Here is a 121,896-nt window from a genome sequence, read left to right as displayed (position 1 = left end):
GCATTAACTCTCCAAAGCATGATAATTACTTTCATCCATCAACTGTTCTACTTACAACAACTTAATACACAACACCTAGTTTATTTTACTAATGTAAGATGGTAATGCTCGAGTTACATCAGATGCTGTTCAGATTAATTCTTACATCACTGTCACTTACAGATCCTTTCCAGAGGACTGGTTTCTCTCCCATTTCTCTTTCACTGACCTGTATATACATACAATGGATGTGCACAAGCAGGATCTCCTGCCTAAGGCACTGAAGGGAAAATAAATAAACAAATGGCAAACGTTATTTTATCTCTTTATTTTTTTTTTTTTCCAGAATAGTTTAATATTGAAGCTCAAGTTGTTATTTTCAAGGGACAGAAAAGGGGAAAAGGAAAGGGAGAAGAGAGAAGGTACGAAGACAAATTATTTAATTTATGGTTTTGTGAGCGGTCACTTTTGGAGGCAACAAAATGTTTTCTTAAAAAACAAAACAAAACAAAAAACAAAACCAGCACCATTAAAGAAAGCACGATCCCTGAATTCTAAACAAAACACTGTCTTGAAACAAAAAAACTGCCAAGATGCTTGTTTCCCCCAGCAGGGTTGGGCTGGGTAACACAGCGACGCATAACAGCACTGAACTGTAGCAATCCTGCTGAATTCAACTACACCTCCTTCGGAAGATTCAGAGAACCATTTTCCAACCTTGTCCCATGGGAATAATATTTTCTTTGGTAGAGGACTGAAGGAGTGTATTTACATTACTGAACGTGGACAGAAAAAATATCTATGCATGGTAGGGATCTCCCCACTAAACCTGTATTTCTCATGCATGTGGAGTATGAGTGGATTTCACATTGCTGTTATACTGTAGGAGTAATACTGTCCTATGAAGGCATAGAATGGCTAATGTCAAACAGATGTAAACATTCAGAATACTGACAAAAAAAAAACCAACAAAAAACAACCAAAAAACAAAAACGAAACCAAACCAAAAAAAAAAAAAAAAAAAAAAACCAACAAAAAACATACATACAAAAAACCCTGTACTGAAAATGTGGATTGTGTTAAGTTTCCATAAAGCAGAAAAAATATTTTACAGCAGTACAAGAGAATGATGGCAACAAAGTAAAGCACTTTTCTTGTAACATTCATGAACAGTACAAATACAACAAAGTTATCCTACGGACTAAATTATTCTTTAACTATCAAATATAGTACAAAGAGAAATATTATGTGCTATAAAAGAAGCAGCTCCTTAAATTAGACTAAAAAAATGCTTGTTGTTGTTGTTGTTGGTTTTACAGTGACAAAGCATGATGACCGAAGACAACAGGATTTCATAGACTCAGAAACACTTGGCTACATGGGACCATGACAGAGCCACCGAATGTCCCGCAGAGCCCAGAGGATGCCCGGCCGTGCTGTGCCAGGAGGCTGGGGAAGTCATTCAGTGCTCAGAGCAAGGCCCCTCACATGCGTCAGCTACAGTGATCCCTTTCGGTGGCATTTCTCAGCTCGTGCTTATCCCGGTACTTCACCACACCTTGGAGAAACTGCTCAACCAGAGGCTACAATAACTATTCTGAAATTGTGCGTGTGTTCATAAGGGGAAGGGGGTGCAGCATAAGGTAATTTTACTTCAGAAATTGCATTATAAAGCACCATATGCACCAGCTTAAAAGCCGGGCAAGGAATTGCAGGGCCCTGAAAAACCATCTGCACGTTCCGTAGCTTACCCTGACAACATGCACCGCCCTCAAGAAGAAAGTCTATAGTACACAGAATACACCTTTTGCTTTATGGCTCAACCTTGATTTTTGTCTTTTAAACATTGTTTCATGTACTAGACCTCAGCAGGTAAATAAAACGCAAACAGGGAGCATCCAGTTTACCATTTCCTTTTTTTTTCTTTTTTCTTTTTTTTCTTTTTTTTTCTTTTTTTATGTTATTTCAAAGGGAATTTCTGCTTGGAAAACTAGTTCAGAACGGGAACACGCAAACACACACACTGCAAATGCCCTAATGTTATCTGCATAACTCGCAGGTATGCAATTAACAAAAACAAAGAGGGAGGAAAGAAAAGAGGAATGTTTCTCCCTTTCACCCAAAAGTGCTGCTTCAGGGGCAGGAGTGGGGTTAGGAGAGGGGAACAAATTTGGAGATTTAAAAAAAAAAGAAGTAAATAATATGTGCTGGACATTGGAACACGTATGTACACGCAAACACAGAGCAGTGTGTTCTCAAGCAATTCTTTCACCACTTTTCAGTGCATAAACTATTAACACCCAATGGTGCAAACTGCACAGTCATAAGAAAACAGAATGACAGTGGGCATGAAGCCCAAAAGAAAAGGAGTCATTCAAAATTAACTTCTAAAGATGATTGTGTTCTGCTTTAGGACCATAGGTCACTCTTCCCCAAGCATTTGTGTGATATGAGAATCCAAGAAAGATTTTCAGTCCTACTAAGATTCAGTGGGGTTCCCATATCACTGCAGTTGCTTTTGAATATTTCAATAAACTAAAACTATTTTCTGTAACAACACTTCACAACTGTTGTTAACTGATTGGTCAAATTTATTCCTGGTGTAATTTCATTGACTCATGAATGAAAGAAATGGAAGTGCACTATGGAAGAGTTTGGTCAGTGGTGTAATACAACATAGCACCATTTAGTCTAATGCCACTTTAAATAACATTTTATCATGACCTCACACATGCAAGTTGCAATCCTGATACAAAAATGTCAATCTGACATGAATGAGTTACCTACCACATTAGTCACACTCTTATCCTTTGAACAAAGTAAAACTATTTTTGTGGCCGGAATTTATTTCTGTATGATGTCAGTCAATACAAGAAGTATTTCAAGATGCAAGTACAAACAAATATTGACTTATGTGCTGTGGACAGGAAAACCTGAGCTAGAAATAAGGATTCCCAGCAGGCTTATATAAACACAGGTTATAAGAAGTCTAAGACTGGTTGCTCTCTTCATTTTAAATAGAAGCATCCTACCTATACCAAATATAAATACAATGCAATACAATTCCAATACAAAGGCTCCTCAAATATGAACTTGATATGCATGAACTGACTACACTCATGCTTATCCATGAGTATTTTCCAGTCACTATTTTTCCAGCAGCATACCACTGAGTGCAAATTTTCATATGGTTACTTCTAGGTTTTTGCTTGGCTGGCATATTTTCTTACAAGGAGATGTGAAAGTGCTGAGAAGCCGTTTCTTAACTCTCATTTCATACTAAGGAGCACTTTTGTATAGAAAAAATATATTATTGTATCAGCAACAAATTTGTTAGTGTAATTATAAATGGCCTTTGCATCACACAGTGTCAAAAATAATATCGATATGTTGCTAATTACAATAAAAGAGAACATCAAGGTGCACCATAGAGCTTCCTATGACAGGAATGTATGTTGTAGATATTCCAGCTCAATGTTAAGACAACAAACGGCATTTATTGTGTTTGTGAAAATGGTCCCACAAGGAAATAAATGTGATTCCTCCATTCAGTAGGACCTCACTAATACCAGCGTCAGGGAGACCAGTTACAGCTTACTAGTAAGTGTGCAAACAAAGATTGAATTAAAAAAGTACTGTGTAAAATGTATACTACAGTATGTAGTATACTTTCTGTTTCCTAAAATCATTAATTTCCTAAATTCATTCACATCAATTTTAATTCACAATATTTCAGAATGCCCCAGTAACTGTAGCATTATATACTTAAGTAATGCTGAGATCTAAACAGTATTACACCTGATGCACTCTAATTACACTCTTATTACATTGCTCTGAGAACTGTGAAAAGAAAACCAGTTTTCTTGAGCAGATTGGAAGGCCTTTGGATTAATGAGGTTCTACTGTAATGGTAAAAATAACATTTCTCTCTGATGCTCACATTTGGGCAGGCCCGATCATGTATTAACAGATGGATGATTTGCACTCTACATTCTGTGTTCTTGAAGTGGGAGTAAAAAAAAAAAACAAGAAATTTTCATCTCCCCAGCAACTGCACGTGCTTTATCCCTTTATAATATTTTCCTTTTAGGTGTATAGGGCCCCCAAATTATTGTTTTTCTTCTCTGCTGTAATGGTGGCTCACACATATGGAATGCAACTATAGTCCTAAATTTAAATACAGTACTGGATAAATACTGAAGATCACTTTAAAGATGCAGTATCCCTTTAAAAAATGCCTTTTTGCTTTCAAATTTCTAAAATGTAGAGTAAGTGGTCTACATTCCTTTCAGGGAAAAAAAAAAAAAAAGTAGTGCTTAAGAATGACTTTAAGTGACAAAAATCAGATATTATTTTGAGTAACTCACATAAAAGTAAAAATAACAGATAATCTAGTATTCAATCAATACACAATTAGAATCTTTCCTTATTAATTCATCATAAGAATGCATCGATTTTAGGCCACAGAAAGGCTAAAATATCCAGGACCTATTACATACGTCTGACCCTATATATATTTGGGGCTGACGAACCAAGTGAACAGATTAGAGAGACAAATACAAATAAAGAATATTTGAGTAGGAAACAGGAGAAGAGGCTTCTAATCCCCAGTACAAAAGTTACTTTCTCGAGACTCTACTGAAGGCAACGTGATTCCAGTGCTGGTCTCACTAACCCATCACAGATATGAGTCTTTCTCAAGGAATCAAGGGGAAGAGATGTTAAATAAGATTTCAGTTCCATAATCTCCAGCAGGCACGTGAGGAAACTCCTCTAATGATCCAAATTCCTCATTTTTTGCTGAGTGAGGTAACTATATTTTAGCGCTAGACAGTAAAAGTTTTAAGAAAACAACTCAATTAGCAGAAAAACTGCAAAGTAACTGAGAGGCTACCATGACCGATGTGCACACCCTCCCACTGCCCTACATGATGGGCAGTTGGCATGCAGTGTGCAGTTCTGCATAGTACTCCATTTCTCATAGAGTTAATTTTCCACTGATCTTTAACCTGTAGCTTCTATCAACAATCAAAAAAGTGGGGGAAAATGTGCTGCACTTTGTGCAAATAAATAGGAGCTAGGAATGCCATGCAATAATGCCTTTTTTTTTTTAAAATCTTTTTATAACACAGCATGAATGCTCATAGAAGCTTTGGTGGCAAAGCTCTCAGTTTTTTTAAAATTAGATTTACAGGATTCCTCTTCCTTCCTGTGAATGGCACTTAGGCCAGAATAACTGAATTCTGAAAGCACCATGAGGGGGAAAAAAAATAACAAAAATAAACAGCCAAACAACTAATTGCAAACTGTTAATGGCCTAAACTGTTCCATTCCTCCAATCCTCTGCCCTATTCTCCAGCGCTGACAAGGGATACTGCATCTTTGACCCAGTCTCTACCGTACAACCAGGCAAGCTACACACAGTTTGGAAGGCCCTATGCAGTCATCATGACAGAAGGCGCCACAGCCTTTGCACACGATCATGGCTTTCAGCCTGCAAGAGCATTTCAGTTCCAGTTCATCGGCATTGCTACTGTCAGAAAATTTCTGAACCGGCATCTGCGCGTTCTGGTTAGACAGGCCCGTGGCAGCGTTCGAGCCACTTCCTAACATCCCAATCGATTTCTCAATTGCAGATGCTGCCCTTTTGAAGCTTGTGCTACCAAAGTGTATTGTTGGATAACTTCCACAGAGCTGCTGCTGCTGCTGCTGCTGTGGCTGCGGGTGCTGTGTCTGTATTTTTGGAGCAGCAAGTTGGGTAAAAGGCTTCTGTGGCTCAGTGAGTAAATAGGAAGAGAAATCTGCATTCTTTAATGCAAATGCTTTTAACTGTTCTTTCACTTCATTCTGATCATAGGAAGCTTGTTTCATGCCCAGTTCGCAGCTGCTGCTTAAACCTTCCTCAAAAGAAACAGGTTCAGATTTTATATTGCTACAGATGCTTGCTGGCTGAGGCCAACCAAGTCTTTTTGTGGTTTCCATAGTAACTGTCGGTTGTTTTTGATCAGAGGGGACATCTACATTTGGATGAGGAGGGGGAAGAGGGGGCAGGGGTGGGGGTGGAGGAGGAGGATGCACTAAGGTTTTACTCTGGAGCGTCTGAGAGGCACCGGCAATGTCATCACCTTCCTTAATCTGAATATTGGGGGAAAAGACACTTCCTAGCCTCAGCTGGTGAGCTGCTGTAGAAATATTCCCATCTCCCAAGCTCTTCTGTTCCAGGTGTCTGCTAAAAGCAAACGCATTGCAGCCAGGTGGGCCTTTTGATGTAGCTTGCAACAAAGCTGCCGTGGGAATCGGGCCTCTCGCTGCCATGGACATTTGGTAAAAATGCTGTCTATGTGAGGTACTAGCTTCTGCGTGAAAGCTGCCATTTTTATCAATGTGAAATAAGCTCTGCTGGAAACTGCACGAAGGCAATGGCCTCTTCTGCTGCTTGATCTCTGGGCTGTGAGCGATGCGGCTCTGAACTGCATGTTTGTTCAGCCACTCTTGTTTAAATGGCTGCCCATGCCCTAGCTGGTTCATGCTGGAACTAATTACACAAGGAGTTGCTTTAACATCGCTGTCCATTGACACCTTCCCAGGCTCGCATTTAATTTGAGCGTGTTCCCCTATAGTCCTGGCCATCCTCTTTTTTGGATGGTTTTCACGCTTTCTGATTTGTAGCGGGGCTATGCTGCCTGCTGTAAATCCTTTACCATCTGGGTTAGGAGAACTGGAAGGATGCTCAACAATATTTCTCTCGGACACTGCTGTTTTACATACTGAGGTAGTTTGCAAAGGCAAGGGAAGCCTGCTAATTTCTAGTTTGGCTCCTGATCTGGGCTGCGGCAGCACTTTCTCTAAAGGCAGATTGCCTTGCAGTAATTGTGTCACTAAAGGATTGTTGGCCTCCACTGACGAGAGGCGACAGCTTGAGCCCCCAGCACTCGTAACTCTTTTGAGGGTTTCTGTTGTCAGGGACAGGGAGTCATCCATGGAATCCGCAATGGGTGCCTTGGCGGCCTGTGCTGGCTGAGCGCTTGGGGCTATTTCTGTGGGTTGGGCTGCCATTTCAGGGCCTGTGAAATCCTCTGTGTCCATCCTGAAGCACTTGTCAGACTCGTTAGTTTCAGATTTAACAGGAACAGCAAGGCTTGTCAAAAGACTCCTGGACTGCAGCTCTGACATTTGCGTGTAACTGGAAGGTTCGGTTTTGACACTTTTTAAACAGTTTTGTTCTGCATATTCCTTATGCTTACTGGCGTTAAGATGGCTGACCACCGGCTGGTCTGTGCTCATTGCCTCTTCATCATGCCAACAAATTCTATTGTTAGTGCTATACTGACTGACACAGGCAGCATCTGCTTCATTTTTAAATGCTGAGGGACCTCTTAACTGCTCAGAAAAACCTTGGCTGGGAGTAACCACCTCAATTAATTTATCTTGGGGAGCAAGAGGCACTTCTCGAAGACTTGAACAACCTGCCTGCAAGTTCTTGCTGTCTTGCTTTGCTGTAATGTTGATAAAGCTGGAACTGTGCTCAAGGCTTTCATTAGAGACTACTTCAGGCCTGCTTATTACAGATACCTGAGAACAGGCTATACTTTGTAAGGCAGCTTCTGTCCGTACAGGTCTGCTTTGCAGGTCACTGCTGTTCTCTGCATTTTCAATTGAAGAAGACAGCGACAGACTGGAATTCAAATTTGTAGTGTGGTCAACAATGACTTTGCAAGGTATAGATCTATTCATGGCAGTTTGTGTATAGCTCACTGGCTGAGATTTACCCGAGAGATCCATTCGGTTTCGTGCTCCAGAGCTTTTGTCTAAGAGATCAGCATTTAATTTAGTAGCATTATCGTAGGAGCTTATTGTCACCATGTTACCAGTAAACATTGAAATGGGTGGCCTTGAGACAGAATCTGCTACTGCAACAGCCTCACTGCAACTTAAAGCTGACCTGACGGTAGTGTGGATGGAGACAGCGCTTTGCTCATTACACCCTGTTATGGCTATCTTATCAGAAGAAAATCTGTTGGTAGTCCCCACTGGGGGAATCAACACAGAACTACCAGAGAGATGATTTGGCAAGTTATTTGCAATGGATGAAGCTGGCACAGAGGCATAATGACTGGAGACTGCATTATTTGCACTGCTACTTGGTATTGGCAACCTTTTGTCATCGACGGCATTTGATAAGACCGTAGTGTCTATGGAGACCGGTACATTACTGTTATCAATACATTTTGGTCCAACAGCTATGCATGGAGTATCAGCCCCTTGGATGGATTTCAGCATTTTTATATTACAAGCTGAAACTGCTGTGTTCACACTGTCAACAGACATTAAAACAGAGGATTTATCAACAGAACTTGCAAAAGAAAGTTCTTTAATTGCTCCAGACATAGCAGTGCTGCAAACAGACACAGAGACTGAACTTTTATTATAAAGCACTGGCACACTGTTACTTTCAGTAGAGGTAGACGAAATAATTTTCTCACACAATTGTGGCATAGGTATATTCTCATCGGAACTGTGCACAGGTATCTCAGTAGCAGTTTCTGGTAATGTAGCTGTGTTAAGTGACTGCTGTAATAAAGTGGTAGTCTCACGGTGATGAGCAGATTTGTTGCTAGGGGACCTGCAGTTAGGATTAACTATAATGACACCGGTAGAACCTTCAATCTTTGTATCAGTAGATGGTGATACTTCTAGAGATGAGGTACTTTCCTTTGAGTTGAACTGTGACTTTGATTCTTTATTAGTCTGGAGTAAATGAGCTCTGGCTTGATGCTTTGCAAATAGCTTGGCCTTTGTTTGTTCCTTGATGTGTGCCAGCGTTCTTGTCTTCCCTCCTTCGCATGGAGTCCCCATTGCTCCAGAGACAATGCTTGCAGCTGCTGCCACAGCTGCTGCAGCTGCTGCTTCTCTTTGGGCTCGTGCTTGCTGAGCTCTTGCTTTGATATCTGCAAGAGTTCTAGCCCCAGTGTTCCTTCCACTGCTGACCGATGTACTTGGGGTAACTCGAGGTTCTGGTTTTGAAACAGGTTGGCTCTTGATGATAAAAGGTGGTCCAATTTTTGAAAGTTGAATCTAAAGGAAGAAAAGAAAAACAATAATTTGAATCAGATCAACGACTTAGTTAGTATCACTTGTTGTCTCTTAAAAAGGTCAGAACAAGGTGATGAAGGGAATTACTGTTCAGTGCTGCTGGATAGAAAAATGCTAGAAAGTAATGATGTTTACATTTTGTGTATTATTATTATTATTTTCTTGTTGTCCAGCAGCACAAACTGACACCTGTTTTAGCCTACTCATGCTGCTTTCTTGACAGGAAGAAAGACTGAATTGGAGGACTACATGATGCTTATCTGACACAGTTTATCAGTTCTGTTCTATCTGCAGTGCATCTAACTGAGAAGATGAACAGGCCTAGTGCAATAATACTGGGAAAATACTAAGCATTTGCTACAAATACATGAAAAAATAATAACCGTGCAGTGCTTTTGCTCCTCAGCCTCCAGTGACTAAGCCATTAGGAACAGCCTGTATTCCCCTTACATACCAGGCAACAAATCTTGCCTTTAGATAGGATGTAGAAGTAGCACCATTACAACCACTGAGCTTGTTTTTCACATTATATCACAGAGCACTTTAGAGTACTATAAAAGAAGTGAATCACCAAGGATACATCTTTCTCATCCTCGACTGGAATTTTAAGAGACTCACTTTAGTACATCCCTGGAATACCTCCCACACTACTGCATTTCAAAAACGAAAATCTCAAACCTTCAAACATTAGAAGTGCAAACAAGACTTTAAATACCAAAACCTTTAAGAAAAGTAATTATCTCTACAATCACTATGATTATTTGTATGTTTTCCAATTAGGCACACCTGCTTTCAGGGTTAGAGATTAGAAGTCCTGGAATCACTTTGTAACTTGTATACTGTCTTAGAACACCCAAAGCCTGGCAAAAGAACATTTCATTTTTTTAAAAAGGACATTAATTTACTGACTGTCCACAGTAATAGGATTTAGTATTTAGTGCTATCACTTCTTTCCTGAAAGGAGCTGGAAAAAAAACCTACGCAGTATTATTTCTAACAAAAGTAGTCATAAGGTATGACAGCAAGAGAAAGCCTTATCAGATTTAGGAGAAAGGAGGTTCTTTCTTCTCTTTCAATAACAAGCAAAGTGGTTTGTTGGTGAGATAACCCAAAAGCAAATAGTTTTTACACAAAAAACATCTTGAAATGATCGTTCAAAATTATTTTTGGAAATGCCTGCCAAGTTTTAATATCCTCATTCACTGCTTGGAGCCATCAGGTCTTGTTTGATATGACTGTGCAAGACTGATGGTCTTCAAACAGCCCATCTGACGGACTCACATAGAGGGCTGTAATATTTCACTCTTCCTAGCAGTTAATGCCAATAAACACTCATCGGAAGGTGAATTCTGACTTTGTTTATCTCTCTTTGGCATATTACATAAGAAAGAAGGTTATTGTTTGTAACTAAAGCCTTTCATCATCAGATTTCTTCCTCTGTTGTTGAATAGTTCAATTAAAATTTATATTAACATATTTTAAAGAATACTGCAAGCTCACAATTACTTCAAAACATTTTGCTTTCTTTGTCAGTAGCTTTTTTCCCCCCATTTTCCATTTTGAATCACCAGAACTGCTAGAGCTCTAAGTGCTTGATTATTTTTACTATTATAGCCATGACTTTTTTTCTTCCCTAGTGATCTACATTCCTTTGGCTATAGAGAATGATTAGAATTTATTAGGCTAGATAAAGACTTTCCAAATACGAAAGAATATCAGTAAAACTCAGAACAGGCTAACTTCCAATTGCATCACTGCTCATAAAAATAAATTAGTTGAAATAAGCTGCCGCACTAGTGATTAAAACAGTTAGCCTATTTGCCCTCCTGGCCATATTAACAATTTTTAGTGATTGCAGCAGTTAAAAATAAATGCAGAAAAGGGCATTTCTGAATAATCAGGAACTAGTATTGCAAAGTCAGTGGCTTAAGTTCAGCAAATTGGATCTAAAACTTGGCTGATGCCATCATGTAGAAAACTGAAAGAGTCAAAACACTGGGACTGTATATAACTAAATCAAGAAATCCCTTTGTTAGGAAGAAAATGCTTCTCAAGTGGCATATATGTTCTTACATAGTAGAGGGACACCTTTAAAAGAGCTTAGTTAGAGTACCCTTTTTATCTTTTCTTTGCCTTCAACAGATAGTTATACATAAATCAATTTATACATACATGAAAGACACTTCCTCCTGATAGCAAGTTCTGTGGTTTTCACTACAAAATTAATTTTGTAGTGAAATCTTCTACTTCAGCCTACCCTAAGCCCTGGGCTTGCAATGGGATCTCCAACTACTCTGACTGTAGGTTCTCCTGATAGATTAAGACACAGATTGTTTTTCTCAGTAATGGCTATGGTTTATTATTCACGTTTCCTGGAGAACTCATCTGTGGGAGAACAAGTGGACAATACAGTTAGCAACTAGAAAGAAAGACAAGCAGCACTGAATAAATGACGTGGAAGCTCTTTAATCATATTAAGCCAAAGATTCTGGAAACTTAGTCTCACACAGAGGCACTTTGTAGCAAACACCCTGGCTGAACAACTACAGGTATATTTACATCAGATGTAATTTGGCATGGTAGGGATAGTAAAGCAAAAAGGTTGGCACTTAGGTCCCTCACACCTATACAAAAATTCAGTATGCTTTGGGTCTGCAAGCAGCAGAAGGGAAACAGTAAACCTTCAGTTTCTTAGTCAGCATGGTTTTCATTACTTTACCTTAAGGGGTGGAACTCGGGGTTCTTCTCTGAGTGGCTGATCTTTATCAGATGGACTTGTTGACAAAGCACTACGACTAGGCTGATCATCATCTATCCTAGCTCTCTTCTCTTTGCAGATTCCAAAAGTGTGCTGTTCTGCTGTTTTCCTCTTTGGGATCTCTGGATCTCTGCTTTCATTCCTCACTTCCGGTGATTTTGTGGTTTCTGATGATTTGGAGGAATGTGAACTCTCTAGTCGGCTTTGGGTACCGCCTGTTAGCTTATGAGACTTACTTCTGCACACTTCGGAGAACGAAGATTTATCTAGAGATGAGGTATATAGCTTTTCGTGTTGCTTTGATGGAAACAGTTCAATATTTTTGCCTGTTGATCCTTCTGGTAAGACAGCTACCTCTGAAGGCAAGAGAGTCCCTTTCTTGTCACCTCGTTGCTGAATACTGTGATTTTTAATTTTGATCACCTCTGGAGGGGAGGAGTGTTCTGGGATGGAAGCAATGTAGGATTTCTCAATTTCAGAATGTGACTTACATGGCTGATGACAAAGGTTTTTGTTTTGGGGCTCTTCCAGTGCTGAAGTATCAGGTATAATTGTTAGTGGACCCACTTTCAAATTTTCAGGTGCACTCTGAAGTTGCTTTGGTTGAACAACAAGATTCTCTTCTTGAACCACCTTAGGAATGGTACAGCTTTCTTCTTTTAAAGTAGGGAGCGACTCTTCTGACAGACATGGTGATTTCCTTTGTTGCAAAATAAGTCTTTCGTTGCTTGGGGAATTTGAAATGGGAGATGTTTCTGATGGAAGAGGCAAACTATTTGCCACAGATGTTTCAGAAGTCAGAAGGACAGAAGATACTGAGGATGTTTCTGATGTCATAGGTAAATCAGACATTGGAGATGTTTCTGATGTTAAAGGTAAATTAGAAACTGGCGACGCCTCTAATGTTAAAGGTAAATTTGACATCAGAGATGCTTCTGAGGTTACAGGTGAAGTGGACATTGGAGAGATTTCTGACATTAAAGGTGTATGCAAGTTTTCATCAGTGGCCTTTGGCTGAATATCACCATCAGTGTTTTCAGTACTGGACACTTCAGATGAACAAGCTGTTTCAAGAGATGCTGGGGTACAGGGTTCCTCTGAAGTTGACTGAGTGTCTCCTCCAGGAGATGCAATACAAACACATGGTCCTTCTGGACTTCCAGAGGAAAACGAAGTCTCAGAAATACAAGCATTGTCAGATGACTGTTCCTCAGGGTCACTTTGAAGCTCCATATCCACTGCAATGCCCCCACCAGTGAACAAAGAGCCCTCCAGAGCAACATTTTGCATTTCTGGAGCAATTAGCTCTTTTGCAGACTCAGAATCCTTCTCTGCTGTATCACTGACAGAATTTGCGGATGAAGCTGATCGTGCTGGTGATACACAATCCTCCAGCTGATCTATCACAACAGACATCTCCTCTTGAGGGCATTCTGACTTCAACTCCACTTTCATTTCAACGTGAGATGCAGTATCAGTTACATCATTCATCATGACACAGGACTCAGCGGTGTCTGCAAGCTGCACTGCCTCTGTTTCTTCATTTGTTCCAGATGGACTTTCTGACTCCTCAGAAAACTCCTGTTCTGTTTTATAGTTCTCCTCCTGGCATTCACAAATACTAGTCTCAACTTCTTCAGCAATCTCTCCTGAATGATTGATTCCTCAGGTATCAGTATATCCTCTGTCTCTGCTACTAGATTCTTGACAGGAACCTGCTCCATATTACAAAGAGATGGACCGCTATCTTTCTCTGGTAGTGCTGGAGTTTTAGTGTCTTTTTGTTCGTGTTCCTCAAAGGTTGCTTGCTTAGAAGGACCAGGTGTGCCAGAAGATCCACACAAAGAACTGCTCTCATCTTCATTGTTGTTCTGCACTGTAGTGAGTTTCAAAGATTCCCCCTCGACATTCCCAATCTAAAACAAACAAACAAACAAAATAATTAAAAAAGTTTTTTTTCCATCAAAGACGTGGTAAAAATAGAATCTCCTTTCTCACTCATGTCTTCCATTTACAAAAAAAGGACACACTATTCAGTTTAAAATAGTGGTTTGGCTAAGTGGTAGCTGACTGATTTGTATAGTTGTAGATATGGCTTTATATATTTTGGAAAATACTTGCCTTAGTAGTGTTAAATATTTTAAAAATAAATAATCTACTCCTTGTTATTTAACTATTCAGCACTTCAACAAAAAAAAAACCACACAAAAAACACACAAAAAAAAGCAAGTTATATAGATTCACAACTACTAATATGTATATATTTTTAATATCAGCCCAACACTGCAATTCTAACACTGCCAACAATGCAGAGGAAATGCATAACTGCGCCTTCATAAGTCAGTAACAGTTCTAAAGGAAACTCATTTTTCCTCCTCTACCTGCATTTAGGGACAATGCAGCCAGTACTATGGCTTAAGTGCTGTGTGAAAATGAAAAAGCTGCATCTAAAACCAAGAAAACAAACGAGGCCATTTCAGTTTTGTAATTCCACAATCATTTCACATTTAGCATGAAAATCAAAATCATTCTGCTTCAGTCTCATTTTACTAGTCAAGCAATCAGCTGACAGCTTGAGTGTTTCTGCTCCATTCTTTCAGCAAACTAAATATTCATTTAGAATAAAAAGTATTTCTAAATAAACATTTCTGTGTATATGCTCTTCAATTGATTTCACTGTAATTAAAAATAACATTCCTAAAGAGATAAAAGATATTTATAATGAACGTATTCATTTTCAGGGATGAAGTGCAAAAAACTGCCTTCCTCTGTATACTTGTCTTCTGAAGATTCACTTACCTTTGTTCCTGAAATCACAGTTTTAATAAATTTTTATTGCTTCAAGAGAAAAAAAAATCAAAACAAAAGAAAAGTCAATGGCTGAAAAAAGTGGTTATTTTTCAAAAACGTTCGCTCTTTGACATCCTCATTTCCTGCTATGGACAGCAGAGCAGGTCTTCAAGCACCTTTAGTGAGATCTTCCAAACAAACTTTGTGCTTGAGCGATTCCACAACAGTAGAAAATACACAAAAATTTGATTGGAGGACTTAAAAAGTTGTCATGGTCTTAAGGATCTTAAAATCTAATCAAGAGGAGTTTGATCTCTGTTCTCAGTTTAATCACAAAACAAAGTAACTGAATAACAATATGGCAATAAGTGCACGTGAAAGATACTCAGATATTAGGGAAGCAGAAGAACATACCAACAGGCAGCCAGTGGGAACAGAGATTACAAAGGCCCACATATATGGAAGAACAGAAAAAATATGTAAAAAGATGCAATCTGTGATTATGCTTTTAAAAAATACTGATTGGTTGCATTATTCACACGGACAGGTGTAAAGAAGAAAATCCACAGCCTGGAACTGGTACGCAAAAAAGCACTCCCAAGGTTGTTATTAATATTGCCTACTGCTAGTCAGTTAATATGCACAAAGTCTCCCTGTGCCATCAATGCGCTGAGGGAGGATCCTCCAGAGAGTAATTCAGAACAGCTAATTTACATTCCCCACATTGAATGCATTTCTGAAGATATGTCTCTCTTCTATATAGACTATAGGTTCCCTATACAGTCTAAACTTAGATTTTAAGTTTAGGTGAGTAAAGTTTAGTTTACCTGGGTATACGTGAATAAATTCTTTTTCTTGTGCAAATAAGAAAAAGTCATCTCAGGAAAATAAAGAGGGGGAAAATACAGTGCATTACAGAAAACAGAGCACTGCTATATTTTCTCTGGCTAGCTTACATAATGGAAGATATTGCATGATATTTGTATCTATGGAATGAAAAAACAGCAAAGGAATGAACTACACAATAAAGGTCAATGCAACTGCCACATGGGCACTGCACAAATACACACACTCAAGTAATATATTAAAAAGGAAGAAGTATAGAAAAATAAGAATGTAGGATTAAGGTCAGCAGAACACATACAGAATATCAATCAGTTTTTCAGTCTTATGCAGTACTGGAAATATCACTATCTTGAAGAAGATATTGCCGTGAAGGAAAAAATACTTTCCAAAGAAGAAGGCTCAAGGTCAGGATGTTTAAGGCAATCCCAGATTGCAAGATAAACAGCTGAACAGTCTTTCTCCTTAGAGAAACAGACACTCAAACTTTGCAAAAGAGCAGAGAAATACAAGAACAGCAGTAAACAGCCATCAGTGAAAGTGCTGATAAGGACAGGATTCAATTGATAAAGTAAAGGCAGGCAGTTATCAAATGGTAAAAGACACAAACAGCTACTCAAGAATATACTAATGCTGATATTGTAGTGTTGCGATAAGTAGTACTAGAGAAAATTAAAGAAAACTAATGAAGGATTAAATCAGCAATAAAATTTAGATGAAGTCTGCCCAAAATTAAACCTTTGATTTAGTGAGCTGGCAGTGCCAAACCCAACACGTATCACACTCAAGACTGGGAAAGGAAATAATATATTGAGACAATAGAACATAACCCTTGTAGTCCTACGGGCATAAGCCAGAAGAATACAAATTTCTGGCAACACATATCAGCTGATCCTAGATAAATGACTGCAGGATGAAGTTTCTGTGTTTTAAATTAAGTCCAGGAGAGGAAAATGAACAACATGAGAACATGGAAAGAGAACATAAATTGATGGAAGTGAACTACAACTGGTAGTCCCAAGACTAGCCCGGGTAGACAGATAAACAAACAGAAAAAACATAATGCACATAGCCTACATGAAAGAAGCACTCTAAAGCCACTGAATGCCATGTAAAAATATTTTCCAAAACTCTGCATATATTAATGATCCTTCTCTAGGTATGAGGTGAAACTTTAATAAGTTACGGAATATTTAAAGATCAAATTAGCTGAAGTCAGAGCAAGATTCCAGATTGATTGGAAAGCAAGTTAGACAGCAAGAGAGATGACAAATCTGAGAAAAAGCTCAGGAAGTTTTCAAAATCTGCTACTTCAGTTGAATCAACACAACTGAAAATAGATGAAGCCCAATCATCTTCAAACTAAGTTTTAAAAAAAAACTAAGTCAAAAAAAGGCAAGGGAACTTTTACAAGGTGAAAACAGCAGGAAAAGTTACCAGAGAGACAGTAAAATAATGGGGAGAATAATTACTACAGGCCAAGCAGCAAAGCAGTAGAAGCTGCCTATATATTAACCAAGAAGAAGGATCCGAGTGAAATAATGTGTGTTGGAGAAAGAGCAGGGGGAAACACATTCAACACTCTAGTAAGCAATGGAAATTATGTGTGATATGACACTTTGCATAACAGTGCTGATGTCAGGAACCTATCTTCCAAATGACACATATTACTTCAGACTGAGTAATTATCTGCCAACCATTACAGTGTCCAGTATTCAGCTAGCACAGCAGGACTGATGGCTCTGTAAAATTCAGAGTATCATCCTCTGTGCATATGACAGTCATTTGTGTCTTTTCTTCACAACAGTCTTCAAATAGAGCTTTGCTCTTACTGAACTTCTAACTGTGGAAGGTCCTTTGTTAATACATTATACACCTTTTCCTTCATAAGGAGATGGTAACTGACTTGTCTTGATACACGTAATGAAAAGCCCCTACCTAAAAATCTAATAAATGCTTTCTGATACTACAGGAATCAATAAATCGATGTCTCAAAACTTGTAAGTAAAAAATGAAACACTTGACAATAACAAAGCAATGCTAAGACCCTAGAATCTCCATTATTTTTAAAGATAACATTGTGTAGTAGTATTCACACTTTGAGAAAGCACATAGAAAGGACTGAAAAATAAAATATTAAAATGTATCTGTCCATTTCCTGCCTTGTTTTCACCACATTTCCCAATATCCCAAAGCACTGGATTGAGAAATAGCAGTGTTACTGCACACCATTTTAGCTAATGCCTTATCTTTAAGTCAACCACTCATACTCAGGTATTCCAGTGTCTCAGATTTCTTAAGCAAAAAGCATCTAATAACAAAACTAAGAAATCTCATCTGATGTTCCTTTAGCACATTTTGGCTACTATGTGTAATTCATAAATTCCATTTATTCATATACGAAAATAAGAAATTAATAACTTTTAATTGTTTTATAATGATTAAGATTTTTAATATGTATTTTTTAAAATTGAAGTCTGATTTAAAAGGTGGACAGATTAACTTTTTAAAAACAAATTTCAAAAGGAAGATTTTATAATTTTTAGAAGACATGAATCTCTTTGAAATTCTGATTCTTAAAACAGAATTAAGGATTAAACGTTATGCTTCTGCAGAATGCCATCTCTGCTTCAGTCAAATCATGCTGACTCTGCACAGTGGAACACCTGGAGCAATATCATCGAATTAATTTTAGCCAATTATGGGCATCTATTTATCCTTTGCATCTCACTTCTAAAATTAGAGTAGTTGTCATTTTTAGATGACGCTATCCAATATCTCTTCCGCTGTACAGTCTGTGTGAAAGGCCATCTCTGTCAAACACTAAGAAGAACTATTTGATTAAAAAAATTACAACTAGTTTAGAAAAATGAAAGAAAAAAAAAACACAAAGAAATATTTCTACTAGTCTTCCAGTCTGAAGAAGCTGTATTTATATTTTGCAAAAAGAACAGACCTAATCTCATCTTTTAAAAGATAATTAAAATTACTCACATGCTTGAGCCTTGTGTCTTAAGCCTTCCTTGAAATGAATTTTTATGGATGAGTTATGAACCTTTAAAAATGCAATTGTAATGCAAGTGCAGATGTGCCACTATAATTCTATCCACAACTTCTTATACCAGGGAATGATGCCTTTGATAACCACTTTATTAAGTTTTACAGCATATAACTGTGCCATGTGAAGCAGAGAATTATATTTTCATTTGCTCCTAAAAGCATTTTTTTCATTTTCTTTTATTTGCTTCAATACTTACTTTTCACCATAAAACCTTTCAAAGAATTTTTCTTTCCAAGGCTCTGTTTTCTTTTCCTTTTCCATCTCTTGTCTGATACGCAACTGCATTTCTGGAGTAAATTCTCCTAGAAAACAAATACTAATATTGAATAAAAGTTGTCGATGATTAGTTTCATGCATAATTATACATTATAGCTACAGATGATGGTCAATGATTTCTGACACGGTCATCCAACAATCTCCAATGAATACACTGAAAAACAAGAGTGTGAAGTAGTAAGACTTACTTTACCATGTAACTTCACTATTTTGAAATTATATTGGTGGGATTTAGTCACTTGCATTTATGTTTCCAAGGTTTGGCAATGATGAAAATGTGTTGTTGTCTTTTTTTATTTCTAACGGTCAGTATAAACTGTCACAACAAGTTGTGATAATGTAGACTAAATTCAAAATGGAATCAGCAATGTTCGTTTTGCTCAATTAGCATTGCATTACGCTTTCCCTTGTTTATGTAACCCTCAAATGGAGAAGCGGTGACTTTCCTCATGAAAATAATTATTCTTTGGCAAATCTGAGAGCAAATAAAAAGTTACCTTCTGCCAATCGTTGTTTCCACCCTTGTGCTGCATACGCAAAGAATTCATTGTTTAGAGCAGAACTACTGAGGCGCAAAACTCCATCACTTCCCATCTAGAAAATAAGCCAATGATAGCAGAAGATACTGTCAGATACAGGGTCAACTAAGATTACATAAAAGTGGAATTGCAATTAAGGGAAGTTGGACAGATAGAAAGTGGAAATAACAAAGGAAATGATCTGCTACTACTAAAATTTGTTTTTTCATTATAGTTACTGTAAGCATAAGAGGACTAATCCTGCATCAGTGCGCTCTTTTCAGTTGTAATCAGTCTTCACTATTACTGACGATAACTCAGTTTACAACTGACATGTTTCAATCACAGCTCTTTCTGTCTTGAGCCTAAGATGTCTAGAGCTGTGTGCACAGTCAAAAGTCAAGATCATTATTGTATCTGTGCATCTTCCTGGAATACGGTACAAAACAAATTAAATATAATGACAAAAGAACTTTGCTGTTTCTCAGTTTTATGAACATTCACGTTAGTTATTATGCTGTACTGACAGAAGAGTGGATGATGAGTAACCTTAAAAAATAAGTTAGAACAGCTATACATCTAATTTTACAAGCATCAAAACTGTTATAGTTATTTTACTTCTTACAACTGTTTTTACTTCTTACATCACATTCAATGATATAAAACCATTCAAAGTATCAATTGTAATATTTCTGGAATAACTTTAAAAAGCAATCCAAATATTGATCTTCTTTATCATACAACTTGATATTTATTTTCAGTTTCTGCAGATATATTTGACTTCTGAAGGAATTCTAGTAAGTAATTCTAATTCTAATATTCTAATAGCAGATTCTAATAACAGATAAAAGTAAATAAATAAAACAGATTAGTGGTGGGTCTCATCTCTAGGATAATAGGCAGACTATAAACACAAATTCATACATTTGAGGTTACTAACAGGTAAATAATTGAAAACACCATTTGTAATATAGTAGTGAAAAACACCAAATTAACAGCATATTATTGCATATTTTAGATATGTAATATTCCCCTAACTCACAGCACTTGTTCCAAACCAGAAGCAGAAAGAATTAGATGTGCCAGAAACACTACAGGATATTTAAGCATGTTTCCCTCACTGAGCATTATCTTTCCCAGATAATGTTGGCCTTGCTTTCAGAACAACCTTTGATAATGTTATCTGAGACAGCCAGCATGGCTTCACCAAGGGCAGATCATGCCTGACCAATCTGGTGGTCTTCTACAATCAAGTGACAGCATGAGTGGAAAAAGGCAGAGCAAGTAATGTCATTTACCTGGACTTCTGAAAGGCCTTTGATGTGGTCCTATACTGCATCTTTATCTCTAAATTGGAGAGACATGGGTATGAAGGCTGGACTATTTAGTGGATAAAGAATTGGTAGAATTTTCTCATTGCCTAGCTCACATACTGTCCCATAATAGCCTCATATGAGTAAAACAGAAAGATGTGTAGAAGTAAAAAGAGAAACAGGCAATGCAAAAGTGATTACAGACAGAAAACCGTATGTGCATGTGCCCCTCAGCAGGATACACACCTACAGAGCTGCTGACCGTGATCTCCTGCTATATCACAGAATCACAGAATTGTAGGGGTACTGACACCCGTTCATGTCAATGTAGATTCTATTCCAAACTTCAATAAACTCAAATTTTCATCCCAAATTCTGACTGTTTTTCATGGAAGGGTAATACGGACACATTTCTTTATTTAACTTTGTATAACTGCAGGTTACCTCTGGTTTTCCTGAAACCCCACTGCTCAGCTAGTGGCAAACTGTGCATTCATATTATGAGTCAGAACAACAAATCGTGTAGGAAAGTAATAATTCACATACACTACTTTTCTGTTACACCAGCAAGATGATGCAACTTATCCTAAGGCCATATGATCATTAGATCTTATGCAAGGATGGAATGGACTGCAGAAGGTGGATGGAGAATATTGATTTTTAGCACCAATTCACTTTTAGATTGTATGAAATGAAGCCAAATATCATTAAGCTATTTCATTTGGCTGCATAAATTAAGAGCATTATGAAGATTGCAAAATTAGAGTACCATATGAATATAAGAAGAAGAGCATTAGCTTCATTGTAACTGTGTTTTCGTAAGGGTGTGAAAGAAGCAAGGTTTATAGGAAGAGACACTGCATCTTTCAGTATATTAGCTAATACAATTGCAAAAATGCTAAATTTCTGAAAGCATCTTACAAGGTGTGAAAAAGAGTGCAAACTCCAAGATAAATGTTAGAAAGGTTAACTAGATCACATAACAGAAAAAGACAGGCTGGAACTTCAGAACTGAAATAAAACGTTGGCAAGGTCACAGGTAAAATGTTATTAGTTCCTGTAATGTAAGAAAAAGTAATGAGGAATAAGTACTTATGGAAGAAAAAAGAAACAGAACCACAGGAAAAAAAAATAATAGCAGAAATGTGAGAGGAAGACTGCAGTGTCTCACCTATGAACAAATATCCATACGGTTAACTAGCAAAAATAGAACAACAGATCATATGGGGACTGCATCTGAAAAAAAGATGCAGGCTACACTGAAAATAAGATGTTAAGGATCAATAGATTAAAAAAAGATGATGAACAAACTTAAGGAGAAGTGGCTGCTGACCTCATGATTGTCACTGCCTTGATGAACTGGCTGTGGAAGAGCATTACTAAGATCTGTGTTCAGGGCCCCACAGACTTCATCTAAGAGTGAAGTAGCTGGAACAGCCAAAACCTAGACAGAAAATCATGTATCATGTAGTGATACAGAAGGTGAAAAGCATTAATTAATTAGAGGAGAAGCTTCCAGTGGTCTACTATAGAATAATATGAAATAATCATTTCAGGTTAAAATGCTATGGAGGAATGTTGAAAGCAGACATCATTACATAGGTTGGGTACTCATTATTTAGGGCAAAAGATACCAAATAAATTCAAAAAGGAGAGATTGAAAATTCTAGTCAAATGTTATAGGGCTAAACTTGCAAATCCAACAGGATTTGGAATCCCCTTAAATCAACACATAAGTTAACAAATTAATGCAAAGCAGACAAAATTTCTTCTTGAAAAAAAAAAAAAAAGCAGGAAATATAGAGTTGACTGATCTCAGTGATGTGCTCAGAAATTTGAGATTAAAGAAATCCTGTGCTGAGAATGGAATAGGAAGATTGCACTCAGTCAGTTAAAGCTCAAGGAGAAAGGGATGACAACAAAAAAATCTAAAGGAACTCAATGGCTTGAAGAACTAAAATGAATGAGACAGAAATTTTCAAAGTATTTTAAGGAAGCTAGATCCATTACCAATTGAAGAAAAAAAAAACAACCACCAATTAACCTAAGTTCAATTCTTCAGCTATTTTTAGTTCATTTAAAGATTCTAAGCAGAAAAAAGAAATTAAAAATCTACAACTGAAAATGGACAAGCTTGAGCAGTCACAGAACTAACAACTGTAAATCTAGTTACTAAAAAAAAGCAAAACGCCAGGGAATGAAATGCTTGTCAACAAGAAACAAACATACTAACATAGATGCTTTGGTTCTTTCCTCAATAAACTGGTTGTGTGAAGTGAGGCCAACATTTTTTTTCTGCTCTGTTAAACATGGAACAACCAACAGGTATTCTTCCTACAGGACTAATTAACATAGCCTCTGTTGAAGTCTTATCTCATTGAAAATATATTTTCACCTTACTCAAAAAAATTAAGTGGAAGATAAAATTTTTGAAGTGAAGTTCTCTATATTCTGACAAGCAGACAGCACAATTAAGCAGTAGGTCTAAATTAGATTTTACAGAAATATGCCAAGAGAGCAGTTCTAAAATAGACTATTAAGTTTTATGTTATTTAAAAATGTTGTCCAACAGAGACATTGCGTTAATGACCTGGAACAACAAACATTTCTTGAAAAGTTTATGTTTTATTCTGTTGAACTTTAAATTCTGATTAAGCACAATGGTAGAATTATGTCTTAAAACTAATATTTCTATGTAGAATTCATAATAGCTTTAATATGTTCCTCTTTTTTATTGAAAGCTAACAAAAAATCACCCAACTAATAAACATATTTGCTAAAACTCAACATCTGTTTGCATTACAAAGCATTAAAAAGTAAAACACTTATCAAGGAACTGGGTAATATTTCTACCAACAGCTACTGCTCATAACATTTCTGCTCTGTATTTGCTACCTATGCTAGACAACACAAAACACCACTCCCCTCCTATAACCTATAACCTACACTCAAAGACAACATCAGCAGAAATATTTGTAGTGTACAAGATACTCAGTCGCTCCACGGAATCCCAAAATGATAAAACAAATTACTGTCAAATCTGCTAAAAAATTGGAATTTTCAGAACAGATTGCAAGAACAGTGTCAATATGCACAAAACTTTTATCAAATGGAGATCCTCTGAATGCAAACGAGTGTAAATTAGGTGACTAATTCATGCCACAAATCTTAACGATGCCTTAGTATGACCTTCAAATGCAGAGAAGTGTATTGTCACCAATTCTGGTAATTTTTACCAGATAAACCAGTCCCAAGACCAGAGAAAGAAAAGCCAGTGCTCCCAGTGTCCAAGAGGTTCACCATCTCAAAAAAAAAGATTGTTAGGAGAGAATGAAGGGGAGCGAGGATAACAATGACATTCTAATGACCTTCAGTAAGGAAATCTACCCATTTCACTGATTATTAAACTTTGCTGTCTATCTACCTTTGACCTAAGAATACAGCCAGAAATGACAGTGAGTGAGTAACAAGTGACATGGAGGCTGTAAGATTCATCATGGAGCCTACAGATGTACTGATACTTTTATCAGCAGTGACAGATATATACTGGGAATGGTAGAATAGGTGTTATGGACAGAATGGCTTTGGCACCTTCACCCATGAGGTGATATCCAAAAAGGTTTAGATATATAGCAATAGGTAAGCAAAGACAGAAAATAGCCCTCACAGAGAAAAGAAACATGCTAAGACATACTGGATAATTCCTCCATATCTTACTGCAGTATTTATATATATGTCATCCAATTATATGAGCAAGAATGACTATTAAAGCCTACTTGTGAGATGCACTTCAAACTAAATCAATGTGGAAGACTGGCAAAAGAAAAAACAAAACTGAAAGAAAAAACATCAACTATTAGATATAAAATACCGCACTGTGCATCACTGTGAAAATTAAAGCTTATTTATAGGAGGTTAAAGAAGGGACTAATATGATAACAGTGGTACATTTAGCTCAGCCTCTAATAGTTGAACACTACTGCAAGAATTACAAATGGTACGTAGGAGGACTTGGAGGAAGATTTACTTGACAGTCAACATCCTAACTTGATGGGCAAAATGGAAATCTGGTAATTCATATGACTCATAGTAATATAAAACACTACAGCTTGTTTGGAAAAAAAAAAAGGAAAATACTAATGACAGTAGAGTAAAAAATTGTGTTCCAATTAGGCATACTTTCAATAATGCAGAATTAGTTGGGAGAATCCCTCAAGAACTCTGTGCAAGTAAAAAAGGGAGTTAGAGAAACCTCACAGTTTTTTAAATAAGCAATAGTGACCAAATGCAAAGGATCCTGAAAAGGAATAATGGAGACTGTACAATAAGACCACACTGTATTAGTGAAGAACCCACTACTGATCTTGCAGCATGCAGGGAATGAAAATAAGGTCCAAGAATACCACAGTAGAACATGTTATAAAGGCCAAAATGAGATGCAGTTGGCAAGAAACACATCAATCTCTGAAATAAATAATTCTGTAAGTACATTAGTAGCAAGAAGATGTTGAAAAAATGTTAGTCCACCATGCAACACAGTGCAAAAACTAGAGGGATACATGAATGTAGCTAATGCTTATAACACCTTCTTTGCATTCATCTTTATACCGGGTGCTTAAAAGAATAAATACCATCAATAGAAGGGTAACATCTCAGACTTGAATAAGCAAGGAGCTGAATACTTAATTGTATTCAAATTGGATTGACTTGGTGGACCAGCATCCTAAACACCTTGTTGTGAATCTACATCAGAAATGTTAAAAGACAGACTTCAGAATCCATGGAACACTGAAGAGGGTCTGTGACAACTGTAGAAACATGTAATTTAGCTTTACATACACAGCACACGGGTATCACCTGAGTATAAAAAGAGCAATAAGTACAGCTACTGACTTACAGACCAAGCCAGCTACAAGACATCTCAGTGGCCTATACAGAGATATCTCACTCTTTATTGAAATGTCTTAGGGTGTCCTAAAACATTCATATGGGTTTATACTGGGTGAATACGAGACAGAATCTACAGGGGACCTACACTCTTTTGAAGAAACTGCTTCGTACTAGATTACATCTAGTAATCTATGGTCAAGTGTACCCTCAGCAGGTTTGCTGATGACACCAAACTGAGGGGTGTGGTCAACACAACAGAGAGACTGGATGCCACCTAGACAGGCTTGAGCAGTGGGCCAAGGAGAACCTAATGAGGTTTGACAAATCCAAGTGGAAGGTCTAGCACCTGGGTCGAGGCAACATCCCCTACTGATACAAGTTGGGGGATGAAAGGATTGAGTGCAGCCCTGCAAAAAAAAAAAAAAGACCTGGAAGTACTGCTGCATGGGGAACTGGATGTGACCCAGCAATGTGCCCTCACAGCCCAGAAAGCCAACCGTATCCTGGCCTGAATTGAAAGAAGCATGGAAGCAGGGCAAGAGAGGTGATCCAGCCCTTCTGCTCTGTGCTGGTGAGACCTCACCTGGAGTACAGCATCCAGATGTGAAGTTCTTAGTACAGAAAAGACATGGACCAGTTGGAGCGCATTCAGAGGAGGGCCCCAAAAGTGATCAAACAAATGGAACATCTCTCCTATGAGGACAGGCTGAGAGAGCTGGGGCTGTTCAGCCTGGAGAAGAGAAGGCTCCGAAGTGACCTTATAGCAGCCTTTCAATATCTAAAGGGGTACTACAGGAAAGAACGGGACTCTTTAGCAGAGTCTGTTGTGATAGAACAAGGGGAAATGGTTTCAAGCTTAAAGAGGGGAGATTTAGATTAGACATAAAGAATAAGTCTTTTATGGCGAAGGTGGTGAGGTAGTGGAACGGGTTGCTCAGAGAGGTGGTAGATGCCAGGAAGCAAGGTGGATCAGGCTCAGGGCAACGTGATAAAGCTGTATTTGCCCCTGTTCATTGTAGGGAAATTGGACTAAATGACCTCTAAGGGTCCCTTCCAACTCTAGGGATGTTCTATGATTCTATGATACATACAACTCATCAAAATTAGTACAAGTCTATGTCTAAGTACCTCGTTTACTCCCTCCATTTGCAAGATCTGGAGAGTATGTGCAATCTTTAAAGCACAAGATATCAGACTATAAAAAGCTGTCTGGATGTTAATACGAGTTGAGCAACAGCCAAAACAGATTTGTCAACAACAGATCATGTCAAGTCAATTGCTTTTCTTTCTGACAGCATACAAGGCCCCATGATAGAAGAGAAATTGCACAAGCTGTGTATCTTGATTTTAACAGTAGTGCGTCACATGACATTTTCTTAAGGAATTTAGGATATGTAAATTGCCATTAAGTGCAGAACTAGTCAGAAAACTTTTCTTAGTTAACTACAGTTTACTTATTATCAACAAGAAAGCTTTATTGCAGGGATATGATTAAAAAAAGGTAGAAATACTAATGATGTAAGTCTGAGAGGGATTGAGAGTACACTGGAATTCAGAATTATCTTGACAGATTTTAGAGTTACAGTGAAAGCGGTGGGGATAAGAAGGGTATTGCAATAGCAGTAATTGCAAAGGTCCTCATTATTGTAGAAATACTTAAGCAAAGAAAAACCAAATTGGAGAAACTAAGTGACTATGCAATGCTTTTGTAGAAAAGGATCTGTAGCTTCTGAACACACAGGCTGATCATGAACTGAATATAATTCAACCTTGCTATACAGTTGCAAAGAAGGTGAGCACCACACTGGAAGTTATGAACAAGAGTACTGTGTAAACATGGAAAACAGTTATCTTCCACTTGATGTTACTTACCATCTGAGCTGGGGTAAAACATTCAATTTTGACTGTTGCAATTCAGAACTAATATAAACTCCAGAGTAGAGAAATGAGGCCAACCAGAAGCTGGATGTCCTCAAGCTATAAAGAATGCATTAATAAGGACTGCATCTCAAGAAAAGGAAACAGGAAGATAGGGCACTGCTTGAAGGCTATTGCATCGAAAAGTAATAGGGCTAGAATTCTAAAGATTCAGATCAGACAGAGGAGAAAACTTTATATTAGTAAAGCTAGTGAAGCACTAGACTTTTATTTGGAAAGGCTGTGAGTTCTCCATCACTGGACAGCCAAAAAATCTTTTAGGTAATATCTATCAAGAAAAATAGACATTGCTGATTCTTCCTCAGTGTAGAGAAGATGGAATTGTGCTTTATATGCATATTTACTGTTCCAAGATATCAAAGATGCTAAAGAATTTAAAAAATAAATTAGTAACAGTGTTCCAGTTTAAAAGCTAAAAGGTGGTAAAGTTGTCACCCATTACATCAGAATTACAAAGGAAACTAAAAGCTCTGTTGCATGCATATCACTTCTGAGCAATTAGCACCCTGCTTTGTTAAATGAGGACGTGTAAATCAATCTTTGCACTGCCTTCAAGACCTCTAGCCTCTTCATGCCCTTCCAACCAAGTCACTGCGCAGTCCAGTTACTGATCACAGTGAATGATTCGTACCTGAAACGAGTCATTTAAACAGAACAACTTTCAGAAACACCATGATTTCATAAGATAATGGCTTAACTTTGCCTCCATAGTATTTAAAGACTTAGACTGTACTTCATTCCTAAGCATCTCAAGCAGATCTCACAGTGTGGAGCATTGTACCTTCCTGGCACTGTCCTCTGGCTCTGCTTGTCTTGCACACTGTAGCTAGCTGGACTTGTCTTTCTCAAACATAAACACTTATATCAGCCACCCACATTCATGCTTCATGACAATTAGAAGCTTTACTCATTCCATCAAGAACTCCTTTGCTAGCAGTTGATAGCTTATACATATTAGAAGCTAGGTTAAACACCTTCTACTCCTGAGGTCAAGTTAGGTATCCCTGTAGAAAAGAGTTCTCATTAAGCCAGAAAATATCACTGGGAAATAAAAATGCTACTGCAGAAGTAATGCCTCATATTTTATTACATTTGCCCACGAAGTCAAAGATGGATGGTATGGCAGTAGAGGCTGAACCTTCCTCTCAATATTCCATTATCTTCTGCTGCTGTGAGACAGATGGAAGCAGAGGGGCAGTTTGACAGAATGATGTCTGACATGAAAATGCTTATGAAGCAAAGGTGTCTAACTGAATTCCTCCATGAGGAGAAAATTGAGAAAACTGCACTCACTGACATTCACTGAAGCTTGCTAAACATTTATGGAGACCAAACAGTGGATGTGAGTACAGAGAAGCACCGGTCGATGTGTTTCAGTAATGGCGACAGTGGTGTGAAAGACAACCAATGTTCCCAACAGCCATGCAGATTTGTATGAGCATGTCACATAGGTTCTCTTGTTTATCTCTAGTGAAAATGCATAGCTAATGGTGGTGACTATATTGAAAAACAGACCAAATTCTAGCTACAAAACACTAACAAAAAGTGTTACCATGCTTTCTGTATCCCTAGTATTTTCCATGGAAATAAATAGGAGGCATTACTTTCAGAATGATCTACATTCTTTATAGGTCTCCAGAATAGTATTATACACCCATATGCTTTGTATATAGCAATGTTTTCTAGAAAAGTTGCATTTATTCTACGTAATAATAAAATAAGATCTGCTTGCTCAGTACTTTAGCTAATGACCTAGTATCCAGTCATGTGAAGGAGATCTCCACAGCTATATCTTTCCCTGTCAAATAATAGTTGGCAGCTACAGTACTGAACTTTAACACATCTGCAAAATACTTCTAAGTGAACTTACATTCACTTTTTAGCATGGAAAATCATTGAGAGTTTCTCCATTTTCTACAAAACACTGACAACTGTTCCAGTATGCCATTACCTATTTAAAAGTCATTTTTCTACTTAAACAACAAATACCATTCAAAGAGACTGTGATAAATGAAACTAAACTAAATGGATGCTGTAGCAGTTGGCAAGTCTGTAATAGAGAATGAGTGTGAATGCACTTGAGTAAGAAAAAGGTAAAAGCAGCTTTAGTTGTCACAGAAAATCTGTAAGATCTGTTAAACAATGGCTGCATATCTGATGACAGTGTATCTGCTACGCAACTCAATGTTAAGTAAAGACACTAAATTTTTCTGCAGTTAGCAGTATGGGAGTGGTGCCATATGGTAACAACATGAGATAAAATTGGAGGTTCAAGTGATCTTGATAATTATAAGGAAAGATCACGAAGCTTTGCAAAACACACCATAATAGTCAATTACTAGGAAAACACTCAGAGGAAAGATTGCTGTATCCGTTTAGCTTAGGTGGCATATAACCAAAAAAGGGAATTTTTATTTCACATAAATATTTCAGCCCATTTGATGTAAGTGTGCTCATTATACATATATATCCATCAGCCATCTATTTATATCTGATAAAATCTGCCCAAAAATCAATGCTAACTTCTAACACATAAAACATCTCCATGGGTCAGTTGCTTACTCATAAAATACAGCACTTCACTGTTATTAACTTTGTTTCTCTTCTTATTTAATCTGAGTCTTGTATATTAAAATGCTCAAATCAGAGAATTTTATTTTAAAATTTTTGTACAGTTCATTTAAATTTTGTCATACTTCTCTTTCCATAGCTTTAGAAGTGAATTGGCCATTTTTAGTATTCAAAATGACTATATATATAACTTAACATTTAATAACTTAAATGACTATATATCTAAAGAACAGACATTTTCTTTCTTTCATGTAGCCATGTAGGTTGACCAAACAGATGATTCTGCTGAGTTGTACATAATTGTGACCTCCTTTATAAATCTGATTTAGAAACTATCAATGGAAAAACACATATCATTATTTCCAGTAGAGAACTATGTATGCTTTTCTACACCAAAGCCCCACTAACACCATTAAATTTCAACATCTACCTTATAATGCCTCATTGCAGAACACCTTGGTATCAGAATATCAGATTACCTCTGCTAAACCTTGTACTATTAGGAAAAATGGTGAAAAAAATGAAGACCTCAAGAAGCCTCAGGAAGTATCAGTAGATGAGAGAGATAACTCATATTTCACTCAGAAATCTGGCATGAAAACAGAGTTTGGAACACAAACAGTAAAGGAACTAAGTAAATGTAAGGAACTAAGGAACTATGTGAAGATAACGTTAGTGACATGACTAGGTCCCAGAATATCTGCCCCAACAGAGAAGTTGAAGACAACTGAAACAAAGTATCAACCTGGCAGTACTATTAAAGTATAATAACACACTTCAAGTTCTCTGACTTCAAAAAGTCAGAAGCCAGGCATAAAATGAGATTTACTAACAAAGGAAAAGCAGAACACTAAGAAATTGAAGGGCTAGACCAATACCAAGCAATTAATATGCTTTGTTTATAGTACTTCTGGTTTTCCAGATCCAAACATTCATACACAGACAAAACTTAAAATTTTACATCCTGGTAAAAAACAAACAAACAAAATTGGAAATAACGTAACAGAGAATCCAAAAGATTACAAAGAAATGAGGACTAACTATCTCTCAAGAAGAAATGATATACATCAATTTAAATAAAATTTTCTGATAGAACTGAGATTAAAAAAAATAAGCAGTAGATATCATCTACAAAATCATGCACGGATTTAAGTGAGTTGGGTGAGGTCTTTAGCGGTTATCTAGCTTTCCAAGTCATTCCACTTCTAGCAGCTTTCTTAGGGCATTGTCCACACGAGGTTGGAATATCTCTAAGAGGAATGCTCCTGCAGCTTCCCTGGACAACCTCTTCCAATACTTAACCACTTGTGAAAATGTTGTTCCTGACAATCAAATCAGAATTTCCCAACTTCTACCTTATGCTCATTGCCGCTAATGCTGTCACTGTGAACTTCCAAGTAGAGTTCTATCTTCTCTACAGTCTACCATTAGCTAGCTGTGGAATGCAGTTTTCTGTGTGAAGAAATCCAGCTAGCCTGTGCTCTAGTCCTTTAACCATCTTGGCAGCCTTCCACTGGACTTGTTTTAGTAGGTCAATGTCTTTTTAGACAGAAGGGCTATCAATAATTACTTCTCCTGATCTGCTGGCCAGGCTCCTGCTCAGGGTACTGCATGCTCCCATTACTGCCAGGATGCACTGCTATTTCATATACAACTTGCTTGTCTAACAAGAAACCCAGGCTCTTTTGGCCTCTCTTGAGGATGGGTGCAACATTTTCATACTCCAGTCACTGGGGATCTTTGCTATCTCCATGACCTTTGAAAGATGTTGGGCAAGATTTCTATACTCCATGACCTTCAGCTTAAACAAGTTCTACCTTCTGTGTTTTAGTCTCTGGTCCTGTCAACTTCTTCTGTCAGATATTTACACACATTGATGAGATCCCCGTGAGCCTATCCTTTTCCAGGCTGAACAGGCCCAGCTCTCTCAGCATCTCTGTCATCTCAGTGGCCTTGCACATGAATTTTCCAGTAGCTACATGTCCCTTTTATTCTGAGGAGCCCAGAATTGGACATAGTATTCTAGGTGTGGCCTTATCAGGGTTGACTTAGATCACTTGGTCTAACAAACTCTCACTCCCATTACTATCATCCATGCCACTGGCCTCTCTTCTGATCCTGCTCCACAAGCTCTCAATTAGACTGTCATCTATCCCATAAAAGAGCTCCGTATGTATATACTGCTCCTTTACATAGGGGGAGGCAACCAATCCTCTTGTTTTCCCTGCCTGTCTTTCCTGAAGAGAACCAAACTTTCATAAACGGTTTGATATATCTAAAAAAGGAGAGAAAAACACATGCAGAGAAAGGCACAGTATGGTAATGAAGATGAGAAGAAAAGAAAAAGTGGGGGAGAGAATAAATAGTAGAAAAGTTACTGATTACCAAGTTGAAGATGAAATGCTGTTTTCAGGTCTTGAGGACACAGATGGTAGGAATGTGAAAGAAATAATACAGTTAGAAGATACAGAACGTTAAAAAAAAACACATCAGGACTTGCCAAAAATGCAGACACAAAAGGATAGCAACTGTTTCTTTGCCTGAAGATAAGGAACTCTTAGAGGCTCATCTCAAACACAACAATACATGCACACATTTTCACAGCACTATGACTTCGAAGAAAAATCCATCTTTCAATCTCTATGCACTTAAAGCCAAAAACAATGGAAGAGATTTTGAGTTTAAAGTAGGGATGTGGGAGTATAAAAAAATTACTTCTGAGAAGATGCAATTATCATGGTCCTTTTGCTATTGCGGCCACAAAATACAAAACACAAAATACAAAAGCTGAGAAATACAAGCAGACAGCAATAGATCTAACTTACAAGTTAGTCAACAGACTCAGTCACGTCAGCTTCATATTTTAGATAGGTAATATGAAAAAAACTTACTATACTATTACTATACTATACTATATATACTATATATACTCACAACTCATTGCAATTCTCATGCAATACAACTCGAGTGGTACTGTTTGCTCTGTGTAATCTCTTTTCCACACATCCCACTTTTCAATAGCAGAGTATACCCTGACGCAGAATAAGCTAAATTTTATTTAGCCCTCATTATGAGATTATCAGTTCTTTTAAGTAAAACTCCATCATTCCAAACTGACCACCAACATAGCACAGACAGTTTCTCCTGCAATGCAAATATGAAGACAGATTCCAAAGATAGATGGTGAAAGTAATTCCAAATACTACTTCAGTCCTTTAAAAACAAATAGACTAAACTTAGAAGTAAAATATCTGAAGATGAAACAAGAAAATATCTACTATCATAGGAATAATTGCTTCAGACAACAAGATGAGAGAAGGAAGAGGAGTCTTTTAAAGAAAAAAACAAAGACATATTCAATCTTCGCTAACGCAGGAAATATGCCAAGTAAGACTGGAAGAATTGCAAACATATGTTTTCAAAATGAAATGTGACTTGCTAATTTAGACCTTGTCTAGATCAAGAAGACAAGTGGGATAGCTATATTCATTCCAATACACTGTAGTGTCAAAAATGACAATACAATGCAATCTGGTTGGGCTCAGATGCAAGAAATTAAATGAAAAATTTAAGGAGAATAATGAATCTGGGAAAATGAAAAGATAAGGCAAGTTTCAAAATGAAGTAAAAAATAAGCAAAATATAAGCACAATCAGAATACATAGCCAATAGTACTTTCTAAATGCATTAAAATTACATACATCATACAGTTACCAACCCCAAGCATTTCAGAACACGTAACAAACTGCAAGTATTTATAAAGGTAGAAAGGTATGTAAGTGTGGAAAAAAAGTAAAAAAAAAAACATATGCAAGCTGTGATCAAGGCAAACATTAAACTTTTTCCAAGAACAAGGTTTAGAGAAAGTAAGAAATTATGAAATTGTCTAATAATGTTTATATACTGGGGAAGGTACAGAAAAAACAATATATAGGCCAGTATCTACTCATCTAGCTTTTGATAAAAATAAAAGACATACACCTCTGGCTCAGAGAAACAGGAGGTGAGGGGATGCTACATGCAAACATCTAAAATTAGTCTGTTGTTTTGATGAGTATTATAATTGAAAATGGTGCATCCTATCCCTTTTCTTTTGTAGTCATTATATAATATTGTCTGCCAACGGGGGGGGGGGGGGGGGGGAAGGCTTTCTGATCTTTAAACAAGAGAGAGCAAGCTAAAGAAAACTGAATTGAAACAGTTTGCAGACAAAAAATGCTTTTCTACCAGTTAGGAAGAGTAATCTCTCTTACCCTTTTTCTTTAAGCAAGGAAAATACAGTAAATAGAGATACTGAAAGGGAGAGAGAGAGGAAGGGAGGGAGGGAAGAACAAAGAGAAGAAGGAAAGGGGAGAGAAGAGAATAAGTAAGGGTAAAAAGAGGGACAGTGATTGCAGCAGAAGTATGGATGGATCACTTCTGTTTGCTCTCCTTTCCACTGCACTCCAACTACAATCCTTCTTTAAGTCTCTGGGAGGCATGTTCTGTTCTCTGCATTAACTCCAGTGCAGCCCTAAAGTGGAAACACTGGAGGCACCACAGACCAACTCTTACCTTTTATTAGCATTTTTCAAGGAAAGAACAGTTGAAACAGTATATGTTTCATTAATGCAATGCACCCTTAATAGCCACATAATTTGAAGCATGCCAGTCCCTTGTGTCTATGTATGTTACCATTTATGTCCACATATTAGTTACACTCTCATAATAGAGCTCCAAGCACAGTCTTTTAAAAAAGGGATTTGTGTAAATACTTCCCCACTGGAGGAGAGTGGTTTTGTCAATTATTTTCCCTTTTTAAAGTACTGCTATTATATAAATGTAAACAGAGCTGGTATTGCACAAAACATCTACTTTTTCAGCACTAAAACCTATATAAAACTTGGAGAGGAGAGGGGAACAAAAGCTTCACTAGTTAAAATCTGGTGAAATAACATGAGCCCAGGGCTCTCACACACCAGAAGGACTTGAGGAAAAAGATACTGCAGAGAAAGCCACGCCTCCTGGACCTTAAGCTTCCAGCTGGCATGGTACCACTGCTGGGCCCTAACTAGCTATACTGAGTTGGGCACCGTATCAGACAAATGTAACTGCTGACACTGCTGCACTAGGTATTTGTGAAAGTGAGACATTCTGCAAATGTGAAAAGCGCTTGCAGAAGTGAAAGAATTTCAAAAACATGGATGCAGGATGGTAAAAAAACCCACAACACTCCAGTTTACACTTCTGAAATACAGTGACCAAACCTACAGAAAAAAAACAAACATGAGAATCAAAAATGTAAAAGTTCTAGGTATGTGGAAGTGCTGATACTGAGGAGGACTTGAGAGGATGACTGCAAACAAGAGAGCAAGCATTCCATTACAGCCTCCATCAGAACAGCCAGATCAGACTGCAATTACAGTGAGCCCTGCTGGGCTGCACTAGGGAGGCTAAAAGAATATTCCTGTAGCTAAAGCCAACAGCGATTTTAAATTAAAATCGTTCAGTCTTCATTTCATGTAAAGTTTGTTGTTAATATATGCATGTGAAATGTGCAGACATCTATACAGCTGTGTTTGAGGGAAAAAACAAACAAACAAAAAAAAAAAAAAAGGAAATTAATTAACTGGCAGCACAAGGACAGAGGAGCCAGCTGGGGAAGTAACCCTTCTGAACAGTGATGCTCTCTAGCAGAGCTCTGAAATTGGAGCCCTAGAACCTTACTGAAAAAGCAGTGTGTGTGCTTTGAAGTTTCTCCATCCACCTAGTCCATAAGAGAGCTATATTAAAACTACCTGACAAAGTTGTGCAAATAAAGCAGATTGCAATGACACTATACTATCCACATTAACCAATAAAACCAAAGAAAAAATGTCAAAGAGAAATGTGGCAGAAAATGACCTTCAATTACTACACACACAGGGGTATCAATTTAACAGCTTTTTAAATACACTAACGTGCAGAAGGTAAGTTACATTTCACCCTCTCCTTCAATATTCTCCTCTGAACTCAGTGCTTTTGTTATAACCCCAAAACAATTTCACTGTAGAACTCAAACATGTACAGGAACATAATAATAAATATTTGAAAGCTAGTGAGTTTTCTGATGATAGAGAATTGAAAAGGACAGCTAAAAGGTTGTGGCATTAGAAGAAAAAGGCAGTTGAAGTATGAAATGGTAACAACTGAGCTACTACTACCCTGTAATTCCATGAAGAGATGTAAAGCAAAGCTGGGAGGAAATAAATACTCAAAGGACTAATTTCTGAACAGAAAGAAAATGCTGGAAATATCATCTTAATGTACTGATGAAGTTAAGAAAGCAAAGAGAAAGATGGTGAAAATAAAGCTTCACTTCTCTCTTCTAATATAAATCTAATACACAGCAAAACTTCATTAGATTCTGTTGAATATAAAGACTGAAAACAACATCAGTTGTCAGAATAGGATGTACCAGGTTTCTCCCGTCTTCTACAAGTGAATGAATTTTTCTACAGCATTTATTCTTCTCCCCTGCAGAACTCACTGATGTGCTTGGGAGTAGCAGCATTTTGGGGTACAATGTTATTGCTGTTTGAATGATATTATGCTGATTCAACCTATACAAAAGCAAAGAGGTTTTGAAATGGAATTCTATATATAATTTTCCCTCTAATTATTTCTAACTATTTTAAATAGGACAAAGAAAATCACTAGTTGCCATTGACCTGTTCATTTTTTCAATGCAAAGTGAGAAGGAACCTTTGCAAGGTGACATAATCAACTTGGAAGTGACAGCATCAACTTATATTGAGCAGGTGAAGAGAGAAACACAGAACTTGAGCTGAACGTGACACAACAAGATGCTATAATGGCACTGACCCAAGAGACATTATTTAGAAGTTCACTGATTTGGAAACAAAGAGATTACAGTGTGTTTTGACCCATTTTAACATGATTTGTAAGCTGTGTTTTTCTGTTTAGTGGATTGGCTTACTATAAACCTGAAATAACTCAAACGCATTTCGGCAATATTACACAGCCTAAGTAGTTCATAGAACCATAGAATAGTTTGGGTTGGATAGGACCTTAAAGATCAGCCTGTTCCAACCCTCCTGCCATGGGCAGGAACACCTTCCACCAGCCTAGGTTGCTCAAAGCCCAATCCAACTTGTCCTTGAGCACTTCAACGTATGAGGCTTTTCTCAAAGAACAGTTAAATTTAGAGTTCTGCATTTAAATAACTACTTTGACTATCTGTAAGTTGCAGAATGATTAAGAAAAGAAAAATTAGCGAATGTCTAATTTGTTTCATAAAACAATTAAGGACAAGATAGAAATTTTGCTAGGGTAACTTCTATTGTCTTAAATGCTCTTCATGAATAAGTTTGGTCTGGTATGACATTATAAATTAATACACACATCTGAAGAGGCTTTGAGATCCCTGATGATTGTTTTGCAGGAGTTAATTCCCATCGTGTGTGAACGGGTAGGGCAGGTATTAACTGTAAGAAGCTCAGGAGAACTCAGTGTTACCAGCAGAGAAAATAAAGGATAGGGAGTTAAATCCTGGAAGACCAGAATTAGTTAAGCACTTACAGACCTTGGATGATACACTTTCAAAGCCATCAGGAAGGAACATTTTGTGTAGATGCCTATGGATAAACAAAAGCTTCACGCTACTGTTCAGATGGGTAGTACTTCTCTTCTTGATAGCTTAATAAATGTGACTATTATTTGCCTTCCATTTACTCATACCCCAGAGTTAAGAGTAGGAACTTGACTCTCTAGTAGCAGCAACATGGGAAGCTAGTGTAGACAAGATATTACTAGCTGTCATTACTTTTCAGCAGCCTGACAGAGACTTGTTACCATTCATAGTTAAGAGCTAAGTAATAGTTAGAGATGCTGATTAATAAAGCAATCTAGATACAAATAAACTTCCCACTCTGAAGATCAAAGTTTACTGAGAGGTGATCAGAAAGGCATTTATTGTATATAATTTTCAGATTGATTTATTAATACTAGAAGTATTTATCTGATGAAAATTTCATTGTTTTTCACTTGCAGAGTGTTCAAATTAGAGCTGAATAAAAAAATTATTTGCTGGCATTTATTATAATTGAAATCCTTTATGCAAAGAGACTGCTATACTTACATGTTTTATTATTGACATCTAGGTCTCATAACAAGTCCCAACAGGCTCCTGGATCAGCTGAATTTTAAGGTTTTTGAGCTCTTGAGACTATTTAGGTTGACAAAGATCTAAATACCTGGACGTCTAAGTTGCAGACATGTTGTTTCCAGTATCCAACGATGGAAAATTTTGGAACAGCCCACTAATCAGACAAGTCTGCTCATGGTTGCTTCTGTGAACAACGTCCTCATATTACTTCACTCAGAACCCAAATGAAAGCAAATAAAATCTTTGGTGAAACCTTGCTGCCAACATGCTGAATTTTTCTCAAAGGCATTTTGAATAGAGAGAATTATACACAGACCTTATTGCTAGTGAAATCAAATTTAAAGTAATATAGAAACTGAAATCAATTTCTAATGTGAATTACTGATGGTCAACATCAGCACAGTTGTTCTTACACTCTTTCCATTCAGGCATAAATTTCCTAAAACTCTCTGCTCCATGTAGCCATAAGAGCTTCCAAGACTCTTCTGCAAAACTTGGAAGCAAAAGAAAAAACAGAAAAAACTTCCTGTGGAGTTCTCAATTTGGCCCCAAACTTTTTTTGAACATATTAGATTGACTGGGGTTAAGAGAGATATTATTTATTTATAATAAATACACATAAAAATAAACACACAGAAAAAGGAAACCTCAGGTCCCTTAACAAATGGTTTCTAAAAATGCTTATTCAAACTGACATATGCATGACAAGTTTCAGCTCAGTACGATTTAAGGAGGAGGAGTTATACCGCCCAGAAAAATGGTGTTTATGACAGAAACGACAAAGGCTCATTCATCATAGGACTTTTCTGTGTGGAACAGTAATAAAGCTTAAATGAGACTGCACTTCATTAGTGATTTATTTCATAGATCACTATATATACACAAATAGCATAACTCTATTACATCTTCATTGTACCATTCATTACAGTACTTCATATACTATATCCACATGACAACATAGAAATGCAGCTATTTCTGGGGAAGAGAACAGCCACCAAGTGTAGAGCAGCACACAGAAAAGAAAATCATCAGAGCCAGAACCGCAGAAGTAGCAATGCTCACAAGAAAAAGACAGCACAAAACAACTAAACTGAATGCTCACAGACAGGCTGTTAAGTCAGAGAATAGTTTTACTCCATATTTTCTTGACTGATGCCCCATTTGATTTAGAAAGCAGAAATAAAGGAAGAAGACTGAAAGACCCTGCCATTCTCAGTAAGAGCAACTAACATCAGAAGCTCTCACCAGAACTTCCTGACTGGAATTCACTCTCACCCTCACTTGATCCTTCAGCTCTGCACTGGTGTTTGCCATTTACCACAGGAATGAAAAACACATCAGTTCAATTGGTTTCATCAGTCCGTATCTGGAATGCTGCTCTTTAGGTATAGAAAACAACACGTTCTCAGATGCAACTCTCTCTCTCTATTATGACCTCTGCTAAGTAAGAACTCTGCACAGATCACTGCTACTTTACTCTCCAGCAGGTAACAATCCTCAGACTATCACAACTGGAAGCCAAACATTTTCATTAATCCTCAAGAGATGAATGAAGACCTTGGCCTTCCAAATGCATGTTAAAACATGGTATTCTGTACAACTCCACTGAATGCTATGAGAACAAAGATAGAACACCTGTAAATGTCTCAACTCTTTTCAGATGATTTTTTGTGATGAATTATCTTTGGAAGCAATAGTGTTCAATGTAGCAGTGGACCTTTGAAATAACATTTGTAATGTATACAGTATATGAACATTTTCTGAAACACTGACTAAAAGGAAATGTTTCAGTCACTCACTTTTAATCATACTCACTTTTAAATAGTGAGTATGATTAAATTCATTCTCTTGATTTTCTTGCCAAAATCTCAGCTGTAAGAAATATATTAAGAAGGGAAATGACATGTCAATTCTAGAGCTTCCAGGTTTAAAAAAAAAAATTCAAAGTAAGAAAGTTATAAGTAAAGCCATTGTACTTGCAATGCAATGTATAAACACTAGGATCTGTGACGGTTGGAGAGAAGATAAGATTTTACCTAGCAGATAAACACAGACACACACACATATATATTTACACATACAAATACAGCAACCTTACTGGCAAATTAACTAGAAAGAAAAAGCAATCCTAAACTCTCAGTAAAATGTTTGCTGGGCTCAAGAATAAATAAATTCCTATTGTTTTGCCTATGACTCTGTTTTATAATGTTCTCTTTCAAATATCTTAGTGCATTACTTTAGTCCATAGTATACAATAACTAATTTGATAAGAGGTTGAATTAATGCACATCAATACAATTTTTATTTTCCCTTTTTGCATCATACTGTACTGCTTTCCCCTGTGTTAGTGTGGTAGAAACTACTTAGTAAGAGCTTAAGAAATGAATCCACGGCACTTAACATACTGATTTAAGATTCAGGTTTTAATCAGTTAAGAGTTGTGCATCTTCTGCTTTATAAATAAGATGTGAGATACTGGCCATCTGCAAAAAACTTCAATGCCCTAATTGGTTAAGTTACTTAGGAATGTGTCTGAATAAATCCATGAGTAGCCCCCACTGTGCTCAGTAACTGCTCACCTCTGGAAGTCACCAATGGAATTGGTGTTGGACGTGTTTAATAGCTAGACATGCTGGAAAGATTTCTTCTTGCTCTAAGTCTGCAATCTAAACAGCAAATGCACAAAGAACTAAACATTGTAGGAAACCACACAAAGCTGTGTTTTATTCCCACGTTTTTACTCCTCAAATCCTTCAACTTCGAGAAGTGATTAATAACCACTATAAGCCAACAGCTGTGAGGTTGGACAAGATGTTTCTTACAAACATATGAATGAACAAACTCCAGTGCACCTGAATAGAGCAGGCATATATATAAGCATGTGTAAAAGTGGAAGAGGAGAAGAAAACACGAAGGGCATTGCTGCCACAATAGAAGATAGAGATGAAAACAAATGGTCCTAATAAAGTCTTGAAGTGGACAAGTTTATCTTCAACACTAGAGATAAAAAAGCTAATTAAGAATTCTGACAAATTCAGAAGATCTGCAGAAGCTGGTCAGTGTTGAGGTAGACTTTACATTCATTCTACATATAACAGTTTTACCTAATAAAAGTATGGAAATATTCTTCTAAATCTTCTCTAGAACAATTCCTAGTCAGTCAAGTCAGAAAATGAAAACACACTGTTAAAAAAAAGTCTCAATAAGTACAGAAAGAAATATTGCATGTTTCTACTTACCTGTCTGTCTACTTCTGGAAGCAAAAGCAGGAGGTATTGTTGAAAGTGCTGAGGTAAAGAAGCAAAGGTGTGTTTATTTATTAAAGCCCTCAGGTTGGTGTTCACTAGAATAGATCCTGGTGTTTCTATGTCAATATCCTCAGCTTTGGTCCATTTCAAATGTCCTGGAGAGAAAAAACAAAAACAAAAACAACCAAGAAATAACTTCAAACACACATATAGAAAGAGAATAAAAACAATTCCTGTTTTTATGCTTTTAGTTTTCATCAGTTTAATATAGAAAGCGCCAGAGAAATGGTACTCTCAGACAGTAGCAGCCTTTTTTTTGCTAACAGCTTATTTTATATTCCCTGTATTTGTTTCTTGAGATCTTACAGCATCCATGTTCCAGACAACAACACAACAGACACATTCTTACATTCAGCTCAAGAGATCAGCTCAACTCAGCAGAAGCAGATAATTTTCCTGTCATCAACATAATTCTATTTCCAAGCAAAAGGCTGATACCAACCAATCATTATGGAGAGATTTTCTTGGGCCTGTGCTCCGCATTTGCAGTGCACTACAGTTTGCCTAACTCAGTCCACAGACTTGCTAAAACCTACCTGTGTGAATAGATAGTTATCACAGAGGTGAGAATATCTACAGTGTTAATTTAGTGTTTGAAAACATGCATTTCTCAGAATTTTTGTTAGAACCTATGATTTAAAATGAGCAACACAGAGAAGACAACAGCAACAATTATCAGAAGTCTACAAAACAGAATCTGTGAGGAAAAATAAGACAAAGACTACACAGGAGAAGGGGGAAAATATATAAAAAACTGAGTACAGGCATAAATGTCTTCCTACTGCCCACAGTGTAGAGCAAAGGAAGTGTTGCACAGTAAGAAATATTACTGTCAAGGTAATACAAAGCTTTCAGCCACCTAGGACATTAGATTATCATAGAATTGTAGAATTCTAAGTTGGAAGGGACCCATACGAATTATCAAATTCAACTCCTGGCTCCACATAGCCTCACCCAAAAATCAGACCGTATGTCTGAGGATGTTGTCCAGGTGCTTATTCAATTCTGGCAAGCTCAGTGCTGTGACTACTGCCCTTGGGAGCCTGTTCCAGGGCCCAACCACCCTCTTGATGAAGAACCTTTTCCTAATATCCATAGAGAGGCATTTCAGTCTTCATCACTGGAAAACTTTTAAGAATATGCAGAGAAATATCTGTCAGGAATGACAGATGTACAAGCTGATTTTGCTTTGTGACTAATGAATTTGAGTCACCACTGGAAGTCCGATCAGGTCTAACTTTGCTTTTATTTCTGCGATAATACTACTGGACAAAGCCCCTTAAAAAGCAGCTCACTACTGCTGCCTGCATCAGGATATATACATGCTGCTATGAACCTTTTTGCCTTCCAGTCTTATCTTACTACGGTCTTACTATGATACACAGTACAGAAATGAAATAAGTGAGGAGCATAGGAGGCCATTACAAATAAAAAATTCTAAATCTTCACAGGAAAGTCCTCCAGGTTTTGGTCTGCTGTACTTTCAAATATTTCAGAAATGATACAAGAGGGATCTTAAATAATTTATGTATAAACTCCAAAGGAATCTCTTAAAAAGCAATTTTAGAGATTATTCTACTGCTATGAACAATGATGGCATTTGTCACTCGCATAGGGCCTTGCAGCAAGAATTATAATTGTTTTGTTAAGAATACTTACATTTTATAAATATGGATATTTGGGCATATTATTAGGAAATTCTCAAATGCTACAAAGTGTTAAACTGTTAACGTTAATAAAAGCAATGCAGCTATGCTTTAGATTTCTTGGAAGACTATGATCATTTATCCTGAAAGGTTATAGCATCACCCACAAAGTGCAGAAATGAAAGAAACTGCAATAGACTTATAAATTCTGCAAGCTCCCCTTCAGTCACAGCCTCCCACAAACATTCTTGTAATTTCCTTTTACTTTTTAGCAAACAATAGTAACTGAATGAGACAAGCATTACTTTGCATTCAGTACATATCCTTTTCCAACTCATTTCTAACATACTGTATCTCAGCACAGCAAAATCTCCACTATGAACAAATGAATGCCCTGTTATAAAAGACAATTGTGTGGAAGAAGTGCTCATTTTCATGAATGCATCACAGTAAACTGCCCTCACCATCTGTTCCACCCACAAAATACGAATGCAAAAAGAACACAATCTCCAAGTGTAGCAGAAGTAGTATGATGTATCCAAATGCAATGCCTGTACATATATTCCTTTCTTTAATCAATACAGCATACACATCTCTATCTTCCAAGTAACTCCAAAATGAAATAACATTTTCCCCAGTTGATGCTTCAGATTCTACGGAAAGCCATACACATATAGGTGGTCCAAACCAAGACAAAAGATATGATTGCAAAGTCAGTAACATCCAACATTGGTAGGTATTTTAATAGTGAGAAGAGACCAAGATAGTACCAGAAACTCAGGCCTAATTCTGTGTGCCTGAGTTACGCATTTTCCAATTATTTAACCTCCTACCATTACAGGTTACTGTGACTGCTTTATCAACATGAGAAAGAAACACACACACTACTTCTATGATAGCAGGCTACTAGATCACTGTGAGTGGCCAGCATAGCCATAGAAAAAAAGAAGAAAAAAAAAGAAGAAAAAAAGAAAAGAGAAGATCTGTTCAGAAAGAACAAATTTTCTCTCCTGTATCCCTCCTAGCTTTAGGACCATTGCTGCAGGTTTCAAGTTTATAGTCAGATTTCGAGAAATATTTCAGAATAGCAGGGAAAGTAGCAACTCTGTGGAATTTGACTGTTCGCCTCTACTGCATAGCTACTCATAAATCTGAGAGACAGGAGTTTATAATAGAGCATATGTCAATGTTTTTCATATTGTTTTTCCACAGAAAAAGACACTTTGAATCCTTATGGAGCTGCTACCACAGTTTGGGGGTACCTCTGGCCAGATCAGAAATAGAACCTGGAGGATGAGAGGGAAAGACAAGCTTACAGCCTTGGAAAAGAAGAGATTAGTCTTCAACATAAAGCATTACCTATGAAAAGAGTGGAAAATATATGTTTCTACATTGAAGTATGGGAGTCAAAATAGAAGGACAGAAATCACAGAAAACCTTAATCTTTATACAATGTCTTCCACATTCCAGGGACGGTGCCTCAAATGGCTGCAGAATTTATTCTGAAAGCTACAAAAAAAAAAATTCTAATGAATTCATTCTATATTTGGTACCAGAGGTCATATTGATGACATATCTAGGGATAGGGAGGAATGGATGTATCAAATCACATGTCTCAGTCTCACAGCTAGAGAAAAGTTACAGGAAATCATCAGAAATGGAACATATCTTTGCACAGCAAAAATTGTAATACCAAAGGACTATTATCAGTTTTGAATAACACCATTTGATCAACAGAGACACTACATATCCGAGATCAATAAATATTCTGCCAGAAGATTATATATGAAATCAAAATACAATTTCCTGGAAGTCTGTGATACAATGAGGTTTGTATAGAAGAGCTCACCAGAAATTGGAAATAGAATATTTAACAAGCAACCCATAATATTGAGCAAGTATCTTCAAGTTATTTTGCAGAATTGTTATAGAAGAAAATAGACGAGGACATTCATAAAAAAAAACAATCCTATAATGAAAACAGGCATTAAATAATTTTGGGGATTATCCAGACATTATGAAAAGCTTGTTTGCAAACATTTCCTATGTGGTCACACTGCGAAATTCTTCTCTAAATGATTCAGCAGTCTGCTGAATGCAAAGGGTCCTCTGTAAAGAAACAGTTATGTAATTATTCGACTTTGCTATATACGAGACAAGAGTCTTAGTGAATAGTATTTTTTCTATTCCTTAGGGAACATTTCCAATTATGTTTCGTACAGTGCAGAAAAAAATCTCCATCACATGGAGCTATTGGGACTTTACTCTTAGCATCTCTTCAGAGAAAAATCTTCATTAATTACAGATCAGCATTCACGAATCTTGGTAAATAACATGGAAAACAAAAAACAGAAACTGTATCTACCACCTCAAGAGATGTAGCTTCAAAAATAATTAAGGATCCAACAGGAGAAACAAATCAGCCAAAGAAACAGAATCAATCAAAAATGATGTGCCAAACCTCTACATGACACGGAATGACGCAAATGGAGAGAGTTAACTTAGAACAGAACAGATATGTAAGAAAATACATTACTCTCTTTGGGATTAAGCATGCATTAAGACTGCAAGCAAACTTAACAGTAAGAAAGAGTATCTGCTACTCCACCCCTTACCACCCGCCCAAAAATCATAATGCAGCAATCAGAAGCAAGCTGCTAAATGACCTCGGTCTGCACTTGCGTAGGTCTGTCAAATTTAAAAAGCACGTACAGAAAAGCATTCTTGGGGAAAAACAATCGCCTGTGGATTTTCAAAACAGCCAGAAAAAAAAGATACTTTCTTGAGAAAAGGTCAACTTCTGACTTTGAGAAAGAGACTGGTAAATCAGCAACACAAAACTTTTAAATATAGCATAGAGATTCTAAACATCTCAGTAGTACAATAACAAATAAATATACTTATTTTATTCTCACTTACCTAAACCAGATTTTTTTAACCTCTTTAAGTGCTGGCTTGTTTGTTTTCCAGTTGGAGACTTTTGTCCATGTTTCATCTCTTTATCAGAACCATCTGCTTCACCATTTTTAGATTCAGATCCTTAGGAAAAAAACAAAACAACGCATGATACTGAAGCACTTGTATCACCAGCTCTCCCTCCTCCCTGTCCCCTTGCTACACTGTAAACATAGCAAAAATGGGATTAAAGAAAACTGACATCTACTTGCTGAGAGGCAGTGCACCTTTCTAGTCACAATACAATTTCTCATCATCAGAGGAAATGGAAGAAAAAGATCAATAAGTCAATTAAGCGCTGAAAACTAAAGTTTATTGAACATTATAGTCAATAAAAATGTTCACTGATCTAATAAAAATAACGTTTTCCTATAACACACAAGGGATATCTTTAAAAATATTTTAACCTCAAGCTATGGGGCAGTAATGCAATCTAAAGGCAAAAAAAGATCATTTTTCTCTGAAGCATCACTTACAGAATGGAGATGCCTGGAAATACAATTGTCAATTTCTGTTAAACACGGACATAAAAATCTCTTAAAATGAAGAAACTTAATCGGAGCTAAAGGTCAAGGTAACGCTGTGGTGCTAAGAACAGCACCAGAACAAGATAAGCTAACAAAAGGATCCTAGGATTGCAATGCAGAATTGACACAAATTCACATTCACAGAGAAGCTTGCCTTTCTTCTCCCCTCTCCTTTTCATGGCCTTGAATACCAGCATGTGGTCCTCCATTAGAGTTCCAGAGCCAAACAAAATGTTACTTTGCATTCCTTTAAAGCTGCTGCTATTATTAATTGCCATTTTACTGTGTGCCTTCAGCTCTTTATTAAAATTAAAGAAAAATCTCTGTCCTTGAGTCACAGATTCGATAAGGAAATAAAGACGTTAAACAAAGCCTCCAAGTGACAATATTATTTTCAGCAGTCTTCCATTCTGTATGCTATACATCTGACTCAGAGTAAGGCTCTGTGACTAGCACTGATCTTGCAAACAGTCCTTTAGCTATTTACCTGAAGGTGAATCCGACTGCTCATCAGACACCTTTAATGGTGTCAAAACAACACGAGGAACAGTCTTGTTTACCATCATTGAGACTCCATTTCTTCTTTTCTGCTGTTGTCTTAAAGCCTATAAAAATGATAACAAAACATAAAAATGTAACAAAAAAATACTGCTCATAAGCGAATTACATGAGACATTTCTCTACCATTATTCTGAATCTCTTAAAATAAGCGTAATTTACACAGTTACTGAATTGCCAGATTTCACATCTGTCCCCTTTATGTCGTTTTCCTTTAAAATATAAAATCAGGCTTTTTGCCTATAAAGAGAAAGATGCACCTCAGATCATTTTCCATTACAACTTTGACAACAAAGAAGCACATAATCGTTTGCTCTACCTTAACAGCACAACATGATAACCCATGGAATGTGAAACTAAGAATCCCAAGTAAAAAAAATGTAAAATAAATGTTTCAAAACAAGAATAAAAATATATATGTCTGCACATCTCTCGCAGGTGCATCCTCTCCAGTATACTGCTCAGTCAATCAAGTTAACACAGAGTGTCATCAGTATGTACAGCATGTAAGGACTACAGTATTGATGCACTCACTCAGCCGTGAGTAGTGCTGCACAAAATCACTGAACATGGCAGGAATCATTTATTTTTGTGAAGGGAATCAGTCCTAATCTTGGAAACCTTGCAGCACTTGGCTTCTGCCTGCTTGACTTTGGGCATTAACCTTCAGAACACGAACATGATGATGTTCTGGCAAATCTCGGGAAAAATGATACAAGAATAAATCTCTACAAATGGAAGTGCTTTGTGTTTCATAAATGGATCGAGCACAGGGTTGATAATGCAATACCAAATATTTAAAGGTTTGTAATAGCAAATACCTGACAGACTGTTTTATGTGGTAAATGATACTTGATTCAAAAGATCTTAAAATGTACAAATATGAATGTTTGCACATTAATACATTTGCAAGCATTAAAATTCTGGAATTAATCAGGATGGGCTGGGCTTAATACGGATCCCTTCTATTCTCCTATTTTCCTGCACGATCTTACTGTGCACTCTCTTTTTATAAATGTAATTTGTGTTATGATCTTGGGAGAGATTTATTAAAGTAATACTATGTCAGTAAGATACATATTTCATACGAATTAGTGCTATAGTTTTATAAGCATGAATGATTAAAGACTTATAAGGATTAAATCTGTAACTTCAATTAATCTGCAATATCGTTCCAAAATGTTCACATTGCTAAATCAAAAAGAGAAAAAAAAGATTCCTGAAAAAAAGAAATCAATATCATTCCACTCTTCTAAATAACACACTATACAACATAAAATACACCAAGCCACATAAAAGCTATTTCATCGATTAACCCCTTTTATAGTACAGTTCTTTAAAGACACATGAGCACTGTCCAATAAAAAGCGAATTACAACACCCGAAATCAAACAAAGAGAAGAACCTGGTCAGATCTGCACTGAACCAAGGGCACAAACAGAAAGCAATAAAGAACAGCCTACAGAAAGATACAAAATTCATACTTGTAATGGGCAAAGATAGTCATACTCATGGATAGAAAATTACAAAATGTAAAAATATCTCAAAAAGTACCCCAAAATTCCAGCTGATTTCTCAGTGCACAGTCCTGCCAACCCAGGTATCAAAACAGGTGACCCTCATTCAAGAGTGATGCCACTCAGATCATAACAGACAGTCCACTAAAAATTAAGTGAAAAGATAGCTAACTACTGTCATAACAATATGACATAACCAAAACCCAGTCATTGTACTGTTGTGCCCCAGAACCTTATTTACACAATGAAGAACAAAGAGAAAACATCCAATCTCAGTAATATCCTCCCTAGACAAATGAATATGAATACAAAAATGTCCCACATTCTCCTCCAGTTTTCATGACAATTTCCACCTTCACCAGGGCTCATGACCTTGTTTCCAGCAACTTAAAAAAGTATTGTTTTAGTGTTTTATATCACTGCCATGACAAAGGTAGATTCTTTTAAAGCCTCTCATATAATATCCATGCTTTAGACTCAGTGGCCACACAAAGGGGAGGTGACAGGACATGGTGAACCACATCAGTGCTTGTATGCTGCAGGCAACATGCTAGCTGCCAGAGCAAGGGCAGCAGTACCCAGTCTTTGCCAAGCAGACTACTCACCTTGTTTTGGCCAGCACGGGGCATGCTATGCTCACATGGTTGTATGGAACGGGAGTGCCCATCCCAGCACGTCCCAGCCAAACCCTCATCACCACAAAGGCAAGAAACAGAGTAGGATCTGGTGGACACTGCTACCAGTAGTACTATACAGCACACCCATGAGCTAGAGGCTAAGTGCCTCAACAGGTAAGCAAAAGCTTAAAGAAGTACTTCTCTTGATACATATTTGTTTTTCACCATTTCCTTCTAACATTTTTTCTTTCCCTCCTCCAGTCTCACAACACAAAGGACGGATCACCAGATGGGCCTGTATAGGGTGATTCAAGCTGATAATAAAGATGCATACGTGTGGACAGCCAAAAATCATGTTGTAAAATGGAAAAAAAAAACCAAAAAACAAAACCCAACCTAAAACTAAGCAAACACCAAAATCTAAGTCTAAGCTTTAACACAAAATGCCAATGAATCATGCTGTGCCTAGAGAATACACTAACAGTCATCCCTGTGCCTCTCTTTCCATTTGTCTAAGGAAAGCTATGAAGTAGGAGGGGAGTGTAGTAAAGTATCAGGTAAATAATTTCACATTTGACATGTATGGTTAAGATATGGCTGAGATTTTGCTCAGTCATCCTGTTTTGTGGAAGAAATTATTCCCAGCTAATCACAACTTTTTTTTTTCTTTCTACATTTCTACTTTGAATTTAAAGCTGCAGGGTCCAAAATTGTGGATAGGCAAGTGTTTGCATGACAACACTAGGAGCAAACTAAGCCTATGGAGAAACTGCAGACTGAAGCCTAGTTACTAGTAAAACCAAACACCAGAAGGAGTTAAGTATAAACCAAGGACACTGCATGCAGTCTCTGCTGAGGACAAATATATAACAGCTCTACACTCTGCCCGAGGGATATTAATTTTAGGATACAAGACTACTGTAGGATAAGACAAGAGTCTTGTATCCCAAGATTAATTCTACTTAGCTTGGAAGTCAACGGGATTACTCAGAGTGAAATATACACCAAATGCTTTGCTATATTGAGCCTTCAGTGTACCAAGCTAATTTAGTGCTTTCCTTGTCACCTTAATGAGATAAATCTTCAGTTTTAGCTCTTCTGGTGAAGGGAATAAACACAAAGTAGACAAGTAAAATTTGTAACTACCACTGGAGAGAATGAGAAATTTTATAACTTATTCCAAAGAAAAATGGTTCCAGAACTCATTGTAGAAACAGAAACAGTAACTAACACAAATGATATTGGCATCTTCTACTGACACAGCCCATTGCATCTCATCCATATTTAAAGATATACAATCTCTGGATCTGCAAGAAAGAGCCAATGGCTCTACCAAATGATAAAGTGTCATTTTTACTACAGAAAGTAAGATAGTAACATATATAGCATGTATGATAGCTTATATAATACATATTTTTCCTTACTGAGATGAAGGTCTATGTTTACATTTCAAATGTATTCAGTCATTTCGTGCTAAATGCTTCAGTTAAAAAAAGCTGCAAGTTGTAAATTCCTAGAACTGAGAACTGTTACAGCAATCTGTAAAACATTACTGTCATCCTATCTCTGCAGCACATAAATAAAAAAGGAGAGAAAGAAAATGAAGGTTCATGTGGTATACAAGTTAAACATTAAAATCTGTATTAAAATCACCACCAAAATATAGTACTTACATACAGCCTTTCACAAGCAGATTTGCAAAGGACATCTGTGAATCTCTTGCACATAACGAGTATGGAGAATTCCCAATATTCCCATTCATAAAACAGAACCTGTGACCATCTGTTGAATAACACTGCCACGGTCATTATACAGGGCTTGGTATAATTAATTTGTTTAATAAAATTATTTTTATTGCCAAAAACTTTAAGTAACCTGTCAATCTATTTTCATCCAAAGACCTCAAAATAACATAAAAAAAGAGTTGTAGAAATCCAAACTCAAAAGCTACGTGCCAAAAGAAAGACATAATGCAACTAACGATGATCTTCTAATTTCAATCTGTTTTTCATATATAGGTCACAAGAACAGGTCTCCTCTTTTTTAGGGAGTTTACGCCCTTGCTGGAGTGTAGCAGTGTGTTGAAGGATTCATGAATGCCATTATATATTCTTAAGAACAATCTTTTCATATAAGTAGTTGCTTTTGACATAGGAAAGACTTCTTCAACTAAATGACAAGGTAGTAGACTCTACTAAATAAAAACAAACAAAAATAAGCATTCCTTGATTCAGGAGTGAAAGGAAACTTAGACTAAAAGGTAATTGGAAGAGGGGAAAAATACATCCCTCAAAGAGTCCCGGAAGTAAAATGTCAAACATTATGCTCTCATTTAATGCTGCTTAGGATTTTTTTTTTTATATAATTTTTCTTTCCCACATCTTTTCAACTCATAATGAAAAAATGCAGCATACAAACAAACCATTAATGCAGAAAATCACTTTCATTTGAGCTTAAATGCATGATGCACTGAGAATGTTAAAAATTAAGTTATTAACAACAAAGATATGTAACAGTTGGTTGCATTAAGCAACATTGTCCCAGATTTTTTTTTGTTACTGAAATGTCAAGTCTACGTTCTGAAACTCATATCATGAAACATAACCTTTGAAATTTCACAGCTTATGGATCAGAAACATAAAGCTATGGAATTCTTCCATTCTGCCATGTAAAAAACTCATGCTGTAATAAACAGAGAAGAAATCTACTGCATGAAATAAATTACAATTCTGCATTATGGTCATGGATCCTAAATTGTCAAAGTCAAAACAGATTTATAGTTTATCACTGATTCACTTAATGCCACCATAAAATTCCATCTTTGTCCTCTCTCTCATCCTCATCTTGTTAGTAAAATTAACACAGACTTTAATTCCCATGTTTCTCTTGAATTAAAATCTCAGTGGCAACCTGTTTCATGGGTACACAGAACAGTTAAAAAAAAAAAAACAAAACACAGCAAGCATCACAAATCATGAAAAGTAAACATATTATTGTTCCTAGGATGCCACCACTTCTGATAGTAAATATACACTGAAAGTAGTTACAGGCATGCAAATTTGTAATTAAAACAATAATAAAAATCTCCCAAGGAAACTGCTACAAAATACAAAACATCATTTCCAAAGCATGGAACAAATTAATGTACTTCCAGCCAGACTTGTACACCAAACATAACAGTACTGGCACTATATGTACACAACTGGTCATTTGGAGATGAAGAACAGAGGCAGAATAACTGGAAGTTCTCAGACCTAGAGATTATTTTCAACTTATGCTAATCACTTGTAGAATAAGTGTCTGTCCTTGGCCAATGCTTCTACTTTGTGATACTCCTATTTATTTTTTGGAACATAAATCATTTCTTGTCCCATATTTGTTTTTCAGGTCTCTGTAGCATTGAAGGTCTTTATGCACAATTACAGCACTTATTAACAACGGAACATTTTTCTGTGTTTTAACAAACATGAAAATAAAGTGCATGGATATTTGTGATGTAGAGAGAATGTGCATTCCCACACATGCCTGCATCTGCAAGTGAGCCCTACCTTCTATAGGGGTAAAAGAATGCATTCACACCTACAATTGCTGCAGATCACAACAGACTGCAAAGTGAAGTTTTTGTTTGCTTTCCCAACCCCAGAAAAAGACAAAAGGACAAACAAAAGTGTTCAAAGCCTATTCTGCCTTGTATGTGAACGGGAACGACAATGACACATGCACTAACTCAGTGACTTTTTTTTTTGGTTTAAAGTGAAGAGTGAGTTTAAAAAAAACCAAAATGGTGTAACAATATGCTAACAATATCTACCAGATGAAAAATACTCTACAGGAAAGCTATTGTTTGACACAATAAAGCATATGTAGGTAAGGAAGCAGTTTGCATAAAGCAGTTTAAAAACAATATAGCAATGTCAATACAAAATCTTGTAACAATAAACAGTATTTTCCCGCAGGTCATATTTGCAAACGTACTACACTTGTACACTTGCAAAGGGTGCAAAGTGTAGTGGGGGGACTACAAGGCTAGACTACCATCCTCCAGATAAAAACATCTTGTCATTACATCTCAGGGAAAGTGGTGCAGCAATATACATTACACTGCAGTAAGATTGTAATGTCTTTACGCCAGATGCCCTGCTCCAGCTTGTGTTCTGCCACACACCCCTACACCCTAGCAAGCAGCCTTCTGGGGACCTATCCAACAGATCTTACAAATGGATTTCTAGATTCGTGTTTGTCAGCATTTTGTTGGAGGCTTCTGAGAAGAGTTATGAGCCATTGCAACTCATGCCTTTCTCTCAAAAGGCCTACTATTTCTAGGATGCACTTTGAAATCAAGGCCAGATTCATTTTCTCCTGGGACTTATTTTGTATGTAATACAATATTCAAATCAAAATTTACATACGGCTCAGAAGAAGGTATTCACTTAAGAGACCCACTGCCAGTATATGGAAGAATCACGTAACACCAACAGAAAAGCTTGACTACTACACACTGTACCAACAAAATGGAACTGCCATCTACACTGATAGTATTTGACATTAGTATAGTACTTACAATCAATCCATCTTAAACAGATCCCTAGGCTATCTAAAGAAAAACATTATCAGATAAGCGCAGTGCTTAAATTTAGACCACTGCCACCGATTTGGTTGTCTAAGACTTGAGACGAGCAACAGCATCCACACAGCAGAAATGAGAGAGAGCTTAGAGAGTTTCTGACGTAGATTTGGGAAGGGGATGTATGTATGGGTGATAAATTTAAACAAAGTTTACATTCAAGGGCATATTTTAAGTGAAGGATCCAGTCTTACCGTGAAGTAGAGCGGTCAACAACGCTTCAACATGGTAGTGTTCTAAAGTCGCTTAAAAATTCTTTTTAGATATTTCTCAGAGTAAGAAATTCTGAAAACCACATTTATTAAAACAGCAAACATGCAGGACAGCTGCAAAAAGCATGCTATGCAAACAACCCATTAGGGAAAACAAACAAGCAAATGCCCCCAGCAACTCGAAGTTAATATTTAAAAAGTGGCACAAAAAGAACAGAGGGATCATTTGGATTCCTGCCCTTTTCTTTCCATCACAAGTAAAGGCTGAGGACCATGGGGATGACCCTGAAAAAAAGTCCCATAAACACTGTCTTGCGTCTTACCAAAGCACTGTGTTGAGCAGCTGGTACATGCTGCCCATGCATAGGGACCTTTAGAGGGACATACCGTGCAGCCTGCCTTCGGGCAATGCATGTACTCCCTGAAGAGCTCCTGCTGGAACTCTTGCTCTTCCAGCTTCTTTTCCCCATTATGCAGTCTCCCTGCCATAGTTTCTCTGTCCTCTTCCCTAGACTTGTCTTGACAATCAGAAAATCAGTTTAGTTTAGCATCTTCGAAATTCCATTCTCCTGAATGCATTTTGTAAATTCCACTGTCCCTTCCCATGTCTCTCTAGTAGTCAAAAAGCAACACATTTTTCTTGTTTTTCATTTGTTGACAGGAAAATTTGTCAAGAATCATCACTTATGTTGCCAGACATCTGATCAAATGCTTCAGCTAGGGAGCCAGAATTCTCCAACTGCGGCCTTGGTAAATCTGCAGTATCTGAAATGAAACATAGGAAAATGGTTAATGTAGGCTCTAAGACAGTGCAACAAATTCTCTATTACCAAGGAATTCAGTACAAGAAGTATCTCTCAGTTCACAGTGGAATTTCAAAGACTTTTAGGAAGTCACCCGGTGCTCAAACTCTACATGTTCTGGTCATATTCAGAATAATCTCCTCTGTCATGTTTATTTCTTCAAGGGTAGAGATGGGAAAGGAGGGCAGACAAATATATCAGGTTTGTATCAGAACATATGAATGAGTTGTTCCTCAACTGAGTCAAAGGACAGACACCATAGACAGAGTCATATGGATTAATTTCTAAGGACAGGAAAGTGCTTCAGGAGAACCTGTATCTGGCTGTAGTCAAGGAAAGAAGTCCTAACAGAATGACCATGGAGGGAGCAAGACTGGTGAGTTTGCTCTTTTTCTTCTCTCAAAGCAAGGTAAGAGGTATGCCTGAGCTGGAGAAAGGAAAGCAAATCCACACCAGAGTCAAGGGAGTACAGGATTCTACCTTCAGTGCCAACCTAGGCACGCCTAGGCACGTGGACACCTGTGTCATTAAAAAAACCAACCAAACAAACAAAAAATCCTCATAAAATAGTTCAGTGAATTTGGGCAAATCAGGGCTAAGTCATGGTCTTCATCATCCTGCTCCAAAATTTAATCTTCTGTTGCTTCATGTTATAGATTGGTTTCTAATCATATCAATTATAGTTATGCCAGAAAAGTCACCCTGAAATATTACTTGGAGTTTATAGGTCTAATGTCCTATAATTCAGAAGCAACACATCAGCCAAATGATAACTTCCCCACAGCTTTCTTACTGCTTGGGGCCTGAGAGCATCCACTGAAATGAAAAGGGGTGTGGAGCTGCCACTTCTGTTCTACGAACAAATCATACAGATGGGTGCTTCCTTCTTCATAAGAAACTGCATCTACCCACTTCATGAATAAATTAGTGGCACATATTACAAACCCAGCCACCAAGCATGCAGACAAAGCCCAAAGTTAAGAAAAACAAAACAAAGCAGCAGCAATAACATACCTTGAGTAGATTCCCTTATTTCCTGAGCTTGTCTCCTCCCAAACCCACTTGGCTGCTGTCTCTGGAGTTTCTGTCTCTACAAAGAGATCTGGATGCCCAGCACAGTCTCAGACATGTCCTGGTCTGTATTCAGATTCTGAGTCTGAATGAAGTATCCTTCTCTTCTCCCAACAGAAAATTTATGGGTACCCTTCTTGGTGCTGATTCCAAAGTGCCAAAAGTGAGGCAGGATTTTCTTCCGTGTCTGAGAGGTCTAATATCATCCCAGACATCGTTATATCACATCTTCAAGTTCTTTATTCTTTCTTGGTACTGACTCAGGAACCAACTGGTACACTGATGGGCAAGGTACTTGGCTATCACAGTCCAACCGACACTAACACCACCTCAATGTCCTTGATATTCACAATATGCTCACGTGTTACCTATGTGAAGCCAGTTTGCAGGTATGATCACTTCTTCTGATAAATGTTCCAAGAACATCTTGATAGATACAGACAAATCTGTACATAGTGAAGACTTCCAGAAAAAGTAACACCTCAAGTCAATGGAACAGAAACTGGACCAGAGAGGAGTATGGTAGATACTATGCCATGACTTGATATCCATACTTGAGTTTAGCCTTGTCCAGAGCAAGAATAATTCACACAGTAGTGTGATCATGTGCCACTGTTAGCAGATGCAGATGTAGTTCAGTACTTTCCTGGTAAGAGGTCCTTACATAGGTCTGCATGCCAAAATCCTCAAGTGTGAAAATGAGGTACATCAGTATGGAACTGATGGGAAATCAGTATGTGACAGCATGCCAGGAACACCTTTTCCAATGTTACTAGATATGCAACAGCTGGGCACACATACCCAACCACTTCCAACAGCAAAAGGGAAACAATATCTTTAAAATCTGCCATCAGAAAGATGAGCATAAAAGACAGCTCTACACCAGACTCTCTTGTCTAAACTAACATGAACAGGAACTATTTTGTTGGACTTTGCAACCACTATTCAGGAGCAAAAGTGAAAATTCCTCAAAAATGAAATAAGCAGCATGAAATACAATCGGTGGTGAAACAATTGAAATACTTCTTCCAGCAAAATGACACTATGGAAGGTTGTGAAGCTAGAAAGTTTCCAGAATAAAATGGCAGCCCAGGCTTTTAAATGTGATGAAATAAGGTCTGAAGTGTGACACAGACCTTCTGAGAGTCCACAGGAACTGTGAAGCTCCCTACCCCCTGTGATGCACCCCCAGATCCACTGCTACCTGAGAGAAGTCAAGACCAAGAGCCAGGGCTCAGAAAATGCCCCTTCCTCCAAGCTGCTGGCATAGCTCAAGAAATTCATTGTCATGACCAATTTGATTCACGAGAACATCCTAAAAATGCAGGCGGACCCAAGGAAATATAAGATTGCTCTTTGCAACCTACACCCAGGAATATCTCTAAAATTCATTAAAAATGAAATCATTTGTAAATCCAGCATAACACCTTAAAGAGAATGACGTGACCACAGTGACTAACAAGCAGATAAACAGTGGAAAAAACCTGCTGATTCGAGCCCAGATCTTCAGGCGTACTTCACATTATCAACCTCCCTCTCTTTAATCTTAATGGACAACAAAAGAAATACACACAAAAATCAAGCTAATCAGAACTCACTGTTTTTGAATAAATTGAGTAGGAAATGGATTGAAAAATTATTTTGTAGATTTTCATTCCATGATGACTATTAATAATAGAAAAAACACAATAGCTGGGAAGACCTCTTTCTGACATAAATATATATATATATGATTATATATAGCATAATTATGACTGAAAGCAGGCTGTTGGCTCATCTTTTGTTACTTTAGCACAGAACTGTAAGTTGGAATCAGTTAGAAGACTACTGAATCCAACTGCCTGAATTTTTTATGCATTTAAGTGTACTCCAGGCTGTCGTTTGTACTAATTTTGTGTTACGTATCCACAAAAGCAACAGAAAGATTGGAAAGTAAAAGAATAAAATTCCCACAGTAATTTTATACATTAAATCACTGCTGAAATTCATTTTTCTCTGTTACCATATCAAATTAAATCAAATCTGCAGCATGCATATGGCAGTAGCCAGCACCTGAAACTTCTGAGAAAAAGTAAAACAAAGGTAAAATCCTCTACCACTCCACAATGAACACAGAGAACACATTTTACTGATAGCTGAACTAATAATCTCATACTCTGAAGTACAAGATCTAATTACTATCAACTTAATTAAAACTGATTTCTTTCTATTGATTACTTAACTTTCAGATGGTGCTTTAACCCTATCGCCTTAGGGAATATTTTCAATGATTTCCATCAGTGTTATGACTTTTTACATTAAGCTATTTTGATTAGTTTGCTCTTTTTTAAGCTGTTCTCACTGCTATTCATCTCAAATTGCTCTTTTTTTTTTCCGTCCTTCCCTTCCCCTGCTCCATCCACTCCTAAGTTCATATATTTATTACAAAGAATCTATACAGAAGTTTCCAAAAAGTTGTATGTGTTTCCCTCAGTGATCATGCAGCTAGTGACTTGCTTTTTGCTCACTGTCCAACTTTCCTGACCAAACAGTTGTGAGACCCCGATCTAAAAATCCTCCCCAGTCCTCAGAATGTGTAAGTACAAGAAAACCTGCTGTGAATAACACCAATCTATTAATTTTAGTGGATTTAAACTCAGACTCCATGAAAACCTAAGTATAAATACTTAAACATTTCAAGAAGGCAGCACGGACAGGCTTTCCTTAACTTAAGCCTAAATCAACAACTCTGTAATAAACTACCCTGTGAAATATTGTACCTCAGTTAAACAGAACTAAGGGAGGAGTTACAAGAAAAATAAAAGCAACAACATCTCATCAAACTAATGTTTTTAAGAAGTTGTATTTCATTTTTTACAATATTTACGTGACTAAAACAGATTTGTACAAACTCAAAATTGAGGAGATACCAATACATTTTTTTAATTATCTTTTTTTTAAGTTTTTCATTTGCTCTTGTTGTAAGCTGAACTCATTTGGCACTGTTGGAAAATAAATTTCACAGTTATACTCTCTATTAATAACTGATTTTTAATATGTAGTTACTTTTGTGAAGTTTTACTACATTATTTGCAGCCTAAATCATTAGAATCAGAGGCTATCCAAAAACTAAAATCAATCCCACTCTTACACATTGTAGTGTCAGATTTAGTATGAAAAATAATTACTAAGCAGGCCATAAAGGAAAACTGAAGAGCAAGTAAGAATCTGAATATACTATCTGTAGAACTTCCTCCAAAATCTTTGTTTTATTTTAAGCCTCACATAAAATTTTCAGTTTAAGTGCTTACATAGAAAAACCTGGGTTGTGATTAATACAAACAATTCTGCTTCCTTGCAGAGCACTTAAGAAAACATCAAAAACACAGTAAATGGCAGGATTGGTAAACAAACAAACATAAAAAACCCTTGCAATGCACCATTAAACAAAATCCTACAAATCCTCTCAGAAATGCCCTGAAATTCAGCTGACGTCGCATTCTCACATTCATATCAGATACCCATATGGAGGACAGCCAACTGACCTGCAGTCAGCAGGAGCTTACCTGCTTAAGTGCTTTCTTTGTGTGCTGCTGGAAGGAAGATACTAGCTTGCTTTGCACTGGTGCATTTGTAAGGCTCGAATCACGATTGGAAGACAATTCTTCAGATGTCTGCTTTGGGCAAACTTTATAAAAAAAAAAAAAAAAAAAAAAAGAATACCGTTATGGAGGTTATCTTCTCTCTATTTTTCTTGAAGAGTCCCAAGAAAGGAGAAAAAAAAAAAAAATGCAAGCACCTGGAAAACAAAACACTTGTGCTATGAAATTAAAGTAATCTTGAGGTCCAAACGAGCTGAGAATCTCGTCACACTGTAAATGAAAGTGTTGCTTCACAATTAGTTGTGCCTCCCCAGGCCCTTTGCAGCTCTGGAGACTGCAGGTTTTGCCTGTTGGGTCCTGAAGGTAACTGAAGGAGTCGAACAAGGGTCCTCATACAAAAGCCAGGCAAAATTATCTTCTTCATCAAGTCATTTATAATGCATTTCTGTGTTTCTAAACGTGTACTTTATGTACAGAAGACATTGATGACCCTGTGCTCTAGAAATAGCAGTGGCTTCTTAGGAGCTAGACTATTTCACTTTGTTCCATTCTTGGCAGAAGAAAGAACACACGACTGCTTTTTTCACAGGTAAATTGGAATATCCTGAAAAGAGGAATACTGGTCTCTCAGGCAATACTCACTGCTATTCGTCAGTCTTTTTAATAATACATTTTTTAATAAATAAATAGCACTCGCTTTAAACAGCCTCTTGATTACATGTTGTCTGAGACACAGAAAAGTCTCCCGGTTAAAAGGAAAAATGACAAATTATTTCTAAAAATCCAGCTTTACTAAACAGATATGAATGCCTCAAGCATTTTGTTAACCACAACAGTCAGCAAGTTTGACTAAAAGGGCTGTAAAAACCTTTCCACTCTTAATGCCTGGCATTACCATTACTCTTAGTAGTGCTTAAGACAGCCCAGCTAAAACTGAATGAGCATGAATCCAGAAGCTGAGCACTTTTCTTCTTCCCTCCTCCTCGGACTCAGTTTGAGTCTGGCTGCCCAACACCACTGTGCATGTTGACATGCTTCCTTTGTGATGCCCAGGTCTGCCTTACGTGGTGCATCTACCATAGGACTCTGAGGACATGCAAACAAGCTGCATAGATGTGTGAGGAGGAGTTACAGCCCAAACTTTCTCTTCATGTATGATTTTCTCCTTCCATCCTTCAATAGCGTGTGCAGAGAACAGAAGGAGCACATCAGATCCCTTGCCTCTAGCACTATTTCACAGAATAAATATTTTAAAGGCTTTTTCTTTGTGTTTGTAAGAAAAAAGATAGAATTGAGACAATTCAGCAATCAATAATTAATTGGCAGCATAAGATGCACGGGATATTAAACATTTCCATGCTGAAAGAAAAACTAATTAATATTTACCTCACAAAAAGAGAATATATTCTGCTTTATAATATTGGGACTATATCAAGATAATTTTCATATTAGATTACAAATTTTCATTAGCAGATAAGAGAAATTCAATTCTGTCACAAGATTTCTAACCAATATTTTCGACTTTTTTTCCATGTAGTTGAAGCATTTGTCAAGAATATACAAAGAAGCTGCAACGCAAAACAGCTTCCGAGCTTATGTTAGGATCAGTCTTTTCCATATGATGAGCAAAGCTTACAATCAAAAACGACAACTTGAAGGAGCTGTATATTGTCAGCAGAAAAAAAACAATAGCAATTTTATATAATCTAAATCACTGCAATAGTGAAGCTCCTGAGATACAGAACACCTACATCAAAACAAAAATCTGACACTTCAAATTACTCAGCTTTTGCTTTGATTTGTTTCTTTCACAGATATTTTTACTGTTTTCTGGCAAAGACTAAGAGACTCAAAGGACTGAATTAAAAATGGAAAAAGAGCAAGAACATCTCAAAGTTAAGAAGAACAAATTGAAAAATGCCTGAAGAATTGAAACTATCATGTATATAACACTCTATCCTAAGAGATGATACCACATGACCTATCATGAAGAATGTACTTTCGTCCTCCAGTATGACTGAAACTTCCATTTACTTTTTTGAGTAAGTAGGAAATTCTGATTTTCATGACATTGATTTTAAACATTATCCAAGTATGTCCCTGTTTATTTTGGTAACAAAGTCAATTTTGGAAAGGTTTGGCAACACTATCTGATGGTGCTCAACACCAGTGACACTGCTAGCGTCAAACTCATGATACAGTGAGGGAATAAATGTAAACGTAGTCCTACTCTGATTTTGTGTTTTCATTCATAAACTCTTTAAGTTAAATGAAAAATGAAACTGTGGCAAGGTCTATCAGAGGCAGTACTTCTGATTTCTATCATTACTTCTATTTTGCATAAAACACTATCACTGTATTGTTTCCTTTTGCTTCTGCTTCTTTAAAACTTTGACAATTAAGTTAAATCAAGAAGCAAGCCTCGTTCTGCTTGGTGAAGCAACTGGAACTAAAACCTGCTGAAATAATAAACCAGCTTACACAGCCATAATCTCTTCTGCATGTACAGAAGGAGTACCACTGGATGGCCGTTCAGTTTACTGCAAGTCCAAATTACTTTAGATTTTTGAAACAAACTAACTAACAAACACGTAGGGAAGAAAGTAGTTCTTCTTCCTATGGTCTATAATTAAAGAAATAGGCACATGAGGTTGAAAGTCACAGCTTAATACATTTAAAATGACATGGTGATTAGAGAAAGGCAACTTCATTTATTAACAACAAATTAGTTGCCTTTCTAAAATATATTTTCTATATTAAAAACAATTTCCTTCAGATATTAAGTAGCTTAAAATAGTAAAAATCTATTTAAAATATTGTTTTCCATGTTTTACTTCAATTTCCATTTCCATTTAAAAACAGCTTGATACAAATAATGGGTAATAGCCTAACCATCTACAGTAAATAAGAGATATCACAGACTATTTTCTAGAAATAGAAGAATATAAACACTGCAAATTTAAATACATGATGCTAATTTATATAATTGTTTAATGGCTTATGCTGTCTATTTTCCCAATTAGCACAAAATAATACCCAGATTATTATACAAGCTTTATTTAGAGGCAAAACAATATACTTATTGTTTAAAAGACACTATGAATTAATCTTTCATTAGGAAATTAAATACGAGACAGCTAGTAAATTTATTCTTATATAAGTCGTGCTACATAATGATTTAAATCAAACTGTAGCAAAATCTCAGTATATTGTGAAGGCTGTGACCACAGAAAATTGTGTTTATTTGTTCACCTAAATGGGTAAAATCCAACTGCCTTTCTCTGCGTGAGTTAGAAGTGGAAAAAAAGGGAAAAATATAAGAGAAAAATACGTCGGTGTTTGAAGTGAACACTGATGTTCCTAGTGGGAAAAAACAAACAAACAAAAAATAAAATGACTGGAGCAGGTATTTCTGCAAAGAACAAAGGAAAATAAAAACAAATTCAAGAAGAGTTCTTGATATGTATGTATGTGGTCTCTATACATATGTAGGTTGCTCTGAAAGTAATGCATCCTATTTACTTCCATGGAAACTACTACAGATACAAAAAGCACAATAACATTCTTTGTTAGACCAAATTCTAGCTATAAAACACTGTTTTTCAACATACTCAACACTATTAGCTACTCATTTTTGTCATTTTGATGAACAACAGCCTGCATGCAGCACTCACAAAAATCCGTATCTACTGCCTCACTGTGCTCACATCTACTGTTTGATCTCCATAAACATTCAGCAAACGTCGACGAATGTCAATGGATGCCTTCATTTTCCACATGGAGGAATTCAATGACACACCTTTGCTTCATACACATTTCCATGTCAGATACCATTGTGTCAGACTCCCCCTCTGCTGCCATCTGTATGGCAACAACATGTAATAGAATACTGGTGGGAAGATTCAACCCCTACTGCAATAGCACCAATGTCTGCCTCTGATATTGTGGACCAACATAATAAAACAGAAGGCATTACTTTTGGAGCAGCTCTCATAAATACAACTTTGCAAAGCTGGAGCTACTCTGTCCATAAGCTCTGAAGTTTCATTAATATTATCAGATCCATGCTGAAAAGCTGTATCAGTAAAGAACACTAAAAATAAATTAGATGCTAAGGAACAAAAAAAGAATCCTGAAAGAATGCAACAGATGAAGGAAAAATATTTGGGTAGCAAATAAAAAGACTTCACCATTATTGCTACTGTAGAAAAAGAGAATGAGCTGTTTTAAGCCCACAGGAGGCATTTCTATCTAGTAGAGAATAATTAGGCCCTATTCTTTAAATCAGCTTCTTTAAGGACCAGGAATGAGTGAAGGAATAAAGCAAAAAGCAACTATTAAGCCATAAAATGTTAGGTTATGAGCTGGAAGAGCAGCTGGGTTTCTGAAGATAAGACCTCCTTAGTGAGTGCTCACAGAGTGTTAACATGAATGATAAAATTAGAATTCCTTAACAAAAAGAGCATGTTAAAATGTTTTAGACAACTTCCAGATTAAATATAACCTCCTCTCTTCCATTTTTCCAAGACCAGTTTTGGTAATTACTGTGAAAAGTTGTGATTTATAAAAATCCACAATGTTACCTTTCAATTTCAAATTTTATGAAGTGATTCAGTAATTTTATATTACCTGCTATATTTCTCCATTCCCCCCGCCCCCAAAACAAAACAAAAAAACCCACTAAAAATATGATACCTGCTTAAAACATAATAGAAGATTATGTTTCTTCAAAGAAAGTCTTTTGTAGGAATACAACTTAATTATTTGGTCGCACTGTCACTGAAATTTATTAGGAATAATTATAAACAGATTTATGTAACTGAAAGAATAGAAAAGGTTCTGGAGTGCTTTAAGGGGCTTATTTTCCCCAAATAAATAGTACAATTAACTCTGATTTCAGACAGATGATACTTATTTAAAATCAAACCAGTAAAATCAACAGCATTTCACTTCCTTCTTTTTAATAGAAACCACAGCAGATGAGAAGGATTGTTTACTAATGGCCACGTTACAAAACTCAAATTAATACTGCTACCATATGCTGAAGACTACAGTCTTACCTCAAGCATAAAATGTATGCACACACTCTGGAGATATGAAACTTAACAGTCCCTTAGGAAAACAAGTACACAAAATCTGCCTCTAAAATATCCATAAAATTCATTATTTTCCTTGGGTGACACAGATCTATACTTGTATTGACATATATGGTCATGCTTTGCCAACATAGATGTATCAAGTAATTCACCTCCATCACTCTTTGATCTCTAGAGCCCAACTTACAAAATCTGAACAATTCAGAACTTGACTGCTGCCATCAGCTTTTAAAAAAGAAAACCCGTTTGGGAGTTAGTTAATTGCACAGCTTCACCAATGCAAGCAAAACAGAAGCATACATCAAGGCTATGACTGTGACTATAATATTCTTTCTGAAAAGCAATACTTCCAGCACGAAATGATAAATAACATTCAATCATATATTTTGGAAGGGGACATTAAATATCCTGTTAGGATAGTACTTTGCACTGAATCACATCATCATCTGAAGAGAATTTCGTGCCTAGATACTTCATAAATCTTTGAAAACTACAAAATCTTATTCCAAAAGAAGTCAACATTTTCCACTAAAAATACAGTCTATCATCACTAAGTCACCAACGTCTAAGGCCTCATTAACTTTACTGTACAGCAAAGAGAGCAGATGAGAAGACCTCCCTCAAGCTGTACAGGATCTTCTCATTTTTATCACTTATGCACTGGCATTGAAACGAACAGAAGTTAAACTTAATCCTGAGTACAAAACTTCTATAATTAATTTTGGGGAGATTAAAAAGAAAAAAAAACCCAAACAGCAAAAAAGTGTCACTTTCTGTTTCTTTCTTTCAAGTGTCATACCAAACTCAGTATGTTCAGGCTGCTACCCTCTTTGCCACTCTCCTGCTTTGAGAAGACCCTACCTCGCAGCAGACATTGCCATGCACAATAGACATACTTAGCAGAATCAGCAGCACCACTTACAAGAGAGAACAAGTTGAGGATGACAGGTTTCCCTGGACTGTGCCAGAAATTTCATTCTCAGAAAAATAACTGAATACGAAACTTGGATTCAGCTTTCAAATGTTGGTGAACATTCATTTCTCACAACAGGAGTAATCCTAGCAACTTCCTAGTCCAAAAAGCACAAGCTGTCCAAGAGCATAGCAGTTACAAAGATAAAATTTCAGGATTCTGCAAGAATCTGATCCTCTATCATCCATCTACTACTACCTCTAAGAAAAAAAACGAAAACAAAAAACTGGCTAAGAATTAATTCTGCCATTCTATTTTTGCAATTGAAGAAGTTCTCGTTTTAGAAAAACCACAGAGCATTCCTCACAGAGGAAATGACATTGCTCAGCTCTGGGCAAATACCAGGTGCCACTTTGGGCTGGGCCTGGTGAAGGAAGGCCATGCAGGAAGGGCTGCCTCCACTACAGCGATGTTATGGCACATCCCACTGCCATGGGTGAAGACAATTTTTAAACAGCTGCTCTCCACACCTGATGGATTACGTCTGGCTTCAGAAACCCCAGGGAGCAATCCTTTTTTAAGAAAAGAACATCCTCTTGATGAGCAAAAAAATTTAGTCATCATTTTTCCAGGCAATGGAGATTGTGATTTTAATTCTTTTACTGTGTCTTTACATGCTGTCCCTATGTTTGAGTGAAACAGAATTTCTAAAAATATGGAAGAGTATTAGAGACATTCTGTAGAATTCCCATTCCACACAAAATCAACTGTAACATAGTATTTCTTTAACACATGCCTTGGAAGATGGTGGGGAAAGAGGAGAGATTTCTCCACAGCATCAGCAAAGCCCTGAGGTGTGGCTTCTTTTATTATCAGTTCAGCAGTGCTGATGTGGGCCCGGAGCTTTTGCCAAGTCACGTATTTATAACTGTGAGAAATTTCTATAGCATTATGCTAATAAAATTGTTCAGTAGCTTGCATTTATACTGTGCCTACAGGGGAATACTGTGATTCTTCTCTGTTTGAAAGTCAGCTGGTGCTTTTTAGTCAGAAAGCTGAAGACTCATCTAAACGCTCACAAAAGGACCGAAGCAGTGGCCAAAGTTCATCTGTGAAGGTCTCATACTCAGTTTCCAACCAAATAACTTTAAAGAGGCACTGTTTAGACCCTCACTGACAACATCTTTTGACATCTCATCACTCTGTGAGAACTGGGACTTTTGGACTTTATCACACTGAACACAAACAAATTAAAAAACGCAGTCAGACAACCAAGAATACGATGCGCAAACAATGTCCACTATTATATGTATCACATGTATTGAGGCTGAAAGGAGTTGTTGTATCCATTGACCTTTTCTAAAATACAAGTCAGAGTTTTTCATAAAGAGTTTTTCGTACTGGATGTTTTTCATTTATTTATTTTTTATGTCGCAGAATACTTTCCTGGAAGGAAAAAAAATCTCTTCTAGTGTGCACAGTTAAACTAATGCACAGATTACACAGATGCACAAATCATCAGGTTTGTTCTTCCAGATTAAATATTTTCTACAGAAATAATGTTTCTTAAATATTTACAAACTGATCAAGTCATCTCTTCATTTTTTATAAACTAACTAGACCGGCTCTCTTCAATTTCCCAAAGCAACAGAGGTATTTGTTCACTCAGGAGTTCTTATACTTCTTTTCTAAATTCTTTCCTACTTTTCTTAATTCTTTCCTACAGACCAACTGAATGCAATACACTAATAATCATTTAACTAGCACTGCACTCAGAACAAACATATACCTACTATATCCCTTAATCAATATTATCGGATTTATAGACCAAGAACTGCATTAGACTAATTAGCAAAAGCATCTCATTTGTGTTCAATTCATTTCCTACTGTGATCTTTAAATGATTTTCACATTTGCTGACTTATTGGTTATATATCTCCACTGCACAAATATGACCTTTATGATTTACTTTAAATTCCAATAAAACTTATGTTGTCCAACTATAACCATTTACAAGGCAATCAAGAGGTCTCAACATTGTACAGTATCAATAAATTTAGCCAGGAAAGATTTTACACTTTTCAAAAAGTATCAATAAATGTCTTGAATATAAGGAGGTCAAATTACATTCTCAGAAGAACACCGTTTTGGATGGTGATTCCTACTCCTCTGCAGAACTAATAACTTGTAATTTTCAATCCACTTAGAACTGGCTGTTTTTCTTTGTCATGCTGCTGTTTTTAAGCCAAGCATACACTGTAAACATACAGAATCACAGAATTGCAGGGGTTGGAATGGAGCTCAACAGATCATCAAGTCAAACCCCTCTGCTAAAGCAGGTACCCTACTGTATGTAGGTCACACAGGTGGGCATCCACACAGGCCCTGAATATCTCCAGAGGAGATTCCATGACCTCTCTGGGCAATCTGTTCCAGTGCTCCATCATCCTTATGCTAAAAAGTTCTTCACATTTGTATGGAACTTCCTATGTTCAAGTTTTAGGCTTTATCCTATCACTACGTACTACTTCATCCATTTGCCTCCCACTTCCCTTAAGGTATTTATAAACATGAATCAGATTCCCCGCTCAATCTTCTTTTCCCCAGGCTGAACAGACCTGGGTTACTCAGCCCTTCCTCATACAGAAGATGCTTCTGGCCCTTTATCATATTTGTGGTCTTTTGCTGGACTCCTTCTAGGAGACCCTTCCTTTTTCGAACTGGGAAACCCAGAACTGGACACAGTAGTCTAACTATGGCCTCACCAGGACAGAGAAGAGGAGGAGGATCACCTCCCTTGACCTGCTGGCCATGCTTTCTTAATGCACCCCAGAATCCCATTGGCCTTCTTGGCCACAAGAGCGCATTGCTGGCTCATGGCCAACCTACTGCCCACAAGAACACCCAGGCCCTTCTCTGCAGAGGTCCCCTTGAGCAGATCATCCCCTAACCTGAACTGATGCATGCGGTTATTTCTTCCCAGGTGCAAGACTCTACTCTTGCTCTTGTTGATCCTCAACAGGTTCCTCCCTGCCCAATTCTACAGGCTGTCCAGGTCTTGCTGAATGGTTGCACAGTCTTCTTGTGTGTACACCTAACAGAATTCTAAATATATATCTATGTGTATATATATATTACTTTACTAACAAATTTTCAGTCTCAAGAAAACCTATTACCAAGCATGTTTGACAAGACTAATCTCTGTATCACTTGGTTGATGTAAGATATGCTGTCTTCAATTCCGTATTGACCTCACACAGCCCTGGCCTTTCTAAATATAATGTAGACTCAGTTTTTTCAAGATTTGCTAAAGAGAAAGTACGAGGAAAAGTTCTCAGCTGTAAAAGCAATTTAGGTGCAAATGACTGCTGGATCCTAAATAGTTAAAGATGTTTAATTTTAGCAGCTGCTTTTTCACATCACCATAAGTGCTAGAATGATTTTTATTACTGCAAACTGTAAATACAGTATGCAGCTTCCACACAGTCAAAACCGAACTATTTTCTTCTTCTGCTATTCTGGTACCATTATTTACATTCTATTATTCCTATGTAGTTGCCATGTTTTTGCCACTATTTTTGTTTGTTCATAAGAAGTAATACCTACTTTTGCTATCTAGCTGTATTTACACTGTTTTTCCTTGCTGGATTCTTCCTGTCACTTAAAGAAGTATCCATCAACTTACTGTCTGAGTATTACATGGGAATTATTGAAGAAACACAAATATTTATGTACACTTTATACATTCAGTGTAGAATGCGTACGCATAGAAACAGTGCACATGCACAGTCTAATTTATAACTGTAAAAAAATAGAGCTATTTAATAATTCATGACTGTTGTTTTTCAGTCAAGCTTCATAACTTCACCAGCAGATTCAAAGCAATCTGGCTTAGGTAATTCTTTTATTCCTATCATAGAGCATGTTGTGATTTTTCATTGCTACTAAAGAGCAATACTTAACAGTATCAGCCCTGCACAGCTACAACATAGAAGCCAAGCAAGTCATCCAAGATCAAATGTCGGAAAAAAAAATATAAAAAATCCAAGAATGGAGCCTTTTCACGTCACAGTTGTAAACAGGACACCTCCTCGGCATACATGAAGTCAGCCAAAACAGAAGGCTGCACACTGTGCCCAGCAGTGGGTCAGTTTCTAAGCAGGTGGGCAGAAGAGAACAGATCAAGGGAAAGCTTATTTCAGAATCCCTGCAAAGTTCTCTTTTCTGTGTAAAGAGATCACTTCACGAGCATTACATGAGTGTACCTCTAATAAGAATATTCATTTATATCACTTGCAAGTCATTTTAGATGACTGAAAAAACATATTTTCTTTATGAGCAATTGTTACCTTTAGAACAACAACAACAAAAAAATTGCTTTCTAAGGCACTGGAACAGGTTGCCCAGAGAGGTTGTGGATGCCCCATCCCTGGAGGCATTGAAGGCCAGGCTGGATGTGGCTCTGGGCAGCTTTGTCTAGTGTTTGGCGACCTTGCACATAGCAGGGGGGTCCTTTTCAACCCAGCCCATTCTATGATTCCATGATTCACGTGCCTACAATATTTCTGTTTGTCATTATTTCAAAGAAAAAAAAATGCACAGGCAAGATTCAAAATTTCCACGTGTTTTATGCAAACATGGTATCCAGGAGAATCTGAAAGAAAAAAAAAATATAAAACTTTGTCTTGTAGCCAAGAATGATACTGAGGGACCCTACTTGCCCACACTAAAGCCAGCGAAGTACACCAGTGTCTGTACACTGTAAGTCTGAAGCCTAACAGGGCAAATTTCTCAATAGCTACAGGACCTAGAACAAAAAATGTCAAACCAAAAACTTATCTACTCAGTACACACCTAACAGCATATTCATTGCCTTTGACAGAACAAAGACAAATTAACACACTTGGCATTCCTGATTTCTTTATAAGACCACAGAAGATAAGAGGACACTCAGAAATAGTCCAGTGCATGCAAAACGTCACATACTCTTTAGAAACCACACCAGGAAAATCAAAGGTAAACAATACTCTTTTCTTTTCCTAAAACATGCCCTCTAATATTGAAATTAAAGCACCTACCACCATTTTCTTCTCCATTATTATTGTTTGTCTCAGCCATTTCAGTGCCATCTAACTCAGATTCACATCCTAAATCCAATGTTCCATCAGTAGGGCATGTTGATTCTTCTTTCTACAGTTAAAATGAAAAAGGAAACTAAAATTAACAAGAAAAAAATCAGATATGATCCTGCTGCATCTCCAAAAATAGATTACTGCAGTATATTCATATGCTTACATCTCAAAAAAAATAAATGAAATGAAATGAAATATGCTTGTGAGTTACTCCAGAGAAAAACATAAAAACAGACTTTCATGAAACAACTTGCAAAGTAAAACCAAAAAAGCTACTTTGTGAAGTCAAAACATACTCTATGTTTAAAAACTGTCAAATAAAATGCAAGTTCTTCCACTTCTATTTTATTTTTTAAATTCTTTTAACAGAAACAGCCTTGTTTGGCTGTTAAAAATCCTAGTCTTTGAGTGAGTGTCCAGAATACTGCAGCAAAACACAAATCCTTTAATGTTTCTTTTTAGCTTTTGCCGGTTTCCTGAATTCAAATAGCTAAAGCAACCTGGAGCTCATGAGCATGGAAGTGATTGTGAATGCTTGGATTTGTGCCAAGAATATCTCCAGATTTAAAGCAGAACAACAGCATTTATTTTAGTAAATTAGGAAATGGAAACCTATTAATTCAATCTCAGGTACAGAATTTTTAGTTATCAGGAGCAAACAAATCTACATGGCTTTATGTTTTTAAACTCTTACATGCAATTTGTCTGCCATAAACCTTCCTTTCACTCCCCTCAGCTTCAAATTTTAATTTACTACATTTAGGCGGCTGAACACATAATCTCAATCTAGTCTCTCTTCTCTGCTTTGCATTCCTCCAGTTTGATTGTGAAGCCACTCTAAGTTCGATCATGGATAATAAAAAAATGTCATCCACAGAAAGCATCAGATACACACTGAGAAAGACAAATAAAGCAGGAAAAAAACAGCACAAAGGCAAAACTGCATCACCATAACTATATTCCCTATCAAAAACTAATGATGCAAGCAGAAAATTTAATGCTGATTTTTATTAGACTCACAAACAATTTTTCACTATTCAAAAATCAAACATTAATAAATTATTTAACAAGAAAGTCTGTGATCATCTTGATTTCACTGCTCATAAAACAATGGCTTTTCTGTGAAAAACTCTGAAAAATCAGCATTTTAGTTAAGCTGTATGTTTTTTATACTAATGCCAAAGTCAAGAACATGTATACGCTTTCTAGGATAAAACATTCAATGTTTACTTTCATTATAAATCCTTTTAAAAGACATCTGAAAGCAGTTAGTAGGACTATCAGGTCATTTCCTCTCCAAAGAATCTAATCTGTTTACTTTTCTATCTATTGAAACATTCATAAAGAGGATTAATAGCACCATGTACTTTCCATTCACAGCATTTAAACTTACTTTGAGAGCGTAGAGTCCTGACTTCCCAGGGATTTTGAAGAATGTTCCATCACCTACGCGAGTGTTAGTATGAAGCATTGCATTCAGGCAAGCTAATGGAGAAGTTCCACTGAAAAATAAAATTGTGCAAAAAATAAAGTAGTCCAAGATTGAGTGCCTCTTGTAAAACTATTCCCTCAATCCGCTTTTTTTTTTTTTTTTAAATCATGCTTGCCTGGCTTTTTTTTTTTTCCTCCTTTTTCTTTTTTTTTTCTTTCTTTTTTTTCTTTTCTTTTTTTTTTTTTTTTTAATTTTCTCAATGCAGAAAACATCTACATTACAATAACAGGCCAGTTTCAAACTTAATCATATGCATCTGTCCCCTAGCCTCGAGGCAAAAAGTCTGTGAATTATAATTACGCTTTTCTTCATACAGCAACCAGCTCCACATTTAAAGAGAACCACTTTTCATTTAAAGAGTCCAAATATTTATGTGAAATTACTTCGTAAATAACACCATGAAGCCTCATTTTTAAAATGTTACAGACAACGTGGCTGCTGCACATGAATGATCAAAACAGCACTAAGTTCAAGGGCAGCTGCATCCTATAGGATGAAAGGCAACAAAAGAACAATACGGAGCCAAGGAAGAACGCATTAAAATTAAAAGTGATATATAGTTAAGCCTTCTCCCGGCTTATGTGGTCAGCATTACTATACATAAATATAAGCACATTTATACAATTCTGTGAAGCACTATCTTTTCTAATTAGAATTGTTTTAAAGATTAAGAGACTGACCTACTCAAGATAGTAATTAAACATGATATCATTGTGGAATGTACGTTAAGGGACTATTTAAATAGAAACACAATGTGTTAAGAAAAAAGAGTACTCGTACACAGACCTCTTTATTAAATATGCATGGATATGGCAGAAAAAGAATGCAAATGTTTCTACCCTGGATACACCTATACAACTGTGAAAAGTTGCTATCAGAAATGTTTTATTTCAATTTAATTTTAAAATGAAATGTTAGTACAAGATGTACAGTTGCACTGTCACATCTCTGTCCTCGTTTACTGACTGCTGAACACATACTCTGGGACTGACTCTGAAACTGTGCTTCTTCCCTGGGGTCATCAGCCTGCACGCGCGCTTATCTTGAGCCACGTAAATATATTCCACTTGGTTAAGTGGAACAATGCCTGCGCATTAAATTTAGCGTGCTGCTAAGTATTTCAGGATTAATTATACACTCAGCTATAAGGCAAGATCAGGGCTTCAGAAGTCCGTCAGAAACAACTGTTCTTTATAATGCGTTGTTTTAACAAAACATCCTTTTTGAAAGTCACAAGACTGGTCTTTTTAAAATACAAACTGCACTGAAACTGTCCTCTTTCACAGTATGCTGATGCTTTGTGTTAACTCATACAGCTCCGTTACAAGATTCATCCTTCCTGTACATATATAAATTTAACGGCAAAATCATGTGGTAGAATCACAGAATGATGGAATCAGAGTTGGAAGGTACCGTGGGTCTTGTCCAATACCCATGCAACAAACAGGGACATGTGCAGCTAAATCAGGTTGCCCAGGGCTGATCCAGCCTCACCTTGAAACTCTCCAGGGATGGAGCATCAACCACATGTCTGAGCAACCTGTTCCAGTGCCTCACTATTCTCCTTGTAAAAGACCTTTTCCTTAATCCAACCTAAGTCTTCCTTCCTTAAGCTTGAAGCCTTTTCTCCTTATAATTGCATCCTGTCCTATATAATTTATTTACTATTGGTCACTCAATATATCACATTACTACATCCAAATTAAAAAGTACAGGTAAAAACGGTGCTTGTTAATAAAGACATCAGCTATTTAACATAGATGTATTTTAGAAGTATTCTACATATGATCATCCAATACGAAAATTCTGAAAAATTTTTGTTGTTTCTTTTTCTTATTTGGGAGGCAAATAAAACTAATTCCACATCTGGTTTTAATAGCATACTGTAACATAATATAAAAGTCAGTATTGCAGAACTATAATGATACTACTAACAGTAGCACAGAAGATAGTAAGAGATTCCATTTCAATTGAATTTAACAATCACTTTTAAAAGTTTTGGAATACGCAGCATATCTCTCTTTACACATTTTTCATACTGTATCAGTGTTTGACAAGCAAAGACACGGGCGCTTAATGGAGCAGTTCTAGCTGCATAATTTCTTCCATATGGTAGCATACATAACATGAGGCAGTTTAGACCCTCACAATCTTGGATCTTTTCAGTTAAACATTATCTCAGACTAAGACTTCCCTGCAAGATAGAAAGAACTTGCTGACTTCGCAGCGGAAGACAAACTCAATATATCAACAAGAAACAAAACTCTGCATACACGTATGCAGTGATTTGCTTCATCCTTCTAGACCTACGTAGAAATTCTGGATCCCTCACTTATTTTTAGATATCATTAAGCAATTAAAATGATACATGATGAATGAACCCAGAATAGAGGATCTGGCAATATCTCATGACCACTACTGTGTTCACAGCAGATATCTTAATCTTCAAAGTCTAGCCAACTGGCAAGCGGACAATAGAAACTACTCTCAGACTTACAAAGAAATCTGCATCAGCTACTGAGCCAAGAGGTACTGTTATGCTTTTTTTCAAAAAGACATCTGCAATTCTGAAATAGTTTTGCCTGTGACCAAGGTGCTGTATCCACTCTTCTTGAAAAGTGGACTTGCATATGTCTGTAAACAAAATAATAATCTGGATGCTAGCTAGCAGTTCAAACTGGAATCTCATGGAGTCCTTTATCACTGCTATTCTGACCCATGATAAGCAGTCATTTGCCCATCCTGTCAGCACAGGCATCCTTAACATTTCTAGTCATCACCCACAAAGGGTGATGGACATGCTTACAGTACATGCTATTACAACACAAAGAACAGTGGTTAGAAAACCCAGCAATCAAAGAGCCCATGACACAGACTGATGTCTGAATCATAGGGTAGTACGTAATACTTATTGCATACTTTCTAAATTCTCCTAAGGCCATACTCACTCTTGTCAGAGCTGCTGGCATATATTAATAGAGCAGCCAACGATGGTCAAATAAAAGACTGTGAGTAGCTCTGAATGTGAAATGCTGCACAACTTCACCAGAATTTTCTAAACACTCCAAATTAGTTCAATTTTGATTTGATAAAATCAAATTGGGTACAAAAACTCTTTACTTCACAACTTGATATCTATGAATTTTTTAGCCATAACACATTTTAATCTAATATGCTGAAACTTTTGTTTGCCATAACCTACACATGAGCAATATATTTAGCATCTACAGCCCTCAGATGCTGAACTTCTATAGTATTACCTCTTGGGTAAGACTTCTTTAAACCATTGTGGTTTCAAAGTCATATATAGATATAGTGTCGCTTCCTGTAGTATGTATTTAAAATATACCATTTTCTGCTGGTATGTTTATTTTATACAAACATTCATACAAACATAAGAATAGTATACCTATATGTGTGCAATTTCAGAAACTTTTTTTTTTTTTTTTAATTACTTACTTTCTGTGAAGGTGATATGGAGTCGCAACAACCAGCAACATAGGAAAGAAAAGAAAATACTGATTAGTCATCCAAAATAGAAGTTCTTATTACAATTGGACCATTTAAAGGACATTAGGCAATTCAAGGTTACCGATATGCTCTTCCTCATAATCACAGTAAGTTGGAAGCAGTCAAGCATTGTTCCAAATAATGTCACTAAACTCCTGTACATTATAAAAGCAAGACAACCAGCCCAACTCCTCAGTCAAAAATATATTGTGATTCTGGACTCCCTCTGCTGGTCATGCAGCTGGTGCTACCTGAAGCCAAACTCCAGCCTCAATGGCCTCCAAACAGAAAGCTCTGCAGAAACACGTGCAGTGAGAACAAACTTCTGTTACCTTTCGCCTCTGATGCTCTCCCCAGAGAAAAAAATATATAAAAAGAGCACTAAAACCACAATTTATTTGTAACTTCTCAAACACATAGTTTTGTCAGAAACCCTGAAAACGTCTATGGTTATACTTTTAATTCTAATGGCCTTTGCTAGACTGCTTGCCAAGAGAAAAATGATGATCTTGGAAAATGAGATGTTTTAAATACAGAAAACAAGATGCCTAAAGCCAGCCTGTTCCACCACTACAGTGTGGCAGGCAGTGGAAGCACCCTGAGGCTGGGCACACATTGGGGGCATCCAGCCCCAATGCAGGCAGCACTTCAAGCCCTTCAGCTCCTTCCTAGAGCTTGCCAGGGTTCCACTGGGATCTTAAATGGGACTACAAGTGCTGGAAGAGGAGCACTTCACTGCCATAAATGTGATTATCAATTTCTGTCTGCAATCATCTGCTCATCTTATACAGATCCATAAATAGACACAAAGCCGAAAACAAAGTAAAAGGAAAGGGCCCATAACTGATTTCTAGATCTGATAGGAAGTCACAGAGTTAAAACACGATTATCACACTTGTAAATTTTATCAAGGGATTGCAAGTACCCTGGAAAAAAGACCTAAAGTTACAAGATGCCTCAGTGAACTGGAGGCAGAGGTTAAAATCAGCAACATGAAAGTCAGTCAAAAGAAATGGTAAGTGCTATACAGAATATGAAATCAAATACTGAAAATACATATATTCATAGTAAGTCAAAGGGAAAGACACGAGCACAATGAAATGAATCAAAAAGTAATGATGGCACCTCAACTGTATTAACAGAATTGGTCAGCTGGATTGCCATCTGAATCATATAAAGCAAATACTTGGTTACGTTAAGTGCTAGTGGATTCTTGTCAAATGCTGGGCCTACTTAATGAGAAGTAGACAAAAAGTAGAAAGTCTAAAGAAGAACAACTGTGGTAACAAAGAAGAAAACACAATATAGGGAAAGGTTGCAGAAAACATATTTGTGTGATTCAGTGGAGTAAAAGTAACCATAACTGTAATTTTTCAGAAAATTTAGAATCTTTTGGAAGTCAATAGAGATAAATACACTTCATAGCCATTGGAGGAAGAAAAAAAAAGTTCACAGGTTGTTGTCTAAATGTGTGAAAGTAACTGTTAATGTTTTAATCAACACCAGAACAAGACAAGGAAGTTTGTAAAATAACTTTCGTCAGAGGATTAAATAAACACCTGTCCTGGCTGATTCACATACTGGAACCTGTCCCAGTCTTAATGCTGATATTGAATGACCTCTTGAGAATGAGTCCAGCAGAGCCTCCTAGGATTCTTTATCTCCTTATTAAATAGAAATGTTAAGCCTGAGATTAACTGCGTATAGTTTTTCAGGCAGGCAGATGCTGCCCCTGTCTACAGCCATGCCCGATGAGCAGTGCTGCTACAGCCCTGGAACTGGGGCTGAGCCCAGGTATAAGAACTATCATAGAATCACAGAATCATAGAATGGCCAGGGTTGGAAGGGACCTCAAGGATCGTGAATCTCCAAGCCCCCTGCCACATGCAGGGCCACCAACTTCCACATGTAATACTAAACAGGCTGTCCAGGGCCCCACCCAACCTGGCCTTGAACACCTCCAGGGACGGGGCATCCACAACCTCTCTGGGCAGCCTGTTCCAGCACCTCACCACTCTCTCTGTAAAGAACTTTCCCCTGACATCCAACCTAAATCTTCCCTCCCTCAACTTAAAACCATTTCCCCTTGTCCTGCAGTTATCAACCCTTTCAAAGAGTTGATTCCCCTCCTCTTTATAGGCTCCCTTTAGGTATTCGAAGGCTGCAATGAGGTCACCCCACAGCCTTCTTTTCTCCGAGCTGAACAAGCCCAGCTCCCTCAGCCAGTAAGCCTCTGAACACACTCCAGGGCCTCGATGTCCTTCTTGTAGTGAGAGGCCCAGAGAGGTTGTGGATGCCCCGTCCCTGGAGGTGTTCAAGGCCAGGTTGGATGGGTCCCTGGGCAGCCTAGTCTGGTATTAGATAGGAGGTTGGCAGCCCTGCCTGTGGCAGGGGGGTTGGAGCTTGATGATTCTTGAGGTTCTTCCAACACAAGCCATTCTATGATTCTATGATAATTTAGAGAACAGCAACAAAGCTGTGAGGGGTCTGGAGCACAAGTCTTGTGAGGAGCATCTGAGGGAACTGGGAACAGCCTGGAGAAGAGGAGGCGCAGGGGAGACCTTATTGCTCTCTACAACTGCCTGAAGGGTGAGGTGGGAGTTGGAATCTTGGTGGTTTTTTCCAATCTTGGCAATTTTATGATTCCATGACTCTATTCTATGCTAAGCAGTGCTGCATAAAACCAAGGCCATTCACAGTAAAGGGCCCAAGGAGCTAGGAGGGAAAATAATTTAGACAGCTGGCTTAGGCTGGCCAAAGGGATGTTCCATACCATATGGCATCAAGTGGAAGGAGTTTTGAACAGTGTGGAAATTGATCTCACTCTTCCACTGCTGAAGCTAGCTATTATCAGTCAGGTGGTGGTGAGCAATTACTTGTGCCTTCACATACATACATAATATATATATATATTTGTAATAATTAGTTTCTTTTTCTTTTTCTCTATCTTAGTAAATAGTTTTCTCAACCTGTAAGTTTTACTTTATTTTTTGATTCTCTCCACCAACTCACTGGGAAGGGAGGCAGTGAGTGAATGACTGTGTTTTGCTGAGCCACCTTGCTAAGTTAAACCACGACACTGGGACAGTCATAGGATCAGCAGACAGCTTCCCATCAATCATCAGCAAGCTTTTCAGAAGCAAAAGCTTCAAGTTAGTCTAAACAAATCAAATCATATGATGCTGAAGTCTTGCCCTCATTCCACATTTTCCCCGGATATTTTGTGATTCTCTGCATAAGAAGACTGTAAGTAAATTCATTTTCTCATCCCATGTTAAATAAAATCTGCGTGTTCCAAGTAAAATTTCTTTTGAACTCAACAGACAGCAAAATCATGAACTAAACATGTTAATCCAAAATAAACCAATTTAAATGATCAAACAGAAAACTTGAACAATTAATTTAAAGCTTGCTTTAGTATTTTTTTCATTTGTTTTCCTGCTGGGAGGTTAATTCTTTCATTGCTTGAAATGATTAAAATACCACAATCAGCAAATAGATAGAACTTTAATGTAGTATTACTTTATGCTAATCAGAAGACTATATATACATTCAGCAATTATCTAACTTAACTTACAATAATTAACCTAATAATTGTATTTTTTGATGTTAAAATAGCAATGACATCTTACTAAAAGCTGACAAGCGTGTTAAGCTATTTTTGGAAAGAAACTGGAATTTGCTAAAACATTAGTTTTTAAATATTGAATTAAAACACACTAAATATATTGGATATAAAAAAAGAAGGGAGACTTTCCAAAATATTATGCAGCCAGCTAAATTTATTAAACAATAAAAATATGATGTTTGACTATGTAAGTAGTAGCGTAGCTAGGGAAACATCTACCAGTTTTCTGTGAAGAGCAGTGAAACTATTGAGCTGGTAGATCTCAGCCTTTCACACAAAGTTTTACTCATAAATTGAAACAAGAAAGAAACATTTTTCTTTTTTAAGTTCCAATTGGCTTCTGAATTTTAAAAGGACTCCTAGTTTGCACTACAGAAAATACTCAATACCTGCAGTAGGTATGACTGTCAAATCTAGTTACCTTCTAAAGTCTTTTATAGGAACTGAAGTGCATATAAGTAGAATACTATTTATACTGTTTCAATGAAGTATCTTAATGTTTTTATCTTAATGCAAGCTCTCCCAGTTTATGAACCTAATGATATTCAAGAGGAATCTCCTTCAGCAAGATGTTGCACGTGGGTACTGGGCAATCCTGGGTATGTCTATAGGTTGGGAGAACTCACTGAGAGCAGCGCTGTGGAGAAGAACGTGGGGGTCCTGGTAGATGAAAAGCTGGACATGAGCCAGCAGTGTATTCTTGCAGCCCAGAAGATCAACTGTATCCAGTGTATCCCAGGCTGCATCAAAAGAGGGGTGGCCATCTGGAGTACTGTGTCCATGCCTAGGGTCCCTAACAAAAGAACGACATGGAGTTCTTGGAGCAGGTCCAGAGGAGGACCACAAGATGATCAGAGGGCTGGAGTAATTCTCTTATGAAGAAAAGCTAAGTGAGCTGGGCTTGTTCAGCATGGAGAAGAGAAGGCTTCAGGGAGACCTCATTGTGGCCTTTCAGTACTTAAGGGGACTTACTTACAAAAGGAAAAGCAACTTTTTACATGGGTAGAGAGATACTGATAGGGCAGGGGGGAATGGCTTTAAATTAAAAGAGGGAAGATTTTGACTAGAAATTAGGAGGAAATTCTTTACTCAGAGGGTGATGGCACTGGCACAGGCTGCCCAGAGAAGCTGTGGGTGCCCCATCCCTGGAGGCGTTCAAGGGCAGATGGGATGGATGGGGCCCTGGGCAGTTGAGCTGGAGGGTAACAGCCTTGCCCACAGTAGCGAGGTTGGAACAAGATGATCTTCATGGTCCATTCCAAAATAAAACCATTCTATGATTCAACTGGATATTTAGAAGTATTTCAAAAGAAAGCTTATGAATTTCCTTAAAATTAATTTGTATTAATTTTTAAGGTTCTTTTTAAAATCAATTTTATCCACTGTACCCCAAATTATCACCAGATCTGTTCTCATTTGGGCAGTACCCAAAAAAATTTTAGATCTCTGCTCCCATTCATGCTTCACATTTAGCACCTGACTTTCAGTTTCAGAATATCACATTCATGGCTGCTATTCCTGAGCTGATTAAGTAGCCAGAGAGCTTACTGCTATCATGCAACAAAGCAGTCTTGGACAGCTGATCCGGCCACAAATTCTTGCAAAATGTAAGTAGATCCCAAAAGATGATGGGGAATGACCCCATGCAAACTGCTGAAATTGCTCCATATCCAGCCTCTACACAGATTTCTTTGTTTTCTACACCAGGTATATTACTAGTATGATGGAAAAAAGAACAACAACTAATACAGACATGCCAAAACATAACATACTCATCACAGGTACCTCATGCCTGCCTCTAGCTGGCAGAGCGTACCTACCAGCTTTCACTGAAGTTAACCCAAGTAGTGACTCCTAAAGCAGGAAACTTAGAGATGAACTTGAACCTTGCCCACTGTAGCCTGCAAGGGATTTACAAGAAGCTGGAATCACACTTGAGTGAAGTATTTGTTATATCACCATGAAAACAAATCTCTTCATTGTGCTTCAAATGTGAAATAACTTGGACCAATTCTGGATAAAACCTCAGTGGATATCACCTTCAAGTCAAGCATAACGCAAGGATATTCTCTGCACTTCTTAGCTGAACAATCAAAAAAGCTGCTCAAAATCTCAGTAACAAATTCACCCACTGACCACACAATTCAGTAAGAGACTGTAAGACACTTGTTCCTTGGTAAAGCAGAGCTACCATATGTGACTAGCCAGCTGTCTCCTAGCTGTTTCTCAGTAGCTAACAGTTTGGTTCACTCTTGCAAGTACTGGCCTAGACCTCACTTATTAATCACCTTTTTGCTGTACTGTAGCACTATAGTATATCTGATTCTTTTTTCTTGCAGTAAAGACTACTGAAAACACATTGGATCTGCCTTCTAATCTGTACAACAGCCTTTGACAGACATTTCAGACTAGTTCAGTGTTTCCACCCTTATCTTTTGAGAACTGTGGTCTGAGGCCAGGACATCCACTCTATAACTCTGACATAGGAAGTCCTGGTATTACACAATACTGTTAATCTTTCTAATATGTAGAGGAAAATGTACTGTACCTCCTTGCTCAGACTGGAAAAACTTCTCAAACCTGAAGACAACAGCCAAATTAATGTTCCAGGAAAAAAAAAAAAAAAAGTCCTTCTGTAGCAAAACCAAATTTTTGTTAGAAATCATTGAAAACAATAAAAAGGTCCAGGACCTGCAGCAAATCTCAGAGGTCTTCATATCAAATAGGCCTCTTTTTGGTTTAACAAACTGGTTTCTCCTACAAGAAAGCCTTATACAAAAATTACAGAACTTGTATAAAATTTGAACTGTACCTGAATACAACTTTACACAGCATGTGAAAATAGAGTTACTGCCATATTTTTTCCTAAACAAAACAAACAAAGAAATCTTAATACCTACCAAGACATACATTTCCTCTAGGTTTATAATTTATTTTAAAACACGAAGAGAAGGAAAAATGAAAATCACACAAAACCACATTAACAATGTCACATTAGAAACTGCAGACGGAGCAATACAAGCATGCTTCCCTGAAATTTAGATATCACTAGTTAATATTTTTACAGATCACCCTTCTCCACTGTCAGTCATTTCTCTGAGTCTGTCTCTCCAAATATCCTTAATGATCTAAAAAGTATGCTTGTAACACCATGTCACCTCTTTAAATGATTTTCACTAATGGTAACAAGCATTCCTCAACCACAAAGAAAACGAGACATGTTTTAAATAGAATGTTTACGCTTTCTCTGTGTTTTGTAACACCTGGGAAAACCTCAGGTTTCTCTTCTTCAAGAAGAAAAATCTCAAAAAAAAAAAGGATATACAGTAAAGGCATTCCTGTACTTTGAATCCTTCTCATTTTGTTAGATGTAGAACAAACAACACAAGAACAAAGCAATGCTAGCCAAAGTGAGGGGAAGCATTTAAATGTGTTTTTCAAAGACGCAGGCAAAGATTAGAAGAGTGCCTTTTGAAATCCTTCTAAAAGAAAAATGTTTCAAAAAGAAAGTTATACCAAAAGAACAAGAAATCCACATATATCAGAGGTGGTCACAACAGCTACAGTGTCCTCTGGACGGAGAACACCTTCCTCATTCAACACCACTTGAAAGAAACTTTGATATCTTTGTGTAACGAATTCGTACGTTTGTCAAATAATATAGTTCTCTCTTGACAGCTACTTCCTTTGCAAGAATATGTGTTGTTTTTTTTTTTTCCTTTTCTTTCTTAATAAAATATTTCCTTTTAATAGTTTTTACTGATCTCACTAAAAGACAGTAGTCCACTTTTCATTTTGTACTCTAATACCAAAGATCAGCACGAAGGACAAAATTACAAAAAGAAAAAATGAATTCCTCTCACATGAAAGGAACTCTAGAGTAGAGGTTAAAACACGTCTTTCTTAAAGAAACCAGGGTTTGGATATACACGATGTCTTATTTTAGTATCAGATTTCACAAGCCCTTGTGGGTTTTAAATACATATGTTTAGAAAAATGAAGTAATGACTGTTCTACAATCAGAAATGGACTGAGCCCAAGAAAAACATTGCCACAAAATGTGCAATGCATAGAAGGAAAAAAAAAGAAAAAGAAAAAAGAAAAAACAGCCTTCCAAATATTCTTGGCTTCAAGTTGGTTGAAGCTTACTCTTAAAATACAGTTAATGTGGAAAGTAAAGTGACTATGCTGAACAAGACATAGTCAGTAATCACAAATGCCTTTTGGTCTCTAAAATTTAATCGTACTACACAAGGGATCTCTGTGAATTTATCCCAAGTTCTCTTATTTGATTTGGCTTTTTAATTGGCCAGCCTCCACAACAACTTTCTCTGTACTGTTTTTGGAATATTTTGTGTGTGTTATCAACATATTACTGGTTAGTCAAATGCAAAATACACACACAGCTGTTTATTAGAACATTGAGCTGCACCAAGGTTCACACACTCACATCATCATAGCTAATTTACAATGGAAGGAACTTCCAGAAGTCATCCAGTCCAACCTTCTGCTCAAAACACAGTCACTTGGACTGGGATCTGCCCAGTTCAGTTTTGTGCAATCTCCAAAAATGAAATCCTCACAACCTCTTTGGACAACCTCCTCTTATGCTTAACTGCTCTCACTGGGAAAATATTTTTCTTAGTATCAAATAAGAATTTTCCATGTTCTAGCTTGTCTATTGTTTTCTCTATGCCCTCCCATTAGTTAGCTGTGGACTGCCATGAGATCTCCACAAGTCTTCCCTTTTATTGTGCGAACAAACCCTGCTCTCAGCCTCTCCTAATACATTACATCCCTCGTCTCCATCCATCTTGGTGGACCTTTACTGGACTTGCTTCAGCATGACAATGTCTTTCCTGTACTGGGAGACCCTAAGCTGGACATAGCACTCAAGATGTGGTCTCACCAGCTCCAAGCAGAGGGGAAGGATCAGTCTGTCTGACCTGCTATTCATACATTCTCCTGCTATCACAATCCAAAGTGAGTTTGGCCTTCTTTGCCGCAAGGGCACACTGCTGACTAACATTCAGACTGTTAACTACCAGACTCCCAGAGAATTTTCTGCAAAGCTGCTTTCTAGCCAGTTAGCTCCCAACATGCACTGAATTGTGTCAAACAGAACTAGAAACAATACTCTGTATAATGCCTGCCAAGCTCTGAGCAGAGTGGGATCATATCTCTATTTTTTCTTGTATTGCCCCACAGATGCAACAGGGTATGATTTACCTTTTTTGCTGCAGAAGCTTTCTCATGTTCAGTTTGCTGTCCACCACCACGGTCCCTTTCAGTAAGGCTGTTCTCCAGCACACAGATTCTAGCCTGTACTGGGCTCTTTCATTATGTTGTCCTAGGGCTTGAGAACCTGCTCTGTGAGAGAAGACTGAAGAAGTTGGTTTTTTTCAGCCAGGAGAGAAGGTGAGGAGAGGATCTCACCACAATTTCCCATACTTGGAGGGTGGCTACAAAGTGGATGAAGGCTCTGTCTCCACAAGGAGCCACCAGAGAGGACAATGGGGAAAAGGTTCAAGCTGCACCAGAATGAAGGCTTCATCTTGGTATCAGGAAGAATTTTTTATAAGGAGAACGATCAATCACTGGCACAGCCTCCGTGGGGATATGGCTGAATCCTCATCACTGGCAGTTTTCAAGATGTGACTGAATAGCAAGGTAGATTATCTCACCCGCACTCTCTTTTCCACAGATGGTTGGACTTGATGTTCTTCTGAGATCCCTTCTAATCTGTGCTGTTCTAGGATTCTGTGCTGCTGCATAAGCTACTGTGCTCCAGATTAAGGAATCTGTTCTCGCCTTCATTGAGTTTCATAAGGTTCCCGTTAGTACACTTCTCTACTGTCTCAGCTCTTCTGAACAGCAGCCCAGCCTGCTGTTGCATCAACCCAGCTGATCCAAACATGCTGAAAACACTCTTTGTCCCACCATCCAGATCTTTCATAGAAACCTGCAGCAATAACAGCTGCAGTATTAACACCTGAGTAACACCACATAGTAACTGGCCACCAAGTGGCTTTCGCACCTTTGATGAAAACAATTCGGGCCATACAGTCCAGGCAAATTTCCATCCAAGTTACTGTTGTTCTTCATCCACCTGAGTCTGTCTCAAAGATTTAGTGAGTTCAATATGACAGGCTTTGTCAAAAGTCTTGCTGAGTTAATGGGAGCAACATCTGCTGATCTCTTCTTATGCACTGAACCAGCCATCTGATCACAGGTGGCTACAGAAGGAATTACCCTTGCTCATTCTTAGCAGTCTTCTGCCACACATATTCAACTTCCTGAAGATTGGAATGAGCCATTCTTATTCACCAAGGAGGACAGAACAGCTTCCTTGGGCCTTTTTTTTCACCCCAGGCTGGCTGATGAGTGCCTCCATCTCTGAAAGGATAGGGTCTCCAATAGCTGTAACACTCCTCATCCTCATATACACATTTGGAGAGGCTTCAGCTGGCTCTGATGTCTCCCCTGACAATCCTGCTCACCTCTTTCCAGGACATTTTGCCTGTCCTTCTCTGCAAGTTGAGAATCTTCCTTCTATTGCCAGCAGTCATAAATTTCCAGTTTCCCAATCTCTGCAGTTTTTATTCACAGGTTACTTGATTATAATCTCTATCTGCCATTCTTCCATATTATGAGGCTCGGGATCTTGCTTTTGCAAAGATCCTGTTATCTCTTGTTTGATCTGTATCATGCTGCACGGATTCTTTGGAGCTTTTTTCCTTGGCAACTCCCTACCTTCAACAGAGCGCACATCCTATGGGCAAGGCCACAGCCCTTTGCAACATCAATCTTAGGGACAGGCTCTATGCACTCCCTGAAGCAACCTAAGATCCAGAGTTCGCTTCAGGTCAAGGCCTCTGATGTACGAGGAACAGCTGTTGCTGACCATGCACTATGACACATCAGTACCATCACATTCCCGTATCACTCTGAGCTGACTTTTCTGAGCCCCGTTGTGCCCCTCTTGTACTAACTTCTCTGACAACTACCAGTGTGTTTCAGCTGCAACTGTTTCCCGGGCTCGGGGAGCTGCGCTCTTGTCTAGTAATTCTACTGTTGCTCCTCAAACACTAATCAAACAGTTGTTTGACACTGCCTGATCAAGCTAGCTGAAGTCAAAATGCATAAGTAGTTCATCATAAGAGTTCCTAAGGAGGTGGCGAAGAGAAGTTTGTCTGTAAGAGCTGACAAACACCCTTCAGAGGCTGGCTGTAAAGTGCAGCAGTGAGCCACCAGAAGTCCCAGAAGCAGCAGCTCCCAGATGTTTACTGAAGCTTCCTAAATAGGAAGCCTGGAACCTGCCACACCTGCTAGGTCTCATACTGGTTGCCACTGCTGCAGACTTAAAACAGTGACAAATTGTATTGCAAAAGAACAGCGGGACTTCTGAGCTGCTGCACCACCCACAGAGCAAGCCCATGCAGCATCTGGAAGAGGCTTCATTAACTCTGTTGCACATTGAAAAAGGGAAAGGAGGCAGAAAAATGTTGCCAGAAAATCACTGTGGGCCATGTTTAGTTCAGAAGTCTGAGCAAGACATCTATTCCACATGACGCAGCGAGAAAGCAATCTTGATGCAGCCACAACTTCCATCCATGCTCCTTCACTGACCAATGAGGAGAATCTCCAGCCTTCCCTAGCAGCCACAGCAGAGGCTGTGTTATCACAGCTGTGCCAGGAACATGCATCACCCTGACGTTATGCCAGCAACAGTTGTACCTCTATGGAGCAGTTACTATTTTCAGTGGAAATCCCCCTTTCTTCCAGTTTCCACTGCGGTTACCAGATGAGCTTGAAGGAGCTCCATGCTCTCCTCAGCTCTTCTACTTGAGCCTAAGGTTGTGTCCTACTCTCACATGATTTCACTGCAGTTTTCCAGTTGCCACCACTAATAGCAATTGCAACTACATTTATAAAATTAGGTGTACAGACATCTGTTTCCATCTTCCCCCCAGTAAAAATAAACAAATAAAAAAGAACACACTGTTAAGTGCTATTAGAGTTGAATCTTAAAAAGATAAATGTATTACAGATAAAAGGGTTGAACTGCAGCAATATGTAACCATTTAAATGAAAAAATCCACCAGTACTGCTGAGCAAAATTCACTATTGCACAGTTTAAAAATACTGTTTACATTTTATTAGAATTATGGATTTTTTTTCAGTTCAGAAATCTTTAAATATTGAGTAAGTTACGTAACATTGAGACACGAGACTGTAATATGAGATTACTTTATTAAATATATATGTTTCTCCTTGAAAGGAAAGCTTTAAAACAAATTGCTATGCAGAATCTAAAAGTAATTTATTTTTCTTTCTTTACTTTCACTAGCAAGAATCTTATTAAGCCTGAGTTACCCTAATTAAATTGTTTTATTAACTTTGGCCAGTCTTAAAAATCGACATGTGCCAACATGCTGGCCTGTTGGAGCTTGCTATGTTATGGCATTTCAGCCACACCATCCATCTGCCTGAGTAATCTTTCTCTGAATCAGTAAGAACACTTTTATTTATTACAGTTTCTATGGATTTTTTTATTTTTTTTAACCTGAAAAGAATATATGTATACAGATGCCACCAAAACTGAATTATATTTTAACGTCAGCATTTTACTGTTTTTATTTAGTAGGAAGTGATTTTCAGGGTCTTGCTTACCACATACCACTACTGTATATAACCTCACCCAGTCAGTTAAAAATTTTGACTTTGCTGGTAGCAGTAAAAAGGCACAGATTCCTTGAACACAATGGAGTTGCATACATTTATTTTTGTTTTTTTTTCTCTTTCATTTTCCCTCCTTCATTTTTTTCTCTTCTTTTTCTTTCCTCTCCTTTCCTTTTTGATTCTCATTTTCCCCTTATCCCCTTCTTTCTGTCTCTCTCCGCTTTATTATTTCACCATTCTCAATCTTCTCTTCCCTTTTTCTCTGTTCTCTTCTTTCTCTCTCTTCTCCCTTCTGCCTTCCTTTTCTTTCTTGTTCTCTCCTTTTGTTCCTTCTTCCTCCTTTATCTTTTAATTGGTCCGCTCTCTCCTTTTCTGTATGCCCTCTCTTCTTTCTCCCTTCCTCTTTCGGTTCACTTCTCTATCCTTTTCCTTTTTTCTTCCTTTTTCATCTCTTTCCTTTTTTTTTTTTTTTCCTCCTTTCTCTTCTTCTCCCTTTCTTTCTCTCTCTTCCACTTGTGATGGACTAGCCTTGTCCAGCAGACAAGTGCCCACCCAGCCACTCACTCATTCTCTCAACAGGAAGCAGAAGAGAGGATGAAAAACTCAGGTTAAGACAGGGAGATTGCTTACCAGTTACCATCAGAGGCAAAACAGATTTGACTTCAACTTAACTTATTGCACATTAAAATGGATTTGGGTAGCGAGAAACAAAGACTTAAAATAAAATGGAGGGAAAAAGCCAACAAAGATCACCTCTGCAAATACCCACTACCAAAACCGTGCAATGGACATCTTTTCTTTCCCTCTTTTCTTATTTTTGTTTCCTTTTCATTTTTCCTTCTCTTCTCTCTCTTTCTCCCCCTTTCTCTTCTTTCATCACCTCTCTTCACACTTTCCCTCTCCTTCCTTTATCTCCCCTTCCTTTTCTCTCTCCTTCTCTTCTCTCCTGCTTTCCTCTCTCTCTCATTCTATAGTATCACAAACTTGCAAAATAGTTATACCTTTTATAGCAGAAACATAAAATAATAAATCTTTTGGTGAAATAAAAACAACTAAAACACTAATTTTCATTTTATTTTTGTTTACTTATATTCAAGATGAAGAAAGGGTAGCACTTCTTACAACCAAAAATTCAGGGAAACCCCCACAGGTTTTTTTTATTTTTTTTCCAATTTACTTTTACTTTTCTATTTACTTTTAGTTGGGCATGACTTTTTAGAGACATAGAGTTCAGAATTTTGCAAGTAAGTGTCAGAGCAGTGGGCAATTATGCAGACATATACATACTTTAAGGATCCAAAAAAAATGTTTTCAATCCAAGAAAAAACAGAAGTTAGAATGAATATGAAGAATCTGTTTCTACATCTTTAGTTCGTATTCTACTGACCAAAAAAAAGATTGAAAGTGATTTTCTAAAGTCTACTGTAAAACAGAAAAGAACAAATTAAAATAAACATTAATTCCCTTTCAAAAGTTTTATCAATGTTTTTGTATGTATTACTGTATTAAGCAGTATGCTTTGATCAACCCCCAAGAGAGGTGGAAAAAACTGATGCAAAGAGTGAGGAGAAATGGAATAAACACAGACAAATAAAGATTACTTCCAACAGAAAGTTCCTGTTTTCTAGAATTACTCATTGCTTCAAAGATAATATCTATAAGCAAAAAGATATTACCTTGCATTACATCAAAATAAATGCATCTGCTATAATTCTGCAGCCTAATAACTGCCAAGTATTTCTTTAAAATATTTTTGTTAAGAATTCATGTCTGCTTGCAAATCCTGAAATAAATACAGAACTGGCAATCGTGGTACATCCTGTATCTTTAAAAAATATAGCAATATAAGATTTACTGTATTGGTTCAAATTAAAGTATTTGGGTGGATGTAAAACATTTAAGTTATGCTTGTGTGCACGGGGGAGTTTCATTTGGCAGAACAGCAGAGCAAAATGTTTTTTCTTTCCCTCAAAGCACTGAACAGATACTTTTATTTTTGTGTTATAACTTAATCCAGCTGTCATTGCAATTCATGCTATGGTGGAAGATATTCTTTTTTTTTTTTTTTTTTTTTTTTTTTTTGACTCAGAACAGTTCATTAAGTATGGAAATGACAGAACTAAACTCCTATTTATCATATAACTAAAAAAATCAATCTTATTTCAAAATGTCACAGAAAAAAAAAAATTTTCAAGTTCTAACAACAGTAAACATCAAATAGTTCATAACAGTAAAACACTGATAACTAAAACGAATACATAAAAGTTTTAGACTGGCCATACTTGATAGGCACAGCATTCCACCTGAAAGGAGCTCAATTCTGCTGAAGTCATTGACAATTTTCCTTTGTACACAGGGGCTGAGATACATATACAAAAAGTCAAAGAAATGTAATATAATGTAGCATCACATGAAAAATTCAGTCTTTACCAGAAATCATTAAGTTTTCTATCAGTCATCCTGGTCACTGTACGAAAATATTTTTAATGAAGAATGACATATTAAATTGACAGAATCAAACATCATCAATTCCAACTCCTACCTTTTTAGAATTTTGTCCTTATACAAATGGCTTTTTTCTAAATGCTTCTGCAATAATCCATTCAATTTGTACATCCAGTAGGCACAAACTCAAAGAACTGATTGGCAATGCTCAGTTACATTCACTGTGGTGTCAAAAGTGCAAATAAATTAATAAATTAATTAAATAAAAATAAAATAAAAAAATCTTCCAGCTACAGCTTGTCACCAGTCTGATTTCCTCTACACAGAAGTGGGTGTCCAAACTTGCCTTGGCCACATGAATGGAGATGAACTGTCTTGGGTTACATATAAAATATATAACATAGTTTATATAAGTAACAAGACTTCTTTTATTTTTTCGTATTTTTTACTGAAAAAAAAAAAAAAAGAGGGTAACAAAAACATAGAACTATTGAGTGGGATATTTGTCCTTGTTTTTGTGAAACTAACACATTGGCCCCTGGTTTGATGGAAGCGGCTGCAATTTTTAGTGAGCTCTCAAGGTGCCCCCTCAGAGGTTTTGATCTAATTTTATTCTTCCTATGCTTCATCCTTGAAAACAGCTGTTCACAAAGGTACGTACTGCAAAAAAACAATGACATGAATAAGGCATGACTGTGAAGAGAGGGATTTTTCCCTCTGCTAAGACACAGTTTATAAAAGTCTAGTAAGAAGATACAATCAATTTTTTTTTTTTTTTGAGTTGAATGTCTTGTTGCAACTGTATACAATCCTTTTGAAAATCCTCAGGTAATATATTTATGTTGACTGAAAGTGGAGTTGCAAGCATACAAAAAATGATGTTTTCTTTTAGAAATCTTGTGTATTTTTCACTGTTCACAGGACTGTGTTTAGCAAATGTATTAAAATACATTTTCATACTTCCTATGCCACAGCTGTTAAAAAACTACTTTAACACATTGACTGTGGAGACTGTAACTGTTTTTGTGCTGGTCATTGTTTTTGCGCTGAGGTGCAAAACAAAATGAAAACAAAATAAATTGGGTAAAAAGACCTTTGCACTTTTTTTTTTTATTTTAGCTATGGAGAACTAACAGCAAAACAATTCTTTGTAATGTTTTGGGCTCTTTCCCACACAGTCTTTGCTACTAGAAAAACTGAGCAGAGGATATATATGAATATAGTGCTGTGATTTACAAGTTTATATGCATATATGTAAACATCTGCATGTAGAAACATGTGTCTACAAGTACATTTACACACAGAAGCACATGAACAGTTTCATACTTCAAGTATTTTTCTTTTATTTATATTTTTACTTGATATATACATTTTGCTTGTTAGTACTTTGTTAACACTGTAAATATTTGCCAGTCATACAATTACTGGATTTAGCACACAGCCATCATAAAACAGACTGTCTTGCTGACAAATTATATGATTTACAAGCAGAATATGGGAATTTTCCACACTTCTGAAAGAAAATCATATCTTGCTTAAAACATATTTTTCCTTCAGATAATGGTAGGGTAAATAAGCCAAAAGAAGTTTAAGCACTTTTCATAATAATTCTGTTTTGAAATGAAGACTGTGCATGTCATTTAATTTCATAGTAATTAAGAAGACTAGCTGTGAAACTCAAAATAAAATTAAATGGAATTGCTATCAACCAACCTTAGACTGGAAAAAAAAATTCACGTCTGTAACAGATTTGCTGAACAAATATACCTGATGGTTGCTACAGTCCTTGGACAGTGGAATTCAGAGGTTTTTTTTAGCTCTCACTCTATAAAAAGATTATAAAATTTTAAATGAAATGTGCACGACTGAGAGAACTAGTACATTTTCCAACTCAGGCTATACGAAGAGAAAAAGAGAAAAAATATTTCCATATATTTTCCCCTTCAGTTAATAAATGTCTTAATTACACACAGACTGAATAACATGCCTATATCTTTACAGAAATATAAAGACATTCATGGAAAGCTTATCCAGAAAATAAATTATTACTAGAAAATAATGCTTTCATTGAAAGCTTGACAATGTTTTCTTCCTCCACATTCAAGTGAAATGCATTTAATTCAGTCTGCCAGAAATGCCTATGCTTCTGCTCTGTGAAAAATACGCTTATAATGAAAATAAATATTTGACAATTTACTGAATACTTAGCAGAAAATCTGTAATGAATTGACTGTGTTGTAGTTCACTTTAGGTTTGGGCTGTTTTTTTGTTTTGTTTCTGTGGTATACTAGAAATAGCACAAAAAACAGATTATACCATTCTGTGGGATGTTGTGCATGTCCCTTAAGACACAGTGCTTAGAAATAAAGACAACAGAAGTCAGCTGTGGAATAAATGAAATTCAAAGCAGTAATAATAAATAATAGGTTTAAATACTAAGTCTTCAATGCAAAAGTGGAAAGCAGAAACCAAATCAGAAATATCAAATATATCATAGAATCACTCAGGTTGGAAAAGACCTTAAAGATGATCGAGTCCACAACAAACAAATTTCAAATGGTAACTAATAAGTTGAAACCCAGAATAATTCATTCTGCACCTGCAAGAAAAATCAGCGTCTTAGGTTGCTCGAATTTTTCTTGCAGGTTCAAACCTTCAACAGCTTAAATTCTTTTTGTAAAGAATATGTTACTACAGAGTTCATTCAAAAGATGACTCCTTTGAGCTAGTGTTCATAGCATTCCGTGGTTCAAACTTTGATACATATATGGCTACTACTGCCAGGCTTATGTCTTGAATCTCTTTTGCCCAAACAGTTCCTAAAGGAAAAACCGAATCTCTTGCCTTTTCTAAGCACAAGAGAGCCAAACAGACTAGATAACAAGTGAACAAGAGTTGTTGCACCGTGCTTCTAACTAACATGGACTGATATTAAGCATTCTTGCAGGTTTTGTTCCAGGCTTTTATTTAAAAATGCTAGTTTATCTCCGATATGACAGATCTTCATTTCAGAAAAATGATAGAAATATATCACGTTCTGTCAAATCTCAGTTTCACAAACAACTTTTAGAAAGTTTTGGATCTGGACAATAAGAGATGCGTATTTCCAGTAGACTGGAAAGCTCTTCTATGCCCTAGGTCTTCTCAAGTTGAAAGATGCTGGCAAAGCAGGCTGGTAAAGGTACTGAAACCAAAGACATTACACCGCTATCTATCTTCTATATAGTCATGCTTCAGTTTATACAACCACAGGCAAAGGTTGGACAAAGGAACTGATAAAACACTCCGTAGAATGTGGAAGGCCTCATCCCCTCAGCCTTTAAAAAAAAAAAGAAATCATGCTTAATAAAGCACTACACTACGGGAAACATAGTATTCATAAAGGAAAAACACCAAATAACTTGCACTGCAGAGAGGATGGATTAATGATCTCGTGAAACTTTTCTAGTTTATAGCTTCTCTAAGTATCTGCTTAATTTCAGCGTGCCTATGTCTCTTGGATATCCTTATGCGATTTCTCTTTCTGAACAAGAAAAGCAAAATTAAATGCAGACCTACTCTCTAATATATAGAAAAACTGCAGAAAAAACACCCGCTGCATACTTAAATAGTGCTAAAGGAAAAGTTACATTTTCTAGGAAAAATGGGGGAAACCGGCCTTGACAAAATATGTGCTTCATGTTAATTTTACGCATACAGTAGCACCAATTTGTAACTCAGGTTTCTCTTCTCATCATCCTGAACTACATTATCACTTTTCAGATCCTTTCAACAGCAGTCTACATTGAGAGGCATGGCAGCAGAAAAACAACATACAAGATCAATTCTTGCATTAAACATAAAAATATATTAAGAAGGAATTTATTACAAAGCAATAAAGCCAGCACTGAATTTGTTGAGAAATTTACACCACTTACTTTTCACAGCTGATGCCCACCTACTTCAAAATAAAATGTCTGCTAATGGCAAGTATTGCCTTTTATTGCACAAAAAGAAACTTAGTACATCAGTCTCTGCATTGCTATCCATTATTTGTTACAATTAAGTGGTTGGATTTCCTCTTGTATTAAAAAAAAAAAATATATCTTTAATATGGCTTTAATATATTTTATGTAGGTCTTAATTTCAGCAAAGTAGACTGTGATAAAGAGGAGTTGGGCATGCATTCAAAAGAAAATATTTTTGCAATACAGACCGTTAAAAGCTGAAACATGTTTATCACATCACAAAATTTAACCACCATCATTTTTCCTATAACAGTAAAAGAGATAAGATGTCAATGCTTCCATTGAATTATTAAGCTTTAATATTTAATGATCATATGAGCCATTCTCCCTTACCCATGGAACATCAAACAAATAAAAGAGCTTTATGCACTGCACTAGCATAATGAACGCTCTTTGAGATTAGGTTTGGGTGGAAGGAAAGAGGGAAGCATCTTTAACAGATTGGATTCCCATTTTCCTATCCTATTTCCAGATACATTCTGGAATGCTGCTAATAGATTTAAAACAAACCACTTTCTTGCTGATCTTTAAAAAAAATCAAATCAAATCAAGCAGCTGTATTTCCTATCACTTCCAAGGAAGAAGGTTATAATACTTATTTTAGCAGCCAGACAGAGAATATTATGCCAGGGCTCACTTACTGAAAAACTGAAGTACTGAATACAAGATGAGCATAAAAATAGATGGAAATGTAACAATAATATATTTTTATTATTATTTTTTAAAGAGAAAACAAAAGGGAGAACTAACTGTTCTGAAATATCATCTCAACCAAGCATACAAGCACCGACCTCGACACCATGACAAATCAGAGATGGAGTATAACTGGGATGTCAAATGAGCCTTTCTAAACTGTTCTTAAATAACATGTTGAAGGTCCCAGCAGTAACAGAACGATGGAAGTGGGCTTTTATTTTCTCAAAATTAATGCTGGAATCAAGCTAAACAAGAAAGCTTGGTTGGTCCTGAGCCAGACAACGAGTTAAATGCTAACATCTGCGATGTCAAAACTGTAGCCTTTAAAAATTTTAGGCACATAGGATGGTCAAATGAGACCATCGTACGTGAGAAGGGAAAACAGATGACAGCAGACTGGGGTAACTGGAGACCATGGGACTGGTGACCTAGTTTGAGAAAGAGGGAAGGATTCCTGCAGCAGAAACTCTTGGGACAAGAGACTGCACGTAGACACAGACTTGCAGAGATAGTGCACCAGGAACACCAGTTTACTGCATAGCCTATCAGAAGAAGGGGGGCAGAAGACCACATATATTTTTAGCTCTTCATTTCACTTTGAAAGAATTTACTTCGCTTCTGTATTCTCTCTTCTTATATATGCTCCATTAATATTCCTAACAGAAAGAACAGTGTCCTCCAAAGTATTCTGAGTCATACTCAAAATATTCTTCTCCTTTATACTGCGCTATTTATCAAATGAAGTTTTTTCCAAAATTAAATCCACACCTCAGTAAGTCTAACAAAGGCATTTGCATTTGACACGAGTATGATTTTTAGCCTGCTTGTAACATGTAGGGTACACATTACTACAAGTATTATTAAAACAAACAAAAACCAACACAGGTAACCTCATCAAACATGTGGGCTGATTTTACTGGACTGTTTATTGATGTCTCCAGATAGAGACCGTCCATTGTCCCATGAAAGGAAGAGGAATGACATTAAAACAAAAACAAACCACACAATTTCTAAAAAATACAGAGCAAAAACAAAGCGGTTCAGACAAAAATGCACGCAGTGTAGCAACTTGAAAAAAATATATATATACACACACACATAATTCGTATAATTATACATAAATATATACACAAAGGACCCATCACTAACAAATAAAAATCATGTTATCTATGCAATCAGCTGATGGAAAATATTTGAGAATTTGTGATTTTGAATCCATTTCATTGGCATCAAATGACAGTTTTCCAAATCAGTGCAAAAACAAGATTACCACTATAGAGACATAAGCAAGCTAGCTTTAAATTCACTTTAGAGTAATCATAATGCAACATCAGGGAATCAGGAATTACCAGACCTACCCATAGGACTGCTTTTTAGGTCTAAGGTTCTACCACAGTTGTTTTAGGGCTACATCACTATCAAAGCCTTAGATTGTAATCACAACAGTGATTTAGGTATGATTAGAGAAGTTACAGTCCCACGTTTGGAATGCAGCAGGGAGGAATCCTATCCAATTTTACCACGTTAGGCTGTACTCTGGAACAAACAATGCTGGCTGGGAGCAGCAAGGCAAGAAGAAGCCAGCCTGAGATTTTCACATGGTGAAACGTCTTTTACACAACAGCCTACTAAACTGAGTGGCTCACTGCTACACCAGGACAAAAAAGCGTTTCAAAAGAGATGTCTGAAATGAAAAACAGGTAAAACTGAAAGATCGTTTCTTTGACTGCTCTGCAGACAAAAGTCACGTTTATAGAGGCATAAGGAAAAACCTCATAATGTCAGGCAAAAGGATGTGAACGGCTGTCTTGCGCTTTTCCCATCAAAGTTTCCTTTCTGCTCGTTCCTGGGAATAGCTACCTTCAAGACAAACCACCACTCTCTCCTTCAGCTGAAAGGCTCCCAAGTAAATTCTGTTAGACATACACAACCACAGAAGCCTTTTAACTGTCTGTGCTCTTCCTTTAATGATCAAAGTCTTGAGACAAAAAACTGTGGTTCTTTCAATGAAATTTTTAAGAGCCTGTGGTTATTAGAGAGCACTTGATTTTTTTTTTTCTTCTAAGTGAAAGATAAAAACAACGACTTGTTAATAATTACAGATCACAATGACATCTTGGAATTACTTCACAAAGAAAGGAAGTAAAAAATTCTATCTACATGCATATGCAATAAAACAAGGAACTCAAGGTAAACAGCAGAAGAGTGCAGCCAGCTCATTTAGCCTATTTACAGAAAATGCAACATTCAGAAAGGGTTTTATTTTTAAGTCAATAGCTCTAAGGACGAAGTATTCCAAGGCTTAAAGAGACACTGTGAAAAAGATCAAAGGATTCAAAGGTAAGGGTAATATTTCCAGGAGTGTGATCTCACTTCAGAGCTACAGACTGCAGATCCTGTGTTTCACTCCACTGATGACTGCTCAGCAGTTCAAAGTATCTAACCCACCAGTTTAATATTTCTGCACAAAGAGTGAAAAGCTAATAAGAGTATTCTGAGATTTATCAGGGTCATACTTTGCTGCTTTCCTAGGCTGAATAGACTTAATGTATTATGATATAATTCATGATAGATATTATCAACAATGTGAAGAAGAAACAGCATTAGTGCCAGTGGCAAGAAACTCTTTTCACTCTTCAGAAAGTCTACTGTCACAACAATAAATCAATAGATAGCTTAATCTTGCCTAGAAAAATGCAAAATATGCGGAGGAGAAAAAAAAAAATTAGAATTAATGCTGTAATTCTTATAGTTGAAATGAAGATCAAAAAAGAAATGCCAAAAGAAAGAAGTTTAGGATTCCTACTAGTAAAGGAAAAATGGGCCAAAGAAGAGGGGTTTTCAACCTCTTCTTGACACTTCTACACGGCACTAAGGGACGCCGTTTACAAATGGGTCTCTGTAGGTCACATTGATGGTTGGACTTCTATGATCTTGAAGGTCTTTTCTAAACTAGATGTTCTATGCCACTATGAAAATGTCTTGACAAGACAGAGGTCAGTTGTCCCAGCTGAACAGCAAAATTGTTATGAAATCATCCCATCCTAGGGTTCACATTTTTGAGTTTAATGGAGGAAGAAAATAAATAGCTAGCATAGCTGTGGGTTACACTTTAAAAATTAAACAGTGCTTGTTCCATTTTGAAAGTTCATTGGCTTTTAACTTGTACTGAAAATCCTTTCCAGACATGAAAGTGGACAAGTCAATTTCCCAGCCTTACCAAGCAAGGGGGAAAAGAAACTACAGAAAAGCCAACACAACACATCATCTATGGCTATTAGCATCACACATTTATCAGAATTTGGCTGGATATTTTCCTCTGGGACTCACGCAATATATATTGTCTTAGTACTGCAAATCAATTTGAAAAAAATCATAGAAAAACAAGTATCAAGGGAAACACTAGTTCATTTCCTTCATTCAAGGCAGGATCAATTGATTCTACAAAATTTCTGACAGATAAGTAACTAAAATGATTTTAGAGAGATCTACAGATCTGTCACATCTTTCTCACAGCTTATGGCAGAACTCAGTTATACCTATTAGAAAAAAATCTTCTTACCATCTAATCTCAGTCTTTCCTTGCTACAATCTAAAGACCTTGTTTCCTGTCCTGTCCATATCAGACAGGCAGAGTATTGTATTCCCTTACTTTTTCCCTATCTTTAATGTATCCAAAAGACTTACTGTGTCTCAACTCAGTCTTCTCTTGCCTAATCCAAACACTTAATTCATAGTAATGTCTGTCCTATTTTTATCTCCCTGATAATTTTAAAATGTCTTCTGTTGCCCTAGCATCCCCGAAGTGTACTACCCTAAAGAGAAGGGATTAGATCATTTCTCATGCTCCTATGGACAATTTCTGGGTAATGACAAGAAAGGGGAAAAAAAAAAACAAAGATGGTATTAAGATCAGAATTTTTTAGAAGAAATCAGGAGAACTCAAGAGAGAAGCTTTTTTTTTTCTGGGAGAATCAGCAATTTTTTTTTTTTTTTAAAGCACATGACCTATTTAAATACACTGCTATGACTCCACAGGCATCCCTTGGAGGGGAGAGAATAAAATAAAATGGCACAGGCAGAGCGAAGCATCTGGCAAGTTCCTGGACTGTGTTAAGGATAAAAATCCTTAAATAGAAGATTTAAAAAGCTGTTAGGAAGGAAGGCAGCAGTAGGTTTGATTCAAATCAGTGGGGAAGATGGAGCATTCACAAAGGAATGATTCTTTAATTTTAAGAAAATAAGGAAGAACACAAAATGAAGAAATTGAGCTTCAAAAAATTAAACTTCAGGCGGCTCAGAGAACTGATGTGTGAGACCTCTTGCAAAACCCTTTTCATCCATGAAGCAGAAGGACATTTCTGTAAGTGCAAAAATCAACAGGACTGGCTTGCTCTTCAGTGAAGAGAGTGGCACTATACACTCATCCCTGAAACATAGGAGCATCAGTGTCTTCTTTGTTGGCACATAATTAGAAAGACGTAGTGCTTAAACATCTAGAAAAAAAATAATAATACCAAACAGAAAAAAAATCGATTAAATAATAAAATGTTAGATGTTAAGTCTGTTTAAATTTACCATAAGGTATTGAGAGCTGGCTGGATCAGCCTCAGAATTATTCATAGCTATTTTTGAGAACTTCTAAGAGGAAGCAGTGATTCCAAAAGACTGGAAAACATTTAGTGACTAGCTTTAAAAGTTGGAAAAAAAGATGGGGTAGGGAACTAGAGACAACAATTTAATCTCAATTCTCCCAAATATGGAATAAAAATAATCTGGAAGTATTCGTGAGATAAGAAATTGAGTAATATGTATACCTGTCAAGAATAAATTACTTCAAATCTGTAAGAAATATCCTTTCTGACACAGTATCAGACTTTGTAAAGAGAGAAACAGAAAGGGTATCATTTACCTCAAATCCAGTAAGCTTTTTGACATTGTTTCTCATGGGATTTCCATAAGCAAAGGAGAGAAAAGATAATACTGCAAAAGGAAACAAGTTCCAATACACAAGCAATGCTAAATTTGGAAGGGATGCAAGCATGCTAAATGCAAGACTACACAAAGTAATCTTAAAAAATTTGAGAAAAACATGCAGAAAATTTGAAAACAATTTATTAAAACTAAGGGGGAATTCTAAACCTATAACATCAAAAATACAAGACAAACAATCATCAGCAGGGTCACAGAACTGCAGAAGAGAACACTGAGGTTAGAGCTGATCACAGAATCATCAAGGATGGGAAAGACCTCCAAGATCATCTAATTCAACTGTCCATCTACCATCAATATTTCCCTACTAAACCATGCCCTTTAGTAACAAATCTAAATGGTTTCCTGAACACCTCCAGAAATGGTGAACTCAACCACCTGCTTGGGCAGCCTGTCCCAGCACCTGACCATTCTTTCAGAGAAGAAATTTCTTCTAATATCCAACCTGAATCTCCCCGGCACAACTTGAGGCCATTCCCTCTCGTCTTATTGCTAGTTACACAGGAGAAGAGGCCAATCCCCACTTTGTCACAACCTCCCTTCACGTAGTTATAGAGAGCTATATGGTTTCCCCTGAGTATCCTCTCTTCTCCAGACTGAATAATCCCAGTTCCCTCAGCTACTCATCGTAAGACTCGTGTTCCAGTTTCCCCAACAGCTTCATTGCCCTTCTCTCGACATGCTCAAGGGCCTCAATATCTTTCTTGTAGTGAAGGGCCCAAGGCTGAACATAGAACTCAAGAGCCTCGGCTGGCCCAAGTACACAGGAACAATCACTTCCCTGCTTCTGCTGACAACACAATTTCTGATAAAAGCCAGGATGCCACTGGCCTTCTTGGCTACCTGGGGACACTGCATTGAATTGAGCATCAACCAACATCCATTTTCTCTATACATTCTTCCAGCCACTCTGCTCCAAGCCTGTTGCATTGCCTGAGATTGTTGTGATCAGAGTCCACAACCTGCCACTTGGTCTTGTTGAACTTCATCCCACTGACCTCAGGGATATCCAGCCTGTCCAGATCCCTCTCAAGGGTCTTCACTCCCTCAAGCAGATCAACACTTCATCCCCAGCTGGGTGTCATCTGCAAACTTACTGAGGGTGCACTCAATCCCCTCACACAAGCCATCAATAAAAATAATGGTCAGGCTTCAATACTGACTCCTGGGAACTCAACTCATGACTGGTCACCAGGCAGATTTTATTCCATTCACCACCACTCTGTGGGCCTGGCGATCCAGCTAGCTCTTTACCCAGCAAAGAGTGTACCTGTACAAGCCATGGGCTGCCACCTTCTCCAGGAGAATACCGTGAGAGACAGAGTCAAAGGCTCTGCTGAAGTTGAGGTAGGCTCTATCAACAGCCTTTCCCTCATCCACCAGGCAGGTCACTCGATCATAGAAGACTAGGTTGGTCAGAAAGGACCTGTCTGTCTATCATGAACTCATGCTGGCTAGACCTGATCTCCCAGTTTTTCCACACATGCTATGCGATCTCACTCAAAACCATAACCTTCCCACATGAACCATAACCTTCCCTGGCACTGAGGTCAGGCTGACAAGCCTGTAGTTTCCCAGGTCCTCCCTGCAACTCTTCTTGTAGATGGGAGTCACACTGGCAAGCCTCCAAACCTCTGGGACCTCAGCATAGCAAAGGTTATGCAGTTGGGTGAGAGTAATCCCAGATATGTATACAGACTGGGAGAAGAACTTGAGTGTAACCCTGCAGAGAAGGACCTGGGGGTCCTGGAGAATGAAAAACTGAACATGAGCCAGCAGCGTGCTCTTACAGCTTGGTAAGCCTGGGCTCCATCAGAACAGGGGTGGCCAGCAGGGATAGGAAGGTGATTGTCCCTCTCTTCTCTGCCCTTTTGAGGTCCCATCTGGAATACTGCATCAAGGTCTGGGGGCCCCAATATAGGAAAGATGTGGAGCTGTTGGAGAGGGTCCAGAGGAGGATGTTCAGGAGGCTGGAGCACCTCCCCTACAAAGACTAGCTGAGGGAGACAGGCTTGTTCAGCCTGGAAAAGAGAAGGCTGTGAGGAGACCTCATTGCAGCCATCCAGTATTTCAAAGAGAATTATAAAAAGGAGAGGAATCAACTTTTTACTCAGGTAGACAGCAATACAACAAGGTGGAATAGTTTTAAGCTCAAGGAGGGAAGGTTTAGATTGGATGTCAGGAAGTTGTTCTTCACAGAGAGAGTGGTGACATGCTGGAACAGGCTGCCCAGAGAGGCTGTGGATGCTCCATCCCTGGAGGTGTTCAAGACCAGGTTGGATAGGGCCCTGGGCAACGTCGTCTAGCACCAGATCTGGAGGTTAGTGGCAGAGGATTGGAACTTGATTCTTTCAGTCCCTTTCAACCCAAGCCATTCTGTGATTCTATGATCCTCGCCTACCGCTCCCCCAAGTTGCATAGCCTCAAACCTATTATGGAGGAATACTTGGGGAAGAGAGGTAGATAGGGAAGGAGTCTCCATACAATGCCAAACTGGGACTTGTTTCCACTCCTTATCTTTTAGGCCTCCTCTCTGCTCTACAGTGACAGGGCAAGGGCTCCATCACTGGAATGTATCACTCTGCTGCCTTTCTTGCAGGTGCAGCAAGGAATTACTCTACCAGTCTATCTCTTGCTCACACTTCCTGACGCTCCTTAACCTCTCCCTCTCCTCCTTGAGCTCTGCCATCATACTGAGCTCACATTTCACACAGGTGGTATCGCTGCTGCCCTTCACCAGTAGCAAAAGGCTCATGCACTCCCTGCAGATGGAGATCTGAACAGCCACATTTTTGGACAGGAACTCTAGGTCACAATATTCTTTTTGGCACGAGCTTACTGCCTAGTGGAAACCATGGCTAGATTTGTTGTCTGGAGGCAACGGATAGGTGAGCATATATTCATAAATATTTCTCACTCACCTCCACTTCACCCCAAGAACACCATGTACTTCTACATCCCCAAAAGGTTTACCGTATAAGTTTTTTAATACTTCTAGGTATCAAAAGAACTGCCTGTCAGCTGATCATTTGGCAACCAACCATCAGGGTGGGAAGGAAGATATTCAAAAAACAAAACTGAGCCATATATCCCCCAAAATACATGAACCTAGTTGAGTGTATGACCTCTCACATTACATTAGTAGCTTTTGATTTTAATTCCTAACTTATATCTGCTTTGCAACTTTGAAATTTTCCTCCTATTGTATTTAACAATTTCAGTAGTGAAATATAAATGTAGATCTTGGATGTCTTTATTGCAAACAAACAAAAGAAAAGCCTGAAGAGTCTGACAGTGTATTTTTAAAGATTACATGTAATGACTACAATGAAACTGCTGAAATTCATATGTTATTCATTCAGCTTTACTATCACAGCAAAAAGCTTTAGATTAATTACTGCTGCAATATATTTGAAGAATGACTAAGCCAACTAATCTCATTCATCTATAAATGGAACAGCAGAAACAAGAATTTTTGAAGAACTTCATTTAGGATTGCCAAGGTTCTACTGACAAAGATAATCAGTATAAAGGAATTAGCACTGTATATTAATGTAGTAACATACTGCTGGCATAAGTCCAGACTTGGAAAAATACACAAATCATTACAGAATAAAGTATGCTAGCTCCATTCTAAGGCTTATGACTACGTGACTGCATGTCATAAAATCTACATTCTTCAGTCGTCTTAGCTGGCTGCAGCTTTAAGAGCGAGAACAATCAACTTCAGTAATGACAAAGGTACCATACTGGTAGAAACATACTGAAAGAAATTGCAGAGCTTGATAAAGTAAGTGGGAGACTTTAGACTTAAGTAAAATTTTGCTTTCACAGTCCTTAAGTGCAAAGGTCCAATGAACAAAATATGTCTATGTCCTTACCAAGAGACAGACATCCAGACAACTTTGCAAGTTTGTGCCTAACTAATATTAAAGTGTTACAGAAACAAAACTCTTGAATAAAATCAGAAGCTAAATGAGAAACTAAGCACTTTAAAAATTAAAAATAAAGAATCAATATCTTTATTAAACTTGCACAATTTAGATTTTTTTTACACTAAACAATGCAGAATGACCTAGCATGCACTTCATACAATTTTTCACATATTGAATAAAGAATCACAGAATGGCCAGGATTGGAAGGGACTGAAAGGATCATGAATCTCCAACCCCCCTGCCACATGCAGGGCCACCAACCTCCACATTTAATATTAGACCAGGCTGCCCAGGGCCCCATCCAACCTGGCCTTGAACACCTCCTGGGACGGGGCATCCACAACCTCTCTGGACAGCCTGTTCCAGCACCTCACCACTCTCTCTGTAAAGAATTTCCCTCTGACATCCAACCTAAATCTCCCTTCCCTCAACTTAAAACCATTTCCCCTTGTCCTGCAGTTATCAACCCTTTCAAAGAGTTGATTCCCCTCCTCTTTGTAGGCTCCCTTTAGGTACTGAAAGGCTGTATGAGGTCACCCTACAGCCTTCTTTTCTCCAGGCTGAACAAGCCCAGCTCCCTCAGCCTGTCCTCATAGGGGAGGTGCTCCAGTCCCCTGATCATCTTTGTGGCCCTCCTCTGGACGGTCTCCAACAGCTCCCTGTCTTTTTTGTACTGGGGGCTCCACACTTGGACGCAGTACTCCAGATGGAGCCTCACAAGAGCAGAGTAGAGGGGGACAATCATCTCCCTGTCCCTGCTGGTAATCCCTCTTTTGATGGAACCCAGGATACCATTTGCCTTCTGAGCCACAAGAGCACACTGCTGGCTCGTGTTAAGTTTTTCATCTGTCAAGACCCCCAGGTCCTTCTCTACAGGGCTGCTCCCAAGGACCGCTCCTTCCAGTCTGTATGGATGCCTGGGACTCCTCTGGCCCAAGTGCAAAACTCTGCACTTTGCTGTGTTGAACCTCATCAGGTTCACCTGGGCCTTTCTAGCCTCTCAAGCTCCCTTTGAATGGCATCCCTTCCTTCCACTGTGTCAACCGCACCACTCAGCTTGGTGTCGTCAGCAAACGTGCCGAGGGTGCACTCGATTCCGTCATCGATGTCATTGTTAAAGATGTTAAAGAGCACCGGTCCCAAAGCAGACCCCTGGGGGACACCACTCGATACCGACCTCTACCTGGACACAGAGCCATTGATGACCCCCCTCTGTCTGTGGCCTTTCAACCAGTTTCTTATCCATCAAGTAGTCCACCCATCAAATCCACATCCCTCCAATCTGGAGATAAGGATGTGGTGGGGGACCATGTCAAAGGCCTTGCTCAAGTCCAGGTAAATGACATTGGTCGCGTTTCCCTTGTCCACCGATGCCATCTCTCCATCATAGAAGGCCACCAGCTTGGTTAAGCATGACCTTCCCTGGTGAAGCCGTGCTGGCTGTCTTGGATCACACGCCCATTCCTCATGTGATCAAGCATGTCATCTAGGATGACTTGTTCCATGATCTTCCCAGGCACAGAGGTGAGTCTCATCAGCCTGTAGTTCCCGGGGTCCTCCTTGCTCCCTTTCTTGTAAATAGGAGTGACGTGACCCTTCCTCCAGTCATCCAGGACCTCACCTGACAGCCATGACTTTTCAAATATGATGGAGAGCGGCTCGGCAACCACCTCAGCCAGCTCCTTCAGAACCCTGGGATGCACGCCATCCGGCCCCATAGACTTGTACACATTCAGTCTCACGAGGCAGTAATTGTATCCTTTTTCACTTGTCTACATACTCATTGCCACATATGGCATCCTGCAATACTGCACAATCACATACACCAGCATATACCATGAATAACAATCAAGCCAGTATGAACTTCAAATTCCTTCCCGTTTGCCTACAATCCTCAGTCACTAAAATACTTAGGTAATGAAAGAGAAGCTCTGGTTTTGATGCTCTTTAAAGGAATCTTTTTCCTATTATTTATTCGGCAGCAATTCTACATTTTCTATATTTAAAACATATAAAAAATGCTGCCTTCACTGCCTCCCATAGGTTTTGCATACAAAATTTTATTTACGCACTGTCTAGGGAAACAAGAATTCTTAAAATCACAAAGAAATACTATTATCAGGCATGCAAGCTGCTCCCATACAGTTGTTTCATGTCACAGGAAGTAAGAAGAAAGCAATCTATTCACTGCTGTGAAAAACAGTATCTTAATAAAAACAGATTTTTCTTTTCTTTTTTTCCAGTATGTAAATCTTTGCAGCATAACACATGTCTGGACATTCATTTTCAAAAGCTTTCGTTCCCTTGTTTCCTTGGTATTGCCAAATATACTTCAAGAAACTTCTTGGCAAGAACTAGTGCATTTTATATCTGTAAAAAGGGGAAAAATCAACTTGCACACCATCTCTTTTGCACTTTCACCAACATACAAATATTGTAAGTGTGTTATGATGATAAAAAGAAAGCAGTACATGATTATGCTCTGCAAATGACCAATCTGAGCATTCTGCTTCTTAGGAACAATAACAAAATACAGTAAAAATATATCCCATTGTTAAATCTGGTTCAAAAAATAAAAATTCAGAAATAATGGACATAATGCTTTACTACGACTCTACAAAGCCTTTGAAGTTCTCTCTTCCTATATTTTAGGTGCCATAATAAAATAACATAATTAAAAGCAAATGTCTCCTTTTGCTTTGAGACAGCAACATGTAATGATTAAAAATTATTTATTAGAACAGTGAAATTTTACTTTATCATTTGGAGGACAGGAAACTGCATCTTGTGGAAGACCATCACGAAGCAATTTTTCCTTATTTTATTTCTTGCCCACGTTTCCACTTGTGGGTCACTAGAAGTCCTAGATCACTTTTGAGGAAAAGGAAACGGGTATGCTCATCTGAAGCAAATCATAGTTAGCCGATTCAAAACGCAATGGAGGCAATGGAAGGCCACTCTTGAGTTCCACACTTTGGATAACCCACCTAGCCTCTAACAGCTTAATGGTGCTAAGCCTGGGGCTTTAAGCAAAAGTAAATAGCATCACTCGTCTTTCTGATCAGATCCCACTGTCTTTCTGAAGAAGTCATTAGACTGGAGCTGGCCTATAGAGGACAAGATAGAAACACAGTTAAGCCAGCCACTTATCATTTTAAAAGCTTTGGACTAACTAAGAAACAAAACCCATCAGCTGTATTTCCCATCTTGCTACTGGAAATTAATTCAGCCATTAACGAGCACACTGTGTTTTGTGAACCATTCCTAAACAGTTTTCACAGAGACAGTAAAAATACGGAACATATAAACACTGACCTTGTTTCTTTTAGCCCTTCTTTCTGAATGACTTCCAGTATTTGTTTTGCGGTCATTGGTGAGTTGGGATACTTTTCCAATGCCTGAAAATAAATAATAAATGTGTAAGTGACATGACAGCTGTCCTGTGAATCTGTAAGGTTATACACCATGCAGTTCAAATACAGTCACTTGCGAAAGGCAGGGAATGCTAGTCTTGAGATCGGACTGCTTTGTCTGCTAGACGGCCAGATATAATGCAAGAAACTGCAGCAAGACTCAGGTTACTTGCTTCTTGTGTGCCTCATCTGCTGTATCGCCTGGGAAAAATTCTTATCAGGTTCCATACGAAGAGTTGAAATACGCAACTAATTTGATCACAGAGCAATAGAATTTCTTTCAAGGAGAAGGGAAAATAAAACAAAAAGCGAGAAACAACAGGACATGTTCTCCTCCCCCTCACCTTTTTTTTTTTTTTTTAATTACTTCAGAACTATCTGAGGCCACTTGAATATTTGACGCTTAGGTTTTATTGTCACCTCAGAAACAAAAAAAAAAAAAAAGAGAATTGACTCAGCTCGGGTAAAATGTTCTTTGTTTCTAAAAACAGTGAAAAATGAAGTAGTCAGAACAGTCACAGCACACAAGATGCTACATGACAGAGAGCAATGTATTTTTCCAGTTCAACTCAGTTTTCCACTCCTCTGCCTTTTCCAATCAAGCCCAGAGTAACTCATTCCTCTTTTCACATGCACTCATTTTGTACAGAATTTTCTGGTTCCCCACTTCCTTTTGTCCCAATCATTTTTAAGCTGTTAAACAAACAGCCACTCTTCTGCTCAGGTGAAGTGCCAGACTGACAGCCCTGGGAAAGGAAACCTTTCAATCAGCAGTAAAAGGTGCAGCACAGGCAACAGCAGTGCAAGCTTCTCAGAGCATCTCACCAATGTTATCTCAGCCAGAACCTGCATTTCTACCATGGGTAAACAAGACACCAGTTCAGTTTCCAGTCTTGCCTGATCCTGAGCTTCTCTCTAGTATTGAACAAAGAAAAGCAATTGTGCAAGTTGCTACTACTGCGTGGATACCTGCCCATTAGAAACTGGAGCCACCACCAAATCATATCACACTAGTCAGCAATCTGTGAAGGGAGCCAACCAGGGCTGTAATTCAAACAGCTCATACAGAGAAGCAAAGAAGCCAAAGCCTCTCTGCGCACTACCAATTGACCAGCACTGCCCACTTCCATCATTTTATAATTCTAGCCTGCTGCCTGTTCTCCCCTTTCTCATCCAAAACACAGTTTACCAAATCCTCTAGTTCTTTTGTTGCAGATGAGCTTCCTATCCTTTAACTTTCAGCTCCACAAAGAAAAATGCAGAAGTGAGGGCTGCACTAGACAAGGTCTGGGAGCTGAACTGAGCTTATCTCGTGTACATCAATAGGCAAGATTCAAAAGGGACCTGTCAGGAAAGGAAAACCGAAAGGTGATTTGAAAGGAGAAAGAAAAGTGGATAGGAAAGAGTATGACAATGAGTAAGTACAAAAAGAACTGCAAAGAGAAAAGGGCCACTGCACCGCAGTGCAAGAGAAATTGTATGACATATTACGGACAGAACCACGAAGCACATTGGAAAAATGACACTGAAGATTAAGATGAGGATGAGAAGAGATTTACATATAGGAAAAAATTGTAAGTTTGACCTTTGAAAAGACAGCAAAGAAAAGGGACAAAGTCAAATGAGAACACACCAAATCACAGGGACAAGAAGGGAACAGAACTGAACTGGGAACATTCCAGAGAGCAAACTGGAAAGAACAGAAGAGGAAAACTACACTGTACTGAACACAGCTACGAAGGAAACTGCACTTGAATGCGGGGTTACTCACTGTGGAGGATTCCCTGTTTCTCTTCCTGAGTACAGGCCCCTCAGCACACCTGGGCAGCTCCTCCCTGCAAGTGAGAAAATTTGGGTAGCCCTGTCCCCTTCTCTACAATATCACATCCTACTCTGTAGAATCAGTCAATGAGCCAAGTATTACCACGTGTGTTTGACAGTAACGGGAAGGAAACAATAAGTATGCAAACATCAGCAGTCTCCCATTCTGGACAATGGAAAAGGGAGAGCAGTTTGTGCTGAGGAAGCTGCACTGAACTGGTTGTGGAAACAATGGCCAGACAGAGGGATATGGAAGACCATCTTCAGTGAACAACAATGAAACCAACAAGCAGGATGCATAACTCTACTACAGAAAGTTTAACCAAGCCCACAGGGCAGATTTCAAATACCACAGTACGAAGAGAACACATTCAGGGTATAATGACAAACTGAGACGCGGAGTATGTTAGACAGGCTGACCGTGCCGGAGCAAACAATTGCCCATTGTGTGGACTTATTTGACTGCTGGACATGTCGCCTGGGCTGCAGTTCATACACCCTATGAATTTAATTCTCTTCATCTAACCCTTTAAATAGAGGCCTGTTATTTAAAGAACTGTTTGTGTCCTAACTGAAAAGCATAAATTCTCCAATTCAGACGCTACTTAATTTGAAAACCATTTCTCAGGCACTTGATTAAGTTTTCTTTATCAGAACAAAGATTAATTTAAGAAAACCTTAACTAGTACGGTTTTTTTCCCCCTCCATCTTGTACTCTCCACTTGTAACATTTAGTCTAACTATTTATCACCGTAAAAAAAGAAAAAAAATTACTTAAAAAACCATTTTAATGACAATCCCAATATTTTCTTCCCCCTAGTTATGGAAAATAGCATCAGAGTATTATTTAAGAGTCTGTGAGCTAATGAATACACCGAACAGATAATTGCACGAGTGTCTCTTGCTTCCATACCTCACCATTAACATTACTAAAAGCCCTCAATCCCTTTTGCATTTCTAGACTTTTAAAAATAATATCAGAAATTCAAATTGAATTACTGACTGTCCCCCTAAGGCAAATAAAATCCTAAAATGCCATAGCATACTTGAGTCATAGACTGCTGGGTCAGACAAACTAATGCACATAGGAGGAGGAAGCCTTTATCTGTTTCAAGTATCTTTCTCCTTCCTCCCACTCCATCCACCAACACTCACACAGTGTATGGGCAGTGACTAACAATGCTGGAATTAAAATAGGCCAAAGGACTGTCATGAAAACTATGATTGTTTTGATGTGTTTTGCTGCAAAGGACGGTGGTGGAAGAATGGTTTGCACTGACTGCAACCTCTATCACCGAGAATCAAATATGCTCTATTTATTCCTGCCATTCAACTACAGCCTTAAAAAAGGACAGCCACTAAATTACTGGGACAAATCATTTGATACCCATCAGGATAGCCTAGAAGAGAGCAGAAGGAGACATTGCACTGAACACAGTCTTGGTGTCTGTTCCAACTCTGGTTAATACCTCAAAGAGAAGGCAACTACAAAGCAGTAGAAGAAATCAAACCTCCCTGCAAATGGCAGCAGCCTGACAAACTGTTTCACCCGTACATACCAATGCACAACTTGAGCAATATTAAACAACTAGATGAATGCCATGAACGCACACGTTCCCAGTTCCAGCTGAAAAGTCTTGTGAGTCACATATTACAAGAAGAAATCCAAATTCCCTTCCTCAGCAGGGTATCTATCTTATGTATATCTACGCTGCTCAAAAAATGTCAGGTGCTACACTGGAGAAAAGCCACTTTCCAATGACCGGGTAACAAGAGGACTCTGAAGCAGTCTCAAAATTCTGAGCTCTGCATAAAAGACAAATCCTGCTAACCTATGAAATGGCCAGTGTAGCTAACTTAATTTATAAGTACAGCTGCTTGAATTAGATCTGCTCAACCATCTGCAACTCAGCCACTAGAGGGAACACACGTAGAGGAACAGCATGAAGAAAACTAGAAAGTAAAGCTCGCCAACACAAACATTGTCCTGCAAAAAGAAAGAAGCTTTGACAGAGAAACAGCCATTACTCCTGCATGTAGGAGTTACGATGTTGACAGAAAATGATGCTTCTAAAGACAAACCTAGTGTGGACTGAAACAGTGCTGCGGTCCAAATGCAGCGGCTTGGTCCAGTGCTCTTGGTGATACTGATTGTTGAGTCCAGTAAGTGAGACAGAGCCATGCCTTTTTCTGCAAGCTGCCCGCAGGGATCTGAAGGTCAGACTGCTGACAAAACTCAGAATCATTTTATCACATCTGCTCACTGTCCAACTATATGCTGAGCCACTACACACAAACTGGAGCAGCTCCCTTTAGAACGTTATTTAAATAATTCAGGAGGAGAAAAAGGAATAGTACAGTTATTGCCAGAGCTCCCACTCGGCAGCTAAAACAAAAGTAAGGCTAAACTGCACAAAAGACATTCTTTACTGCCCAAAAAGAGAAGGGTAAATAGAAGAATAGAAAAATATCTTTCTTTCTTCTAAGCAGAATATGCATCATCTTTTCTAGACACCCATTCCTAGATTAATAAATAGAAAGATGGAGTTCCAAACAGGGTACAAGAACAGCATCCTGGAATAAATCCAGCATTGTCTTTTTCATCTGCTTGTGTGAGGTTCACAGGAGGACTGATTTTATTGTGGGAAATGTCCCACTCAAATCTTTTGTATTCATTTTTGATTAACGGCTGTAGTCATTGGGGAATTTTGGGCAGCCTGGTAAAAGTTCAAAGCCCTTTGTGTGAAGAAAGATGGGTAAATGGTTAGGAGAGGAGAGGGCATAGATAGGATGTACAGCTGGAGAAGAAAGGAATTGGATAGACATGGATGAGGAAAAGAAAACTGAAAGACTGGGAGGAGAAAGGGTACACAAGATGTGAAGGGGAGAGAGGGAATAACAAGGGAAGATGCACTACAAGCTATCTTAACAGTTCTCAAACAGAGGTTCACGGAGCTCTTGCTGATAGTGATTAAGAGAAAGGTAAAGGGTAATTTCCAAGTACTAAAATATTAAAAGAAGCTGAAATGGGAGTAATAACTCTTCTCATAGGCCTTTTGTCTTTGTGCAAGCACTGTTACTGTAAGGAAGGTACAAAATTTGAGTGGAGGTAATTGCACTTCACCAGAAATGTCTTTCATGAAATGCTCTATATCATGCATTTGGCTTTGTAACTCGTGCTTCGTTACATCAGAAAGCAAAGCAAAAATCAAGCAAGGAAAGGAGCAAAGATTTAAAAAGAGCAAGAAAATCACATGAAAATACCTAAACTTGCTGAAATATATTAAATGAAGTTTTACATCACTTCTGTGCTTACTTACTAATCCACACTTATTTTAGGTTCCAAGGTAACGCTACTGGCATTGAAAGCTCAAATGGTTAAAGAACACTTTGAATCCATATTCCCCAGCCCTCTTCCAATCAAAAGCATTTTAGCACAGTTCCTTTAGCATGAACTAAAGGCAACAACAATTTCTAATGCGGAATTGTTTGTAAGCTGATCTGAAATAGCCTAACTTTTCTAACCTGCCAGACACAAAAAGCAATATAATCTCCTAAAATACTGAATGAAAGAAGGAGAAAGAAAGAAGCTGAATGATTTAGATTTTTTTTTTTTTTATTTCTCTTCATTTCTTTGACCAGCTTGTCTGAAGCTTGCTCTGAGATTTCTGAACCCTTTTATTGGTTTTATTTATCCATTTGCAACGTCACACTTTAAACTGACAGAAAGGCAGCAATGCTGCTTTGGAAATTCCAAATAAATCCGACCCTTGACATTTTGAATTAAAAAGAAACTGGATTACAAATCACTTAAAATTAAAAATATAATCATGTTATTTCTTTTAAAAGTCAAAGTTCTATCAGCAAAGACATCTTGGCATTGCCAGCAGTCTCATCCATCACACTAGAAAACGTATGGAAAGCTTTCAACTCTCAACAACTGGCATCTTCTAACAGTTTACCAATCTGGTCTAATATAATGAAAGAAAAGGAGGCTTTCATATTTCTCTCCCTAATGATTTAATCAGTCTGCCTGAACAACTGGGAACTTTTATTTAAAGGATCTGCTGGCACAGATCCATGAACACCTCCGTAAGTCTAACAGGATGAACTCAGTGAGTATGCAGGATTCTATCAACAAAGGGTGTGAGATGAGGATCAAAGATACATATCCCAGTGAGCACGATGTCAAACTTTCTACCATGGAATGGGTTCCACGACTACTAGCAGAACTACTAGCGATAACTTCAGTTCAAGTGGTGAAGCTTTCAGACTTTCAGAATGCACAACTCTGACGGTGCAGTACAGTCCTTGAAGACTTCTGCTTAGCCATGCACGCCTTACCTCTTCTTGCTTTATATCACAACACCCCACTGCCTTTCTCTGCTCAGCCTTTCTTGGCACACAAAGTGATACTCTTGCCTTTTGAGGTATTGCAATGCCTACCACCTTTCCACATCCCCATTGTAAAAAAAACTTTCTTACCTGTACTTTACCACAGTACACTCTCACAGTACATTCCTATGTCTTTTACATCCTGATGCATTAGCACATCAATGCAGATGTTTCATTGCTGTGGGCTCCCCAAAACCAAACACAGGGACATGGCCAAGGTAGCCCAAACGTGCACGTTGTAGCTCTGGGATGCTGACAGGACAAATTGCATTGTGAACCTTCCACAGCTTGTAGAATATAATCTGTCTACTAAGTTTAGAAAATTACTGCAGAAGTTTCAATTTCTAGCATCAGTACAGTCAGCTGAAAAACATGGGTCATAGCTGTTTACAGTAATGAATCGTTATTTCAAAGAAGAGACCAGGAGCAAAAACCAGCTCCATCACCCCAAAACATACTGAAATCTACACTAGTTCAGGGATCAAACAAGCCACAATCCTGAAATGTCTCTAATTCCAGCAGGGATAAAAATTCCCCTTTGGTTCTTCCCCCTGTACAAAATGAAGAGAGGCCATGCTTAGGTGACTGGGACTAAAGGGGTGGAATGGATATGAGTTCCTTGTCAGCTGCCTTTATGCTACAGATAACAGAAGAAAGAACTACCAGCAATGTGAACATGCTCATCACTACTCATGGAACAATACAAAAACAGTAAGAAGCACCAAACCACAACCATAGTTACCTCCCTATACACTGTGTGCATTATTGAAAGCTGATATACTTTTTTTTTTTTTGGACATACTGATAAAAGTACTGCTGCATGACCAATGTTTCAGCACAGAAAAATAAAGAAGTATATGAAGAGTAAAACTTCCCATAAAAATCAATAGAGAGAACGTGTATGTGCTAGTTTTAAAAGCCTTCATTGCTTAATTTCCTCAGGCAAATGTAATGTGTAAGGGTTACTTTTAATGTGAGAAATAAAATTCCTACTGGCTACTCTCTGAATGCAGCAGACTTAACAAGAGGTGACAGTTACGCCGGTTTTGTTGCCATTGCTTTATTACCAGAGCTTATCTTGTTCGACAGTGTCCTAAAGATACAGATCCAACATTTCCAGAAGGTGGAGAAAAAAAAAAAAAAGAGGAGAAAAATAAAAATAACAAGTCCGGAATCACAGCAGAATACAAATCAACCACGTTAACTATGTATTCTAGCTAAATATTCTAACCTACCAGTTTTGGCCATTTTAAGCATTTTATCCAGGTAAAAATCACCTAGTAAAAAGACAAGACAAGCTTCATGCTGCAGCTGGCACTGACTCCACTGATGTACCGTGAATACATTTAAGCAGCCAAGAAGCACTTCTCTTCATGCTTGTAAAATATGGCTGATGACAATAACCACGTAAATGAAACTGTTACATTTATACTTCCATTTTAATTCTATAAGATAAATGGCAAGAAACTACCTCATGAAACTTGCAGCGCATTTTGATGCTTATGTGAAAAGCCAATATAAAAGCCATTGATCCTCTTAACCTCACAGGGAAAGTCCATAAACTTCGCAACTCAGCTGTTTGCTCTGTTTCTCCCTCACAGGATGATACACGGTACTGCTCCCTTCAGATTAATAAGCAGAGACACAGAAAATGACTAAGAGTATTTCTTAGTAACTTTATCCCTGAAAGAAAGACCAGACTGTGTCTAAAGCATGAAAAACACGGAAAGAAATTCCTGAAAGGCATGCAGCAAGTGATAGAGACAGAAAAAAGGGAAAAAAATCCCTTGCAATTACAGGAAGCAAAACAAAAGTCACTTTCAGCTCCCCGAGCCCACCTGAAAGTGCTGCAGTTTGGTTGATGGTGGAATTGTTTATTTTGTTGTTGTTGTTTTCTTTACTGTTTGGTTGTTTTTCTTTTGTTTTAATAGGAGTTATACTTTCTTGTCAGAATTGTCAATACAAAACAGTAGCATCTGAACAGTCCTAGTGCATTATATACATTCTTCCCTCAGAGCTGACAATGATTTCACATGAGTTTTTACTGTTTAGAATCATGACATCATTGCATACAGAATTTAGTTCACTGGCACAACCCAGATCTACTGCTTAAATTGCTCCGAGAGCAGATATGATAAGTCATGTTTTTGAACTAAAGAAATACAGCCTTCACATAGAACATGTAAAGAGAGAATTCTTTTGTTAGCTGTCAGTGGAATTTTGCTATCTCTGCTAAATATATAATGGTTAGTGTCATAACAAAGATCAGCCATCACGTTATAGCATTTATCTTCATGAGTGAAGAGAGGAAGGGCTACTGTGATTTATCCCATCTCTCCTCATGAGACGATTAATGTCATAAGAGATTAGCCTTCAGTATTGACTTGTACACATAATAAAATATAGGGCTGGAGTGGGATGCTAGGCAGTTCTAATTGCCACAGATTTGGAAGCCCACATTACTTACAGATGGCACAGTTGACAATTACTCATCTAAGATTTTCAAAAATAGAAGAATATTCTATGGTTCACTAACTCATATCCATTTTATATCACTTGTTCAGTCCTTCTTATCAGTCCTTCCACACAATCCTTTCCCCCATCTCATCACCCAGCTCCACCCACAGTTGTCCTGTTAAACATAACATTTAATGCAGAACATAGTGGTGGCCTGCAGTGATATTTGTAGCATCTGTTCAAAGGTTTGAAAAATACACTATTAAACAACTTTTACTAAGAAACATTCGTCGCAGTAGTCAGATTAGAAAGAATGTATGATGGCTTTCTATCTGCGTTTGCATTCATTTCCAAATACATAAATAAAAGTCAGTATTTAAGGAGCTTCTCCAAGTTCTGCAAAAAGTTACATGATCGTTTCTTCCCCGGGATCTTGTAAACTAATCAGACTCATCTCAACTTAATGATTTCTCAAAACTCTGTTACTTTGGAGAAAGGGTATGTATATTAAGTTGTTTACATGCTTCTGGAATGTTGTAAAATTACAACAATGTTTCAGATTATACTGCAGTGAACACCGTGATAAGTAGAAGTTCTGTTAAAGAGGAAATAATGATTTTTCCTCAAAATGGAACACAAATTTTCTGTATTTTCTTAAGTTCTCATTTTCTGGATACTGCTAAATCATGCTACACTGGGTGAAATTTAATCCTCGATATGAATGGCTTTTTCCGTTAAAAACAGCAATCCTTTACATTGGTTTGCATCAAATATAGTGAGTTATTAGAGTTCTCACCACAAGCATTATCGTGATCTAGACTCCTCAAATACCGACTCAGACATTTTTATCAGGCTGTTAATTACAGCCACATAAATTATAATCAGCAACTGAGGCCAGCCCTGTCCCTGAGACCAGCCAGATCACAGGGTAGCAGTATGGAAGGTAAGGGCAAGGAAGAAGTATCATGAAAGCGAAGGATATTTCTAATTGATAATGAGTGGACAGGAGAGAAAGATCAATGGAACCTTATCAGTACAGCTGTCTTCCAACTGACTGCTGATTTCTCTTACAGATTTGAAACAAGGAGCAATCACTCGGCATCGGCAAACCAATTCATGGGGCCTCCAGCCTATGAAAAAGAAAGATGAACTGTGACCTCAGAACTGGTCTAGGTAAGGAGACAAAACATTGATTGTTAGAACAACAGTTTGTATCCTGCTTTGAGATCTGATTACAGAATGTCTCTTCCTCCATAAGGGAAAAAAACTGAAAACATTCAGGACAGTCTGTAGTCGTCCCAACTCCTGAACCTGTTTGAAGGCATTATTCCAAACTATGTGCTCAAATTCCCAAAAATCAAGCTGGACAATAGCTGAGCAGGCTGCAGTGGGAAATGACCAGCAAGTCATCCATCACACAACTCCTAACACTGAGTTCTGGAATCACAACGAAGTAATTGGTCAACAGAGAGGAATCACAGAGGATTTTCTAAAGGAATACAAATATACAGACCTTTTAAAGCTAGGCTTCCTGTTCAAGACAAACATCTGTCTCTAAGGGTCATTAACTTCACAGTGTATTTCTTACCTAGGATTCTTCGCTGTTAATCAGATTCAACTGTTACTTCAACTGAAGTTAAGAAAGAAAACTCAAAAAAAAACAAACCATAAAGGGGCAAAACATGGCTGAAGCCTATTTGGCATGTTTTTCACACTTTCCTGTAAGCATCAACACACATACATTCATATATCTGAGGATCTGAGTCTTCCCAAAGTCACATCTCCTCAAGAAATGCAGCACTATCTAATTGTCATCAGCTCCTAGGGAATGCTACTGGCAAATAATTTCTGTGTCTGTAGGGTTTAGACACAACATTTCAGATTTAGTACTTCAAGAGATTATATTCATGCTTGTTTGAACTAAATCTTCAATTCCCCTCCCTCCAAAAAAGGCAAGCAAGAGAAAAATGAGATCTGTTCTACACGAAAGTTACATAGCTTCAGCTTGGGCTTCCAGTGTAACTACTGAATTTATACCATACCTTTGAACCAATGCGGGTTGGTAGGGAGATGCAGCTCAAATCCAGGAATCCATCTTTAGTTATGTCAGGCAATCTCATCCAAAGACATAAAAGTATACACAGAGAATTTAGGCACTACATTCTTGAAGGTTAAAACAAAAATAAATTGCATTGTTCAGAACCATAAGAAAACTGTCACTTCTTCAAGCATTGCATCAGACCAAGTTCTGGACACAAAGATTCCAGGGTATAGGCATTTTCTGAGGGTCTAGAAATAACCTGGGTAAGATCATTTGAGTTCATTCTGAAAAATCTTATTACCAAACAGATAAGAGAATATTGGAGAAGACAAACTGGTCTTTTCAATTATTTCATAGGGATTACTTATAATTTCAACAGTAATACTTTGGCTGAGATAGCCACACTGCAAACTGTTCTAGATGGAACGCGACATAATAAAAACACAGTATTTCATTTCCAAGACAAAGGTTTTATCTTTCACAGACAAGAGAAGACACCATTTTATTTTTTCATTTCCAACTGTAAGGTTTGAGAAGCAACTGAACTTGAAAGAGGAAAGTTTGGGGACTTCAATGTGTTACCTCATTACGTGAAGTGGTTGCAAAACAAATAAAATGTAGTTTTATCATAGAACTTAGAAGTATTTCTTCTCTATTTCCCTCATTTTCAGTCAGATTTTTTTTCTTCTCCTTTATCTTTACTATTCCTCATGGGTAAAAGAATATTCCCTTCTCTTTTTCACTGTTTGCCAAAGCAGCTCCATCAGCTGAGTAAATCAGTATTACTCAGGCACACTTTCTTTTTAGCACATGACACACCAGCAAACAAACTCAGCTTCATTTTCTTCTAATCCCAGAAAATGTACGCAAGTACTAAAAGTAACAAGCATTATAACTATTATTATGTATGTTTGCAGCTTTTAAATAAAAACCATTTATTTCAGAACATTAATCCTCAGAATGTTTTCCCCAGATCCCTCTTCTGCCACTCTGAAATTGTTCTCTACAATCAATTCCAACATTTAACAACACTTTAACTAACACATGAAACTTCTTGCCATAACAGCTCTCAGACTGCTGGTAACAGCAAACAGGTGCAGTGATTATATTAAATAGAAAAAGACACCTCTCAATCTCTTTGCAGCTCTTTCAGGAGAATTTCCCAACTGCTGTGTGTGTACATCAGCCTCCACAATCTAAGCAGCCTCTTTTGCAGTTCTGGCTCAGAATGAAAATAGGAACATTATTTTACTGCAACATTACTTTAAACAGCTTGAAACATTCTTCTGCAGCACAGACACTAATATACTGAGTATACTGTAGAAAATAAGTTTATCCTCATTAAAGAAAAACATATCTAGGTACCATATATATATATATATATATAGAGAGAGAGAGAGAGAGAGACATACACAGATATTCTATATATGTATAATTAGCAGAAGCATTAAAGATTTCAAAAATCATAGCAAGTTGAGCATGTTTTGGATTGTTTGACACATCATCTCCAAGCACAGCAGACAACCCCACAGACAAATGGAAACAGAAGTGTTCCCTACTGCAACATATTACCTCTTGTTAGTAATCTACAAAAAATTCTGAGAATTAATCCTGATATAGCAAACTAATTTGAAAGATCAGGATATCCTTCATTTTTTTGTTTTGTATTTTAAACAGACTAAAAGACAACAAGACAATACTCTCTGGTCCACCTTCCAAATCCATACAAAATAACCTTGATCAAATGTTTTGATTCTATTATTTCAAAATTTATTTTTTTTTCCTAGTTTCTTCACCTCCTGCCATCACAGATTTCAACCCCACGGTTCACAGACAGCTGGAAGAGTCCACAAATCACAATAGCTCAAATGACTGCTCAGACACTGACTTTATCCTTAATGTCTTTGACTATGCCCACTCCTTTCGTTGCTCATCCTATGTGCTATATCCTGCGATCTGCCAAACCAACACAAACTCGTTTACTTCTTGCACGTTTATGTTCTCTTTCATTGGACAAGTCCCCAGGCAGCCCCGTATGAGTTCAGTAGTCTCCTCACTGTCGCCGCCGCTGTGACCTGGAGGCTAAATTAATAACCCACAATGAACATCAAACACTTACTGCAAAGGACTGATCACAGCACACACACTGAAAGGTACTTAGTAAATGCAGCAATCATCAGCAATGGATGAGTAATGGATGTATACAGCATGCAGTAACTTGCACAGCCAGACTGATAAAAATCTCCAAATTTACCTTGTGAAGTCACAGCACTCTAGTTCTTAAGTGCTTTTAGTATTCTGAAAAAGAACGTTTTAACATCACAACCACTTAGTGAAGCACGCTGAGTCCTTGGAACACTCCATCACAAGGAGCACAAAAGATCCTTCATCACAGGATAACTGCAGTGCTCTAACTAGCTTAAACCAGTAATTCCATTTTCTCTCAGTATCTATTCTTTGAGGGCTGATCATGCATTCTGTAAACCACAGCATTCACCAACAGACTTTAACTAAGGAAGATGAATATCACTCCACACCAAAGACATAGGGTTCATTATCACTGACAAGTTCCAGTCAGATGGGTAACTCTCTTTCCAAAAGCAACAGGGGAAATTGGCAGTGAGTTGGCTGATCTCCGAGCACTGACGGGAGGAAACAATATTTTAGCATGAAGAATTTAGTTTGCAAGATGAAAAAAACAAACAACTGGACCAAGAGCTCTGCAGAGCTGAGAGTAGAGAGTATTGAGAGTAGCAGCTATTGCTAACCACTTCCCCAGAGGATGCTGAGACTCATTATGGGCAGACTGAATGTCCCAAGCATTCAGACTTCTGTATTTGATTCTCTCAGTCAGTCTCACAGAGCTGTAAACCAATACTTGATACAGCATATACTATTTGGACAGCTAAATCGGGAATCTGAGGAACCAGGACAACATCAAAACAGCAATCTTTATTCAGACTTCCCATGAAATATTACTTGCCGGGACACCTGGCAAAAAGTACTTCAACTATTGCTCAAGAGGCTACTGTTGAACTATGATCTATACTTGAAGTCTCCAGCTGCTCACACGTATTGAGTTTGTATGATGAGGTTTTGGTAGCGGGAAGCTGCAGGAGTGGCTTCTGTGAACAGAGCCCAGCAAATGCCAATGGTAGATTTAGTCCCACCAAATGGGATGCACCGCTGAGCCCATGAGTGACACTGTTTATGCCTCTGGGAGAGCAGATTTAAGAAAAAGAAACTGCTGCACAGTAGCAGATGGGAGGAAGGAGTGAGAAAACATGAAAGAAACAGCCATGCAGACCCTGAGGTCAGTGCAGAAGGAGGGCAGGAGGTGCTCCAGGCACAGAGCAGAAGTTTCCTGCAGCCTGTGCAAAGGCCCATGGTGGAGCAGGTTGTCCCCCTGCAGTCCACAGACACCAGATGGAGCAGATCTCCATGTACAGCCTGTGGAGGAACCCATGGTACAGCAGTGGATCTGGCCTGATGGCTGTGGCTTCCTTCATGGACAGCCTTCACAGGAGCAGTCCTAGGCTCGAGCTGCTGCCTCTGGAGAGGTGGGACAGGAGGGCTGGCAAACCGACCTGCCACCTGCCAAGACCTGTACTGGAGCAGCTCGCTTCTGAAGACAGGGCCCCGTGGT

The 121,896-nt window shown here is 37.7% G+C and overlaps 1 protein-coding gene and 1 long non-coding RNA gene across 4 annotated transcripts in view; both read right to left on the bottom strand.

The window, feature by feature from the left end:
• Window positions 1-293: 293 nt before the first annotated feature.
• Window positions 294-72,282, bottom strand: ASXL3 (ASXL transcriptional regulator 3). Its single transcript, XM_085221018.1, is given in 12 exon segments — window positions 294-9,054; window positions 11,792-13,479; window positions 13,482-13,730; window positions 13,733-13,746; window positions 18,721-18,826; window positions 19,298-19,394; window positions 41,416-41,579; window positions 46,050-46,169; window positions 47,100-47,217; window positions 59,560-59,681; window positions 70,683-70,794; window positions 72,130-72,282. Coding segments are annotated over 12 exon segments (6,549 nt in total). The 5' UTR covers window positions 72,208-72,282; the 3' UTR covers window positions 294-5,373.
• Window positions 72,283-91,106: 18,824 nt separating this feature from the next.
• LOC146544712 (uncharacterized) overlaps window positions 91,107-121,896 on the bottom strand; it is a 42,151-nt gene continuing 11,361 nt past the window's right edge. Inside the window, exons 2-3 of one of the 3 annotated variants that reach the window (XR_014882491.1) lie at window positions 107,439-107,521; window positions 91,107-91,153 (exon numbers count right to left, since the gene is read on the bottom strand). This is a non-coding gene — a long non-coding RNA (uncharacterized LOC146544712). The other 2 variants (XR_014882493.1, XR_014882492.1) reach the window with 2 other exon arrangements.

The sequence above is a fragment of the Meleagris gallopavo genome, chromosome 3 (genome assembly GCF_905368555.1).
Source record: "Meleagris gallopavo chromosome 3, MGAL_WU_HG_1.1, whole genome shotgun sequence".
Lineage (NCBI taxonomy): Eukaryota > Metazoa > Chordata > Aves > Galliformes > Phasianidae > Meleagris > Meleagris gallopavo.
The sequence above is the reverse complement of the archived record's forward strand: the minus strand, read 5'-3'. Positions and strand labels throughout refer to the sequence as shown.